Source organism: Pezoporus wallicus, unplaced genomic scaffold, assembly GCF_028554395.1.
Source record: "Pezoporus wallicus isolate ANWC-B61680 ecotype Strahan unplaced genomic scaffold, APGP_CSIRO_Pwel_v1 contig_7351, whole genome shotgun sequence".
NCBI classification, from domain to species: domain Eukaryota; kingdom Metazoa; phylum Chordata; class Aves; order Psittaciformes; family Psittacidae; genus Pezoporus; species Pezoporus wallicus.
Window position 1 is genome coordinate 268325 of NW_026642420.1, and position 121896 is coordinate 390220.

The following is a 121896-nucleotide window of genomic DNA, read 5'->3' on the forward strand; positions in this document are numbered from 1 at the left end:
CCAGACTGGATCTGCATGCAGATGCATGGTGTTTTCCAACCAGACAGGAAAGCAGCTTTACTGAGCTGGGTAATTCCCATACCAGAAACATGCTTCTCAAAAAACACCCTCTTGAGGTCAGGTTTGAAGCACAGATGAGAGGAAGTACAGAAAAATATGTGCTGCTGTCAGCTACTTGGAAGAGGACTGTGATCTCTAGAGCTGACAACCTACCATCTCCAAGAAGTAACACATTTCACAAAGCATTTTGTCTTACATAGTGTGTGGCATACAGGACATCAGCTGACTGATAAGTACCAGATACAGAGCACTGTCACCTACTACTGCTGATTAGAAAAGGAGCTATTCCCTGCTCACAGCTCAAGAAGTAATGCCAACAGATATAAACTGATTGCAGAGCAACCCCATCAACTGATAGGTAGTGCAGACCTAAATGCTCCACATGCCAGTGTCTAAAAGATTAGCCTGGGATGATCTAAAGAAGCCAGTAACATGAAAGATTGAACCCCAGTGAAGCAGAATATTATTTATGATAAAAACCAGCATGGCTTTAATCCTTTGAGGGCTGAAAGCTGTATCAAAAAGGCGTTCAGCCCTGGGAATTCAGGTGGAACTTTTGTAGCAGATGAATCACAGAGGCATTCAGAGGCAGGCTCCTCTGGAAACTGTGGCCAACCAAAGCCCATTAAATAGATTAAGAGAGATAGCAAATTCCCCGTTTCACAAAGTCTCTTTCCAACAACTCTGCCAGTACAAAAAAAATTTCCAAATAAACACTGATTAGAGTGTACACCAGTATACCCAGCACAGTGCTATTAGGACTTTATTTAACATTCAAGTCTTTAGTTGTTCCTATAGAAATCTAATCTTTTTTTTGAGATCTATATGCCAGCTATAGGTTGGCCTCCAGAGCATCACATATTAAATGCAAACCCCTTGTAAACCTTCTTGCAGCTCTGCATTTGTGTGCAATGGATATATTGCATAGTGCATTTCTTATGGTGGCAGTCAGGCATGGCAAGATGGGACCCTCAAGGAAGACTTCAGTGAGGACAGCAGGGAATAGATTAGTGCTGAACATCAGGGGAAAGCCCAGCCCTACAGGAGATGAACAATTTGCATTTAAAGAACAGTGCTTTAACAACTAGGCTGGCTGAGGATCCTGCCCAGGGACTCTAGACACAGGGAGGCAGAAAGGCTTTGTCTCATCTTCCAACGTTAAAAGGGAAAAGGGTGAAAGAATGAAAGGATGGAGAGATTTTACAAATTAGTTCAGTAGTTGGAAGAGAAAGAACATTGTCCCCACCTGTACAGCACCCTGCTACTATGAAAGGGATAGTAAGAAATAGCAAAAAGCAGCACTAAGTGACTTTAGTCTAAAGGGGGACCCTCAATATATTCAGTGGTGGTTCATGCTTCTCCTCACTTCCCCTGGTACTCCAGCATGGTGCTGTTGGAGCTGCAGCCTGCTCCTTCCTTCAGGCCCAGACATGCACTGATTGCTTTAAATAGCAAGGCGTATTACACACACCCAGCAGCCTCTGCAACTAAAGGTCTCCATTAAAAGAACTAAAGGTCACCCTAAAGGAACTAAAGGACACAGCTGAGCCTTTTGCAGTCACTGTCTCTGAAAGACATTGTCTCTTTTTGCAGAGACTAAAGTGAGGGATCCAAAGTGGTTCATTCAGGAAGAGATGATGTCCCAAGGAAGTATTTTCTCAACCCAGACACAGAATAGCAGCATTCTGCACACGAATGGCTGGTCCCTCCTCCTGCTTGATTGCATCTAACTTCCCAAACCTACATTTGTGAATACGTGCTTACTGCATATGCAGCTGCCAGCAGCCTATCTCATCAGTGAAGTGGGAACAAAAGGTCCCTTCGCTTCCCTTCTTTCCACAATACTATTCTCTGATTATCAGACAGGTTAATTACTTGCCCTTTCTTCAACTACGCATCTAAGATCCAGCAACTTTTCTGCTTTGTAACTATGGCCTGGTGAGACCGAAGCTTATCGGCAAACATCTCAGGCCACATCCCCTGCTGAATGAAAGCTGACTGCTGCACCCTGAGGGCCATTTTATCCTGGCTTGGCCCCCTTAAGCCCAGTCACCCGGTTTGATTTTGCTTTCATTCAGATCCTAGTGTCCTAGGAAGGCTGAAGTAGTCCCTGGGAAAGAAAGGAAGCAGGGCATAATAATAGCACTAATCCCAGCTCCTGAGGTCTGTGGTAGCTGAACCTGGCAGGAGCCTCTGGGCCAGTGAGCGCAGTGGATATCCACCTGGACTGAGATTTTGCTTCCAGGATGAGGAGCTGAACAGCTGAAAGGTGAAAGAGGGAAACGCATGTAACCAGAAGCTGTAGACTAAAAGCTAAATCAATCCAGAGAAGAAAAGCAGAAGGATTACCCTTGACTATAGTGTTCAGGAGTCAAGTGTTGGTGCCTAGTTACTTGGAAAAAGCAGAGAAGCAGAGGCACTGTGACAGAGATTGGACACCCGTGTAAATTGAAGCTGCTGTTATTCCCTGGGAAGGAATTAATCCATACTTATCCTAGAGATCTGAGACAAGTGCTAAGCTACTACCACAGGTAAATTCCTGTTTATTAAATCAGAGAGTAGATGAGAGGGTAATAAACCAAACATTACTATAGCCAAAAAAAACAAACATCCCTTAGAGTGATCTTTTTATATTTAGCTGTATCCCAAGATACCAGGCGAGACTGCTGTATGAAAACGGAGAGAAGATACACTACATAGACAGCAAGTAAGCACATAATGCTTGATTCACTGCAGTAACATGCCAAACACATAAAAGGATAGGGAGAGATTATCATTCTCATTTTGCAAATGGGACAATGATTAGCTAAATCTCTATGGGGTGGGACAGCAGCTACTCAAAAGTCATTTTGAAAACTCAAGACAAAGCTAAGAATCCAGCCCATATAATCTTTATGTCAGTCAAATGCCTTAACCAACCTTTCCAATCTGAAGGAAACCACATACTCTTAACAGCCATGGATGAGAGCAAAGATTTGCCCTTTCCTAGAAAACCATGGCCACAGCCTTAGCAAACTTATGTTCAAGCAGTGACTGTATCAGTACACAACTGGTACATAAACGAAGATGTTATAAGCAAAGTTCAACACTTTCCACAGTATTCCTCCTCCTTCCCTTTTCGTTGTTGTAAGTGCAAAGCTGTATGCCTGCAGAGTGGAAAGACAAATCTAATCTGTGCCTCTAGAACCCTCCTCTAGAAAACCAAATAATCCTACATTGCCCAAAGGAAAAAAATGGTTTGTTCCTGATTTGTTCCTATTAGAAACTTGTGGAAGATCACCAGTATCCAGCCATTTTTCACACAGAAAGCCTCAGTGTTATGCTCATCACTGGAAGAGCTCTCCTCTGCATTCACCCTTGTCTCCTGAACCAAACCCTGTGGAACAAGAGTGGAAGGGCATTTCCCCCCACTTCGGTATTTAAGGCACTTTATGAATAGTCCATAGGCTGCCCATAAAAACAGAATGCCTCAGTCTCTGCCAATTACCCCAAAATCAGCCTAGAAAGCAACATAAATGTAAAATCAAAGAATGTTTTCAGTACAGTTCCAATAGAGCTCCCTTGTTCAGAAAGAGTTGTGGAGAGAATAAAATGGTACTAATTTCAACTATACTTTTGAGCAAATCCAGCAGATATGCTCTGTTCACCCAAATAAAAAGACCTTGGGACCCAGACCCTCAGATGGAAGCCCTGCACCTCTCACGCCATATGTCCACACCAGGGATTGTTTCAGAGAACATTCCCCCATCTGACATACCTTGGGCAAAGGTATGATAAATGATAAACACACACAACAGCTGTCTAGCACTCAGCTAACTATGGATGAATACTTGACATCTTACATGACTGCACATTCCTCTCTGCTTGGCAGGACAAAGTGCACACATTTTTTACATGGGAACAGAAATCCATGTTTTCGGAAGCATTAAGAGCCACACTGTACACACAGATCAGAAGAGCATATGTCATCACCATCACTTGCTTGATGCTAAAGAAAACACCCAGAAAACTAATGTGGAATTAGAGAGTTTGGAGTGAAAGAGTGAAGCCCTAAATTTGGCTTGTAAGAATACTACAACTATTTTAGTGGCAATATGGAGGTAACCAAGTACATATCCTGAGAACAGAACAAACCCAAATTCGTTCAACAGAGCCACTCTTAATTTCACAACTGATCTAAGTAGCATTTCTAGCATCAAGTGTGTAGCTTTTCTCAATTGCCCAGACAGCAGGATGAAAGTGGCAGGTTTACATTTAATGGAAAAATAAAAGCTTGAAAAGCAAAAGGCATCAGACAAGTGACCTCTGGATGCACTGGGCAGTGCCTCTAGTAAGATGGCATTGCTGAACTCAGCAAGTGGCATTCCAAGGAGGTCTCTGCTTTGTGAGCAATACACTGAAATTGCTTCTTACAGCATGGTTTTGAGTGAGGGACAGCACACAGCTGCTGCACGGGCAGAAAGCATCAGCTGGGACCTGCAGTGTCCCCCTGCTCTCCTGATATAGTGAGGGAGAAGTATGCTGCTTCTCTGTCACAGACCAGCTTTCCTCTTCATCTGACAACTTGCCAATGTCTTGGGCAAGAAGCTGGCACATAAAACCACACCAAGCTTCCTATCACCTGTGGCACAAACCATTAGACTATTGGCCTTTGCTTTTGTCATCCTGGCAAGATAACAAGCCAAAGCCAGGCATCACCTTAAGTCCTTTATGCTCCCTAACATAGTTAATATGGATGACGAATACTCTCTAGATGCCTGGCTCAGCCACTCTACATGAGAAGACTGCTGTTTAAACCACACTAATGTTTTCCACAGTTCCTTGGAGACTTGAGATTATAAATTAAACTCTGACCTTTGAAACATTTTACCCACAGCTACATGAAATCCTAAGAGAACAAGCATACAGGCCCTTACAAAGTAAACAGAGATGTCGCATTCCCACTGTCACATAACTTGCACAACTGCAACACTCGCCAGCTTGGTCCACATATGCACATGTAAGGCATAAACAGGCAAAGCTCTAGGCGCACACATGTGTCTGCTCAAGAAAGGGAATCTTTCGAGGCACAGCACTAGACCTTGCTAGCAAATGGAGGGTATCTGCACTTGGAAAATACCAAATGCTTCCTGGCAGCACAATCTGAAAGCCCTTGAGAACTACAGTAAGGAGCTATTCCTATCTTTGTTCTATTGAGGGGGAAACAAAGGAAGTGAGAGATTCAGAAATAGAGAGAAGGTCAAGGAGGAAGCGTGTGACAGAGGAAGGAGCTGCATTTGCCTTTATAACTCCAGGACAAGATTCCTCACCATAGGCTGGTTCTCCCATTGACTTCACTGGATGGGAATGAAGCCAGCACCAAGTACTCTGTAAATCCCATCATGAATGCTTCCTTCATTTCCATGTTTTAATAGCATTAGCATTTGATGAAGTCGTACTTGCTGCAGCCAAAAAAAAAAAACCAACAAAAAACCAAACCCAAACCCACCCACACTCTTTGAAGTAGAAATGAAATGCTTCATTAATTCAAAAATTGTTGAGATTGCAAATCAGGAACAGAACAGTACAGGTCTAGAGGCAAGACAACTAATAATTCATGACCAAAATGCTATGTTTATGCAACACTAAGGATGATATTTTAATTGCTTATTATTCTAATTGATTTCATTCAGTTGTTATGGCAACTTTTGCATTTTAGTGTATGCACTACACCAGACACACGATTAAGCCATGAAGTAAGGCTAGGTGACACACCACAGCTGTGACATGTACTATAAGGAATACTGTTTATCTGCTCATATACGAGATCAGAGTTAGAGCTAGCACCTTTTAGACTAAGGTTTTATTTATTATTATATGCAGTTTCTCTCACTTACCTGCACCACTATTCTTGGTTTATACTACTTGGTACTCTGCTTGAGGAAAACCAGTGGCCATTTTGTGAAAAAGCTAGTTAGTAGCAGCAGTTTTGTCAGCACGTACGTTTGATATTATCTCATCTATATTCTAACTCTTTTCCAGAACAGCTTTTACACAACAGAAATCCAGAGAAAGAAGTCAAAACCTGACAGTTGAGATCCAAAGTCCAAACCATGCCTTCTGCTGTTTAGAAGTCGGTATGCAGTTTGGTTAAACAAGAACACCCAGCAAAGGCTTTGCTCAGCTGGACACATCCACTCATGTTTTTCTCTCCTGTCCAGTCTCTCTCCAGTGACAGTGGATGGCTCATGTTTCAACACATCCATTAACTTGTGCACAGCAGAACAGATCTTGCTCTCTAAGTATGCATGCTAGCAAAGCGTATTCTGCTGGTCCTTGGAGTACACCTTTAAAATCTCTTGTGAGTAATCTGTCTCGCATGCATCAAGTTTTTAGGGAGCTGAAAAGAGCAGCTGAGAATTAAATGTTTAGAAATGCAAAGACTGACATTTTCCCTCATTAAAGGAGCTATGCAATGTCCATTAAACCAGAAACTGCAGAAGCTGGTTTCTGACTTTGAATATTGCCCCAGTATCTACCAGTTCACCATTCATTTGGCTTCAAAGCCCTGACAGCTACCTGTTACCATGAAAACCTTATGAAACCAAGCAGCGAAGTTTCCTGTTTAAAAGTCCATTATCATTAATTATGGAATAACGATTCACGAGGAACTGAAGTGGTTCCAGTACTGATCCCTTGTGGCCCAGTTCAGCCACAGGAGAGCAGGTGAGTGGAATGGTAACATCTCCAAATCCTCTCAGAAAAGCTCATCTACACCCACGTGAACCTTCAGCTCTACATTTATATCTCTCACATGCTCTTTCACAAAGGCACAGGGAATAACGTCCCATAGCTCATCCAAAACTGTACAGCTGTCCCAGAGGATGTCTACCCCATTGAAACATTCCTTTTCATCCCCCCTCAGTCCCTGCCCAAACCAGTCTTACTAACAAGGCAGTTATGAAAATGAGCATGTACTTAAGCTCTTAAGACTGCAAAAGTTCAAAGTTTCACCTTGTAGTATAAGAAAGCCCAAAAGAGCATTTAAAAACCACGCATACCTCCGCTTTAAAAAAAAAAAAAAATTAAGCCAACCACCAAAAGCCCATTCTTTGAACAAAGGCAAGTGAACCTCCTTTGAGGGATACACAGCTATCAGACCTGGCAAAATCAAAGTTGAGCCTAAATTATCAAACCACAGAAGTAAACCTGACAATGCTTCTGCGAGCAGATTTCTTTTCATGCTGGGACAAACTTGAAAGGGGCTGAATGGTACACCTCAAGCTCTATTAAACAGACTAATTCCACAAGCTGTTAGTAAACCTAGGGACATTGCCCATGGCTTCCTACCTTTGTTAACAGCCCACCTACACAGTTGCTATGCTGGAGTGACTCGAGTAGGCATCTTTGAAGTAGAAGCTGAACACAGAACATGAAAGTTACTGCACCAACAAAGTGATCACAATGGACAGCAAGAAAGCCATTGCTCTTAAAGTACTACAGCACCTTTCAAAGGCAAACAGTTCCACTCTATAACTGAGTTTCTGGGGTACATGAGTTATTCTAGAAGCAAATTTTGTAGAGAACACTTGGTGATACCATGTGCCCCTCCCAAAACAGTTGTGGGAAGCCTTGTAGTGTGCTCCTGTATTTAAAAAAAAAGTAGCTACAAAAGCTATAAAGAAAAAAGTAATTGCAATTAAATTTTGTTTCAACAGTCCCAGTGGCCATGCTCTTCTCAAACATGCTCCCTTCCAATGAATGGCAGTGCTCACTGTTGGCCTCACAGCACCCTATTCATTCCCAGCTTTCTAGGAGTAGGAACATGTTTCCAGCAAGAACAATTTGTAGCCCCTAACTTCTTAGCTTTTGCAACACAGGCACCATTTGGAAATACTCTGACAAGATGGACAGGAGGAGACTGAAATGAAACAAGTTTGCCTTTGATGAAATATCATAGGCATTTATGGGTTGCCAAGATGTAGACATATCCCAAGCCTGGCTTTCATTCAGAAGATTAGGAACAGCAGTACCACAATTCCAAGGCTGGAGTACCTCTCCTATGAAGATAGGCTGAGACCACTGGGCTTGCTCAGCCTGGACAAGAGAAGGCTCAAGGAAGACATTGCAGCAGCTTCCAGTGCCTAAAGACACTGAAAAATCAAGAAATCTGGAGAGGGACTTCTGAAAAGCACCTGTAGGGACAGGGCAAGGGGGAATGGTTTTAAACTGAAGCAGGGGAGATTTAGAGTGGATATTAGGAAGAAGTTATTCCCTGTGAGGGCGGTGAGGCACTGCCACAGGTTGCCCAGAGAATCTGTGGCTGCCCCATCCCTGGAAGTGTTCAAGGCCAGGTTGGATGGGACTTGGAGCAGCCTTGTCTACTGGAAAGTGTCCCCGCCTGTGGCAGGGGGTTGGAATTAGATGAGCTTTAAGGTGCCTTCTGACCCAAACCAGCCTGTGACAAACCCTACTGTTACACCTGCAGTGACCCCACTCTCCATCACTAGTGGGAGCTCCCACTTGCCAGATGTGCAATCAGTCCAACAGCAGCTGGGTGATAAGCAGATACCTCGCACACAAGCTTCTAAACCTGACAGGAGCAACACCAAGTAGTGCTGCTTGCTAGTCATCCAGTAGTAAGACATGCAGAAATCTCCCCTTTGCAAACTGCTTATCAGGACTTCTGGGGAGCCTGTCACACAGCTGCAATACCATACAAGCTAGACAAAAGAAAAAGCAAGACAAAAGCTTTTAGTAACCAGCCATAACTCAGGATAATTAACAAATACAGCACTTGGTTTATTTTTGTTCTCAACTGAAACAAGACTCAGGAGGTTTGTTACCTGCAACCAAAGTACTCCATTTGAGAAGTGAGCTTCCAGGCATAGGACTTGCAGTAACAAGTCTGCAGATGTACAGTATTTGTAACATAGAGAGTACACAATAAATTACTATGTACATGCAACATACCTACAAAAAGTTACATACAATGTAAAAAAATACAGTATTTTCTGCTCATTTGTTTTAAATTTTTTTCTGTACATTTTGTAATTTACATTTTTATATACATTTTTGTAAACTTTTTCATATTTTTATGAAATTGAAATCACATAACAGTTATGAACTCACAGCACTGAACTTACCTTTCTACAAGAAGGCTTGCACCTACCAGCTTTTAGCTTGTTTGCTCCTTCATTTCTACTTTGGCACCAACACACTTCACACCATTGTTCTGAGCTACTTAGTCTCCTTGCTACCTAGCTGTGTTCTCAGTATGAAGAAACCAATCTTACTTCAATTTGTGCTTTAATAAAGCAAGGTCTGAAAACAACCCATTACATTAACTACTTCATCAACATCACATTTACCTGATATTACTGCATATCAACTTTTCCTGCACTAACTGCCTTATATAAGCATGCAAACAAGTCTGATGATGACTCAGTAACATGAATATACTGAAAAACAACTACAAGGGTTAAATATTTAAAGGAATGTAGACTTACCAAGATTTACCATGTTAATAAGTCTAACCTAGTAGTATGGACTGACATGTTAACAGTTAGCATTTTAAAACACACTGAAATTGACAAAGTGAATTTCAGTGTAAAAACCATCTGTATTAAAGAAAATATGAAACTATTCCCAGCCACATACTTGATACTATCCTTCAGTGAAACCTAGCATTAACTGGAAACATCATTCTTGCCTGTTGGGAAACAGGAATTTCTCAAGTTTACAAAAGCAAGCTTAAAAAAAAAATCTGCTTCGAGTACAAAAGATCCTGCTGAAAAGGTGCACAGCATGTCAAGTCTTAAAGCACTTTCAGCATTTGACAGTAAATCATTTCAGTCTGGTATTACCCATACATCTCATTCCACATAACCTACTCAGTATTCTGGGATTAGAACAAGCTGGGTAAGAGTGAAGATGCCCTCAAGAGGACTCTCACACAACCTCCTGGCTCAAAGAAGGGTCAACACTGAATTCAAATCAAGCTTGGGATTGCACCAGTGCTGAATCCTGCGCACTCCCCAGGACAGACTGCACAGCCTCTCCTGGTCCACGTCCATGTTTAACTGACCCCATGGAGCAAACTCCTTCCATGAGGAGAGAACCGCATATTTTAATGAAAGCCTCTCATTCTTGCTCCATACTTCTCAGCCAAGACCCTGAAATAATCTCCTCCTTCTCCACAAACTTCTCTTTGATACCAAAAGCCTGCTGTTCAGTCCCATTTCCATCCCCCAAGTCCATTTTGCCAGGCTGAACAAGCTAATTTTGCTTAGCCTCTCTTCACAGGTCCTGCGCCCCACATCACTTACCCATCCTGGCAGCTCCCTGTTGAACTTGTGCAAGTTGATCAACATCTTGAGCCCCAAACTGGACACTGTTCCAAATGAGAATGCCATGTAAAGGGAGGAAAAAACCCCTACTTCCCTCAATCTACTAGCTACATTCCTGTTAACATAGCTCAGTATGCTGTCAGCCTCCATTACCGTTTGTGCGTTTAGCTGCTAAGCATTTTCGACCAACAGATACAGAACTACATTTATGCTTAGTGACAACAGAACTATACATGAACTTTTTTGCCGAACTGGGAACCTGAATGGGATTTTTTTGCCTTCCTTAAAATTACAACAACAAAAAAAACAAGGCGTTTACATATCACAGCAATTCTTGCCTTAATACAGTTTACACATTACCACCTCACTTATTATTGCCAAAACACTCTATGGTGCATTTAAAAGTTCAACCTAATACAATCAAGATTTGATGCTACGAATGACAGCTAAGAGCTTGCCATTTTGTTTTAGGTTCGAGTTTGAAGAAGAAGGTGCCTTCCAGATCACTCGGAGGAGAACTGCTAAGGATTTCTTCTCCACTGCTCATATCTTCAGAGGAGTCTTCGCTACCAGAAGAGGAAAAAAAGTAATTCAAACAAAGCACAGCCCTTTCAAAAGGGCACAGTACTCCTCAACCCTGCATTTTTTTGCATGCTTTTCTGTTCCTAGTTTAACAGCCCAGGTCTACATGCTTCTTAGCACTAAAGTTTAAATCATAAGTAGGTAATTCTTCTAATGCCAAAAATATCCTACCAACCAAGCAGCCAGCAGTCAAGATATAAAATATAAATTTTAGAAGGCTTGTATTCTTTGTAATCATCCCTATCTTAATAATGCTTCTTCCCCCCATCCTGCAAAGCACTTACAGTCCCCCCACTCCCTTCTCTCTCCCCCCACCCTCTTTTTAAGGTGTATTTTCAGTCCATCAGTATTTTCAAAACTGGCCTTTTCTCACCCAAACAGTAGTAAATGAGCTTAGTTACACAGAGTTGCCATTAACATTTCCAGAAAAGGAGAATTCCCAACAAATTAGCCCTGGTATAAGTTTTACCAACCTCTCACTTTCATTGAGACATCCACCCTCTGGTATTGTTGGCAACTCTGGAACACTGTAGTAACTGTTTTGTAGATTCTGGGCTGTACGTCTAGAAACAATCCAAACTAGCTTCTTATGATCAGGCTTGCAACACTCAGGAGAGGAATAATCTGCTAGGCATTTTGAGACCAGCTCCCTCCAATAAAGTAGGTCACTGTCACTTATCTGAAAAGCAAAAAGAGAACCTATTTTGTCTGTTACACACAGGCTCTAACGTTAACCCCTTCCTCCATTTTGCCTTTTTGGAAAGTACTTGAAAGTATCAGTCAAGATCAAGAGTGGCAAGTCGAAGTTGTGCTGTTTTTAAAGTGAACTCCTCTACACTGCCTAGAAATGTTTACATTGACACTCAAATTGACAGTTTTGCTGCCAGTTGCTGTTAACATTTTAATTATCACTTCCAAAGAAGCAATGAAACAGACATTAGGCCCTTTAAAAATTGAATAATCTCGTGCTTTAAGGAACTACTTCCACCTCTCAAGAAACTGGGTTTCAATTTGACTATAAGAGTGAAAAGCATGTTCTAGATCACAAACTAATCCAGCATCCAGCTAGAAGCTATAAATCCTATGTTAGTTACTCAGGCAAAAAGATGCCTGAATGCAAAAGATGCAAAAGATTAGTTATACAGCCCAGCAGTCACTGTAGTCCTACAAACCTATTTGAAGTTTCTTTACAATGAACAGCTAGAACTGTACAAGTTAATCAGCTTCTTGTTAAAGCCTGTGTAAGCATTAAGTCAGCATTTCTTCTGAGTTTATATATTTAAGCTATTTTTTTTAAACCATAACCTTTCTGCTTGCTAGGCAGCTGACAAGATGTTCCAGTACAAAATGACTACCTGACTTCATTCTCTAAGCGGGGGGGGGTGTGGGGGGGGTGTGTTGCACTTGGCATTCTACCAATGAAAACATGTTAGTTACAAGAATTGCACAGATGCTTAAAGACCCATTTCATTGCTTATTTCAGCTGGTGCCAAACAGTACCTGTAAAGACTGCACACTGACAGTAAGGGTCCCTTTAATGTAACATCATACATCATTAATCACACCAGTCCCAAAAACTGCAAAAACAATCCATGGGAAATATTTACCTTAGAATGCTTTTGAACACGCAGAAGGATCTCAAACAGCTCAACAGATTTCAGAGTCTGAACTTCTAGAGTGAGAAGGCACAAGGCCAAGACAGATGGCTAGAAGGACAAAAAAAAAAAACCACATAAAAAACCAACATTCAACCTAATATGAATCAAAACCTACTCAAAAGTCAAAGAAAGCTACTTCCACTTACTTTTGCTTTAGAAAAGACTAGACGACAGTTGCAAGCTTTTAGCTGTGCTTCCAATTTGTCGAGATTCAATACTTCTTTCCTGTAAAACACCCAAGAGAAGCAGCATGTGTGTCAACAAGCATTTACTTGTCAGGAAGCAAAAACTAAGGAGCTGCCTCCACTACAGCCAAGGCCATAGCATTTAAGAGGCAGTGAAAAAGAGCTTCGCAAACTTACAGACCACCACCAGTGTGCAACTCAACTCACCTTTCTGAGGTATGACAGAGTACAATAGTATGGTACAAGTGCAAGAAGGTTAAGGCAGTAGTAGCTTTAAATTCAAAGTGCAACTTTTCTGAAATTATCTTTTCCATCCGTTTCAGGTCAGACACAGTGCATTTACATTGACTGATCCGGATGATCTCGTGAGCAGATGGAATATTGCATTCCTCTTCGACTACTCGGGCAGCCAGCTGGAAACAACAAACTCCAATGCAAGATAAATGCTTTGGTTTCACCTAAAAATAAGAGGAAGCACTATGAATACCTCCCCCCCTTAAACACCACGCTTATCTAACAGCAATATCAACAGATCACCCAGCATAGGTGAGCTGTTTTGTACATTCAAAGTTCAATAGAAAGATGCGCTTATCTCAGCTAGACCTGATGTAAGCCAACTCACAGACCTTGCCTACTCATAACTAGTTTCATCACTTCAGTTTCAGCCAAACACAGCTGACGGAGCAAATAAAGGAGTATCAATATGACATAGCTATGTCAGAGGAAACGAGTTCGACAGCAGAGAACCCTCAACTGGAATTGTTCCACAGCACTATACATTGAATAGACTGCAGTGAGAACTGTAATACCTGGCTTCTCCAAACGGCAGTGCTCACTCACCCTCACTTAAAGCCAATACAAATCCAGCCTGAGCCTGTTCCAGGCAGTCCCATCTCCAAGGATTCGTTCCTACCTCTACTGTTCTCCCCCATATACCAGCATACTGTTTTGTGTAACCTCAGTCAGACCAAAGAACTGATTCAACTTTGTTTTTTCTGCCAATTTCATAATGGGGAACCAGTTTAGGTTCAAGCTATCTGCCATAGAGCAGCACAAAAACATCCATGGAATGATCATTCGGCATTATTTCCAGTCCTAAGCTAAGCTTCAACACAGTCCCTAGAAACAGTCTGTAACACAAATGGTTTTGCTCCTTCTTAGTTCCTCCTTGCTTAGACTTCTACATTTACATGGTGAAAGCTACAGAGGAAATAAACAATGCTACTATTTGCCTTTGTTGGTAAGAACAGTACTCAACATCAGGTTTTCCAAAGGAGGACTTCAGTAATGTTGCTAGCACAGAATGTGCGAACAGCCACAGTTGCATCCTAGATCACAACCCTGCCCTTCTTGTCAGATCAGGAAGTTCACAGGAAGCTCACATACTCCCTCCCAGCTGACACTGTATCAGGTCCTCTCCCCCCACAATACCTTCATAAGAGCCAAGAATCTATCCAGAATATTCACAGCCAAAACAAACGTTTCAGTTGCAAAACCAAAGAAGTTGGTCAAACTCCAAAGATCTTCCACCTTGGCATTCCTTTGTCTCGGACACAGAGTATTTTCATTCTGTCACAAGAAAAGCCAAGTCAAAATTACTTGGTTGCAGCAGTGATGACTGCGACCACTCACTCCCTAAGCCATCTCTTATTTAGATCAAACAGATGCAATTCTTCCATCCTTAAATACCTAATTTCTCTTAAACTTAGATATTTGAGACTTAAAACACATCCAGTTATAAGGATTTCAGCCACGTCTTAAGTCTCAAGAGTGCAAAACCCAGCAAAATCACATTTCCAAGTATGCATTTGTTATTCTAAGACAACAGTTACCAAGTGCATGAATCCACAGTGAGTCCTGACCTTATGGAAATAGATGACAAAACTCAGCTTATTCTCCTCTCTGCTTGCATGTCAACATTTAAACAAGTAAAGATCTGCTTTCAAAACAAACACGAAGACTGATTTCAGAGACTTACTTTGTTAAACATTTCCAAAAAACACTCCAGCATCTGCAGGAATGTGAGCCTTCCCTAAACTCAGTAAGGAACTCTGGTCATTAATGTGGAAGTATCTATACTTTTATTTTCTGCTTCTGAGTACCTGAGCTTTTTTAGGTTCGTTTCCCTAGATCTTGCTAATGAAAAGCCAGTTACTTCACCATTTCCAAGTTCCCTACTTGACATCTCACCTTTCCTGCAGTGGTACAACACAGTGGTATAAAAAGCTCCCGAAATGAAAATAACACATTTCTGTGGCTTCCACTTGAAAATTTATCAATAAATGTTAAATACCTAAATATCTTGCTTGCCTTTCAAGTCAGAGTTTTCTGATGATGTAGTCTATGTTAATAACCCCAGATTAAGACAATTAAAAGGCAAGTGGCATTTATAGAATTAACTTATCCAAGTTAACGCATGCCTCTCTTGTAGCTCAGAGTTTATTTATTTAAAACACATATTTCCTGCCCTGAGGAGGCTGCCTCCACCCACCCTGCCCAGCTCCTCACCCCACCCCTCACCTCGGCAGCGCACTCGATGAGGCTGAGCCCCTTCTCTCGAGGCTGAAACCGCCTCTCCTGCTCCAGGTGGAGGTTCAGCTGCTTGAAAAGCCACAGCGCCTCTCTGCTCATCTTCTCCCCCGCCTCCGGATCCTTTACCTTCACGGCAGACAACAGCTGTCGTCAACAGCTGGTAGCCCACCTCCCCACTCTCCCCCGCCAAAGGGAGCCTCCCCACCGGGGAGCCCCACAGCAGCGGGGAGACGAACAAAAGGACCAGCCCGGCCCTACCGCCACACTCACCCGGGGCGGTGGTAAGAGGGCACCGGGCCCTCCCCGCGGCCCTCACGGCTGGCTTCCTCCGCTGCCGGGAGGGGGAGGCGAGCCCGGCTCCCGTCACCGCACCGACTCGGGTCGTCCCCGCCGCTGGCCCCGCATCCAAGCGGAGTCACGACGCTTCCCAAGCCAGAGGAGCCGCCGTCAAACACCTCCCGTACGTCCGCACGGCTCCCCTGCGCTGTAATAAAGGATAACGGCAAAACGAGCTGCTGTCCCGGGGGCTGGGGGAGTTGACCTGAGGTAGCTCTGCTCCTGGGTGTGTCTCTGCGGGACACTTCCCATTCTGTTTCTATAAGGTTCAAAAACCCTGTCTGGATTTAAAAGCTCTCCTTCAAGCCAAGAGTTTTATTTACAGTCTGGTGTTTCCGTAGTGTTTAGGATATTTGCTTCTAAGCTTCTCTGTAATTGCAGTCCGTTCGTGTGGAGTGTGAGTCCAAGGTCTGACGCTTCAGGTAAAAGCTCCTAGGCGAATGGCTGGCAGCTGTGCCTATCAACCAGTCGGAGGCTGTATCAGAGGGCTTCTCAAGCTTACCAAGGCCCTAACGATGAGATAAAACAGGATCTCGCAAAATAAATCATCGTCTGGAGGATTTGCGTGGCTGTTTCAATGCATTCCATGATCTATTTTCTGTGGACAAACACAAAGGAACAAATGTTACAGGACAAAACTAATGAAACCACAGAGACTCGTGATGTGTATACACTGGAGACAAAAGTCTGTGATGGCGACTCAAGCAGATTAGCATTCAGTTTGATCTAATGAGGTTCTGCAGTTTCAATAAACAGAAAATGTTTATTAAATGTTGTGGCCTGGAAAAATAAGCCGCCTTCTCTACAAAACAGTCAGCAATGTTGCTATGCCAGTCTCTATTTCTAGGCACGGTTCCTGTCTGCAATGCCAGTGATAACAGCCAACAATTTCCTGAAGTTTATTTTGATGACAAGCGCTCTTAAATTCCCATAAATAAGCACAACTATTCCTTGGGATATTCCTGACACAGGCCAGCAGTCCTGTAGCTGGGCTGTGATATATCAGATGTATCTGAGCCCCCTTAAACACAGCATCCCCGTGAGGGAGATGAACTGGCATGCCAACCAATTTTTTTATTTATTTTTTTTTTTTTATAAAAGTAGTTTTAGGCCCTGAAGTACAAGGTGTGGATCTGCTGCAGTCTGAACAACGATTACTGTTAATGGAGCTGACTTCAAATTGATTCCTTGCCACAGCATCATCTGGGTGATGTTTACAGTATGAGGCTTAGAGCTCCAGTCTCTCTGTTTTTTTTCCTTCCACATTCTGAAGTGTATCTTGCCATCCCAGAGGTGGAGTATGGATGTTCTTCCTCCTCTGACTGCTGTATTGAGCCACATAGTGGAACATTTGTTTCAGTTTACCTAAAAGGCAAAAAAAGGTTCATTTTGTAAACACACACAGCACAATGCTAAAAATGTCAATGCAGATTTCTACGTCAACACAGACATTCCTTTCCTTTTACTGATTTCAACCTAATAGAATACTTCAAAAATATCATTCATATAGTTTGAGGAGGTGAAATCTGTTATAAGAGCATGGACTCAACAATCTTGCAACAGAAGGGCTCATTTACAACATTTAGGAGAGAAGGATCCCTGCTGCATCTTTGCTCGTGTGCAATTCACTGAGTTTTTGCAAAGAGCTGAGGAGGATCAAGGAAAAAGCAAACCCCCAAAGCCCAGGGATCCTTGCTGTAAGCACTGCATTATCAGCTTTGGGATTATAAACAGGGAAAATGAGTCTGCTCCCAATGCTGTCTGGACCTGGCAGAACAATCAAGTGTTGTGGACAAAGGAGGAGCTGTGGTAAGGCCTAGAAATAAAATCTGGTTTGGTTTTGTTTGTTTGGGTTTGGGGTTTTTACTTATACAGGGAATAATTTTCTTTCAATGTGGCATTTATTTGTGATTGAGGGAAGTGTGTGCATGGGGAGAAAAATGAGAAGTGTTTCCAGTATAATGAGGGAAGATGGTGTGCTGTGCTTTACAGAACAGCAGTTCCATCATGACATTCTTTCGGACCTAAAGATGCAGTAAGTGAAAATTCAGTTGTACTTTCCTTAGCTACAGATGCTGTAGCACTCAAACAGCCTTTGAGAGGGGAATTCCTGAGTTACACTGAACCATAAGGCTGATGGGAAACAGCAGCAAAAAAAGGAATTAAAACTGGAGGAAACTCCATCTGAAATATTTTGGGATCCTAATAACTGAAGTCTTAACCTCTGCAAAACAACTTTTAAACTAAAGAAAAGATATTTCTTGTGATGTGAGACATTCCAATGCCATCAAAATAAATAGGTATTATTTTATATGTCCTTGCTAAACTGTCTTCCAGTATCGATTGGCAGAATATGTCCTGGCATGTCTGCCCAGCAATTCACTGGGAATAGTTATGGATGGGTAAAAGCTGTGTATTGACCAGCAGGTGATGATATTAGACACGTTAATTTTGCCTTGTGGCATGTGGATTTCCAAACTGAAATAGGATTACAAACCTTCATGATTAAGGGACAGGTGGCAGTTAACACTCTAGACACAAGCAGCCATCCCACTCAGCAACTGGACACCCAGGTAAGAACAACAGGGATCAGTTAGAACAATCGTTTCCTTGAACTGTTTAACCAAAGAGCTCCACGAGCTTTATAACCATTAATTAATCCAAGTACCCTGCTGCTATCACATTATCCTGGCATGGGGGACAACAGCACCAGGAGAGCTGCAGTGCTGAAAAGTGGGAGGCAGAAGTCAGAGAGTTGTGACTACTTCTCTCCCCATAAGACTAAGCTGTTGCTATGTGATGATTAGGGACACCACACCTGATGCTAGGGGAAGAAAACATGTCTGGTTTTGCCAACATCCTTGTTTTCTGCAGTGATGGAAGAGACAACAGCTCATGGCATGAATTACCATTTTCTTCAAACATCATTCAAGCTCATTTGAGAATATGGGTGAAGTATCAAACACCAAGAGAGCCCACATTAAATGAGATTTGCCCTAGGATCCTTTTGCCCTTGAGAGCTGCTTATTCTTTTGTAACTCCTTAAAAGGTATCACACGGGGGGGGGGGGGGGGGGGAATCTCTGTGTTAATTAAATTGGATGATTTGACAGTTGGGGTTTTTCTGTTTCACTGAAGGGAGTAAAAGTAGGTTCTTTAAGTAAAATGACCTTAGTTTGTAAATTTTGATTTTATACAGAGATATACCTATTAGAAAGGCTATGTAAGTATGTATATATATATGCACACACATGTGTATCTGGGAAATATTTTGCAGACCGTGTTCCTTTTTCAAGCAGTGGGACCAGTGCCTGATGTTAAAAGCTATCCAAACTGAAACCTTTGCTGAGGCTTCTCTTCACCAGGCCCTCTGTGAGGGGACAAATCTGGAAGATGAAATGATTCATAAATCTGCAGAATTTAAACCTTGTTCTCCTGAGAGAGGCCCCTAAAGGAGAGTGGCATTTGATCCTCTAGTAGGAGTAGGCGTAAGAGTTCCTCACAGGTACAGTGCCTGTCCTCAGTATGGAGGAGTATAATTTCACACTTCTCACCTTGTACTCATGGAAGTTGGTCAAGTTCAGAATCCATAAACAGATGAATTTATTGCAATTTATGACATGCTTCCTAAAAGACAGAAGGAGAACAAGGCTTGTTGATCAAGGGTTAATGTAAACAGGAAGTTGGTGTTGAGGGAAAAGGTTAATTTGCAACAGAACAAATGTCAAGGTCAGCAATGACAGCACCTGTGTGTCTGTCTCAGTGGCCACATCTCCAGTTTAAAATAGCTGTTCAAATTGGGAAGGGAAGGTGCAGAAAAAAGAAACCCTGCTTGCTGGCTCAGGAAACTTAGCAGAACATATTTTGAGCCGACAAGAGCCAAACACAGATCAATGGAAACTTCATCAGTTTGGGACAGACTGCAATACACATACCTTGTTTACTGGAAAAAAAAAAAAAAAAGAAAGAAGCAGCTACCATATTTTTATCTTTACATCAGTGTAAGTGTCCCTCTACCAGCACAGCTGCATCAAAGTCCTGGGACAAGAGGAAGTGCATCTGTTTAACTTAAATGACAGAACTTCCTCCTCTAAAGAAGGCAAATGACAGCAAACCACCAAAGGAGCAGCATGAGACTTCCAGCGGAGATGAAATGTCATTGCAAAGTGCTTGAGGGGACTACTTCATACCTCCATTTTCACTGCCTCAATTAATATTTGGTCTGTTTTCACCCCATTTATGCTCTTTTAATGCAGTCTTCTCAGCCCTACCCACTTCATCTGGTTTCATCAGAGATAATTTTGACATTAAACTGTCTCAGAAGGCATTTCTCAATGCCTCTGACAACAGAGAAACAAATTCCCCTCTGACAACAGAGAAACCTAACTTGTGGTTTGTAACATGAGGTTGCTAGAAGAGAGAGATCAAAAAGTCTACTGGACAACACATCTTTCCTAGAAAATGTTATTACTCCCTGTACAGTAGCTAGCATAAAACTTGTAAAATATAGCTAAGAACTCCATTACTTGATTTGTGAAGGAAATTCCAAGTCTTCCCTGAGAATCTTCACAGATGCAAAAGGATTTTGTTCCAGAAATAACACCATGAACAAGCCCCTGTCTATTATTTCATGGCCCTGAGTAGGCCCACATACAGTATGTCGGTAATCACATATATCCCCAAAACTGACAAATCACAATCCCCAAAACTGACAGAGCATGAGGAAATGGCTGGAGAGTGAATTTGGTGAGCCTGATTCTCTGCCTGTGTTTTCATGAAGACCCCTTTTCTAGACAGAGCTGAAGAGACTGAGTGGTGTTGAGGAGCTAACTGCCAAGCCTGCCAGCACAGTGTCCAACGTATTCTACTGCTGTAACATCATCAGATCTCATTTTGCAGGCCTTGACATGGCTCCAGCATGAGAAGAGAGAGAGGAAACCACACCCCACCAGTGCAAACCCCCATGGAAAGACATGGAAAGACATGGAGAAGGGGAAGGCATTGGTGGATGATTTTATCAGTGCCACGTCAAGAATACTGCAGTTTTGTTGCCCACAGGTTGTTGTTTCTCCACCTCATTCAAATTCCACTCTCCATGCAGTGAGAAAAGGAAAGAACCAGGAAAGGCTCCAAATCTGTGACACATTTCATAACTTGCTCACTGAATACAATTATTATTAATGATTTCTGTGCTGGGTGGGTTTAGGTGTCCTCTGTATTAGTCCTCTTGCAGCTCCTTTGTCAGCTGGCTCAGTCTCACTGGTTTCCATTATACCTACTGTTAGAAATTTATATTGCATCTTCAAGTCTATTACAATACTGCTTCCCATCTTTTTTTTTTTGATAATAATATCAGATTAATATGTATTTTTTTTTGTAGGAAGATGTTGCAGGCAGCGTTGCCAATGGCAGCTGAAGATGTAGACTCAATTCTGATCCCACTGACATCTTCATGCAGTGAGGGTAACCTTTTAGAAGCCAAGAGAATTGCACCAAATGCCTGAGCAACATGCTTCAGTGCTTTTATGGCAATAATTTGCCTTCAGTGGAAGTTAAATTGTCTTGAAAGGAAGCTGTATGTTTCAATAACCTTGTGCTTTTCTAAGCATGACCACATAACTAGCAGTTTGCTTAAAGGTCTCCTTTAATAATAATTTGTTACTGGAAGGTGCATTTCATCCACTGTATATTTTTGTCACTTATTTCAAGTGGGTTCTTTTATTTAATTGACAAGATAATTCTAGGCAATGTTGCACTTAAGGCTTTTTAAAGTATATTTCTGAAAGGTAGTTGTGCATATTTTTCAGAAGGCATTTTCAAAATCATAGGGATTTTGCATAAATGGAATTTAAATTAGTCATTAAAAGTTAAACCAAGAAAAAAAGAGCAGTCACCTTTCTGACTGTAAAACCAGGCAGCTGTGGAGTAAAATGATTTTCTAGGAGGCATTCTGTTATGAGGACTGTGAATGGTTATTTTAAATTTATTTTCAGATTTAACAGGGTGCAAATCCGTTTTATATAATTTGGATTAAACACCAGGAGGCTAGAAGATCCTTTGCAGAAAGGATCCACACAAAAACAGGAAGATACTTCCATCTTGATTTCTGCTTTTTCATCATGCAATGCAATGCATTTATCATTATCATGAAAGAAAACAGGTAAAATGGCCAAGTATGGATGTTCTGTACCACAAAGATCATTCTGAGCTGCTGGGAGATGACATGACAGGTCACACGTGCAACTTAATGCCTCATCAGCTCTTAGCAGCAACCCTGCCTCAGGAGCAGTCAGTGACAAATTGCCAGCCAGCAATCAGATATCTCCCCTCCTCATTCCTCACCATGCTGCTCTGAATTCCTTACACACTCACTTTTCAGATTGAGTCTGAGTTCTTGAATACAACAGGTCATTACATTTCAGTAAGCACACCTTCTAATAACTCAAGCTTTAGTTGAAAGCCTCAAGAGATCAAAAATCCCTTAGTTATCTAACTTGCTGTGAACAAAATACATCTCTCTGTCCCTTCCTGGGTTTCTTAAGTTACCCTCTTTGTATGTCTTTTGCTAAAATTGAGTTCTCTGGGGCAATGCCTTTTCTGCTTTGCATAGGGTAACCATTATCTGTAAATAAGAAATCATGCCAACCTGTATATTCTTCCCTTTATCAGACTATACAAACACAGACTGTCACAAATTATCACAGATGGAAGGTTTTTTTCACAAGATTAATTGCTCTGTGCTAGCATGAACAGAGATGTACAAATTTCCATGCACAGTAGCACAGATGTTTTCCAAGGAACAGCTGCAGGAACATTTCCAGCATAGCTCTATCTTAAGCTACTATATCCAGGCACATTTCACTAACATAGTCCTGCTATTTGCCAGAAGAAATAATTTAGATGTACAGTCAGAAGGTAGCTTTGCCTGTCTGGAAATAGCTGGGTCTAACTCAAATGTTCAAACTGCCTAACCTCATCTGTAGGATCACGTATCACATAGTTCCCTAAATACTTACAGAGCATGCAGAAAATCCTCCAACACCTTGCCTAATCTGTGTCTGCTCTCCTACTGCTGTCACTGCAGTTGTGGCAAATCTCCCATCTCCTTCTGGGGAAGAAAAGCAAGGCCCCAGTAGCAAGGATCTGGAGCGAGGGCAGGAAACAGACAGATATATCCAGTTGAGGTGGCAGGTGATTTTTAGCTAGCAGGAATGGATGTCACTTCTGTAACATCCACAACCTTTCTTCTGTCCAAAAGAGCGTCAGCAAACATGATCCTGATCCACACAGAAAAGTGCAAGTCATGATATTACTGGGCAGCAAATTATCCATTTAAAAAGGCAGGTATACAAGTGGCTCAGAAACACCATGCATTTTTCATGTTTATAAACTCCTCCAATGCCGATACTCTTCAGGACATAAAATACACAATTGTAGATGAGGATGATGTCTACACTGAAGTATAACCACAGTCAGACAATTAATGTGAACTGCCTTTAAGTAGTCACATGGAGAAAAGAAATAAATTTCTAAGTTCTGGAAGGGAAAAATATATTAAATGTATTAAATGAGCCAGAGAATGAATTTTTGAGGTACTGTTATATGTTTCTCCTTTCCTGAAGACCATGATAAAATTGCTTTAGCCGAGCAGGTATGCTTAGGAGTACACAGCTGTTGTTGCCTTGATTTGCCTTGATTTACCTTGATGTCCATCTCCATGCACTTATCCATCGTCTTTGTTACATGCAAAGTGGAAAACTATTCAACCAAGCCCTGCTCTGGGAAGAAGTTTGGCTTAGAAAACCTTTGAAGGTCCCTTCCAACTTCAGTTATCCTTCAATTTTATGACTAAGTTAACACTTTTGCATTTATAATGCCCATTTACTTATTGATCTTGGACTGTGCCAGTAGGTAGTTTTCTGCTTCTCCTGTACTGATGTATTACCATTCAGTTTTGCTTCTAGCACTATTAGGCCACAAGAAATTATACTGTAATTCTGAAAGCAATTCAAGAAAACACATCTCTTCAAATCAAATTATACAAGATTTAAACTTAATGGCAGATTATGACTATTGAAAAGTTTTTTTAAATCTGGGCACCATTTTATCCTTTGGAAGGGCAGATCAAAAAGGTTTGGATGCAGACAGTTAAACTAAAAGGATTTTTTTTCCTATAGTAATTTGGAATCAGGCTTGCAGATCATAGACATGAAACAAAATTAAGGAGAAACGTGCATGAAATACTGCTATCAGCTAGCTGTTCCACCATATCATTCACACTGCCAATACTAAAAGTGTGAATGGGTAAAACTGGAAATTTTAAAACAGTAAATTTGGAAATGCTGCAAAGGTAAAATTGGAAATGCTGTAGATACATTCCTGTCTGCTGTTGGCCTTCTCACATCTTGCAACATGCGTGTCTCACTATTCATCTACTTCCTAGGAGGAAGGACTGATTTACAGGTGTGATCCCTAAGGTGAGTGACACAGTCTAGAGGTTTTACCAAGTTAAATGGAATAGATTTGAAAGAGATGAGAAGGTTTTCCAAATAGTAAAGCAAACCAGAGAAAATATCTGTTCTGGTTAAGAAAATCACATTGTGGGGCCATTTCTTTAGTAAAAATAAATCTGGTAAAAAAGGTTGATATAACACACACAGTTGTTCTTTCTGAATTAATCACCAACTGTTAAAGAGGTACTTCATTTGCTAAACATAAGCATGTATTTCGCTGTTCTGGTTGAAAGCAGAAACATGTCTTGGTGTTTCAAGAAGCTCTATGGTGGGAACAGATAGTAAGGGAATCTTCTTCAGCTCAGATACAAGGGTTTGTTTTCCTAGTAAGTAATTTCGATTCCTGCTGTTAGGAAGGAGTTGTGAGAGACTGACAGAAGGCAGTGTGGTAACAGCTATGAAGTCCGAAGAGGCCATGGAGATGTTAAACTGGATCTGGCATTCCTGTGATTCAGTTTACAATGATTTCTGCTGTCAACAGACTTCTTTTAACACACAGTCTGCGGACCTGCAATCAAAACCAGCTGGCTACATACCCTGCAAGACAGGTGATAACTTCTGATAAGGGAGAGCACTAAAACTGACAATTGATTTAAAAGAGGCAGAACAGATTGCACAATTACACAATGTGTTGACTGTGCAGGCTATACGTAGCCATGGCTGCTGTCTCTGTTATCTTTTTTATTAAAAAATGGGTTTAGGTATCTCAGACACTTTGGGTGCAAGCTGTTTCATTGGTTGGTTTGTTTGGTTTTGTTTTGTTTTTTTTTCCAAAAGCTGACAAGTATTGGGACAGAGAATTTATGTTGCTTTTTTCCTCCCCTGTTTTGGAAAAAGTAAACCAAGGCAGAGTACTTTCGAAAGGGCGCTTGCTTAGGCTGTCTGACCAGCCAGATGCCTCTTCTTCTTCCATGCCAGGACAACAATTTAGGTTCAGTTTCATGCATGGAACAGCTGAATTCTGCTTGTGAAACTGAAGCCAGGGATGGTCTGTCCTGCTGCAGTGGAAATCTACATTTGAAGCTGAAAGAATTTAAGAAGCCTGCATCTAGTTTCTTTTTTTCCTTTACCACATATTTCAGGAACAGTAGATTTTAATTTTTTTTTCAAAGGTCAATTCTTCATGCCAGTAAGAGCAAGCATAGCTAATGTACTTAAAAGGTAGAACAGTCTTACCATTTATATGTACTGACTTTCACTCTATTTGGAAAATTATCATTATATTGATTGATTTATGGCACAGAAAGGGTAAGACTTGCAAAAATAATGAGTGATTTTGGACAGTTCAGTTTTCACAAAGGCCAAAGACAGTTCAATCATAGAATCCCAGACTAGTTTGGGTTGGAAGGGACCTTAAAGCTCATCTAATTCCAACTCCCTGCAGCAGGCAGGGACACCTTCCACTAGACCAGGCTTCTCTAAGCCCTGTCCAACCTGGCCTTGAACACTGCTTTCTGGGCAGCCACAGCTCCTCTGGGCAACCTGTGCCAGGGCCTCACCACTCTCACAGGGAAGAATTTATTCCTTATATCTAAGCTGAATCTCTCCTGTTTAAGTTTGAACTTAAAGGTCTTAAGTTCAAACCCATTTAATTTCTCTTTGAGAGTTCTGATATGCTGATGATTTTTATTTGATGCACACTTACTCCCAGAAAGCTGTGCAAAGCCTTGTCAGGTAATTTCAGCATCAACTGGGGTTTTTTTTAGGGTTTTCCTTATTTCCTTCTGCTGGTCTTCCCAGTGTTCCACAACAGTGTTTTGCAAAATGTGCCTCTAGAAAAAGAAAACAGAGTGTATCCTTGTTTGCAGAAACAAGGAGTTCCCTCAAAGAAGGGAAGTCTTTCCAAGCCCTGAGTAAGCCTCATTAGGGTATTTTTTTCAGTGCTATCAGCAGACATCTCTCTTCTCATTGCTTTCATGAGCACTCAGATACTTCTGTGAGGGTTTCCTCTATCTGCAGCCCAAGCTCAGCCTGCCCATGGATGATGCTTCAGGCCCTTCCTCTTTCATGATGAACATGACTTCTGATGAGAACTCTGCTGCCCACTGAATTTTACGCCGGAGATCAGTTTTGAATTTATTTTTAACATTTTATTTTGTTTATTCTTTAAACCAACATCAACATTGCCTTTTCTGGACTGGTCAAAACTTGCTTGCTATTTTAAAGATCCGAGGTTAGCAATAAATGTAGACAAGCTACATACTATAATGGTTGGAGTCAAAGCACAAACACAGGAGTAACAAAGACTTACTCTGCCACACTACACTATCCTCGACAAGCTGAAGCCAAACAGCATTATTATTAAAGATTTGCATGTCTCTAGCCCCTCAGGATTTCAAATGCTTTACAAAATGTTTTAATTTAGCCCCACAACCAACCTGACACAAGGGTAAATTTATCCTTGTTTTGAAGTTGCTGCCTACATACCTATGTGAACTCATTGAGCCTGCTTTCCTGTGCTGGTCTTCGTGTACACAGAAGTTGGGTGGGTATGAAAATTAGTATTCACCTTTGCATCTGTGGGTTTAACTGACTGGTCAAAAGTCACACAGTGAATAGCACTTAGGTCTCCAAAGCAGAACACAGAGCCAAACCACAAGAGCATCTGTTTTTCCCTCTGAAGGGTGTTTGAACAGCACAAACAGAAATGTCTGCTGCAAAGATCCATGTCCTTCCCTTTTCAACATCCTGGGATTTGGCTGTGAATCCTGTAGCATCTCTTCTTTCCCTCCACTCATCGGTAGAAAAATCAGGCATTGCATAAGCTGAGACACAGGTACTACACATGCCTTGCATGTGGGATTTTCTTGTTTCCACTAATGTGGATCTGTCTCTGGTCTAATATTTACTGGACTGCCACTTCTCTAGAGCCCAGCCTGCGTTAAGGCAGTGGCCAACTGCATGCTTTCACACTGTACTGGGAGCCAGGCTGGGACATGTTTCATTTTGCTGTAACCACAGCAACCCATATTGCTGCTGCACAGCTGGACCGTGAGTCCACTGTACCTGCTGTCTGTGACAACAGTTGTCCTGTCAAGTCTCTTTAAAATAGATAATGCTTCATTCCACACCCTCCCCCACCCCCTTTCCCCCCAGGATGAACAGGGGCTTCTCCCTGCTACCAAAGCATATTGCTTGCTCAGCACATGTGGTGTCTTCTCAGCATACGTACAACTGTGCTGCTACGTTGACCACTGGAAAGTCATTCCCAGACCTAGGCCACCTCCTTACAGAGGCCTGAGGTGGTCCTGGGAGACCTTGCCTCCTGCTGACCACCCTGCTAGGGCAACCTGCTCTGAGGTCTCGCCTGTGCCAGGTGACTTGCTCCTCAGCCCCCAGGATTTCCTCGAGGAGGAGTATCCATCCAGTAGCTGACTAGTTTATCATGCCTCTTTCAATTTAGCTGGGTGCCGCCCCAACTGTCCCTTCCTACTGTTACAGAGGACAAAGGACTGTAATCGTACCCATCCAGCTGAGGGCATGTTCAGCACAAGGTGAATAAAAGGAACTCTGTTGCAGTATGTTAGCACTAGGGGTTACTGCCAAGCCATCAGTTCCACAGTCTACTGGTCCGAGGATGTGCTGCACTGCCTCAGGCTCCCAGCGCTGACATGTGGAATGTTCTGGGAAGGGCCCTGATGGAAATCCCTCCAGCAAACAGAATACACAAGAAGTGCTGCAACTGCGGGAGCGGAACAGTCTTGGGACAGCACTAGTGAGACCTCCAGCAAGAATTTCCCAGCTAATTCCATCAGCTCAATTACCTTCATTGGTCACTGCCACAAACGACCAGTGGGGAGAACCGATTTTGGAAAACCTCAACAACTTTACAGACTTAAACACGAGACCCAGCAGAATTAGAATGACACTGTGAAAGCTAGATAAAATTCCAGTGGGACTTGCCCTTCTTTGCAATTTCTTAGTTCTAAAAGACATATCCTATTTCAAGATAAAAAGGAAGAGAAATTGAAGGGAGCAGCACACCACAAGCTCAGATTCGAAAAGCAGTTCACCCTATGCATAGGGGAGTTTGGTTGCTGCAGAAAAATAGCTTTTCCTTTAAGTGTTATACGTGTGGCCTGAGAATTAATGAGAGAAAGGGTTAAAAAAGCTTATGGCACATGAAATTTTAGCAGACTGGTTCAGAGTTAATTTGTCAGGAAATAAATAGAAAAAAAAAATCTATGCTCTCTCTATGCTTGATTTATGTCACCATGCTTATTATCTCTAGAGGAAATCCTCCTTTGTGTGCTGTCTGAACAGCTAATAACTACAGATACTGGAACGAGTTTAAAGAAAATGAGTTGCCTTTGCTCTGAACCTCTTTTATCTGTTAATTTCAACCTCTGGTGGTATAGCAAGGTTTTGCCACTCATCTTCGCAGTGCCAGGATTTTCATGCAAAGCATTTGTTCTGTTCCTGGTCTTTACTGCACAGCATTATAACACACCCCCATCTCCTTCCGGGAAAGAAAAGATTAAAAAAAAAAACAACAAACAACCTTATATTACAAAAGATTTGAACGCTCACAAGTTTAGCTGTCCAGTTCTTAAGGTGAGAGAACAAAAGGAATAAATGGAGCTTTGAGAAGACATCTCGGTTTCCCTGGTACTTAAGGCCATCTGTGTCAGTGGAACTGACAGTGTGCCCTCTAGAAAGGAGAAGAAAAAAGATGGTGAATCAATCCCTCCTGCAGGCCTTTGTGCTGGGGAAAAGACTAATTAAACAAAGCAAGGGTAAATTCCTGTTTACATCTTGCACAGTGCTAAATAAGGCAACTCTAGAGGCGACAGGAAGCTGTTTCCTAGCAAACACAGGTCGGGAGACGCGGTACTGACATAAAAGCAGCGAGAACTTGACCCTTCACTGCGCGTCCGCACAAGATGTCTGGAAACAAACGCCTTTGCTTAAAAGTGTTTTAAATGAAACCTTCAAGCTTTCACCTGCCTGCTGCCAGTGTCACTGAGGGGGGCGAATTTAAGCCTCCCTCGATAAGGGGCTGCTAGAAGGGTCAGACGGCTGTCCCGAGCCCTCAACTCCCGCTAGCAGGGTAAAGGGCTTTCGAGCCCGGCAATGACAGCGGCCACCAGCCCGGCACGGCCCCACCACACTGGCGCTCGGGGCTTGGGAGCCACTGGAATCTCCCCCGTGGAACCTTCTCAGCACCGTACGTGTACCGCAACCGATTCCCCAGCCGCGCAGGCGGACAGGGGCACAGCTTCTTGCGGTACTACCTCCGCCTGATCCTTCCGCCACTACCTCCGCCTGATCCTTCCGCCGGACGGTCCTAAAGAAGAAAGTCCCCCCTCCGCTTTCCTCCCGCCCCCTCTCCCCGTCCGCGGACGGCGGAGAACAGTGCATGGGGACTTTGGGATTCCGAACGGAGCGCAGCGGCATCGGGCGCCACCCTCCCGCCCAGTGGTGTTGAAGGCGGGAGGCGGGGATGGGCTGAGGGTAGGCGGTCTCGCCGGCCCTTCTTTCCTTCCCCTGCTCCCTCGGGAAGCGGCTGGCTGCGGGCTGCCTCTCGCTTCCCCCCCCTCCCCCCCCTTCCCTTTTAATTTTGATTTTGTTTTATTTTAACCCCCTTTCCCTTCCCCTCCCGCGCGGTGGCGGCGGCGGCGGCCCGCCTCTCTCTTCCTCCCCCCGTCGCCGCGGCCCCGCCATGGCGACATGAGCCCGCCGGCCGCCGCCGCCGCCGCCCCGGACATGGGGCCCGCACGGTGCTGAAGCGCCGCGGAGGAGCCCCGCCGCCGTCGCCCCATCATGGGGTGCTGATGGCCGGGCCCCGCCGGGCCCCCCGCCGTCGCGCAGGGGAGGTGAGCCGTGGGGCGGGAGCGAAGGGGGGATGGGGGTGGGGCAGGCTAGGGGTCCCCGTTGCGGGATCGGGCTTGCAAGGCACCATAGTGTGTATGTGCAGGGCACAAGTGCGCGCAAGGTGTGTGAGCACCGCTCGAGCTGTGCATTGTGTATGTGTTGCCCGCGGGTGTGCAGTGACCGTCGTGCTCTCCCCTCCCTCCCCATCGGTGTGACTCCTGGTCACCGGTAGCTCTTCCTGGCGCACGCAGTTAGTTGTTTTGTTCTCTCGTCTTCGTGCACTTGGCTCGCAGAGATTGTAAATCCCTCTCTGCCTTCCCCATCTGCCGTGGAAGAAGTTTCCGTGAAAGAAGAGTGGCGTTGTGTTAGATAAATCTATCGCCAAAGGGGTGAAATCAGAGGAACGAGGTTACCGCCGGTTGTTTCATGCGGGCGGTACAAAGCAGACTTGCAAAAAAAAATCCTCCTGCAAACTTGAACACAGAAAAAACTCTTCCCCCATCCTCTCCTTTCCACCCTGTGAAAGAAGGAAAAAGGATCGATCCTGTTTTCCTACTCTTCAGGGCGTTAGAAGGCAGACTGTTTCCAGCCTGAATTTTAAAGAACTTTTTAGCACCAGCATCTGCACTCTCCCAAAATATTGTTTCCGTGGTGTGCTGCAAGAGCCTGTACAAGGAAGAGTTATTTCCATTAAATACTTGACCCCAGTTTAAAGCTGGGGGGGTCACATGTACAGCCCAGGTTTTACAAGGTGAGACTAGAGAGTAGTTTGTGTCTCAAAAAGCGAATCACATCATCTTTTCATTGTGTCGAGGGTTTGGTTTCGGATCCCTGCAAATGATTCAGGTTTTGTTTTAAAGTAGTTTTGCTGGCTTGGAGAGCTGGGGACCACTCGCTCTCATTTGTGCTTGCACAGACCTTGGCATGGGATGCAGGAAGCTGATCTTTTGGCTTTTCCTCAGCAAAAATGGAACTTTTACATGGTGTATATGTATATATATATACATGTACTTCTGATAATCCTTCACCCTGATTTAAGAGCTTGTGTAGAGTTTGATACGGGAGAACTGATCTTAGATGCCTCTTTCACTGCATCTGTTCTGTATTCTTACCAAGTCCTGTGCTTTGTTTACTCCAGGTCCTTATTTTAAAGTACTCTGAGATTGCCACTGTCTTTTTGTTGCTGCATGAAAAGAGCCTTGCTCAGTCAGGATCCTCTCTACAGAAGATCTGGCTTGGTGGATGCCAGCTGGGGCTGGGCTCTCCCACTGTTTCATATTCAGGGTGTCACGGGGCTGCAGCCAGTGTTGATGAAAACTGCTGTTGATGAGCAGAGCAGCTTTCCCACAGGGCATTTCTGCTCTAGTCTTGCTGTAAGCATCCATTCCTGGACACACTTGAGGGCATTGACACGCTTCAGTGCAGCCCAAGGTTTGCTGTGTGCTGGCTACTTGGAAAGAGCAGCCTGAGCCTCACAGGACCCTGGTCAAAGGGACCCCATTGTGCCCCTGCCAGACTCCCAGGCCAGCTGTGTGGCACATTAAGGCTGGCTGTGCAGCCCTCCCTTCTGGGCTCTTCTGCACAGCCAGCTGGTAGAGGGTAGTTTGACTTGCTTCAGGTACAGCTTTAACTCAGTGGTCCATATCTCTACATCCTAGAGGCCTTGGGATGGCTTTGCCTGAAGGAATGGGTAAGTCAGGTGTCAGGATCTATGTTTTCCAGGACAGCACAGCATCTAGGGCTATCCGTCTGCCATCTTAACACTTTGATCATTTACTTCCTAAAATACGTTATTTTTCTATTTTCAGATTGTGATAATAATATTTGCAGACATTTCAGTTTAAATATACTTCAGTTTCAGTACAAGGCTGTTCGATTCTGCTACCTTTGCTTGTACCATTGCTGTGGGAGAAACTTTTCAAGTCAGTAAGTGAACCCAAGTGTTCAGCTTTTTACAACTTTGAGCATCTCCCCTATAACTACTCTCTCTTAGTTTTCCATTCTCAACTTTTCTAGGCTCACCTAATTCTTACCTTACATCATGCAGGCAACAGATGAGAACACGAGCAGTGTTCGTGTGCTGCAGCTTGCCATTCCCCAGGGCCTGTGTGGAAGGTGCCTTACTTTGCACACCTACAGCAATGCGCTGGTTAAAGCAGTAGGCTTGACCTCATGCTGAACTGGCTTTTTGGAAGCATTTACATTCATGTGTTTAATCTTTGTGTTTTTACATGATACTTTTTAAGGGAATAAGATTTGGTGCAGCTGTCATGGTGATGTAAATTATCCATCTAACCTGGGTGGATGGATAAACACACAATAATTTACTGTTTATTTCACACTGCGCCATAGCCTGCGGCAGGAAAGCTAGACATTGTATTCTGACCACCACATGGTGGTCACCCTTTGACTCTGTTGTCCAAGCAAAATGTGAGTAAAGGAGAAGACTTCAGTCTCCAGACTGAGTGAAATATGGTTGAGGGACCTGAAGGGCCTTGCCTGAAAATGGGCATCCAGAGCTAACCTGTCCAGGAACAAACTGTGGCTGTCTCCCTTTGCTCCTTTGACTTTGTGGCACTACAGGAGGTACAAACCCAAGTAGTTGTCACGAGGCTACTCTGATGAAGCAGCAGGAAACGCAGACAGATTTCCATCGAGGAGGTGGATTTCAAGGGGAATTTTGGTTGAATAAGAATAGAGATTAGTTGCTTTGATAATTCAGTATACAACAATATCTGTTTTCACATGCCAAAACCAGAAGGTGAAGTCATTGAGGTGGGAGGAAAATCTCAGGTGTCTCTCATCCCAGCATGAAACACACATGGTCTGAAATGATCCTTTCCTGTGTGTTTGCAAACTGCAAGTATTGTCAACACTGATTTATTAACCAGAATGGGTATTTGCACTTGCTATGCAGTAAACTCATCTAAAAGCTCACTCATGAGCAACATGTTACTGCAGATATTCCGTTTTGCTCATCAGCCCAGACATCAAACATTTTCTTTACCAGGATGATGGGAGGTGCTGGATAAACCCATTTGCCAGAGGCTTTTGCACCTTTTTGGTGGTATTTTGCCATATACAGCAAGATCCTGTTTCTTGGCTGGGGTGGCTCTTGACTACAGTCATCTGTCAGCCAAGAACTTGGCTCCCAAAGACTTCAACCTTTACCTTCCTAACAATTTTGACAGTAAATCTTGGGGTTTAACTGCTGCCATGCAGCTGAAAAGCTTTAAGGATGCAGCTGCTGTACTAACATGACCAGCAAATGCAGCTTAGTCTCCATTTACGAAAGCACTGCAAATGCTTTCTTGCATTTGCATACTTGCACTGATAGGAGAAAAGGGTGGCTTTGCACCAGTGGAAGCAGCGAAAGGAGAACTCCAGCTGTCCCTACATGCTGCCTCAGATATACTATTCTCTCTTTATCAGCTCCCTGCACCTCCCAGAGTTTCCTTCCATAGGTTTATTTTAGGTTGAGGACTGTTCTTTTTAGGTTTTCCGGAACAGAGGCTATCAAGACTGTTATATTTATACTTGTTAGGCAGGAGAGACCAGCATTTAGGGAAGAGCCAGGACCACATCTGTGCCATGCTGTTTTTGCAGACAGTTGGAATTACCATCTTTTCCATATTGTTTCAACAAGAGGCTAATTAGTCAGCAAGCACCAGCTCCTGGAGGATAATTAAGCTTTTATAACTGTGGGTTCTCTCTGGTTGATGAGAAAGAGGAGACAGTACCCTCAGAGCCTAAGAATGCTGCTCTGCAGCTACTATGCTGTACCTCATAATTGATCCATTGTTTCAATAGCAGGTAATTCCTCATAATTGTCTCTTTTTAGTGCCTTACGCTGTATCCTGATGTTAGTGGTAATCACTGATAATTTACCCTGAAGCCAGTCAGAATCTGCAAAGTGCTTGGTGAGCATTTAGGCTTTCAGATCATTCTTTTTTGTTGGTGTCAAGAGGAATCAAGCCATTGTAGTAACATGTTTTTTGGATGCGGGTGTTGAACTGGGTATAAACTTGTTTGGTTTTATTGCTCTTCATTTATGTTAATGACCAACTACTGCCGAAAGACAAAGAGAACCACTGCTGAAGCCTGTTTCTGTGCCTTTGCCCATAGAGGCATTGCATTTACTTGGTTTCAGGGGATTGTAGGTGCAAAAGGTGGTGCTTGATGCTTTAGAATCCAAATGCCTGTTGGCCCTTGCATGTAGAGAGTTCATTTTTATAAGCTTGCAGGCCTCTAGCACTGTTTGATGAAATTACTGCTCATTCATACTTTGTGATCTTTATTTTCCTCAGAGCAACTTCCTTCTCTTTACCATCGATTTACACCAGGCCCTGTGGGTGATGGGGGAAGTGCATCATATTCTCCATGTGTTGCTTTTAGGAGATCAGCAGTGAGACATTACATAATGGCAGGTTTGGTCATCATTCCCTTTCCCCCCCCACCCCTGTTTGCTGCCTGAAGAACTGATGAGCTGCTCTGGGCAAACAGCTGACCCCTCACAACTGTGCAAGCCTAAAGCCCTTGAGACCAGAGAGTGGTTGAGGCTGGAAGGGACCTCTGAAGGTCATCTTGTCCAACCCCCTCTGCTCAAGCACGGGGGACACCCAAAACCAGTTACCCTGTACCATGTTGTGACACCTTTTCAGTATCTCCAAGGATGGAGACTCCACAGCCATATGGTGATGATCCTTGAACAATAACCAGCATTTGAGACCCTTTTCTCTTCAGGGCCTTGCCTTGTGGGACTTTTCCAAGCATATGTTTGAAGAGTCCAGAATCTGCTCGTGTAAAGTTGAGGGTTGTGAGCTTGCTTCTTACCTTCCTCCTTGCCCTTGGAATCCTGAACTCCACTATCCCATGGTCACTGCAGCCAAGACAACCTTTGACTTTCACATACCCCATAAACCCCTCCTTGCAGGAGGGTATGAGGTCCAGCAAAACATCTCTTTAGCTTCTCTGTCACTCAGGCAGGTGTCATCCGTGTACTCAAAAAACCTTCTGGGTTGCTTATCCTTTGCTGTGTTGTTACTCCTACTTACATCAGGGTGGTTGGAGTCCCTCATGAGGGCCAGCATCTGCAAACACAAGGCATCTTCTAGCTGACTGTAGAAGGCCTCATCCATGTGTTTATCCACCCACAAGTGTCACCCTTATCTGTTTTCTCTAAGCCTCACCCACGTGCTCTCAGTTGGCTCAACATCCATCCACATGAATCTCCACACATTACAGCTGTTCTCTCATATCAAAGGAAGCTCCACTGTCCCCTTTGCAGCATGTCGTCTTCCTAGAGCCTTTAGCCTTCCACTGCAACACTGGAAGTCATGGAAGCCATGCCATCACATGTGATTCCAACAAGCCTGTAGTCTTTCAGCTTCACACAGGTCTCTCACTGTGTTTATGCCCTACACTGCCTTCATAAGCATACATGAACTTAAGAGCAGCACTCCACCACACTTCCTAGGAAGAGTTTGGGAGGATTTCCCCATAATGATACCTCATAGGGTGGTTTAGTGTCAGGTAGCTTAAAGGCACATCTGGCTCCTCTAGAAGAAGTATGGTGAGCCTGTTCTGTAGTTATAAAGCCCTAGGTGGGGCAGGGTTTCCTTTCTTTCTAAGGCCAGAAATAGCCTGCTTCCCTTCTTCTCCAGAGGTTTCACTTACCTTGATGTGATGGGGTAAACACCACCTGCTTCTCTATTGCAAAGGGAACCTGAGGCTCTTCAGGCTGCTGAGTCCTAGAGAAGGTCCTGTCCTTCTCCCAGAAAACTTCTGTGATGCTGCACACCTACTTCCTCCTGTAACTCCTTCACTTGGCACCACAGTTCTAAGATAACATACCTCCTGCAGCCCAGAGGGCCATCTGTCCCAGTCTCTGAGAGAAGCCCTGGGTGCTCCCTCCACCCCATTATCCAGAGTTCTGTCAGCACCAAAACCCCTAACCCTGCAGGGGCAGCTGCTCCAGTATCTGCTGGGAAACTGCCCCATAGTATGCTACCACCGTATCTGAGACCACTTGCACAGGAACAGACCCTTCTAAGTCCCACCTCAGCCCAGCCTCCTCCAAAAACTGCATCTGGTGGTACCTTGCGCCTGGCTCTTACACAGACCTCACCGAAGCACTGACTAAGGGATGCTTGACCTCCCTAATTAGGAGGCAGCTGCATCCAGGATCAAGGGCAGCTGATCATGCTTGTTAGAAGCTGCTAGAACTCCCTCAGGCCCATGGTCTTCTGGTTCCCAGTACCTTGTTCTTTCTGAGCCGCAGCAGCTTCCTCAAGTTTCTCACAGGGTTCCCAGAGGTTCCCCAATGACCCTGGACCTTGTCCCCAGAAGATCCAGAAAGTCCTCAGGCAGAACCCAGAAACTGCTGCACAAACATTTATTGGTCGCTTCAGGGAGCTCTGCTCATTCCTTGCCAGCAGTGTACAGAGTTTGGTACAGGGCTCAGCCATTGCTTTCTTGGATTTTCCCATTATTTAGGTTGGAAGCAGCAAATACTCACTTGTCATTGCTTTATATCTGTCTCATGCTTCAGTTCTGAGCAAGGAGGTAGCAGCATCTTTTTGGTATAGGACTGCAAATTGTTCCATACAAGGGCTGCCCACCTTTGATGTGATACCCCAGTGCATGTGATCAGTTCCTGACTTGCCAGCACGGTGATTTTCCACATTGAGAGCTGTGTGCAGACTACTGGCAGGGTCCGTTCCTACCAGAATGTTATCTCGGTTGCCTTGAGTGATTTTAATAAACGTCGTGAAGAGTTCACATCTTCAGGAGGCATCTTGCATGCATATCAGGAGCCAGATGATGCGTGTTGAAAGAGTATAAAATGTAGGCATTCCTTTGCAAGTGTTCATAAAAAGGCATAGAGGGGTTTTGGTTTGCAAGGGGCTTGGTTTTGCTTAATTTAATCCATGCAAGCAAACAGCCTCCATCAGTTAATAACTTTCCCTTTGATATTTAGGTTCAAATAAACAAGAATCTCGAAGGAGAACTCATTAAATTATACTGAGTTTCATCTGTGCATCAAACACATACGTTGTGCAGCTGGAGCTGGTCTCCTAGGGCTGGATTCTGAGTTTACCTTTTATCCACAGTTTACTTGGTATGCTGCCACATGGTGCCTCAAAGCTGGGATCGAAACAGCTCGTTTGCATCACTCCCGAGCTGTGGCATGGAAAATTTAAGCCCTGCTAGTGACCAGAGGCCTTCCTGGGCAAATGCTGCTTGGATGGACTGATCTTGGCAGTTGCCAGAGACAGCAAGGAAATGCAAACCTCCTCTGGCATTTGCAGCCAGAGACAAGGGGGTAGGGCAGGCATGGGTTTGGAAACACACCAGGAGGGAAGAAGAATGGTGACATTGTCTGAAAGTTCGCTCAGGAGTTCGTCTTCTACCTTGTTTTTTACAAGTCCCTGCTTTGGAACATGTCATTTAAGCTTCTCTTAAATAGCAAAGCCCTGGTTTCAGCCAGGAGAGGTTTGGTGAATGAAGTACAGCAGAGCTTTCTAGAACTACCCTCATTTGTGGTCCCTGGGTGTAGGAGAGGGCAGGCTGGGCAGCAGGCATAAATTTTCCAAAGTGGTGGTTGCTGTAAAAAAAAAAGGAACAGCTCTGGCTTGAATGTGCAGAACTCCCCCTGAGTGACAGATGTAAGACTTTATACTACTGCCATCACCAGTGGCTCTGTGGCACCTTCCCTCCAATTTAAAAATGTCCTCATGTGGGGCTTTTTTTTTTTTTTTTGTCTTTCCCTGAATTATTCCACCTGTTTTCTTGATTTATTTTTTTGCAGCCCTTAGGGAGTACCATGAAGAACAGAAACTGGTTTTATATTTTCTATCACAATGCTTTACCAGCCTCAGAGTGTTCATGGTGCTGTCACAAATTCCATCTGAGCTTTCCTTTTTTAACAGAATAGAAACGTAAGATGATGGTAAGAAGAGTGCACTGCTGCTGGTCCAGGCCTCTCCAGAGGGCTCCTGCTGTTGAATAGGCCCTGGGATTTCTCTGCTTCAAAAGAGACTCAAAACCACCTTCCTTCCCTCCCATCAAAACATCATTCTGCGTTCTTGTTTTGCAGTTGCAGACTCATGTCTTTAACTGGCAGGCTTCTTTAAAATGTTTGGAAAAATCCTTCAGTTTGGAAAATGGGCACTAAAATGAGGTCAACTTTATTTGCACTCCCAGGAAAAATCTGGTTGGAGGAGGAGAAGTGGCAAGTGTGTGATGTACATGAGCCTGTTTGAGTGATGCTGCCAAAATATCTCACAGACTTGCCTTTGTAGCAGGTTGTGGGAGTTAGCTGGGGGTGAGTCACGCAGACAAGTGGCAAGGGCCCTCTTCATTGCCCAGCCTGAATAAAATTATCTCTTTCCGAGTTTAGGTCTGTGGGCTGGCTTATACACAAAGCAAACACGCTGCTTGTTAAAGGTGCAATATCACACACGTACCTATGGCATGTTTATATTTGATACTAATTCATTTCTCATGGGGGAATGCATTCTTGGTTTAGTGTGTATTAGTATTCATTCCGTAGAAGTAAGTTTATTGCTTCAAATACATGTGCTTATTTAGATGATGCAATTTGAAACTATATTCCCAAACATCTTTTTTTTTTTCCAGTCATTTCACTTAAGAAAGGTCATTCATGTACTGCCTCACAACTCTGTCAAGTTATTTCCAGTAATGGGCTGCAGCAAGATTTAGTCTCTACAACTAAAACCAGTTGATTTTAACTCTTGCTGGTCTTCCACTTAATAGCTATCACATCAGGCTTTGCTTTGGCAGGTTGAAAAGACAGAAAGGTAGATACTGATCTCCAGTAATGAGGCACCCATGGGAAATTTTACTCTCTAAGCTACAGAAATACTCTCTTAAAGCTATTATGTGATACAGACAAAATTGTAGAAGTGGTTGATGCCTGCTGTTTTTTTTCTTCTCAGATGGAAGCAGCACCACTGTAGGTATTTCCCTTTGTCTGGCATGGATTTCCTGCCTACTTTACTGACGTGGGGTGAGGAAAGAGTTAAGCTAAGAGAAAGCCCCAGCTACTAAAATTCACATCTATCCCCATTCTCCTCTTCCCTCTTTTCTCCCTCCCCCTCCCAGCCCCCGCCCACAGCTTTGAAATCTTTAATCACAACTTGCACTTAGTTTCTTCTAGCAGTGCAAACTACATTTTGATCATGTGAAATCACAGATGGTTGGCTGGAGCTCTGAGGAATTCAGTCTCCTTCCTCTCTTCCTTTTTCTTTGCCTGCCTCCCCCACCCAGAAAAGTCTGCTTTCAGGTCATCTGTTAAGATTGTATTATTGCTTGCTAAAGCTGAAAATACTTAAAAGGTCTGCAGAAATGCGTGTGGTGGTTAAGCTGTATTGGGACTGCCCTCTTGTTCAGGATACCACCCTGGGCTTGTGCACAAAATCAGGATGGCAGGGAAAAATCAGCAACTGTCTTAGGAGCGTGTGGATAATTCCTGTAATGCATCTTTTGTCAGCAGGAGACACTTTTTATTGTCAGTTCAAATGATTACAAAGCCAACACCCACCCCCCCCCCCCCACCCCCCCCCCCCCCAATTAAAAAATAGACTGTTTTGCACACACTCTCCAACCAAAAAGGCTTGGTAGCTGTCTGCCCCTATTGCAAACATGAAACTGCTTTTGAAAACTGTACCCTGCAGCATTCAACAGTGTGAAACTTCTCTAGGGAAAGTTGAAAGTACCTCTTTAAATAAAGTTAGCTATAAGCTGAGATCAAAAAGAGAGATCTTTATGAGATGGGTTACATTTTATGGACTGAATTGGGGTATTATTAATGAATAAGCAGGTGATGTTTAATGCCTTTCACAAGTGAAAACCTCACACCAAAGTTCTGACTGTAATTTCAAACCAGGATCCAGCGTGCAACTTACGACCTTGCTCATAGGAGATGTCAACAAAAAGCTGTAAGGGAAACTTTCAAGCATGTCATTCGCCTTCTTTTTTTCCCTATAAAGGTTATTATGCCTCAGCCCTCATTGAATCACCTCCCCATTTCAGAAAGGAAAAGTTATTTTTCCCTTTCCTTTCCCCTTGGCTACTCGGAACAGTTGCCATCGTCGCTTACTAAAAATGTCCCTTGCAGGGCCACTGGTATGTCAGGGTGCTCCAGGGCTCTCTGCAGGGGCCACTGACCTGTCAAGGCAGTACTGGGCCAACCTAAAAAGGCACCGGGGTAAGAAAAAGATCTTTTCTGGGCCCAGAGACCTATGAAACCCACTTGTGTTGTAAATACAGTGGGAACGTTTGTCAGTCACAACAGAAAAAGAATGCATGTGAGGATGCTTGCTTCAGCCTGAAATTTTTCATGTGTTTTCTCCAGTGATTTGAGGGGTGGCTAATTACTCTCTCTTTCCTGCAAAACCAAGAAAGGACCATCAATATTTCATGTTAGGAGATGTGGTCAGGCTAAATATAGCTATTGCTTTCTTTCTGACAAGCATGCGGAGAGGAGCTTGCTGTCTCTTGGCTCTTGGAACTCAGCTCTGGTCCCTGGCTTTGGTTTCTACTAGCTTGGTGGAGCTTTGGGTCTGGTCCTAAGATGACCAGACATGTTTTTCACCTGGTATGTAGCAACTGGCAGTCTACAGTCTCGAATAAATAATAAATAAATAAAAAATCTAAAAGTTGCCCATCTTTTGCTGTGCACAGGTATGGAGAAACAAACCTTTTCTGGGGCCCCTGAGTGGCAAGGCATGAAGGCTACACTCAGCCCACCCCTGTTTGCTGGATGATCCCCCCCACATGCCCGAGGGAACAGAATTATTTCACCTGTGCCTGCAGTTTGAACTGCTTTTCTCCATCAGTGCAAGGATGCAGCCCTCAGCACTGCAGTCCTTCTTTACCAGGGCTATACACCTCCTTTGGAAGCACTGATGCCTCTGGAAATGGTGGGGCATCTGGCCTTTGGGAGCCAGCCCAGCCGACAGGGAAACCTGTGTCTGGTGGGAGGATAATGAGATGCTAATTAAGCCCCTGAGTGAATGATCTTGGGCAGGGGGAAGTCTGTGAATGTGCATCAGTCCCATTTACAGTGGTATGAGTGACATTAGGATCGCCCCGAGGTTTAAAAAGATGCAGAAATGAGTAAATGCACGTAAGTAGCCATGGTTCAGATGACTGTAAAGTGCCCTCTTCCCAGGCGGAGTCCCCCTCTTGTCAAGTGAGGAGCTTCTAATAGGGATTTTTCAGTCCATGGTGATACTCAATTAGCCATTTGGAGGCTGATGGAAAGTATTTTTGAGACACTGCAGAGCATTTTGGGCATGTTCAGGAATTCTGAATCCAAGGTGTTTCCTCAAGCTAGAGAAATCTGTATATGGCCCAAATCACCTTGAGTCATTACATGGCTGGAAACCTTGTATAGCAGTATGCCAAGCCAGTACAGCCTCTCCTTTGTTCATGGAGAAGCATTTGTTTTATAAAAAATAACATAAAAGGGGTTTTTGTTCAGGACTGAGAGGCCTGGCTTTTACTTGCCACTTAAAACCTGCTTGTCTCTTAAGCGGGACTTGAGTGTGGTTTTGTGCCTCATGCAGGTTCTGTGTGAACTGTGCCCATTAAAAACTGCTGTAAATTGATAAATACTTGTTTTTCAGTTTCCCTTAACTCTGAAAGCACTCTGAGCTTGTTCAGAGCTGCTGCTATTATTTATAATAAACTGATTGTTTTCACTGTGATTTTTGTTTATTTTCTCTGGTTCTGTCCCCTTATTTCCTGTAAATCCATCACAAACTTTTATATTAACAAACTGTTTTTTCTCAGATCGCCTGGTTAGCATTTGGCCCATATCCACCTGCTGTGGGTTTCACAAGAGCCCACAGAAGGAACTGAAAGTTTAAATAATTTTCCCATGGATTTACCCTTCAGGCTGAACTGTTTTGCCTAAGTGATTTGGTACTGGTATGGAATCTGTGGCCAGGGCACTGGCAGACAGTATTAAAACAATTAGAATAAACTTTTCAATCAGATAGTCTTCTCCATTTGAAAGCAGGTGATAGAATCTGTTGCTTTACAAGTTTCCTGTCATGTCAGTTATGTCCTTCAAAGGCTGTCACTGGTTTTGTCACTTTTTTTAAAAACACATTTCCTATCTAAAATCAGAGCTGTGCCCTGAAGTTTTGTGGATCTATCGTATTTTCAGATTAGATACAAGAGGAACCTTCTTGAACTCCCTGGTACATTTCCATTGCAGGTGAAACAGGTCTTACTGAAATCCCCTTTATATTTGTCAGACAGCTCCTCCCTCTTGTCAGGTATTTTTCATGGAACACCCCGATTTTTTTATTGCTGTTGAAGCAGGAGAGGTCCTGCCTAATTACCTGCGTAACAGAGAACCAGAAAACCTCAAAGTGGCAGAACTCTTGAGCTCACATAGGTGAGCTGTGGATCATTTTGGCTCAGCTTCATCTGAATTCAGTCTGGGTTTGGGTTTCCTTGGGTAGGTTTGCCAAGTTCCCAATCACGGTTCCATTTCTTGCAGCTTTAGTACTTTCTTGTGTTCAGTGTTTCACCAGGCTGTCTTTGGTTTTGCAGGTAGCTGTATCCAGCTGAGTGGCAGGTGGATCCGAGGGTTACCATGAAGTTTTCAGGACCCCTGGAGAGCCAAAGGTTGTCTCTCCTTCTGGAGACGGCAATCTCTAGGGAAGCTCAAATGTGGAAAGCACGTGTGCCGAAAATTCAGTCCAATCAGGTAATGCCTCTTTTTCACATCATTCATCTTAGTAAAGGCATGAGGCCATCCTCTGATGTCTTTTTATGTGAGCAGCTGAAGCTCTTGCATGAGAAGTCACCTTCTGGTTGAGACCTGGGAAATGAGGCTGCGAAGTAAGTGGTTACTTTTGTTCAGGGACATGCCTGCCATCAGGGTTACAGAACGCATACCATATCTTGTTTGATCTCCGCTGTTGCTTGTGAAAGCATGTACATACGTTGTCTTAATTAAACTTGTTTTACAAATTGTGTGGATAATTAGCGTGCATCTCAAGTGGGCACCAACTGTGCAGCAGTTCTTAAAAGCAGCTTAATTTTCTTGGACTAAGTTCACTAATAACCTCAAAACTCCAGAGAGTTTTGTTCTAAACAAAATGTGAAATGTGAGGTTGGTTGTCACAGTTTCTGCTACTTGGGTGTTGGCCTGGGCAGAAATTGCCACACTGATGGACTCAGAACCAGCCTTGCTGTCCTTGATTCATATAAAATGTTCACACAAGCCTGTCAGCTGTAGTCAGAGCTAATCAGTGTTGTGGGTGTGTTTTTTGTCTGGTGAAAGAGAAATTGCTGTTGTACAGGAGCAAATATGTTTTTAAGGGGCTCAGTATTGGTTTTGTTAACCCACATTTAGGTTTACAAATAAGTGACCTGGTTGTCAGAGGCGTTGAATATGTTGTGCCTGTGGCTGACTTGAGGCATGTACAATTTGAGACCCTGGTTTATAGTAAACCAGCCTGTTATTCCATGCTGGCTTAGTGATTATAATGTAGGGAGATAGGATTACAGTGTAACAAGATAGGTTAGGGACTCAACAGTGTGTAACCAAACCAGAATCTTGTGCAAAGACTTCACAGGGACAAGGCTCTTGCAGTTTTGCCTTGGTGAGGTTGATTTTGGTGGCTTGGAAACCACCACCTGCAATAGGCAGTCTTTCCAGGAATCCCTCTCTTGCCCTTTGAAGATAAGGTTCCCCGTCTGTGCCACATTCAGGTTGTCACTGCAGCAGAAGGACCCTTCCCCCATCTGTGGTGAAGGGCAGTTGTCCTGCTGGCAGGGACCTTGAGGGATCTCAGTGTCATTGTGGCTGAGGTTTGCAGCACCTCATGAAGTGGTGTCCTTGGTGGTAAACATTCAGAGAAGTTAACAGGACTTTTGGTGGTCTGCTGAGTTTGAAACCTGGGAGACAACTCTGCGGCCTGCTGTGGTAAGTCAGAGGAGGATCAAATATGGAAACAGCCTCGTGGCTAAAGCCAGTGTAAAGTTTGTGTTCAACAGCAGTCTCGATTCTGGCCTGGGGAAATACCAGATATGTCCTTGTAGTGTTCTGTTACATCGTGATGATGAAGGATCTCTTCTTCCCTTCCTCCCCTACACTTAGATTGCTGAGGCCTGTGCTTGGTAGTGTTTCTTGTCTCCAAGCAGGAGACAGGAGTTTGTACTCCTGGAATTCCCACCCCCAAAACTGTTGGCTTTGTAACCTTTATGTTTTCCTACTTGTCAGTTCAGACATTGACTTTTATCGGCTAGAATGCAATACTATTAAACATCTTCTAGCAGGAAATAATCATTAAATTGGATTGAAATGTGTAATGCGTGAAGGTCAGATTTAAAAGAGAACATAAACACAGCTGTGTGCTCTGGGGAGATCCTGGCTCTTCATGCTGTCGTGCATCTGTAGTCATGTGTTTCCCTCTGTGCCTCCATTCGTGACACCCAACTTTTCCAACTGTGTTCCCCGACTTCCACAGCACTTGTTTTGGCAGTGTGGCAGTCATGGATGTTTAGTGTGGATTATCCCATTTGGTGTGATACCCCTCATCATCTACTGCCTGCTTCTGCAAACAGCTGCAGTAGCCTAAAACCTCACTTGTATGAAACTGTTGTTTATTTCTTATGACAGTCAGGAAATTTGCATTGTTCTGTGTATCAGATCTGGCAGCCTGAAGCACGTGTAACTTTCCATTTCTTGCTACAAAGGTAGACTGACTGCAGAAAAGGTTTTAATCAAGTCATCTGCTTTGCAAATGAGAAAATGGGAGTGCGGCTACAAAAGTCTAATGCTCAGATTGGAGGTACCACTGTAACTAGTTTTGGGAGTAAACTAAGTTTTGACTCTAGGAGTTATTTTTGGTTCTCATGTTTAAAACTGGAACAAATTCAGTTTCTAAATATGCATCAGAGTTGAAGTCTTTGAAAGGAAGAAAGAAACTCATAGTTACAGAAACAGGAAGACTACATTTTTAGTACAGGATACAGATTCTGTTGGGAATGTTTGCCCTGATAATGTAATGTATGTGATGTTTCTGTTCGTTTTACTTTTTGGCTGATAACTCCCATTTCCTACTGGCATGTATATTTCTTTTAGTTTCTCTCCTCTAAATGTAGGCCACTGGCTCTTGAGTGTTTGCAGTATATCAATGCCAGATCTCACAGGGGCTTTTCAGTCTGAAATAATAGGTGGGCTGAATACGGAACCCTTCCAGGGCTGCTGAATGTATTTGGTCTTTATGTTTTCCTTCCATTCCTGCCCCCCCCCCTTCCCCCCCCCGCTTTGGTTATACAGTATCCAGGTGGCATTCAGAAGCCTTCACGTGACTAAGGCTTGAGAAAGCAAGCAGTAAATACTGGTCAAAGTTTGACTATTGCATGTTAGCAAGTAACTTTGCAGCAGACAGGTCTGTAAACTGAGGGCTTGCTTTTATTTTCTTACAGAGTGTTGCTTATGTGGTCTCTCCTCCTTTGCCTGTTCTGGTTGTTTGTGTCTTCTCATTGGTTCTCTGTATCTTCTGAGGAACCAGGAGACCTCAGTTTATTTCCCGTTCTTCCACTGGAAGACCTTGTGTTGGTGTTTTAACTTTCTGGTGCCTGTTTCATCCTGTGGGCGAATCGGGGACTGACTTTACAGTTCTGTACAACCTTGTGAGGCAAATACACCCAGCTCTTCTGCTTTGCCACTCAGTCATCTGTCTCCCCGCAAGCCTCCCAGCCTGATAAAGGTCACCCACAGCAGGACTAAGCAGAAACAAAAACAGGAGAGAGAGGGACAGCAAACAGTAAAGAAAAAAAATTACCAGGTAAGGTGTTTTTCCTAGATTAGGCAGCAGTAAAATTGAATCAGGATTGAGTTCACAGGTAACATTTTTTCTAGACTGCACTTTCTAAAAGTCTCAAGGTTGAGTCTCCTGGTGACTGGAGGTGTTTGTGTTCTCTGCAGGTGGAAGACGGGAAAAGAGCTGGCATACCTCTTCTGTTATTCTGTGGAGGTGCCACACAGGATTAAGCAGGATGGAGGGGAAGGAAAGGAGAAGCAGTTGCTGGGCGTGGGTTAATTTTCCCTAGTTAAAGCTGTCATGCTAGGCTAGTGCACTCTGCCACCCCAGGGGTGAAGTTCCGCAAAGGTGGATTTGAGGTGACAAAACAAAGAGCTGACCACAGGCAGACGGGAAGGAGGCAGATAGGAAGGTACTTCCACACCACAGGGGAATTTCTGCCTTCCAGCCCAAAGGGACTTTCTTGCTTTCAGCTACTGTGCTGTCTCGGTTTTGCTTTCAATTTTATATAACTAAAGAACAGTGACCTCACTGCTTCATTAGTTGTATTGTGCTGCCTTTCTTACTTGTGTTGCTGGGATGATGTAAGAAGCCAGCTTTTATTTTGAAGCAGTACAGCTAGATCTGAGTTTACTTTGCAGTTAGAGGATCATGATGTTGGGGGGGGGGGGGGGGCTTGTTTTGTTTGTTTTGATTTTCTGTGTTGATTAGACACAGTGTTGTTTTTTCAGTGGTTTAGATTAAACACCATTTCTTCGTCACATGGAATGGACAGTTGTTACCAGGGCCTGAGTGTGCCAGTGCTAGTCTTTCTGTTACGGCGTTGCCATTTCAAGTTACCTCCCGAGTCTGAAACTCTGCCCGTAAAGGGTGAGAAGATAGAAGGACAGATCTTGGGACGACTGAAGGCAGCACAGTAAAACTATCTCACCCTTCCCGCCCATGCTGTTTTTAGGGGGAGTCCTAACCTTTTGCTTTGGCAGGCACAGGGTAAACAGGGTTGAGCCATGACAGACTCTGCCCGGTCTGTCATGACCATTTCTGCTGGGATCTAGCAACAGTGGAAGGGGATGGGAAAAATCCCCCCCTGCAGGCTGGTGATTTAAGAGCCAGAGGCAGGTTTTTAAAGTCAAGTTCATTCTGTGTGATGGGCTGGTTTCAGGTTGGCTTTTAGCTGGTACTGGATTCCCCCAGATACTGGATTTCCAAAATAATCCTTTAAGCTGCTTGAAACCTTTTTAAGTCCACGTTGTCCAAACCTAGCTGGGGTTATCAGCCCTTTAGTGTGGCTTTGTCTCCTTCTGTTTGAAAATGGGTGCAATGAATAAAGCAACAAGGAACTTCATCTTAACTACCACCCCTCCTTTCTCTGACCATTTTCTGTTGAGCTGCGCCGGCCTCACTTTGACCCAGGAGAAGCATGGCCAGGATTTCAAACAGCATTGCCTTTTTTACCTCCCCAGATACACTCTCAGTTCTTGTCCCACTGTTTAGATGTTCTTAGCAGAGCAGTTAATAAATCCCTTACTCTGTGTGGTGCATTCATTATACTCCCAGTATATGCTTAACTGGCATTTTGGGAATGAGTGTGATGTCTGCAGACAGCAGGTGTCCTGCCCCCGGGGGGGGGGGGGGCTCAGATTTCACCCTTACATTGCAATAATAATTTTAGAAAGTATCATTATTTATTGGAATTGAGAAAATTCAAACCAGATACAGTCAGGCATTCAGAAGGGAAAACAAGGCAGGATTTTGTTCCCCACTGATACAGAGCCCAGAATGGCCCAGTGCTTAAGCCATGCCACCATCCCCCCTGGTGGTGCTCAGCAGCAGTGAGGAAGCTGAGCACAGAGTACAGATGTCATACTGTGAGTAGCAACCAAAGGTGTGAAGCTGGTGTCCTCGTGGAGGCCTGACTGTGATGACAGTTCTGCCTACAGAACTCTGCTTGCACGTGTGTTCTTGGGTCCGGGGTAGTAAACCGTGTGGCAAAGGCCGTTACTGTCTCTGTAAGGCCCATGGTACTTTGGTGATGGGTGTAGCCTGAAATACTCATTTTACTTCAGTATTGGGTGGTTTTATTTTCTACAATTCTGCTTCCCCCCCCCCTCCATGTTATTCTTCGGAGGACAGCTACAGCCCAACCCGGCAGCGATGGGTGTTTGCACAAGCCCTCACCTTGCTTTTCCACAGTAACTGCTCATTCCATTTCTTTCAAACACATCTCAGCAGTAGCCAAAAGAGCACAGGCCCCCAAGCATGGCAGAAGAAACGTGTTTGGTTTCACCAGTCTCTTCTGGACACATCCTTGCGAATCACCCCAATTATTCCCCATAGAAGTGAGACGAGACATTTGCTTGGTTGGAGGGAAAGGGTCTTCTAAAGCTGTAAATATTTCTTTAGGAATTCAGAGAGAAAGATTTTATACCAGTATGTATGTGTGGTTGAAATTCAGCTATTGTGCAAACAGGTCAGTGGTAAGCCAAAAAGTTATAAAAAACCCAGCCAAACCCCAACACAAACATTTTGAGGTGAAATTGTACCTGCTTTGCAAACCCAGGGTACAGTTAACTGTACTGCAGAAGATCTTTTGGAAGCTGGTTGGAAGTTTCTTCTTTTAACATACACTGAGCTAAACATATCCCTGTAATGTGAAGGAAAAATAAATCTTCCTTCCCAAAACATGAGCTTGGTCCCTCCCCTCTTGTATCTGTCAGGAGCTGAGTACCCACCTGTCTCCTCCAGCACATCTGGGTTTGCTCAAGCCAGGCACGTCCATGTATCAACATGGACCTAAGGAGGCTAAAAATAATAACAAATCTCTTTGTGCTAAGCTGGAGAAACTACAAGACATCCTTCCTCTTTTCCCCAGCATACAGTGAAATTTCTGAGTGATGCAAGGAAAGTTGTCTTTTCCAGCACAAATTGCTTGGGATGGGGGAAGTAACTGCAAGCACAATGTGGTCATTCAGGTTGGCCCACCCCCCTACTTTCCAAAGGAGCCTTTGGAAAACTCCTGTGGAGGTAAAACATTTGGTCTTTTTTGACTTGCTGAGCCTTTGTGTAAGAATGATTTGTTTTTCTCTCCAGCAGGATGCAGCCATTTCTCCAAAGCAGAGGGATGAGGTCATTCAGTGGCTGGCCAAGCTCAAGTACCAATTCCACCTTTATCCAGAAACGCTCGCCCTGGCCATCAGCCTTTTGGACAGGTTTTTAGCTGCAGTAAAGGTAAATATTTGCAGATACACGAACTGGAACAGATTTATACCACCCACTCTGCTATTTCTGTGTTCAGTCCTTCTGGTGTGGCTATATGGAAACGCTCACTTCCCCCTCTGACCTCACACCCTCTTCCCTTCTCACACGTGTAGGATTGTACCTGCACTGCTCCAGGAGCTTAATTTTGGGTTGTGGAACTGGCAGCACATGCTGCCACCTGGAGCTTTTGGAGAAAGATTCTTTCCATAGTAATTTTTTACCTGGTGAAAGCAGCCATTGCTTCAGTGAGAACAGGCAGTGCTTGGGGATCTGACCCAGTGCTTTTCACCTGCCAAGAGTATTTTTCCTCTTTAGGCCCTTTGTTAGGCCTATTTCCTTCATGTAATGCAGCTCATTAGTTTAATTACACATTAACCCAAGAGAAAAGCAGCACCATTCCTCCTCAGCTCACTCAGACCTGGTTTGAATGTTGAGTTCAGCACCTTACCTGTTCCTTTAAGCCATCAGAAAAAGAGGCTGCATAGAGGTTACAGCTTAGATAAAAAGAGAATGGCCTCTACCTTAACCTAAATTGACTCATAAAGCTAAGGGAAATGCCTGCAGTTAGAAACCCAGGTCCAGTGCCCTCTGACAGAGAAGTCATGGGAAGTCCCTGCTCACCTCTTAATTCCTCTGGTGTTTTTAACTGCATTTCATCTCATATGTAGCACCCAGAATTGCTGGGAGCACCTGGTAGTGACAAACTGGCTGGAGGAAACAAAGAAATGCTTGAGGACAGGCCTGGGCCTGGCAAGTGTGCCAGTGCTGGGAGAGGAAATTAAAAACATCAAAAAATGGGGGAAACAGATCCTGCCAAGAGGGGGCTGCTTTCTGGGGGTCATTCACTACTGACCTGCTCTATTAGCCAGTTGGACAGACTAATAGCTTAAGGCTGATGTCAACTCAGGAGATGTGAAGGAGAAAGAGACATGAGCAAGCATGGGTGCAAACCATCAAAGTGATAGACTGTCACTCGTGCTGGGAATGAAGAATGTATATGGCCGTTTGGGTTTAAGGCTGCTACAGCTGGGATCTGCTGCTGTCCTGTCCCTCTTAAGTCCGCCATGGAAGTGGGTTAGATGTGGTGATCTGGGGCTGTTTCACATGCATGCAAGTGACTGAACAAATGGGACTGACCCAGAATCACCAGCCTCTGGTTGTTGTCAGGGTTTGGGTTGCCTTACTTCTTACCATGTTTGCTCAGGTATGTCCCGTGCCAATCCTTAGTCTCACCTGTGTGTCTCTGGTCTCATCACCAACACTGTCAGGTAAGCAGTAGAACTCAAGAGGTCTCAGCAGCAGGTTTTCTCAGTCTGTGCACTTAGATTGCAGTGTGACTTAGTTTGCTGGAACACAAGTGACATCATCAACCTACCCTTTAAATACTAGTAAATACTGATGTTTTAATTGCAAGCCATGGAAATTTTATTTTTAAGGTAGTAAAGTAGCTGATTTAGTGAAAGACTGAGATGGGAAATAGATTTAAACCCCTCAACATCCAATGCCTTTGAGTACAGTCTTTCTTTCAGTACCTTGCAGCAGCCAAGGAATCACAAAAAAAGTATATGAGCAGGGAGTCCGCTGGGTGCTTCAGGCAGCAAGCAGCAATAGAGAAAGGTATTCTGTCTGGGTGAGCATTGTTCAAACAGCTCAGGGCTTGCTGCTTTCTCCCTGTTCTCCTCTCCCATAAAGCTGCCATTCCTCTGATGCCATTTAACTCCTGTTTTTCTTTTTTACCAGCTGCTACTGTGTGGGATTTTACTAAGACAACCAGTCTGCCCTTCACTGTGAACACAGTTTGAAATAGCTGAAGGCTAGCTGCCCCTAAGGCACTCCTGCACAACACTTCTTAACCCTCAGAAGAGGGAGTTCATTCTCCTTGCTTTCAGTGACACCTGGATCCACAAGCAGATGCATGCAGACACAACCGCCACCCCCAAGTGTGGATTCTTTATGTGTATTTAAGTTTAAATAACACTGGAAAGCCAAAGCTCTAGGCCCTTTTTAAGTAACTGGGGCTGAATGTACGTAAAGATGTTCAGCTTCAGCACTGTCCTGTGTTCTTCTGTTGCTTTCTGGAAACACTGTTTTGGAATTCTTGACAGCTGTTTACATGCGTGAGTGTAACATGTAGCATCTCACCCCTCCACCATCCCACAGCTCTGCTGCATCTGCTAAAGTTTACCAAGCAGGAGTAAGTCATGGCAACGGATCAGGCACCAAGTAGATGCTCACAGTAAGCGCAGGATTTTCACTTACCTTTGCTTTCAGCATCTCCTAACATGAGCAGGAGAGGAAGGATTGCCTGTAGGCTATTGGGTGCAGAGGCTATATGGCTGGTCTGTCACAGGGACTGGCTGAACATCTCCCGCCCTTGTGTCCTGCTTTCCACCTCACCCCCAATCAAGGCCTGAAAAAGGAGTTTTTTATCCCCATGAAAAAATTAATTGCCCTTTCTCCTCCAAATTTCATTTACTTTGCCTAAAACAACTCCCTGTAGAAGAGACCATCTGTCCTGATAATCCGTGTGCCACAGTTTTGACAACTGCAATATGAAATTACCCAAGTGGTGATTTTTATGGGTGTTTTATACTTCCCTAGGCAAGGAAAGAGGCTTTAATTCTCTTCTCTCCCATTCTGTGCCTGACCCCCAGCAACACTAAGAGCTGAAGCTTTTTTGGCAAGTGACAGTCTGGCCCTACTGATTTTCTTCTCCTATTTCTCACTCAAAGTGAGCTTTTTCCACTCCAGCGCTGTACATCAATGGGTGCCAGTTACCATCAGAAGGCCAGCAGATTCCTGTTCCTAATGTCACGGAGCACAGATTGTTGCTGGAGATGGTGTAGCTGGAGGTCAGCCTGCTGATCCAGGATGCGCTGCATAGGCACCCAGACCCTGAGGCTCAGGTTGTCCCACCAGAAGGCGTTACATGTACTTTTCGTATCATATTCATAACTTCTCTACTGTTCTGTACTATAGGCCCGTCCGAAGTACTTGAACTGTATTGCAATCAGCTGCTTCTTTCTCGCTGCAAAGACCATTGAGGAAGATGAGGTAATTTTTCTGCTCTTACTACCTTAGTATTGTCTGAATGCATGCTCCTCCAGTCCTGCCTTTGCTCTCACATGGTGCCTGGCACTTGCCAGGATAGGAACGAAGCATTGTGTGTGATTAATGAGTGGTTCTCTTGCTTCTTCCTTTGCACTGGCTTTTGCAGAGGATTCCAGTACTGAAGGTTTTGGCTCGGGATAGCTTTTGTGGTTGTTCTCCAGCTGAAATTCGCAGAATGGAGAAGATTATCCTGGATAAACTGAACTGGGATCTTCACATGGCAACGCCACTGGATTTCCTTCATATTGTAAGTAAGGACAAGTAAGGGGCTATTTACATTCATTCTGGTGCTGGTCGGTGTAAGTAATGATTCGGGAGGTTCCTCAACAAAACCAGAACACAGATCTCAGGATGTGTTCAGAATTCTTTCATACAAGTAGTTTCTGACAGAAAAAGCCTTGCCAGAGAATTCCAGAAGAGACTTTTAACACTTTGTGTGGCATTTCCAAAGTGCAGACCTGCCATCTGACCACCTGGCCTATATTAAGGCATATTAAATTACACACTAGGACTCACAGTTTCGGAAAACCTTGCACCTAAGTCTTAACTTCTAATGATTTTTCTCAAAGCTAAATGCCAGGCAGCACAAAAGCCCTAAGCCCAACATGGAGGAAGCACATATGCCTGCTGCTGAAGCACACTGCCAGAGAACCAGGTTCATGGGTGAGACAAGACAAAGGCAAGGAAAGTGTCCTCAGGTTCTCTGTTGAATTTCCTCCTCTCTGCTTGATTGAGAAGGAGTTTTTCCTAGGACACCTGAAATGCCAAACCTGTGTAGTCAGAGAAGGTGGAAGGGGAGAGCCTTTTGCAGAGCCCTGGGAAGCCCCGTCTCCAGGCAGATGGTGTGTGTGACGCAGGTGCCAACCAGAGAGGCTGCACCAAGCTCTTGATGGGTTCAGTGCATTAGTGTGTTTTCTGTGGTGTGGAAATGGCCTTGAAGGTTAAGCTGGAGGATCCTTGTGTGTCCAAAATGAATCGCATGTGGCTCGCAAGATTTGCCCCAGCTTGGCCTGTGGGGTGATGCCAGCTGCCTCACATGCTTGTTTTCCCCCTCAGTTCCACGCAGTCGCGGTGTCCAACAGGCCTCAGCTACTGACCATCTTGCCCAAGCTGAGTCCCTCTCAGCACTTGGCGGTGCTCACCAAGCAGCTGCTGCACTGCATGGCCTGTTACCAGCTGCTGCAGTTCAAGGGCTCTATGCTGGCGCTGGCCATTGTCAGCCTGGAGCTGGAGAAGCTGCTCCCCGACTGGCTGGCTCTCATCATCGAGCTGCTGCAGAAAGCACAGGTGAGGGGGTGCTGGCACTGCACATCACAGCGGGGAGGGACCAGGGGCTGTGCCTGGCTCAGAACTTCAGGGATCCCACCAGTGGGGCTTTTGGATCCCTCACAGACCATCTCTGCCTGCTTCTGCAAGGATAGCTGTGCTTCAGCCGGAAGGGCTTGTTGGGATAGTTCCACAAAGTCCTGAGCTTGACTGCATCCAGTTGGTGATAAAGGGAGGAGCTGCATGCCCTGATGCGTATGGGCACTCTCTGCACCACAGAGCAAATAACACACGGGAGAAAATCCTAGATAACCTCTCTTAGTTCATTCTGAGCATGTGTGGTGGTCCAGCAAGTACCGGAAAGAGAAAAGTTGCTGAAAATATGTGAAACCTTTTAATATGTGAAAGGTTCCACACACACACACACCCCCATTCCCATGAGGTTTAGGCAGGAGGGGGAGTTGGTCTTATAAAGTCATCATGTCAGAGGTCTTTTTGGTCCTCTACTACTTACTTTTGCCTGCACCCAGTGTATTGAGAAGTGAGGTGCAGGGGTGGGCAGTTTGCTCCAAGCCTGAGCTCTGCCCTGGCTGACAGCTACCCTATCCATAGCAGTGATCCCACAATGCTGGTTCCTTTGTTGTCTTCCCTCTCCAGATGGATAGCTCACAGCTGATCCACTGCCGGGAGCTCGTGGCACATCACCTTTCCACCCTGCAGTCTTCTCTGCTGCCCAATCCTGTATATGTCTACAGTCCCCTCCAGCATACCCTTGTGACCTGTAACAGAGGAGTGTTCCCATGCCAGCCCTCCTCTGTCCCAGGGCCAAGTTTCTCCAAGGACAACAGCAGACCAGAAGTGCCAGTCACAGGTACAGCCGCACTCTACCAGCATCTACCAGCTCCCAGCAGCTGCAAACAAGCCTCTGCCAAGCGTAAAGTGGAAGAGATGGAAGTGGACGACTTCTATGATGGGATCAAGCGTCTCTACAATGAAGACGTTGCTCCAGAGATAGTGGCTCTGGAAAACATGGGCTCTGTTTGTGGTGCTGATGTCTCGAGGCAGGAGGGCAACGTTTCCCCTTGTCCACCTTTACAGCCAGTGTCTGTGATGTAGCTGGGAGCGCACACCACCCACTCCACCACAGAAGAGTGCAGAACCTGGCCTCCTGTCTGCTCGGTGGGAGGAGAAGGGGCCATACCTTCTAGGGCTGGACTGAAGGGAGCAAAAAAAAAAAAAAACCCAGAAAAAAAAATCCTAACCCTTTTTTGATTTTTTTTTTCTTGTGCGGCTAATTATAGTTCCACTATTTAAGCACTTAAAAACACAAAAAAGAATAAAAAATCTAAAAAAAGACCCAAAAACCAAACAAAAAAAGTAGAGAAAATTGTTCCTTTCTAGTGTTGTCAGTTCTACTTCCACTGTTTTTCTGCTCCTGTGTCCTGTAACCCATTCTCCACATCCCAGAGCTCCCATCACTCCTGCAGAGCTGATCTGTTTTCCCAGGCAACTTAACACCTCTCTGGTCCATTTCCATCTGCTCCTCACTCTTTTTGCTTGTTCCTCCTTTAATTCTCAGCCAGTCCTGTGCATGATGTCCTGTACCACCTGACCTCCACATCACCATTCCTTTTCCTTTCTAAAGAAAAAGACCCTCCTTGTTTTGCTAGCACTTTGGTGTTTAAATGTGACTAAAATATTTTAAAACTGGATTTCAACTAAAGGTTAGTCAGGACCAAGAGAAAAACAACACGTGCTGGCTGCTCCATACTTCAGGAATAATCCTAGGAGTGTGAAGAGCGCTACGGCAGCCAGCCATGGGGCTCTGTGCCATGCACAGAGACTTCAGCGTTTTCCAACACAGAAAGCAGTTAATGGAGTTTGCATCACTTGAACAAAAATGGTATTTTTTCCCTTGTTTGCACCAAGGAACCTTGCGTTCTGTGTGGATTTTCACTCTCTACATCAAGCATCAGCCTTTAATTGTGCAGAGTGTTTTCCCACCCGTGTGTCTGTAAGCTTGGGGTGTGACCAGCCCTGCTGGGTGAGGTGCTGGGGCAGCTCCGTACACCCCAGGTTTGAAAGGTGCGTCATTACCAGCCACAAACCCAAAAGCAAAGACCCTAACCCTCAAGTTTTGTGTTCATGTAACTTCTAACCAAGAGTACAACCTTTAAAATCATGTCTTTTCGATGTTGCACCTCTGTTTCTGAGAATGACCCATCCCAATTGTAAGCTCTCTCCACAGCCCTGAGGAAGGTATTGTATCTGGAGCCTTTGTACTGATGAAAGCCTTCTGGTAGCAATAAAGTTGTCCTGGATTCCAAGTCTGGTTGTATGATTTTCACCCAAGTCAGGGATCAGTTTTATCTGGAGGCTGGAAGGGAGCTGTGCCATGCCAGACCTGTGTCAGAGCAGCTTGCTGGGGGTACAGACTGAATTCTTGCTCTTCTGGAAGCTCATCAGTGACAGAAGGGATTAGATTCTGTCATCCTGATACCTTCTTGCTGGCTTTGGTCCTGTGCTCTTCAGAAGTTGGCCCCTCCTCTTGCCTGTCTCCTGAGGTGCCATCCTTTTTATGGTGCACAGCCCCCCATGAGCAGCTTCCCTTGGGTTTCAGCTCTCTTCCCACCCGCATCCTTGAAACCGCCTCCCGAGGCCACATTTCCCAGAGGGGTGTGCACCATCCTCCCTACCGTAGAAGCACTCTCTGACCTTTTCAGGCAGTCTAAGGGCTTCACCCAGCACACCCTGAAGCCTCACCTTCCATTGAGTTCTACCCCTCCGCAGGTTCCTTCCTCACAGTTTAAAGGACACACTCCCCCACCCCATATTCACCAGTATCGACACGCAGGCTCTCGTGAGGATCACAGCCCAAACCCTTCTGCAAAAATGCACGAGGGTTTGGTACAGGGCTGGGAAAAGGAAGGTGTTGGCTTGTGCCAGCTGGCAGGGGCCTGGCTGGAACAGAAGGGAGGGAACCTGGGCCCAAGGGGAGAGGTTTTGGTGCTGCAGGAGCAGCTCGTTAACAGATGTGTTGCTTTGAGAGAAGGTAAGAACTTTTCTTCTCACCATTTTCTTCTCCCTAAAAGCGACGACTTTGGGGAAAAGCAACAACTTCGCTGTTTGCAGCAAAGGGGCAGGGGACCCTCTCTAGTGAGAAGCAGCCTGTGAGAGTCACAAAGTTCATTTTACAGTATCATCAGCTGCTGTTAGAAGTACATGTGATAGTGTTATTTCTAGCTCTCCCACAACCCTGCCTCAGCAAGATACCAAAACACTCTGCTAGGGACGTTGGGTGACACCAAGTTACACATAACCTCTCTGGGCTGTCCAACAGCAGGTTTCACACTGCTGTCCCTCCTCATGCTGACCCCTCTTCCCCTAACCATGATGGAAGTGATTCAAAGGGCAAGTCATCATCCCTTCCCCTCATCACCAAGGTGTGAGAAAGCCTCTCAGCACTGCTCAGTTCAGTCCCTTGCTCCACACCCACATCTCGCTGCAACCACCACGTGTAGTGCTGCTCATACATGCTTTCTGCTCAGTGTTCCCTCCTTCTGTCCCAGTATCCAACGCCATCAGATTATGGAAGTCAGATGTTTCATCCTGGTTTTTCCCTCTTTAGAATATCTATGGCTCGGTTTCCAGTGGACTTACCTTAAAAAAAAAACCACTCAAAACCAAAAAAAAAAACAAACCCCAAGACCTTCTGGCACTATCTTCCTCAATAACCTGGGACAACAAATTCCAGAAGTCTACTACCGGCTCTGTAAGAAACTTATTCCATGGGTTTGAGCCGATTTCTTCCTGGCCAAGTGCCTCTCTGGCTCCAGCCGTGGCGATTCGGTAACTAGCAGTTCAGCATCCACGCGCACGACTTGGTATCACAGAATCACAAATAACTTTAGGCTGCAAGGGACCTCTAGAGGACATCGGCTGCAACTTCCAGCTCACAGAAGGGCTGATCCTCCCTCTCACCTCAGCCTTTCCCTCTACAAACGGAGGCCTCCAAGCCTCTTCAGTCTCACGGGGCAGGCTGCTGCTTCATCCCATTTATCATCAGCGCCCTTCTGTAACTCCACTATGTCCTTCTGGAGACATGAAGTCCAGAGGTGCATGCAGGATTCAAGGCACCAGCGCAGCAAAACTCTAGCGCTGCAAAATAAAGGCAATTGACACAAGTGCTGGCATTTGTTTTGTGCCTATCTATCTGCTTCTCCTTAGAGAAAGCTTTAACAAAAGTCCATTGGGAATTTAGAAGTCAACTAAGAACAGAGTTTTGCCCTCTGCAGGCCTTGACACAGCAGCACTACTGGTGCCCTGAGTTCGGCCACTGATGATGAACAACCTCCTCCACCACAACCCAGCACTTGTGAAGGGCAGAAGAAACACCCTAGAAGAGGAAAAGTCTCCTTCAAAAGCTGGATGAAATCCCAGCAGATGGGAGTCAACCAGGATACTTCTTAGGCATTCCCAACCTGCAGATTTGGTCATGACTTCCTACTGCCACACGCAGAGTTTCAGAGAGTCACAGGGGACAGTTACATGGGTAAGATGATGGGGTGTAGCACTTGGTACCCCTCTCTTCAGGTACAGGATAAAAAAAACACCAACAACCCACCTTTTTTTCTTCTTACTTGCAGGAAATGATGCCCAGCCACCCACGGCTGAGCCTGAGTCCCAGGCCACTGCCAACAGCACAACATGGGTGACCTGACATGAGGCAGAACCCAGCAGAGTAGCTCTGTGCTCATCCATGATCATGATGTAAGTAACAAGTGACCAATTCAAGAGAGAGGCTATAGCACAGAGGTGGGATTTCAGAGGCTAAGCTCCTACCACCACGTAAACCTATACTACAGTTCTGAAATGGAAACGAAGGCCCAACGAATGAGACACACATAAGGAAAGGATTCCTGCCCAAACAGGGGCTCTGGGGAGGGTCTCACCATGCAGGATGGTGCAGGAGCCATGCAGTGGGTGGGCTGGACTCTGGGCAAGTAACCTACAGGGTACTGTGGCAAGTTGGAGGCTTCCATGGAGGAGGGTTGCACAGACGAGCCACAGCAAGGCCCCCGAGCCTGAGGCGGTGGTCCCTGACCCTGCCAACACCGGAAGAAAGGACACAGCACTTGTAAACCAGGCAAGACATCTCAGTAAACCCTGTCCACCTTCATGCGAGGCACTGGCCACTATGTTTTGTCCTCAGAAGGCTGAATGTGAAATGTTTTCCAAATGTGGCTATCTCATGGTAAGCACTTACGGCTGCAGAGCAAGTATCACCTCAGACCCCTTAAGCCCAGAGAGCAGAACAGGCTCCATTTTTGGTATTAGCACAAGTACTGCCCTAAGCTACATTTGTTCAAACATTGATGTCTGTTCAGTTTGGGCAACGGCCATCAACTCTACTGACACCAGGTAAATCATTACAGCATATGCACAAGGCCAGAATTCAGCTGAGCGTGGCTATACAGTCACTCAGCTCATTACAAAGGTTTCCAGGATAAATGCCTTTTCTGCCACTTTAGAAAACCAGGCCCCTGGCTGGTGGGAGCTGATGATCATCTAACCTTTGTCACTAGAGTGCTGAGAGGTAACTGTGCCCCCCAGGTTTGAGTCCCTTGTCAGCTTCCGCTGCCCGCACAGCCTGGAAGAGGCAAAACCTAGACTATTTAATAGTACCTTTCCCATGGCAAGTTAAAGGAAGTGAATTCCTTGATTAAGGTTCACAGATGAAAAGAATAAATCACTAGTATTCACTTAACAAACATTGCATCACCCTACATGAAAAGACACCCAAAGAGGATCAGGCTGTGTCCTTCTGTCTGTCCCAAACCAGCTAGAGGTCACTACACCCCAAGTTTGCAAGCTTTCTTTTTACCTTCAAACAATACTTTGGTACTCCTGAAGCTTTTTGGACTGAATTCACTTCCAAAGTAAGCAAGTTCAAAAGTTTACCAACTATCCCATGTTCAGGATTGTTAAAAAAATCATCAATAATTAGGCTCCATGAAAACAAAATGAAGCCCTCAAGCAATCTAAGTACAAAGTCAGCACAGCTCAGCTGTACAAGAGATGCCAACTTTGCTCCTACAGAGCAAATCAGCCATAAAATAGTAAGGCCTTGACCATTCAGAACAGGCTTCCTCAATGCACCAGTACCCAACACTGGCCGTCTCTGCTTCGTGCAAACACATCCTGAAAACAAGAAGTCACCTATGTCTAAGGATTTCTTCTCAGCGCTTCTCAGAGGAGCACAGGACATACTCGTGATGAAGTCATGGTGTCCAGAGCAGCCAGACTTGATTGTTAAAGGCAGAAATGAAGTCTTCCAGCTGTGCACACTCACCTCATCCACAGTCCGTCATTCTATTTGTCATCAGCAACATGTGCATATTATGGCAAAAGGAAAGAAAATTGGGAGAAAACCCAAACCAACAACTAACCCAGTGCAGTATCTCACATTAAGGCCAAGCTCTCTCCTCCAGCCGTTACCTCTGTCACTTTTGGTAGCCTCCATTCTGTCGGAGACGCGCTGGGAGCGAACAGATCCCGCACAGAGACACAGAGCACAGCACACCCTCTGACACACAGGTGAGAAACAAAAAGGGAAGGAGAGAAGGGCAGACGTGATGGAGGAATGTGATGGCTCTTCTCCTGGTGAGGGTGCCTGTAGCTGCAGGCTCTTCCAGTGCCCTACTGTCCACTGGGAGGGGGGGTGTGGGGGCTTTGGCAAGATGACGGTTACATAAAGAAGAAGCTACAGAAAAAGAGAAAAAAAAGAAAAGATAAGAAACAGTGGTTCAGAATTGAAATGAAAAAGTGTGAGAAAGGAATGAAAACAAAGGAGGAACAACACTGTAAACAAAGCCATGAAGGAAAGAGTGCACTGGGGAGGTGTCATACAAACCAACTGCACTAGAGAGGCACCTGGACATCTCCAAGATACTGGCTGATGTGCAGAACAAGCTGACAACTGCCACAAAAAGCAAGGGACAACCACCAGAACAGGCCTACCAAGGCATCTCAAAGGGATGGGATGCGAGCCTGCTGGGAAACCTCGCACTTCCTCAGCCCCTCTTGTCACACCATTACAGAATGGCAACATCAAAACTAAGTCACAAAGGCCACGCCAAGACCAAAGCATTTGGGTGAAAATGTATTACCCCTCCCCACTTCAAGTGTTGGCACTATTTGTACATATAACCTAAAGCACAGACAAGAAATAACTGAACTTATGCTATAAGGTTATTATTCAATTTGTAATTCAAAACCTGAAATATTTTAACATCAAATAAAGTGACAATATCTAACAGATGCATACATATAATTTGCATTAACACTGTATGTAAGTTACACAATTTAGTTACAAACATGGGTTATTTTCAAATAGCAAGATAATAAAGTTCTACAACTATAGTTTAAGGCAATCAGGATATTAAAAAAAGTATACAAATACAATATTTCTACTGCTGTTCACAGCTTTATTTCCCATTAATTAAAAAAAACCCTTCATATTTGTACAGTTCCATGCTGAGACGTGCTGGTGAGAGCATCATACACCTCTGGGCATCATACACTGCAAATACAACCAGGGTCTGGAGAGAAGAGACCACTACGCACTCTTCTAACATAACATCTCAGAAGGGCAAATGGCAACTGGATTCAAATGGACAGATGTGATATGATCACACACAAAAAGACATTTCTGTTCTCACCCGGATGGTTTAGGAGAAGCAGAATGAAAGCTACCCGCAAAAACACTGGTCACGTTAAATAAAGACATGCTCAAACAGAGGCACAGAGATACAAATCTCCTTGATGGGATTCTCAAGGTGTTAAAAGCACACACAGGGAGGGACAGGAGTCACAGAGGAGCCCAGGGAGGATGCCAGTCATTGCTGTCTCCCTTCCTCAGCAGCACCACATACCAAGGAGATGCAAGGTGATGCATTTAACAACCATGAACTCAAAGGGTACCTTCCTAATTAGTGCCCTCCTGGAAAAGTAACTGTGCAACCCCAGTGAGGTTCTGGGGTTTATTCCATGCCCTGGGAACATCATCATTCCAGGAACACGTTTTAGTGTGCTATCCTGCTCCTCTATATTATTCTAAGGTTTGAAATCCACCTTGTCAGGAATGGGAAGCATTATTAGCCAGGTATCATCACTGTCTAACACACATTAAAGGCTGCAGTGCCTCTCAAGCAAGGCTTATGCCCATGGTTCCACCAGCTGGCTTGCTAGCCTCAAGCATGCAGGGAGGCTGTAGAGGGTTGCTTTAGGCAGTCAGCAGGAGCTGGATGTTGTGCTCCCTATGGCTTCTTTTCAACATCTCAGCAGAAGCAGATTATTGCAGGAAGTTTAGGAGTAGTTTTAACCATGCCACTTGTAAGTAAGCGGACTTAAAGAGCCCTCCCAGAAAAACACAGCTGGTTTTGTGTCAGCAGTGAGGCAGAAAGGGTGAGTCTCTTACTAGTGTACTTACACGCAAAGGTGAGAGCACATCCAACTAGATTTGAGTGTATCATTTACTCCATGCAGAATCAGGGGCTACTGTGAAAAAAGGCATAAGAAAAGAAAGAAGTGCAGCAGTAACAAGCTAAACATGGCCCAAGGGTTTAAGGAAAGAAGAAAAATGTCATTAACATCTCCTTTCGCAAGAAAAACAAAACAGTACCTTTAACTTCTGTAAGTTTATGGTTTAGTCCCAGTTTCTCCACAGCAGCTTGCTTTTTGCTGGAGAAAGAAACTGAATCAAAAGTACATTAATGCACTTGGCCACAGCTTTCTGATAAAAATATATATATAGCTAGCCTCAGCTGATTTCTCCTGCTAAACATCCCTTGAAGGGCTGTTAAATGAAGCAGGACAAATAAATGTTAAAATGAAGTTTTCTACTTGGCACAAACCACTGGTAATTAAAAAGAGGACATGCACAGAGACAGCTGAAGCAAAGCACACTGCTACAAGCATTCCATGATGTGCCTATGATGTTACTGTAAAAAAATCTCAGGCCAAAGCCCCAACTTTTTCTGTGATAACTCAAGATTTTAAGGCTGGGTTTGCCAGAAGTCATAACCACCATTTACTTTTTCCAAATAATCCCCTAGCAAACCTATTTGACAAAAAGGGCATCATGGCTGATAGACCAGGAGGTCAAAAAAACCCCACAAACCAACAAACACCCCTCCAAAAAGAGAAAAGGCTCAACTATTTTATTTCTAGCTTATTTATCTCCAATCAATTTCTGCTGTCTGTCCATGATATCGTATTTAGATATGCTCTTCCCAAAGCCAATGTTTAAGCAGTGAGGGTTAAAAAGCAAGACAACCTATCAGCTAGCCTCCAAGCACATTTTCACAATGCAACACTCGAGAAAAGGTGATAATTCTGCCTTCTCCCGTCCCCCAAAGATGCAAAAAATCCCATCCCGGAACCAAGCAAAGAACTGCAATGCATGAGACTCAGGTGGAAAAAGTTATTGTAAGAGCGTATTACAGAAACAGGAGGCTACCTAGCTAGGAGCAGTGGAAATGCTGGGCGTGCATCAACAGAAGAGAAAGATATCTCAAAGTCATAAGATAAGCAGGGCTCACCACTTCTTGGGAATGAACAGAAAGACTCTGTCCAAAAAGCAACGGCATAGAAAACACACATTAAACAGACCCATTTCCTTATGATTACTCTCCTTTACACATTCAAGGGACATGTGAATGGGATGTTGTCCCTGCTGCAGGCAGGCTGGTGGAGAGCATGGGGAACGTGTGTCCAGGCACCCTCAGCTTGTGGAGAGCACAGGGAATGTGTGTCCAGGCACCATCACTGCCTTGACATGAAATTCTGGATCCCACAGCTTTGCAAATCTGTTTATAAAGACATGCAGGAACCTTTCTGAAGGGTCTATGAGGATGCTGATGCTATGTCCTCTCCCCACCCAGGTATTTGATTCCAAAAGGGCTGCTAAGACAGTGCACATGGGAAACCAGGGACTATTTTAAATGAGGTTTCAAAGGTTATGGTCAGACATGGGAAGCAGTAATGAGAAATGGTCCTTCTCCCAGGCACCTGCAGCACTGCTGGGCTCCCACTGCAGCATTCAGCAGGTAGCTACTACACTGAACTGGAAGGGTGGCTGTAAAAAAACGCCAGCATATGACAGTAAATCCAAGCCAACTAATATGATTAAGTCAGACAACAAGAACAGGAACTAATCAAAAATATCATGCAAATATAATGGCATGCAAGGTCAGTTAAACTTTTGTTATCTACACACATATACCCCCTCCCACTCTCCCAACACTGGGACTCCTGTTGTTCTAACACACTAGCTATTGAAGGAATATGGGTTGGACTAGACTCCAGGGCTCAGCCACACTAGGGACTAGGCTCATATAGCAGTAATTACCCAAGGCTGGTTTCTGTGGACCCAGGGACCCCTTCAGCACACAGCTGTTGCTACCGTGAGTGAGGCAGGCCAGCAGCACTGAGGACCCGATCCAGTCAATGATGCTCACCCGAGCTACTGATGTCCAGCCCTGAATTTCAGCTCCAATCTGGGGCCAAGAATGACTTCCTGCTGCTGGTTTTGATGAGAAAAATACATGGAATCATTACCTTGCTCCTCCACCCACCCCTGAACTTCCAGTTGCATACAGTCCTGTACCCAATCCTTCTTCCTTCTTGTTCCCACTATGTTATTAGATGAGTTAATAGTTATTTATGTTGGGGGGGGGGGGGGGAGGGAAGTAAAAAAAAAAAGGCAAGAAAACAGATGGCAGAGACACATTACTGCAAAAGCAGGTGAATGCAGGAACATCCTTGGCTGGACAGGCTTTATGTGAAGCTTGCACTGCAAGTTAAAAAAAGAACAAAAAATAAAAAAGTTAGCAATAGTAGAACTCAAAATGAAAAAATAATAAGAAAAAAACAAAACCAAAAACCAAAATCCAAGGAAGCTGGGAGAGCCAACACCAGCAACCCACTCTGGTGGGTGGGCATGCAGATGGATTATGGAATTACAAAGAAATTAAACCTCAAGACTGGGCTCTACTCCAGCCTATGCCAAGCAAAAGCAAAAAGAAAACCCGAGGGGGCAGAACTACTGACCGACCAGCCACCTCAGTTAGTCAAGGCTATAGCCTTTAACTACACCATGCTTGGTGTCTTTAAGCTTCAACTTAAGAACGTGCATGGCTGGGGGGTACGGTTGCAGGTGTCTGGTTTGGGTCACTTCACATGGGTGCTGTTGCAGCAGGCTGTGTGCTTAGCCTGTACCCAAACTTGGGTATCTCATATCTGGGCAGCATGATGTCCCCCAGCACTTCAGCACATCAGCTTTCAGAACCATGTCAGATCCTTCAGACATCAACAAACCCCTCTTTTTACAGGGTGTTGGGCCACAGAACATGTGTTACAGCTCTGGGATTGCTTTGGGATTAAGCATGGCCCGTGATGGGCAGACCAGTCATGATGGACTGGAAACAAGTTTTTCATCTTATTTTCACAAGCAGGCTGTAATAAACAGAAAGAAAGCCCAAACAGATGGTCCCAGCTCCTGGGGAGCTGGAGAATGAGCAAGTAACACAACGATACATGTTGAGGCATGCATGTGGCTATTTACCAGACAACAGGCAAGCACCAGAAAGCTACCTGCTGCTCCTATTTGGTTTTGCCAAGTCCATTGCCAGGAACCATCTCCAGATTGCTCAGATTCAAAGCACAGTCCCTCCCCAAAATTAGAGCAAGGGCTTGATAAGTAATGTTCAGCCCCACATTCAGGGAAGTACTTGAGTATGCTTTATTCTACAGATACACAAGTGTCTGAGGTACATGGATGTGCTGTCCTGAAGAAAGCACACCTTCTGTCATCAGGCTAGAGCTGCAACAATTTTAGATGGAAAAACACGTAAACTATAGGAATCTGAGAAATGGATTACAAAGAAAAATAATAATTAAAAAGGTATATAAAGACAAGTTGTTCCTACAGGAACAGCCTGGAAATCAACAGGGCCAAGTTCTCCTTCATGGAGTTAGGCCAACAGCAGATTTCACTCCAAGCCTTTCCTCTGGCTTACACAGCAGAAAGGAAAGTCTCTGTTGTCCAAGTTGGAGAAATTGGATCCCACCTTGAGAAAAAAGCATTCCCATGAATTACTTCTGGGGAAGCTACAAGTATCGTGCATGGCAAGGATTTCCTCTGGCAACTGCACAGGAACCACCACAGTCCATGTCAGCATAGAGAAAGGCTGAAAGCCTTACCTATAGAAACTGCTTTTCATTAGAGTGCAAGGAGAAACTTAAAGCCTTTAGAAAACCCAAGGTGTGCTACAAGGCAGAAGCATCAGCATTTCCCTCTAAAGCCACCATTAGTAACTCAGACACTACAGAACACTTGAAGCAGTTACAGCACCTGGTGTGGAGTGACACTGAAAAGACACACTAAAACACGTGCACGTTCCTCATGACTGGATTTCTGTGAATGCATCAGCAAAGCAGAAACTCTGTTTGTCATCGTTGCTAGAAACATCTGTATATCACACCCACAAGACTGCGCATATGCCAGCCAACTTCAGAGACCCAAGTAACAGCTAACACTGCCTACCAAAAGTCACAAACCTCACAGAGCTCCCCAGGCTGTTATACACTTCACTGGTCTATATCTGTATCTATATCTAAGAGGTGAAAAAAATGACCAGAGAGTTATTAAAAATGTTAAGCTACCAACTCTGTGCAAGAGGTAAGAAAAAGGGCCTTCAAAATTTTCTATTCTTTTTAGGAAAGAGGTCACCATGTCCGAATTCTCATGCGAGACATGACTGGTGTTCCAGCCTATCCTATTTACAGGCATCCTAGCAGAATGGTGTTTCAGCATGCTTGGACGTTAGATGCCAACACGGTTCCTACATCTCAGCATGACCAGTTTGTAATGATTTCTTTACCCAAGCAGAGCATACAGCACACAAGCACTCTGTATTTCAGCAGGTGCCGAAGGCCAGGCTCTTGGTTCGCATAAAGCAGCAGGGCTCCATAGGAGCTATGTCAATTTGTAACAGCTGAGGAACCAGCCCTAGGCCCCTCCCCACCTACCCTGGGGCAAGCAACAAATGGTGGGCACTGACCCAGCAGCAGAAACAGGGGACACGCAGTGAGCATCAGCATAGCTTCCCAAAGTACAAAAATAGACTCATATATATGCGACACAACAGAATCTCATAGGCTCAGGCTGTAAACCAGCTCAGACCTGGCTTAAGTTCCCAGGTTAGCAAGGGAGACACAAATGTCAATACCTGCTAGCATTTTGGTTCTTTCAACAGTGACAGCTTCGTGTTAATAGGGTAGGTTACTCTGCCAGTCTGTTAAGGAATGCACCCCTTCACTACCTGCTATTATGAGAAGCTTGGAACTGTCATTTTTGTGTGTGGGTTAAAGAAGCCTTTCCCAGTGAGATTTGCTGCATCACCATCTTTCCCAACTGCTGCTATCAGCTAGTGCTGTTATCACAGGTGACCCAGAAAGGACTTGCATGAGTGTTCTCTTAGGAGGGAAAAAGCAAATGGAAACTGTGACAGGAGGCCTCAAAGCAGACCTCCGTTGCAGCAACCTGTCTTGCTGTGCTAGACTTCACCTCTGCAACATCTGTCTGGCTTCACTGTACATACCACATCAAAGTGGAGCTTGTGTTCTGGTTCTTAAAAGTACAGTGAAGTAACCTGTATCATGTAGTAAGTAGGGGTCTTTTGCACTGATGGCAAGGTCAAGATAGCAATCTCCACATAGAGGCTGCCAGAAGTGGGTAATGTCAATTCAGATTCATCTAGAGCTCAAGGTTTTCAGCAGAGCTTTGCAGGGACTGAGCCCAAGTCAATGGCAATATTCCTCCAGTTTCAGTGAAAGTGGAGTTAGGTCCAAACTGAGCACAGCTGAAAATCCTGCCTCCAAATACTGATCATGGGACTGGCTCTGTCCACAGATACACCTGGTGCCTACTAAGTTGCTAGAATCTCAGAGTACTGGAGGGTATACGATTATATACATAGCATACAAATATAAAACAGTAGAAGACAGTGCCACTATCTTTACTAAAAAGTATGGCTTTCTTAGCTTATTATGTCAACTTGATACAACCACAAATGCCATTTACCTGCAAATATGGTACCATAGTAGTTTGGTTTTTAAAAAAAAAAAAAACACAAAATCAAACCTTCTTGTTTTTAAAGCAAGCTCCCAAGTATCCACTTTTGGCACTAAGATTTCCCATGTGAAAATAACATGGTGGTTTTGGTTTCTAATCTACTTCTATTTACAATTATAACCTTAAAGAATAAGACCTGGGGGCTACTCTTAGGTGAAATAAAGGACAGGTAGAGACCCCCTTAATAATTTTGGCTCAGGCAGATAAATCTGAGTCCACAACATCCCAGAGCTGGAGAGATCACAGGTCAAACCTCCACCATCCAATTGCTCTCCCATACCAGTCAGACCAACATAAAATCTGAAGGTACTCTTCTAGAGAAAAATTAAGATCATGTCCCTGGCCCACCCTTTAGAAAAAAATACTTTATTTCATCAGGCTGATCAAAGCCCAGGTTCCAGTCTGGTAATGGGGAAAAGCAAATACAGACATGCACCAAGAAATTAAAAACAACCTCCCAAATGGTAACAAACCCTACAAAGGATGTGGGTGACATTTGCTTACTTTTTCTTGTCCTTGTCTTTCTTGGTTTGTTGAGAACCTGCCTGCTGAGCCTGTGACTGTAATAGCTGAGCTGCTGCCTTCTTCTTTTGAAAGTTGTTCAGCTCTTCCTCAAGTTCCTTCTTTTTGTCTTCCACTTTTTTCTTCTCTTCTTGGTGAGTCCTCTTTAGATGGTCAAACTTTTCATGAAGCTGCCAGGACAGAGACAATGAGAATTGTACAGGAAGAGAAGAATGTTTCACCCCAGTTACGGGCAATGATGCCTGAAGTAGTTTCACTGCCAGTGAGTCCTCCCTGCATTAATAACAAGTCACTGGCCTGTCAAAAGCATGCCTGACTTCGTGAGAAAAGCACTGCAGTTAACACACACTTGCACATATGAATGGCAGGAATTTCAGCTACTGTAGGAATATGACAGATCAGGAATATGGTGGCGACATCCCATGTCCCATCCCTCATTACTTTGTATCTAGCAGATGCTCTCATGATCAAGCAAAGCAAGAAAACATGGCCATTCAGAGTCTTCTCTGGGGCTCTTTACCTCTGTAGAAGTACATGCTCCTCCATGAGGCCCAAAAACCAGCTCCTTCCACTAGCAGGATATCTACATTTTCTCTGTCCCAGGGTAACCATGCTGACCTACACACACTGAGCAAGCCATGGTAGGGCAGCTCTCAAAGAACTCTGTCACCTCCCTCAACTACGCTGAGTGGGACTTAGACCATATGGGAAGTCCTTTTCTACTTACTGGAAGTCTCCAGAAAGGCGTGACTGCTAAAGGGCAACGCGGGCTGTACCACAGCTATAGATCCACTGCAAATCAGCATCACTCTGAGAAGCAAATATTCTCTCCTTTGGGTGGGACTGAAGAGGTGAGGGAGCAGAGAGGACTCCCACATTTCTGCAGGGCATATAACTGCTGCCACTGTCACTCTGCAGCACCTCCCACTCACTCCATGGTATTTATCCTCCTCCAGATGCCAAAACCCAAGAAATACTCCTGCTCCATTTCACAGACACAGAAAAGCATCAGAGGACTTGTGTGATGGGGTCACACCACCAGTCCATGGCAGGACTGGGAAGCAAGCTCACACCTGCTTCTTGGGACTGTTTATGCACAGCAAGCACCTTTGCAGGCTTCATGTTGGAATCTGGATCCTCACTTTCTCACAGCTCTCTTGAGAAAGCCCCAGCCTACACCGTCACACATAGCCCCACAAATTATAACATACTCACATCTTTCTCTGCTTCCTTCAACTCTGCTTCCTTCTCCTTCACTCGCATGACAAACATCTGCCTCATTTCATCCTCCTTCTTCTGGAGTTCACCCAGGAATTCGTTCCTCTTTGCTTCATAAGTCTCCTGGAGACTATTAAAAACACAGGAAAAACAAATAGTCAGAGCTGTGTTTCAAGCAGAGTCAGGAGTTTCCAGCCTTTTGTGATCTTACCACATTGCCTTGTCATAGAACATCATCAGAGGACCCTGACTACAAAAGAGGCAAGATCACCTCCACCAAAACCAGTGCTAGCTTGCTAGGTGGCAGCAGTGGGAGATAAATTGGCAAGCTAAAAAACAGCACACAGTTCAGCATCCTGCATATCACTTAGCAGGGATGATGACTGTCATTAAAAATAGACAAACACTACATAAGCAGTCCCTGGTGCTCCCATGGCCTGTGATCTTTTTAAGTCACACCTTCTCAGTTCTCCCACCGTTTGTCCCTAGTCTCATCATTTGAAGTGCAAGATGTGTGGAAGAGACACACGCATATCAGAGCGTGAAATCTGGCTTTACATAGTTCATTAAGCATGACACTGACACACAGCTAAACTCATGTTCACTACTCATTGCTAATGGATTCAGATCAGGGGCTTTATTTAGATCAAGCCACGTTGGGAGACCTCTCTTTCTCCTTTAGCTGTCAAAGGAGTCAAAAATCAAGCCTTTGTGAATGAGCTGCAGCATTCCTCCTCCAAATAACCATGTTACTGAATTCCTTCATTCCTTTATTCCCCCTCTACTTCTTGGCATTCCTTTCTTTCACCAGCAAAGATCTGGGACACAAAATATGTTGTCCACACACCTCTGAGATTTTCAGAGCCTCTTAGGAACTTTGGAAACCACATTCCTCTTCATTTTATTCCTTAAATGGATTTGGCTATTTCCTCCATAATGATAGAGGGGGAAATAGTTGTCATTCCCACAAGATGCTTTTTTGAAAATGCATTTTTTAAGGGAAAACTCCACTGATATCACACAGATACGCTGCATTTCTGCACCCTTGGTTAAGGAACACCTTAACCAAACTTGACAGATGAAACTCTTTTCACACTGCTAATTGATGGGCATTTCAGTTAGAACAGGGCAAGATGGATCTCTGGATTCTTAACTAAATCAAGAATCACAACATTCACGGCAGACAGAGATCATGATACTTGAATCCAAAGATCCCTAAAATTTAGTCTTAGATTTAATCCTCTCACTGTGGACACTGAAACTTAAATTCATAAACGCTTCTTAAAGGTCTGGCTCTAGCCCAGGAAAACCCTGAGGGCAGATTAATCTTGAACGCTCAGTGAGCAAAACTGAATCTGCAATTAGTGACACACTATACTAGGGAGCAGCAAAGCCTTTCAGACTGAAACAGAAAACTCCACACGCTGCTCATCGTATCCTGTATTGCACACAATTTCTTGCAAAGCTCATTTCCAAAAACACAATGCCAGCTGATGGGCAAGCAGGAAAAGGCTGGCAGGAATGACAGTGTCAGGGTTTTGCTGTTAAATTTTCCCAGGTTCAATGCCAAACCCGGCTTAAAGCTTCAAAACTCAACTCTAACCTAAAGCCAGCAAGCTTAATTTTCTACTGAAGTGACTCTCACCTCCAGACAAACAAAGCTCTTGGAGAAACCCGCCTGGCAGCTCCAGGCTGCATCTGATAAGAGCACTTAGAGCCCTAAGGAAATAACAGTCCAAAGTGACTGGGATCCCTGCAGCTTCTCCCAAAGACGACCAGGGAATTTGTTTTTTAAGTACACAACCACATGAACCTAGATTACAGGAGTAACTCGATTCCCCAGCACACCCCCCCACTCTGGATGATGCCCTCACAAATAACATTCTTTACCAAAATAAGCGTTTTGAGAAAATTAACCAGAGCAGCAGAGAAACAGCCCACACAGAGGATCCATTTCACAGAGCAGATGTCTACAGGGGCACTGGTGCTCCCTCCTCACCTCCTGCAGCTTGGACAAGTGTTGAGGTCCTGCCAGCAACATCACCCTCCCTTTTTCACACCTCGCACAAGCATCTAGACAGCACCAGTGGTTTGCTGGGGTCTTCTGCCCTGCTCACCCTGAGATTCACAAAAGGCTCCCAGCTCCTGGCTGATGCAAACTGACTGAAGAGTGGCGGTCCCTGTGGCTCCCAGGGCCCATTCCGAGAGGACAGGCATCCTTTGATCCCTGGTCTCACAAGGAAGATCAGAAAGAACCAAACCTCCTGTTTTCCTCATTTCAGATATACATCAGCCTCGTCCAGACAGCTTGGGATCACGGATTTTGTTTGTTTATTGGAGGAAGAGGCACCCAGAGTGAACTGTTCTCAATCTGCACGTACCAGATGGAGAAATTCTGTACATTTTAATTTCCTTTCTACTTATAGCTTGGTTAAAAGAGGCCTCGTGTACAGGAAGCAATGGAAATTCCTCAGATTCCTCAAAGGGAAGGGCTGAGCCCATCTTAAGCCATTGCTCTCCAGAAAGGACATCCAATAAAGCCTCACACTTGGGCTTTAGTAACAGAACTGGACTTGACTGATTCTAGCAGTTTCTGTGCTGCAAAAGAAATGCAGCTGCATAAACTCAGCAAGTCAAATTCTGAACTGATGCAAACTCTGTGTTGTAGTGCAGACCTTGCTCAGCTCACCATGGAGTACTGTTTCCCAGAAACGTGAACACAAGGCCCCCACTCTGCTTCTGCTTTGAAGCCAGCTAGGTTTCTCCTGTTGAGGATCAGAGATGAACCATGTTCGTGGTTACTCAGGAATTGGCACACGAGTTCCTGACATGTATGTGTTATGGGGATAAATCCACACTGATAAATTTAATTCTGAATGCCTTCTCCTGGAGCAGAAAAGTGTGGAATTTTGCTAAGGCAGTGGGCTCAATTATTGGGGAAAAGCTGGGGAGGAATGGGAAACAGGAAATTAAAGGAGAAAACACTCCCTCCCAAATTCCCACACAGCTGTTGTCCTTAGCTAATGGTTTGGGCTTCCGACCAATACAGCTGACAGCACAAACTCTGCATTTAGTAATAAGCCAAACCTTGAGAATGAGACCATGGCATCCTCTTTACAGTGCACCTTCGACCAGCTACAAAAAGCTCTAGGAGGGTCAACAAGGACATTTATCCCAGAATATCCCCCTTGGTAACCAGTTATACCTCAACATGTGACACTTTCATATTCACATAGACACAGCTACACTTTTCAAGCCCAGCAATAGTACATGGCCCTGACTTGCAGCAGAGCAAGTTGGCTGCAAACCCCAATTGAGTCTGCAGAGTGAGAAAGGGGCACTAATGTATCCTCTGACCATCTCAAAACCTGCCCTGCATAGGCAAAAAGTGTCATGACAAATTTCTGAAGTCATTAACAAAGTCACTAGTCAACAGATTAACCCACATCTCCATGAAGTTCATAGTACTACCAACCAGTAGGAAGATGAGCGTAAGCTTCACTGCAGACTGGACAGTTCACAGGTTTTAGGAAAGCAGGGGTGGGTAGAGGGAAGAAGAAAAAAAATCCCCCAAATCAACTTCCCAATCCCAAATACAGGACTCTCCCAGCTTGAAAAAACAAGTCAACAATATGAACAGCTCTCTGCAAGGAGTGACAGGCGGAACATTTAGAAATCAATCCCTCAACACTTTTAGTACTGGCTGACAGATAACAGGTAAGAGAGAGACTGAAAGGCAAGCACTTGTTAAGAAACGCTATCAGGAAACTGACACAATTTCAGTAGCAGGGCACAGGCAGATCCATGGACGTATGCTTCTTCCTCCTAAACTTTCCAGGCTGATCTCAAGTAGGTCATATGCTACCCTCAAAACACATCACCTTCCACATCCTGGTGACATTCTGCAGGTTCTAGAAAGCCTGTACAGCCTTGCTGCAAAGCGTTAAGGCAAGAATTGGCTTTCTCAGACACCCAAGCTTTTCCCATGCTTCTGTACAAATTCTAGGCCCTGAGGGCAAGACTGCATTGCACAAAGTTCTCCTCCCCAACTGCACTTTAGATCTCAGCTGCTCCAAGTGACCATGGCTATTCCCTCCCTGCTTCTTGCAAACATCCACAGCCCAAAACTTCCAGTCTCCCTGGTTGTACAAGGCCTGAGTTATGCTTTCCTACCTGAAAGGCTTGCTGTCCGGATCCGTGTCCTTGAATCCCATCTCCTCAAGCTTGCAGCGCCTGTAGAGCTCATAGTGTCGGGTGTGTGTCTGCTCTCTCAAGTCTTCCATGTTCACTCGGATCAGCATCTCCCGCAGCTTCACAAAGTCACAGTGATTTTCATTTTCAACTGCAAAAAAGACAGAGAGGAAGTTAAACCCAGGAGCCATGTCCCCTCACCTTTCCCTTGACCTGGGGCTCCAGTTGAGCAAGGTTGAGAGTTCTTCAGGTACAAAAGGAGAACCCCAAGTCAGCTTGCACCAAAATGCCTCACTGAACTGGGATGAAACCATCCCATGCCAACACATGAGCACCAGTCCAAGGCTTTTCACTGGATTTGCAAGATGTCTGTGCTTCCCTTCGTATCAGAGCTTCCATCTCTCCGCACATTTCTGCACCAACAAGGGGACAATCCTTTTGCACACAGGATTTCAGTTCTCACTCAAATCCACTCTAAATCTATGTTACCAATGGAGGCCCAGAGAGGCAATGAAGTCTGTTTGCAGCAGTGGTGAAATGAAAGGTTATGAGAAGACCCATCAGAGATGCTGTACCTTTTCCATGCCAGCAAACCTTACAGAGGAGCCCTGTACCCCTGCTCCTGGCACTGAAGAGAAGCAGCACACAGAGTAAATCATGGCTTTACATAGCAACTTCTATGCCAAGTACAGTCTGGCATGCCACCGTCAGCCCTTGGGTGACAGCAAGCTGGTCAGCCCACAAAAGGCCTGCACCCAGAGTGCAAACAAACAGATTGGGTCTGCTTAAATACAAGGGGTAGAAGTTCTCTCTTTAGAGAGCAACAGCAAGCTACATTCATCTCTGCTGCTAACAGACCAGTCTGCAGCACACTTCCAGGGACCCAGTGAAGCACTCCAGCTGCTCCCCTTTGGACTACAGCATTTATCTCTGGAAAAGGGCCGCTCAGGGCTGGATCTTCAAAGTCTCCCTGGTACCCAACTAAATCTCTTGCACTATCTGGTTCTAGCTTCCTGGGAACAGCAAGAACCCAGCACGATACATGTCTAGTCCAAGACCTGCCAAACATATCAACTTCTTTCCTAATTGTGATCATTCCCAGTATTATCCTCTGGTGTACACAGCTGAAGACAGAAAGTCTGAGGCTGCTTCAGGGTCAGCTTGTATGACTGAGAGAAAACTTGGTGAGTTTTGCAGAACTGGCCTGTGGCTGTTCCCCTGCAGCTTGCTGGGCCATCCTCCAGCTGGACACACAGCTGAAGCCACAAGCTGATCACTACCACCTCAACCCTGTACTCCTCAGCGCTGGTTGGGAAAGCAAACATCAGCCCTGTCTTTGGCAGTATCAGTACAGCCTGGACTGCAAACACTGACCAAGCCAAACTCTGCTCTCCAACAAAATGGAGCTTTTGGTTGACTTCAAGGGGGGTTGCATACTTTAGCTGCACATCTACATCAAGGATACCAGGACAAGACACACCAAGCAGCCAGTGCAGTCAGCAGGGCACCTGCTGACCTCCCTGGAAAATCTCCAACCACATTTTCATTCAGGCTTGGGAGCAAGGTCCAAACGACTCGGCTGCCCCAGCCTTTCCTTTGCTCACACTTCTCTGCTGCCAGAAAAGCATAAGGAACAGAAAATGGCAAGTTTTCACTTTTCAAGCTAGTCATTTAATATTTCTCAAAACTGATCGCTACATTGATGTCACCACCCTGCCACCAAACCCCCAACATGTCTAGATCTAGGTTGCAAAGCTCTGATTTTAAGGAGAATTCTTAAGGGCTGTGATCTTCCTTTCTCAAGACAGATTTTGGGAAGGACCATGCAGAGATCAACGCACCTTTCATCAGAATGAGACAGGATGACAAGGTCTTATTTATGCTTTCAGTAACATACCCTGCACAACACCCCAGGGGTACTGCCTGGCTTTTGCCATCTTATTGCCGATCTTCACTTCTTCAGTGCTGCCAACTACAGCAAAAGGAAGGTGGACCTACAAAAGGAAAGGGACAATGAGGTTAGGGATTTCCTTTGTTGCCTTGCCAGGGATTGTATCTGAAGAAAGCTGTTTACTGTGGCAGCTGTGCCAGATTTAAGCTGCTTAAACGCCTTTGCTATTCATCTAGTGCTTTAGAAAGAGCAACAGGACAACTGGGATAAGAAACCTGACCAGACTTTAAGTCCAAAATCCTGAAGTCCCAAAAATAAGAGATGTACACAATTTTCATGTAATTACAAAGCACGACTATCTTAAGCACAGAAGGCAGCTTACAAACTGGAATTGAATTTGAGCGCTGGAACTGAAACTGAGTTATTATTTGGAAAAAATAACTGTTCTACAATAAAAGAAAAGAACAAAATGAAACACATCCTCCCAAGCAAGGTAGGCTAAAAATTCAGGGTGGTTCCGCTGCTAGAAATAGCTGCTAGTGCTTCCTCCTAAAGAAGGCAAAGCTGTGGAGCAAGGGGAAGAGAGGAGGCGACCCAGCCCTGGGCTGACACATCTGAGACATGGAGCTCTGCACGCTCCCAGTCTCTCCAGGGGTGTGGTGGTGACAATCTGGGATCTGCTCCCAGCAGTGTGGCTGCTGCCAGAAGGGAGCTCTCATCTGTCACCAGTCCACACCCAGGGTGCTCTCGCTGCATCCAAAAGGGCTGAGAGTGGGTGCTGTGCTGGCCAAGCCATGGTCACGGTTTGGGTGGGGAAAGGAAGGAGCCGAGTGACAGAGGAGACATGATTAACTAGCAAAGGAGTTTCAACGCAGCCAGGCAGCACCAGAGGAAGGCAAAAGACATGGTGCACCCTGGCACAGTCACATCTCTGCACCAGCTACTCCCTGCTGAGAACACAACACAGGCAGGGAAAAGAGGCAATACAAAGGTTTGGAGAGGGTCTGATATCCAGCTGGATGTGCCTAGTGCCCATCTACATGCACTTGTGCAAGGAAAGAAGAAAAAGTCACAAAAGCTTCAAAGTCACAAGGAAATGTCTTGATCTTAATGCCTCCATTCCCTGTAAAAACACAGTTAGTTCAACCCTGTGCTTGCACTTGCTTTAGAATTGGCACTCATCTTGGGTGTTATGTGCCCTACTAAAGCCACCCAAGTGCCCTATAAGCACTGCTGGGATAGACATCACTGACAGAAACCCTGAGCTCAGGTTCTTCTCCTTGCACTCCAAGTTAGGCTCATGGGAAACAGTTGTTTCCCCTCTGTAAACTCCACTAAAACGATCTTACCCTAGTCCTGTTTGCCCTCAAATCTCACACCTACTGCTAGAGGACAGGAAAGGAGGTGAACACCAGAGCACTTATGCTGATGGCCAGTGACCCTGCTGGAGCTGGAACATCAGTGATGGTGCCCCCACTCTCACCGGAAAGCGAAACAAAGGCAGAAGTGAATCACCCCCCATTACGCAACAAGTGGTGGTTTGGGACAGGAAACCCAGACCCCAGCCCTTTGCCCTGACTGTGCTGGGGCCCTGCCTCCCATCCTCTTCCTTTCCCAAGATGGGAATACTGCAACAGGGGAAGGATGTGAAAAAATGCTCAGAGGAGAACCATTTGTCAGACAATGAAGCATAGCAGGCCAGGCAGCCCACATGTGACAGGTATCTCCAGCTCTAAAAGCCTTCTGACCAGCCTGGTCTTTGTGTTTAGACTGCAGTTTTAACGCCAAAAGAAACACGTTCAATGTGCCCTACCATCAAGGATGGGCCCACACAAACCAAGGCAAGCAAAAGCGTGAGGCTTCCCTGCCCATAGCAAGGGGTTAGAATTAGACAAGTGCTACTGCTGAACCCAGGACAAAGTCCTTTCCAACCCAAACCATTCTGTGATTCTACGGCCCCCCTCTCCCCCCAAGAAACATACACTCATTGTTGCATTTATCTCAGCCACTGTCTCTTCATCTGTTGGGAACTGGTAGATCTGGACACCGTTACTGACCAGCTCGCTCATGATTTTACTCTTGAACTTGTGCAACTCGTTTTTTGCAATGGTGTCTGCCTTGGCAATGATGGGGATGATGTTCACCTGAAAGACAATGACAGCACCTTCACATACAGGCCTGCACACATTGCATCACCGGGAATGCAGGTATCCTGCATCAACAGTCCTCTGAGGGCCACCAGTCACTGTCTCCCCAGCAGAAGATCTTCCCTGGGGCTGCAACTGACAGCACCACTGCCTTAGACAGGATTTTTCAGGCAGCTGTGATGATGGCCTTAAAAAGAAGTCAAATGTAATCTGGCAATATGCTATTTCCTGTCCTGTTGTATTTCCCTCCTCCTCCAAATTGGCTGGACAGGAAATGCTGCCACAGATTATTACAAGCTGTTCCAAAAAAGAAAAAAACAAAACAAAACAAAAAAACAAAACAAAACAAAACAAAGAAGGAGATTGCCATCTTGGCACTTCTCTTCCACACTGCAGCAGGCTGTATTACTGCAAGAGACACACTCAGACAACAGCCTCTCGTGGGTGTTTGTGTATCAGGGACACCCAGATGGGCAGCAGTGCTGCTGTTCCTCTTCTGGAGATGGAAGCAGATGGCCCACATCCAACCACACAACACACAGAGTGGGTGATGGCAGGAATACAGGCACTCTTCCTCCACCCGCACACCCTCACATGCTCCCAGACACAGCTGTACTGTGGGAGGAGGGCTCATTTCTCCCTGCACAGCTCTAAGACAATCATCCAAAGGAATGCCACGATGGGATTAATACAGAAATGGAAGGTAAGGTCTTCACTATTCCCTAGGCAGGCTGTTGTCAACACTGGCAGCAGGATGCCTCTAGGAGCCAAGAGGAGATAGCATGGTACCCTCAGTGTAGCTGAATGGCTCAATGCACAGTGAGCACCACACAAGCATCTGCTTTGCATGGAGAAGGCAAGAATGCATTAGGACAAGAAATCCTGCTTGCTTTCCCTTCCTGCTCCCTCAAAATGGCCTGTTTCTGCTCTAGATCTTGCAGGGCTTGCTTTTCCGTGCAACAGACTGAAATGGTAGTGAGGAAGATGCTGATATTGACCTTTACGAAGGGATTTTAACTACAGTACCTGAAAGTCCTCATATGCTTCATCACTTAGTTCTGTTTGGAGGGCGGCCTGGAGTTATTAAAGCCCCCTTTGCCAAAAGATAAAACATGAATGCCAATTAGCTTGCTTTGAGTAAATCTCCACAACCATGTTTTAAGTTGAATAGGGCAGGGATCTTTCTCCATCACTGCACTAAACCCAGCTGACAGGCCACTCTAGGAAATAAAGAACCATTGCCACCATTCGTCTTCTGCCGAATCAGGATCAAATGAGCCAAAGGTGAACGATGGACTAATTTAAATTGCTTAATCATGATGTCAAGAAGCACAGGGAAACCTCAGTTTAAATACTCAGGTTTTCCATGTCTACCTCAGTTATTTTCCCTATATGAAAAGAGATTAAATTTCTTTAAATACAACCCCATGTTTGAAATCAAGCTCAGCTCTCATTCTTGCTAGTCATAAGGGTAACTGAAAAAACACGTGCCAAGTAACATATTTATTCAGATTCTTCCTGTTTATCACATTATGGTTAGAACAACACAACATTTGCCATGAAATATCAAATCCCTGTTCATGTCTAGCTGGATGCAGTCAGAGCACCCAGACACAGCATTTTGATTTGGTTTTCACTGATCAGTAAGACGACCTGAAGTGGTTTAGATGTACTTATCTCATATGCACTTACCAAATCAGGTTTTGTACAAGAGCCTAACTGATTTGCTGGACAAAGTGAAACAGAGATGGAAACCACATCTTTGAGTGCTAGAACTAGCAGAGTTCAACTTGAACCTCTCATTTTTAGTTACACATATAGGGAGGAAAACACACTTTTCTCTCTTTTTCAACAGCCAACTGAGCTTCCAGTTGTGAGCTGAAGAGCAAGCAGCCATGTTTCCCAACCCAAGATGGGAGTGGAAGAGACTTAATAAATCTCTGCAGCATACAGATCAGTGAGTAATGACTCATTTTAGCAGCTAGCCCAAGATAAAGTTTTCATACAGCACCTCTGCAATTCCCCGCTGCTAAAAACAGACAGCAGTTTTCTAAACAGGTTTAACTAAGCCTGTGGCAAGACCATAGAAGCACTAGCAGGGCCACGCAATGGTCATAACATAGGCAATAAGTACCTTACTGTCGAGCTTCTTCATGGTGACCAAGTCTAGGGACTTCAGTGAGTGTCCAGTTGGTGCAATGAAATACAGGCAGGCGTGAATTCTGGTGTCATGGTAATTGAACAGAGATCGCTTGATCTTCAGCTCTTCTTGCAAGTAGGCTTCAAACTGCGCATCAATATATTCTACTATAGGCTTGTAGCTGAAGAGAGAGAACACGGCACAGAGAAAACCAGGGCATTCACTGGTAGGGTGACACAGGTCACTGATGGACACTTCATGATGGAAGCTTCATGGGTGCCCGGTACATTATAGGGCAAGTGCTGCTCTTACGACCCTCCCCACTCAACCTACAATCCCTCCTTAGTAAGCCTGTGCTCCCACTCAGCGCACAGGGAGCATTTTATGGACATATTAGCAAGGTAAAGTGGCAGAGACCCTGGACTTCATGTGCATGGACGCACAAGGCCGTTACCCCGAAAAACAATGTGTTTTGCAGTCTCTTCAGTTAAGGTCTGAGCTGCTGCTCTGCCCATGTCACTGAGAATCAGCTAACACAAGAAAATTCAAACACGAAACTGCCACCTAACCGACCTTGTCCAAAAGCTTGCTTGTGATCTTAAAAAAGGGCAGACTTCCCGAGGTGGGCAGCTCCAGAGAGGAGCCTTCAACCCCGCTGCGAGGGGAAACCCCGCGTCCAGGAGCCCCCGTTCTGAGCGGAGCGAGCCGCCGACGGCGCCCCGAGCCCTCGCCAGGCCTTGCCCAGGAGCCGGCAGAGCCGCTGAGGCGCGCAGGGACTCACAGGGGGCGGTGCCAGGCGGGACGGCCCCGGCCTGAGCGGGTAAAACCTGCCTCAGGGAGCGCGGGAATTGCGCGGGGCGCGGCAGTTGGAGGGAGTGGGCGCGCTCGCCTCAGGGCCAGGGCCCGGTCCGGGAGCTCCGCTCTGGCTGCCCCGGCGGTGGCAGCGCAGGCACCCAGACAGAGCCGGTGAGAGGGGAGGCTGCGGAGCAGAGCTCGGAGTATAGAGAGTGCCTGCACCGGTCTGGTGAGGGAACGGTGCACAATGGGCAGGGCTGCACTCGGTGGAGGTGCAAAGCTCAGCAAACAACTGCAGTGTTTATGTACTTTGAAGGGATCGTTTTTTTGGAGGGACCCCCCCCCCCCAGGCTGGTGCAACGTGCCCTGCTCTATATGGCTGTGCTTTGGAAAGGAAGCATTGCAGTCTGTTTCTCCCTAGGAAGCCCCATGACCTCCAGCCCAAGGAAACTCTCAAAGGAGGGCACTGAAACACCAGCACCACTGTCTTGAGCACTGGATTTACAGCAGTGTTAATACCACCCCTCAAAAGCAGCTGTGAAGAGGAACTAGACCATCAGCAGTTTTCAGGTTCTTCATAAACACCCTCTAACTGGCAGCCAGTAAGGCTCTGGTCTGTCCCCTCTGCCCCAGATGCCAGTGCAGCTGTGGAGCAGTTGCTCAAAACCCTTGCGGAAGCAAGTAAGTGAAAGCTATAGCAGAAGACAGCCAGTGCTGTGTGCATGCTACCAACATCAGAGACCTGTAAGACAGTACTGAGCAGTGCTTGTTAATTTACGGACACAGAGGGTACCATGAACATCACTAGATGGGTTTGTAATATCACTGCTGCTCTGGTTTCCTTGCTTGTGGAAATTCTGTCTCTGACAATGAGACCCCAAAAGCCTCAGACACAGGCATGTTGCAAAGAAAGCAGTAAGGCCTTACACTGGGAGATCGTATCAGATAAAACCACTGTAGAAAAGCAGTGCAAAGGAGGACTGGGAGGACTCAAATCAGAAGCACAGAGTAAATCCCACCCACTGTCAGGGCACATTAGGAGGACAAAAGCTCTGCCTACAGACTGCTGTGGCTGCCCCTCTCTGCAGCTGCCAAGAGGGGAAGTCGGAGGGGCTTTGCCACCAATACTGCTGGCTCTGCTTGTGTGCTGAATAAGGTAAATGCAAAATGACCTGGCGGTTAAGACGCTGCAGAGCATCCCTGCTCGGAGCACCTGCTCCTCCTCTGAACAGCTTTTGTTCTCACCCGGGAGCATATGGCAGTGTCTGGCATGCAGCACTCGCCCCTCACTGTTCGGCTCTGCAGCATTAGATAGGAGCAGGAGCAGCAAAGCAGGGACAAGAGTTGCATTTTGGCATCAGGTCAAGCAGCAAGCAAGCGTTACAGAAAAAAATATTTTGAATTTTCCTTATGGAACAGGAAGCAGAACCTGCTGGTCTCCATGCTAATGGGGATCCCAGGGGAAACTGTGATGTTAAGCTGGTATTTTCAAAGAGCTGATGCTGTCTTATCTACAGTGCCCCAATAGCTCTTGGTTAGCACACGTGCTGCCAGACAGTGTGCCCCTCACTTGGCAAGGTGCAGAGAAGAGGATCACAAACAGCCCTCCAGATGGAGCTGGGATTAGTCCAACGAGGGTATGTATGGCTCCAAGATACAGAAAATGCATTAATTAGTGAATTAGCCATAATCACAGAATGACGACTTTTAACACTACAGCAAAAGTCCGTATGGATGGACACAAGGGATTGCGTAGGCTGCCCAGAGTATTTAATTTATGCATGCAACGTGACAATCGGCTCTTAGCTAAAAGTAAAACCCACTTAGACTTGAGCATCCCAGGATGGTGTGAACAGGAACTATGATCTGAGTTCTGTCTCCCTAAAAGATGAAATTGCAATTTGAACTCATGCTTTCAAATATTTACATGTTTCAATGCAAACAGAGACTGCAACTAGGTTGCACAGAGTCCAGGAAGGCAGACAGTTTCAGTTCAGTATAGTTGATCTGTTTGTTTTTCACTTCAGTATCTCCTTACTTCTACCTGTCTCATGTGGTGAATGATGCCAGCTGCCACACCTGGATGAGGATACACCCCCAGGAACAGTGAGGAACCCACTCCCCACATAGGATTAGGCCCTTCTGATCTCAGGCCACATCAGTGCAAGGATTACTTCTCCTGACACAAATAAACTTACCTGTCATCTTTGTTGATCTGATCACCAAATCCAACTGTGTCGACAATAGTCAGCTTCAAACGGACATTACTCTCCTGGAGCTCGTAACTCCTGGCTTTCAACCTCACACCAGGCTCGTTGTGTGTCGCAGGTTCACTTTCAAACTTGGTATTGAACAGAGTGTCCATCAACGTTGACTTGCCAATGCCAGTTTCGCCTGAGCAAACAAAGGCAGCGTTAGTATGATCTGATTGCTTTTCCTCATCTCATTCCCAGGCACATGCACCAGTCTGAGGAGTTACTCCACATGGGCAGCAATGGAACTGGGCTACATGCACATGGTTAAGCAAAATTATCCTTTCAGGAACAGAGGTCTTTTGAGACAGTCCCCATCTTTACCAGTGCCCAAGGATGTAATCAGAGACTTTGTGGGCATTGGGAGGTGCTTGACTTCTGCTTCTGGGCTCTGACTAGTTTCCTCCTCAAGTCACAGCATCCAGGTCTCTGCAGTGCACCTAGCAGACGTACATGAGCAAAGCACCACACGCTGTAGACATGAATCTGAAGTGTTAATCTGCCTGTTAATGCAAAAGCATTTTACCCTGACAAGACACCAAGATAAACCAAATGCCTTCAGAGCTAGAAGCCATCTCCCACAGGTGAACAGCTAGGCTGCTGGGCTGGGAATGGCAAGAGAAATCTGTAGGCTTACTGCACACACAGAGTCATTTCTGTTATTACTGTTAACATTTCCCATGGGATATGGAGAAATTGGAGAGGATGAGCTAAAGCTTATGGGACTCCCTGAAGAAAAGATACTAAATTAAAAAGAAGAAAAAATTAAGTAAAACCACAGAACAACAACAGTTGATGCAGGCTCCGTCCTGCTTAATGGAGAAAGAGCCCCAAGCTTCCCAGCTCGCAAGTGACAACTGCATTCAGGACAGCAAGAAGCCATTCTTACTGGAGAAATGCTGAATTCTCTCCTTAACAGAACAGGCAAAGTCCTAGTTCTGATATAACTTTCTTTACAGAAGCAACTTGTAGATTGTCTCAACTCCAAATTTGATTCCCAAGGAGGTATCTGATTTTCTGCTTGGTTTTATGCCTTTTTTTTTCTCCCTCTGTTTCCATTCCTTTTTTCAAGAGCATCCAAAAAACCCACAGCATAACTTGGTCAATGAAAATATAAGACAGAAATATATATTAAAAGGTTTTTTAAAATCTAAAATAGCACTGCTTAAATACCAGCTTTTAAAACTATTACAGGTTCACTAATCCCCAGTACAATTAGTAACAATAATGAAAGCATTAGTCTAAATCCCATTTTTAAGTCATAAGTGTTTGCTTAGCAATTACACTCTCAAACTGCTACTGCTACCCATGCTGTAAGCAGGGACTTGCTCCAACCAAAGAGATGCTGGGACATGGAACAAACCTCCTGGACTACAGTGGGCAGCTCTTGGCATTTGGAGGTCGGGCATCCCTACCTTTTAACACCACCCCCCCCACCCCACCCAACCCCCCAGTTTTACTAGAAGTGAAGAAAAGAAAAGCAATGCAAAGTATCAGGAGGGAGAGGAGAGCCTGCATCTGGGATTGTCCATAAGCATCTCTGGGCTGTGTTCAGCTCTCCTAGCATGAATCTCTCTCTTAAAGTATGTTAAACCCCCACTTAAAGGGCGTCATAAAACCATGTAATATTTGTGTGCACAGAAACAAACACTACTCAGCAACTGCCTGTTATTCTGTGATATTCAACAGTTCATTTGACACTGTAGCTCAGAATTTAAGTCCATCTAGAGCACAACCCCAATGAAGGATCAGTCGTAAACTGATGGCACAGGCTGCTCATCTTTGAATCTCCCTGTTTTAGTGAGCTCTTGATGGGAACACAGTGCTGCGCTAGATGGGCTTCACGGCATTTTATCCATGCACACCACAATTAAAAGTCTCAATTACAATGCCAAAGCTAGTTGGGTCCTTTCTCAAAGCACAATTTCAAAAGTTTGGAGTTTTATTAAAGGAGGGTATTTCTATTCCTTGGACAACTGCAGCAATTTGTGTGAAATTTTAATTTGGGGTGAAAAATGGTTGATCAGCACATTCTACAAGAAAAAAAATTGAGCTGAACCAAATTAACGGAGACATATCAAGCCATGTTAAGAGAGGAACATTTACTGCAAGAGAAAAAGGCAATTAATTGATGCCATTTTGATCAAAGAGCTGCCTGCTAATCAGGCTGTTCCCTGCTGAATTTGAAATGGTTTCATGCTGCTAGGAGAATCACATAGGGGTTGGTGGCTTGAGTGTGCAGAAGTACAACTATTCTCTTATCTCATTCTTAGACATGCAAAGCTAGAGAGAGGAGTCTAGTTTGTTGCCAGGTTTCTTTTCAGATGGCTCATCCTGTGCTGTAGTCAAAAATTCTCAATTCAATGTAGAAAAATAACAGAGTTGGGCTCTTTTTTCAGCTAATTAGTGTAACTAATTAGAAGCGACAATACTCCCTTGCAAGCTTTACATGAATAGTGAATGGGAAAATGATGTCTGTAGGCTGCTCTGCCAAACTAAGAGTAAACCCCACTGTTTTTGTCAGTTTACTGAACCATGTTCTGGGGGTGTCTTGTAGATGTCCAGCAAGGTTCCAAGCTGGTTTGGCACACAGCTCCCTAGGGCTGAGCAATGGATTTAAAATTGTGCAGTATCCAAAGAGCATACCAAAACAGCAGGTATCTCTAGAGCCAAGAGAAGAAGCTGCATCCCCATATTTCACCTTCTGAAAAGTAATGCAGTAACTCAAGCTATAAAACCAATTTGCAGCATCCATATTAAATACAGCAGAGAAAAGGTGACAGATTTTGTTCTCAAGTACATCATTTGGAGACTAAATATGGCATTGTTTCCAACTGGAGAAACTAAGAATATAACAAGATGGGCAGGTAAAGCCTGGAAGGGAAGGAAAGCAATTTATTGAGAAACACCCAACCCAGAGAAAAACAGATTTAAGTTCACATTCTTTTAAAAATACACTGAGTTCCCAAGTAAGCTCAATTTCCTTATGGGCTGCCCTTGAGGAAAGCAGGACCACAGGATGATTCCAAAGGTAGATTTTAACAGCCAGAAATTTCCATGTTTTGACTTGGGGGACAGGATAGAGAAAAGGAAGAGAGGGATACTAGATTTCACCCTGGAGCAAATCTGGGAAGAAACTGTCACTTCTCTGCCACTATGATCCCCACTGGCTCAGACCTTGCCCCTCACAGGAGGAAGAATGTGTTTATCTGTGGATACCTGTGCACCCCTTTGTGTGAGCTGATGGCCCAGTGACACAGGATGACTTACCCACACAGAGGATGTTGAAGCAGAAGCCCTGCGATGTTGACTTGTTGACCAGCTGATCAGGGAGGCTGTCGAAGCCCACGTGGCCAGAGAGGGACAGGTTCCTAAGGTCATCGTTCTATAAGACCGAGAAGGAAGGCATTCAGCAGGGTTGCAATGCCCCTGTCAGGGAAGAAGGCTGTGCCTAGTACTGTCAGAACCACGTAATATTGCAGGAGTTTGACACAGGATCTTTCTGTCTTAGGTTCACCTCCCAAACATGCTCTCCTTTTACTTCTATCCAGCTCTCCCCTGTGGGGCTCAATACCTAAAACATCCCCAATCCCAAGGCATGCAAACACCACTAGACTTTTTCTACATACCGTGATTCTATCCCAATTTACAATACTCAAACATTGTTTCCAAGACCTCAGTGTCACATACCCCTAGGGTTTCAGGAATGTTATTTAGGCAGACATCTGGAATAGACAACCCACAGTGAAATATAGGTTCTCCTTGGCTTAGTTTGACAAGGGGGTTGAGCAGCTCTCTCGGGCTTGCTCTATCCTCCCAGAACTTTTGCTGCAACCCTTCAGCATGGCCACATCATGACACCCCAAGGCCATTTTGTGGAGGGTAATGGGGCAGCACAGACCTGGCAGAATGGAGACCTGAAACAACTCCAAGATTATACTTAGGACTTTTCCATAGCAACTGTACAGTAATTCACAGAGAGGCTTGTAGAAAGAAGGCAGCCCAGTTATCTCTTCCCTGGCAATTTGCAGTTATGTCAATACCTGAGCACGGACAAAACAAAAATCAATCAAAAAACACCAACAACTTGGTAGACCTAGAGCAGCTCCACTGATATTTTACACGTTTTTCTCCAAAAATCTGTTATTCTTAAGATACTAACTTTTCTCCAAACTTAAACATTTCCAGCAGAGTCACTCCTCCAAGGCCATGCTGTTGACCTAAATTATAGTCGTGGGCAGCTTCAGCCTGGTTTAAAAGATGCTGGAAACACCAGCTTCTTTTCCACAAAATCAGTGGGCTCTGAACCATACATGGAAAAAAAGACACTCTTTGGTTGTTAAAATAAGAATCCAAAGCAGAAGAGGGCTTCTCATGCTCTGCACAATTGCTGAGCATCTCCACTTCCCTCCACAAACAGCCATCGACTGCAAGAAGAAATAGGTTACCTCTGGGCTGAGTGTTGATGAAAATACCACTCAGACTTGAAGAAAAAAAAATGAAGTTCTCTGAGAAAGGCAACACTGCAAAGTAAAAATGTCACCATATGGCACAAAGGGCTCCTTTTTGCCATACTGGCACACACAGCTTGACACCTGTATTAGATCCCTAAGCTTTAACAACTGAACCAGGCTTGTCTGAAGGCTTAATGTCAATACACCAGACTGTCCATGTCCATCCCTCCATATACTGGACAGCTGTTCACCAGCACCCTACCACTGAAGCTGAAGGTGACTGAGAGATGTCACCTCCTTCACTCAGACTGGGTAAAAAAAAAAAAAAAAAAAAACAATATAAAAAGAGACCATGACCTCATTTACCGGCAACAGTGATTTTCCTGGGAAAACCCTGTGCAATGGAAGACCACCCTGGGATTTATGCATGATGTGAATGGGTTAATTTAAATGTTTGCAACATTGGTATTTTTAAAACACCAGTGGGTTGGGTTTATGATGAACTGAAGGGAGCTCGGAGCAGATCCCAGAAAGCAGTAGGTGCCCATGACTCACAGGCTTCACAGAAAGTGGTGGGTGTTGAACATCTCTCAGCAGAGCACCCATATCTCTCTCTCTCTCTCTCTGATGTATTTTGGGAAAGCAAGTACTGCCTCATCATCAGTTACTCAGCAGGAACAGGAGTCAGCCTCATCTCCTGCATTTGTGTCAGTTATTTTTGCTGCATACCTTCTCATTTCCCTCCCCCCCCTTTTTATTTTCCTCCAAGTCGTAAACATCAACAGTGGAAAAAACAAAAGCTATCTCTATATTTTTCAATGTCAAGTGTTTTTCACAAGCTGTGAAATTATCAATTAGCCTGATTGACAGTTCTGGCTTTATCAGCTCAACATTGCTCCAGTCTTCAGCCCTTGGCCTGCCCGGGGAGGGAGCAAGGACTGAAACCACTACAAACTCAAGAGTAGCTCGTGACCTCAGGTTTTATACTCACGGAACAGAAGCTTCTGCTGGAGAGCAACAAGCATGATTGCTCAGTGTATAATTAGCAGAAAAGGCAAATGATTCACACTTTCAGTCTGGCAAAACAGAAAGAAGTGTTTCAAAAACAATGGGATGCTAAGTCAGATGGCCACATTGCTCTGGCTGAAAATAGCTCCTGAGAGAAGTCAGTGGGCTGGGGTTTGGTCTCAGGTGAGTCACCTCACTGCAAACTGGGCACCTCCAGCTGAAGCATAGTCAAAGGCTGACCCAGGACTCCTGCTCCACAGAGACGAGCCCAGAGCCCCTGTGTGCATCCAGCAAGGCAGGGGAGCGATGCTACAAGCACTGATTTATTCCTTCAGCCGCAAAAGGCAGCAGTGCTGCCCAGGAACTTCATCCCAGGTGAAAAGGGGATCAACATCATCCTAACTCTTCCCAAGGGTATTCCTCATTTTCCCCCAGAAGATGAGCAGAGCTCAGCATGCCTTTGAGTTCAGCACAACTCCTATCTTTCCCCAGTCCTGCACCTAAATACAGTCCTGGACTAAAACAACTCCTCAGCTGTCACTCACAGTAACACAACCCTAAGAGATGCCTTATTAATGCACAGACAAGTCACTCTGTCTGGAAGCACTGACTTCTTACAAGAACAACTGTTGGCCAAGCACCTCCCCTTGCTTGCAGCTTCAGGAGTGACGGACAAGATCAGTGTGGGTAAAACCACAGCTCTCCAGAGTTCTGGAGAGATCAGCCAGTTTGCAACACACGCACTGCTAGACTTGGGTGTCTAGATGTTCTCACATGTCAGAGAGCTGAAGACATCAAAAGGAGTTTTTAAACTCTTCCTTATGACACAGCCATGCTTCCTTTACTGAAACCCACACTACAGGGCAAATCTTCCTTCCCTCTTCACATACCATCCCTGTGAGCGGGAAGAGATTCTGAACCTCCAGAGCTGTGTGCTAACCCCTGCAAAACCTACACAGCAACACGAACAAAGGAACGCTTGTTTATTGGGAAAGATGCTGATCCCTTTACTTTTCTTCACAGAGTGACCTATGAGGCATCCCACAGTTGATATTTCTTGGGTCAACAACAGTCTTTCAGATGCTGTTATCACAGCTGCGGGTTTTAACTCTAGCAGGGTAAGGGAAGGGTAAGTAAAGCAGAGACAGGCCTCCAGAGGCAGAGAGTCTACTATGTACCATCACTATAGAGATATTAACTGCCAGAACCCTATATCCTAAGGCTCTTAATATTAAAGGTGGGGAAGGGGAAAGCTTTGCACAAGACAAAAAAGGGTTTGCAGTCTCAGAGGTGTGTCAGGTCTGCTTCAGGTCTGGTTTTCTTCACGCACAGCTCCTGGTGGCAAAGGTTTTTTAGGTCAAGCCGTGCTTTAACGGATGCTCTGTGGCAAACAGTGGGTTTGCCTGGATGGAATTCAATGAAGCTTTATAAAACAGTTTAGCTGACGAGGCACGTGCAAGGAGAGGATCAGCTTATTCCTCCTAAGCCACAGTGGCTTGGCAGAGCTTGCAGGAATAAGGGGAAACTTACTCTCCTCACCGGAGTCGGCTACAACACTGTCTGCCTGTGTGCAGATGGGGAGGTGGAAATAAAAGTAGGTCCCGTGATTAGAAATGTGTCACTTCTCCACGAGCCATATCCTTACGCTTCAGGAGGCCTCTGGCAGCTCATCAGAGATGAAGCAAATTTACTCTTCTCCTGGCTTTATGAGCATCCCTCCCAAAGGGCAAAGGAGAGAAGGTCCACAAGGACACCTGCAGTTATTGCCCCGGTCTGCTCTCCTGGCTTAGAACTTAACCATGATGATGGCTGCTCCCTTAACCCCAGCAAGATCCCAGCTGAGCCCCATCTGCTTTAAGGCTGCCAGCAAACAACTCCCCTTCAGCCCTTCCTGGCCCACTGCTGCTGGCAGCTGGAGGTCACTTTCACACAGCCTCCCAAGAGTTAAAGAAAACAAAAAGTGAGCCTCAAATTCAAGAGGGGAAAAATGCTGGTATGCAAAATATTGAGCTCAACCACAAATATGGAGCAAGTTATTTGAGGCCACATGACTTTGGAGGCACCTTAAATAAATTCTGAAAGCTTTTATTGTCAGCAGCTCACGCCAGCTACATTTCTGCCCTATTACTAGGGTCATGTTCCCCTGTTTCTGCAGTAATCTCAGATGCTGCATCCAAAGCCAGGGACCTCAGATATTCTAGTCTGCTCAGACAAAAAGGCAGCTCAGAGAAAAGGAGTGAGCACAGAAGCAAAGAGCAGCTGGCAAGAGATGGATCTATCATACCCTCTCCCTGTGTACATGTGAGAACTGGAGCACAAAGTATTCCCAGTGCCTACGCCAGAGCCAAACCCACAGCACCCAGCACCCACAATCCCCATCTCTTCCTTATGCAGACTTCAGTGATGGTCAAACCCTTAATTCCTGGGACAGGGAACTTAAAAAGCAATAGTATGGTGGGGGACATGAAAAGAAAGAACAATTCCTTTCCCCTCCTTGCCATGGCTACTGCAGTCATGCCACAAGGAAATAGCCCAGAGCAATCATTTAATCAAGAAAGGAAAGACTGGGTTGTTGTTTTAGGCTAGGATAGCCACCAGTGGCAGCAGCAGAGGAGGGGGAGTTCCTGTCTCCATGCTGTCTACAGACTCAGGCAGATGTCTCCAAAAGCTCCTGAAGTCTGGGAGGTCTTTTTTCTTTTCTCCCTCCTCCCTCAACAGGGCAAGCAGAGAGACCCCTTTGGAAGGCAGGTTCTCATCCTGTAGATTAATGTGTCAATCAAGCCATGAGGATTCATGAGAGGCAAGCAAGCTAGACAGCCAAGGCCTCCCACCCTACCACCAGCCTACCTAGCAACTCACAGCTGCAGCTATTGTCCCCGAGGGCTGCACCTCAGTGAACTGTCTTCTTCCTGGATAAAAGCCGGCATCAGCTGTACCTGCTTTTTGAGACATGCAACTTCTGGATAGTGTGCTTCACTCACTAAGTCCCTTGCCCCAGCAGCGCCTCCAGCAGCGTCTGCAACACCAGCCGGGAGCCAGGTCTCCCTGCTCCCAGTACCAACACCCTCAACAGTGTTCTGCCACAGCTGGCTCCCTCGTTCAGTAACCCTGGAGGTTACAGGGAACACAAAAAGGCTCTCCTTAAATGTGCTGGTTTTTCCTTTTAATCATGGTGAACTAGGAAAACAAAAAAGGTTATTTTATGGGAAGAAGGCTGGAAGCAATTTGGCCAACAAAGCACCAGGCAGCTGCAGATAGGGAAGGGAGGTGTGGGTCCTTTGCTGCCCTTCCTTGCAGAGAATATTGCTCTACAGATCGATGAGGCTGAACTGGGGAATCACCAGCCAGACGAGGCTGCCAGTGAGACAGGGCAAGTGGTTCCCCTGAGGAGACACCATCAGAGTCTGGGTGGTGCTTGATATGCCTACAGTGGTGCAGGCAATTTAGGCAGCCTCTCTCCAAGGCTGGCCCCCTAAGGTAACTGCAGGATGACACTGGGGACAGTGAGCAGGCGTCACAGCCAGCCCCAACCCAGCTGCAGTCCCCACAGCCCCATACCTACTGGAGGAAAATCCACCTGCCCCAATCCCAATTCCCTCAAGATGGACACGGCGTGAGGCAAAAGTACACGAAGCCCACCTCCCTGACATCCAGCACCGAATATCCTGGTTTCCAGCAGCTTGGAATTGCAAGTGACAGCTATCGCCACACGGCAAGGCCATGCTCCCACAGCCAAGAGCCGCCACTGTTCCTGCACTTTCAAGGCAGGCTGGCAGGGAGGTGAAGGGAGCTGCTTACATTGGCAAGCTGCAGCAGCTCCGCAGGAGGATGGAGAAAGAGGATACAGTCACATTCTTCTGGGCAGAGGGAAGTCAGCAAAATCTGACCATTCAAAACTGGCTGTACCGAGTGGGAATGAACATTTCTCTTCCAGGCAAAATGTTTGGCTAAAGGTCAGCACAAGCTCAGAGCACTAACGGTTCCATTTATGCCAAAAACTGACAGGAAAGACATATTTCTGCATAGCTTTCCAAAAACCAGGGACCTTCCTATTTGGAATAAAAGTGACTAATGCTTCTAGCAGCCCCTGATGTCACAAACTGCTAACCAGCAAAAAAAAAAAAAAAAAAAAAAGAACTGGACTTTGGGGATGATAAGGACCATATGTGCATTCCAGCAAGGCTTGTAAACTCACTGAAGGGAAAAAAAGGAGAGAGGAAGGAGGAAGGGAGGGGGGAAGAAAGACATAATGTGACAAACAAGAATGAAGACCATCCAAAGGCAGAGCCCAATGAGAACCAGATGCTCACTGCTTCTCTGGCCAATTTCTCTCCTGACAGGAGGATGACATGCAACCCGCTGCCTTTTTGACCGCCTGTATGAGGCTGATGGAATAAAGTGGGAGTTATTATTCAGTGCCAGGCTCCCCAGGTTGAAATACTCCACTCCTCCCGTTTCAAAAAAATGGTGCATGTTTTATTGCAATTTCCATGTCTTTGTCTTCCAAAGTGCCACATGTGGCCAAAAGCAGCACATATATTGCTTTTAGCAGCTCCAGCCTTTTGCTCTCAGCAAGATGCAGCTGAGAAAGTTGGAAGACCCTTCACACCAGCCCTGAACAAAATGTTTCAGTGGGGACTTTTTTCCAACTCCCCCCCTTTTCCAGCCCTTCTGGCTACACAGTCCCACACCATCACAGACACCAATCTCATCCAGCAACACAGCAGAGGAAAAAGGCAACAACAGCCATTTCCTTCTGTATTCCACTGTCATGCACTTAAAATAGCCCTGAAACAGCCGCATCAAAGGCTGTTAAATAACTGGATTTATACTCTGCTACAAGCCTTTCGCTGGAGGCACAGCACAATATGGGACTGGGCACAGAGGAAGCACGAGACTCCCAGTTACACTAACATAGAGGCCGTTTGCAAGGAGCTCTCTCGGACACTGATCCTGGGCACAAGGAAGAAAGAATTAACAGACTCGGGAACAGTGTCTGACCCCCTGCCAAGTTTTCCTCAAACCTTCCCCAGGCTTCCACCAACTCCAGTCCCGTTAGGGGTGTGAACACAACCAGAGCAAACTAAGATTTTTAGAAAGGAAAACAGCCTATAAGGCTTGTTTATAAAACTCTAACAAGGCAGCACTGTTCCAATACCTGAATCAAATTAAGGGCCACTCCAAACACTAAAAAAGCAGCAGCTTCCCTTGTGAGGCAGTGCAGGCAGAGAAGAGCAGGGCTGGCTTTGCAGTTCTTTAACCCCATGTTTTCCTTCCTAAAAAAAACAGCCGTACATCAAGGGCACATTTTGTCAGCTCCTATGCAGCAAGCTCCAGGACTAAAAAGTCCTCCATATTGTGCTCTGGATAATTAATTAGCCCTGAGACTTATTACCAGGATCTGCATTAATGCTGTGGCCTTGTTGGCTGGCTCAGAGGCAGGTGGGGACACCATGGCACAGTGCTGCTCTCCACACAGATGGGCACAGCTTTGCACAGACCCATTTCCAAGCAGGGCACACAGAGGTGTGTATATAGAAGCATAAAGTTTCAGATAAGTTATCTACCCATTCTCTTGAGTCTGGACCAAAGAGTGCAGATTTATCACAGTAACTGCCTTCATATCAAAATCCTAAGACAATACTGCATGCAATACACATGCACACACACACAGAGTTTCTTCAATGCCCTAGTACTACAACAGTGACTATGAACAGGTCTTGCCTAAAAAATAAAATGATCATCCAGCTATGTGATTTCACATGGTCAGTGCACCGCAAACTTGCCTTGGGCTTGGAGTTACTGTTGGACCTGAATAATGCAGCTAAATGTACAACCATACCAGGACTTTTAGGGTCTCAACCAGTGCTAGGTATGCACTAGAATTCCTCAGGGAAACTTCACTGGTTGAGCACTAGCAAGGAAGTGTCGATCTAGCCTCAACTGGACTGAAAGAGCTGGCTCAGACCAGCCCTTCTTAAATCCATGTGACATACATGTATGACACTAAGGATATTAAATAAAGGGCCAGAGAAAACATTTCAGATTCAGAAAAGTCCAGCATTCCTACCCTCATCTGAGCGCAGTTCTAACAAAGTAATGCAGACAACAACAACAACAACAACCATGCAGGAAAACCAAGCTTTTATTATGTCCAAGGCATGGTCAACTTAATTTTGAGCATTAAGTCAAAGCCTTTGCTTCTGCTTAGAAAAGGAAAACAGACCGTGCAGAGCCCCTAATGGTACATAAAAGTCTTCTAGAATACCACAGGAGTCATTCATCATTCATAAGGACAGGTCAGCAATCAAAGAATATTGAGGATTACCAATAACATTGCTTGCCTTAGCATGCAGCTTTCTGTCTTCAGCAAGAGAAAAAAAGGAATTAAGTTGAACTGAATCTGTGTGCAGAGGAAAAGGTGAAGGTTTATTGAATTATTTATCTCTGAAAGATTAGTCCTTAGACTTCAAGCTCTCAACTGACTCAACAGCAAGTGCTCCCCACTTGCCTTCAGCATGTTTCTGTATTACTGCTTTTAACAGGGAAAGCCTAGATAAAAGATTTCATAAACAGGACGATGCTTCAAGGAGCAATTCCCCATTTTAGCTGGAGCACCTCCTTCCCTCCACATCATTAATTTCAAATTCCTGTGGCTGGCTTGAAGGACTGCTGTCTTTCCAAAAATGTTCATTGGCCAGAGTTCTTCCAGAGGAAAGCACATCAGATCTAGGTCCATAGCACAGTCATAACACTGGTATCATTAGGAAGAGATGGGACTAGGAAGGCCACTCTCCACCAGGCTCGTGTTTTGCTGCACTGACACACTGCTACAGAGACTTCACATTTCTGGACCCGATAGGCAGTGCAAGACAAAACATTTTTCTTGCATGCAGCCAGCACACAGGAATGTTCCCACAGTCCCCTCCACATACATCACTTGAAGGGCCAGGATCACAAAGACTTTGATGACCACTGCAATCCTGGTGATGCTACAAGCCATAAAGAATCCCTGGACAGGACACCAGCAATTGCACAACATACATTCAAAAATGTTTGAACTCTATCAACACACAAGAGGTAGTGTTAAATAAACATTTACAGCACCAAAAGAAAGGATTAACCCTGTAATCTCAAGGAATCCAAGGATGAGCTTTACAGCTCCAGTTTTTGGGTTGCAGCAGAGATAAGTGAGATCTAAACCAGCTCTATAAACATTAAGAGCCCCACTCTGCCCCATACTATTTTCTGCCCTTGATCCTGAAAAGGGAAAAGGCTTTCCTTGCACTCCAGCTGCTTATGACTCATTGCAAGTAACACAATGTGAAAGATGTTACAGAACTGCTAGTCCCCGCTACAACACAGGCCACTGAGGCCTCTTACACAGCACAGCCAAACTCCGTTCTGCAGCTGAAGATGTCCCCTCCGAAAAATGCCTTCAGCCTCCACTGCAAACAGACCAGCAAGGAAATCCAAATTGCATGACTCCTTTTTCACCTGGCCCAGAGGACCTAGCTATGAAGTCACAGAGATGGCCCACCAAGCTTGTATCTCCAAGAGGGAAGTGAGAGACTTGAAATCTCATCCCACATTGGAGTCAGCCTGGGCAGCCCTAGCGAGCAACAGAGAAAAACATGACTTCTCCTCCCTGTCCTCCCCAGGACATCAGACCTCCATGACTGCACACAGCAAAGCACGGATTACCTCAGGAGGAGCCTGTGTCAGCAAGCAAGTGAATGCAGCCCAAATTAAAGCGGCTATCTACCATGTGGAACAAGCCAGCCAGAATGAGGCTTTGTGGACACTACAGACAAGGCAGAAGAACCTTGTGCCTCTCCCTGACCTGTGCCAGGACACAGCACGACAACTCAAGGGGATCTTGATGGTTTTGTCAGCCAGCATCAGCAAGAGATTCCTGTATCACCGATTCTTCTCACTTCATGCTTCATTGGCTGCAGGTCACAGACAGGGATGAAAAAGGGCACATTGCTAGTGAGGCTGAACCCCTCTGAAGGCACTAGGCAAGCAGAGGCTTCTTCATAGGAACATCTTCAGATAATTCACAAAGCAGACCCAACAGCAACACTGCTCCCTCCCTCCCCCAGGCCCTCTGAGCACCCTTCCCTCCAACAGTGACCCAGGCAGACACCATCACCCTAAACCAAGAGCAGGGTTTTCCCACAGGAGTCAAGCCTGGGAACTTGGCACAGCAAGGATCAATGACACCTAACATTAGGCTTGTCTGACAAGTTCCTTTTGCAAAGACCTATTTTCCAAACACCTCTACTGCCGAGACAGGAATTCCTGGGGAATAAAATACAGTTTAATTGGGAATGTTCTATAAAGACAATGAGGCCACCCTACAGATCAGGGGATGCAGAAAGATCCAGAGCTGTTGGAGCACAGGTACATCCCCCTTCTCCCCTCCCCCACCCCAACACACACAGAACTTGCTTACCTCCTGGCTTGATTTTAGCTTGCAGCTCTGAGCCTCCTAATGGCTGGGCAAGCTTTCCCACCAGACCCAGCCCAGATCATCACATCAGGAACTGCAATTCCTGCAGTCTCCTCAGCTTTCCAAGGCAACTGAAACAACAAGCGGGGGGTAACCCAGGCCTGAACTTCTTAGCAAAACACAAGAGCACAGCCAGCCAGGCCCCTAAGCATGGGCAACAGCTAAGCGATCATACAGTTATACATAGTTCAAGAGCAGCTTCAAGGCTAGCACTTCCCCAGTCTCTCTGGAAATCCAGAGATCAAGACACTGCCTTTGCTGTGAGGTTAAGCTCAACACTGGAAATAAAATGGTCTGTACACAAATGCAAGCCAACAGAACCAACTTTTTACTGAAACTGATGCAACCTCCCCAACAACTACCCATTTTATACTGGGCATGAGACTATGGGAATATCTAAAGCCAGTAATAAAGGCCAATGTAAGGCTTAATATAAAAAACTAAGTCACAGGTGATAACTGATAACAACATGAGCGTGCAGTAAGGCTTTATAATCTGTCATGCAGACCAGGCAGCCAGACTGGAGAAACCCCTTCCTTGGAACACAGCACTGGCAAACAGCAATTTCCCATCGTCAAGGATTTAAACCAGATTTATTAGTTTAACCCTAATAATGCAAATAAAGCCAGATGCAAAACTGGCTTAAGCTGCTATATGTGGAAAAACCTGCCCATGACCCCCTCTTCACAATTCCCTTTTTCCTCCTTCCCCATCCTCTGTAAGCAAAGTCAGCTCAGAGCTACCAGTTTCATATTTTACAGCCTGCAACCTGCTTGTATGTATTCCCAGATCAGCAGCATTACTGAATCCCCCCAGCAAGTTTTCAAGAAGCGTATCTAGATTGCAGGGGAGGAAACTCACTCTTTAAGAGATGAAACTAATCCCACATTCAGCTTCCCACAAGCACCAGTTTTCCATCAACAGCCATCAAGAGAAAAAGCGCCACATTAAATTCCTGGGGCTGGGAAGGGGGAAATCTCTTCCAGACCGTCCAATATGAAAAGAAAAAACAATAAATAAACCCTCAAAGTCCCCCACTTCCCTTCATGAGAGGAGGTTTAGATGCTGCCAGGCCCTGAATCCTTCAGCCAACTGCTCTGTTTTTATAAGCCTGGCTTTTCTTGGTGAACAATTCTAATTTTTACTCTAGAAAAAGCAACATACATACCCCAAAACAAAGCAGTTCAATGGGAAGAGCATATAAATGCATACCAGAAGGAATTAAACAAGAGCAAAATAGCTCTCTTTTGGCTGTTGCTAAGTTTTATTAACACTAAGTATTATTTTCAATAACTACTAGAAAACAAACTCCTAAAGGAAAATGCTATTTCTATAAACTTACACCAGTGGCTACATTCCAGACACTCATTAAATGCATCCTGTAACATAAAATCCTGTTCTTAAAAATAATTGTGAGACATGGATCCAAAACCTACTGTCAGCTTTAGGGGGCCCAATGCTCCAGCCATAGGAAGTTTATTCCATCAGGAAAACACACACACTCAAAAAAAAAAAAAAAAAAAAAGGGGGGGGGGGGGTGTAAGAGGGGGGGTTGGGAAGGGGCAAACCCTGCCCCCCAACCTCAGGAAGCTTATTGCACATTAATGGGACATTAACCACAACGGTTTTCCAGCAGTAAGAGTTCCAGGGTACACTGGCAGGAAAGGAAATGGCTGTGTCTTCTGTGGACTTACTCTTGACTTTGCCCTCATGTTGGCAAGGGGAATCAGCCCTGCTGCATACACCAAGAACTTTAACAGCATCACCCATGCAATAAGCTGATGACAGACTTTGCAGTCACATATTTAACAGGACAAAAGACCAAACTGATTTATAAACCCAGGGGGAAAGCAGACATATTAACACCACCATATATACTTAATCAAATTAATTCACTTAGCGATGACTAATAGACACAGCTACACTCTGCATGGTTTCCTATGACTAATCTAAGACCCCTCTGATATATCACTGCATGTCCATAACTTGGCAAGCAGGTTCATCATCAAGGCTTGTAATCCTATGGGCTGTATCAGTGATTTATCATTTTCCAGGTGATTAAGAGAAAGGGGGTCCAATGGCCTTTGGCCAGCACTCAGGAGCTATGACAGCAGGCATAGTTCTCATTTGGTAAATCCCTGAGCTCTGGACATCAGACAGAACTCCCCTATTACAAAATATAACATTAAACTTTGTATTTTGACTTGATCAAAGTATGGAGACTTGCATCTCAAAGAGAAGGAAACTTAGTTTCTTGTCACTGGATTTTTCCCCACACACCTACTCCCATCAGTAAGGGGGGTTTTCGGTCCCCCCCCTCACATTTCCAGAAATATCTTTCCTAGAGTTTTTTTTTTCCTAAGCTGTCCATCCCAACACTGTCCTTGGCAGAGCCACATGTTCAGTGATCTCATGGTCCACATCAAAGCTCCAGAACATTTGACGATTGTGTTGTATTTCAACTTGTCTGCTATGAAGACTGGCATTTGTACCGAGAGGCAGGAAGCAGTCATTTACACACATAGTAGGAGCAACACTCAGCCTGGAAATGGAAGAAAAAACAAGAGAAAGCCCTGAGCATTACAGCCAACATTCATTTAAAAATGAGTATATGGTTTATCAGAACATGAGGTCTTCAAACAGAGATCAGTGAACTTGCATCTAGCTGATGACTAAGCTCTGCAGGGGCAAGGCAGAGGTTCCTGATGTTCTCACTGTTCATCAGTGAGCTCTCACCCACAGCACAGTCCCTGAAGAGCTCCAGCAGCCCCAGGAAACGACAGGCAGCACTCTGCACCAGCCATTCCCCTACAGCTGACAACCACAGGCTGAGCTACCAAGTTTCCACATGTCCCCTCTCAGGGAATAACACCCTCCCAGCCCCTGTGAGTCTTTGAGGAGTTTCTGCTTGGCAGGTTCCCATATCCAGCCTCCTCAAACAAACCTGACACAGGAGTTTCATCCTCCTGTCTGACAGCCATACCTCCTCCATCCAGTAGCTCAGGCCATGAACTACAAAATGTTCCTGGGCTCTAACACCAGGAAAATAGCCCTGCAGAAGGCAACCACTCCAGCAGCCCAGATGCAAGCACTGCTCTGTGATGTGAGCGCATCTGGAGGCATAAAGTGCAAAAACTCATCAGGTAACACAGATTAACTACATCAAGTCTCCTTCTGTAATCATTCTGAAAGAGACAAAAATTCTCACAGCTAAATAATGCACATGAACTTTTGCAGAGAGACAGACTCCAAGGGCTTGCAGAGGGGTAGCTATCATCTGAAGTGCTCCTCAGGCGCAAGGAACCACTTCCTTATTAAAACCAACACGAAGGGAAAATGCCAGACTTAAGTGGTGTTTTCAGCCCTGCCACAGAGCAGTTGGGTGAGCAGAAAGCAAATAAACCACGAGTGGAAGGCAAGCACCAACACTACATGCTGTCAAATACTTCCTGTCCGCATACCAAGGCTCCCTTGTGAGCTGGACCTTTGGCTTCTGCAATCTTCATGGCAGTTTAATTAAAAACAGGAGACTGAAAAGCTGGAAGCAGGCAGGGGAGTGCTGCAGGGTTCACATCTGGCTCTCCACTTTGGTGCCAAGGCAAGGTTTCAATTTCTTCAGGGGCAGAAAAGGCACCCAGCACCAAGCTCCCAAGCCAGATAATAGGTCTGAAATGGTACCAAACTGCCTTGGAGCTCTGAGATCAAGTGACCTGGCATTTGCCCGGAGTCCAAGTGCTTGAAACAAGGGACTTGTCTTCCCAAATGACAGAGATATTGCAAAGGCTCCTTGGGAAAAGCTGGTAGCTGAAAACACCTCCCTGCATTGCTTCCACTTCTTGTTTTATACATGAAGACAACTCATATTTAATACATTTCTGCTTACTTCAGAATATGCTGCTCAGTGCTGCTCTGCAGAAGGCTTAGTCTTTAGGAACTGAGTGTAACACTTCCAAACATCACCCTGAGCTAATCCAGTGTTATTCTTCTTGTAGCAGGCCACTGCTCACAAGACCATTGGCAGAGATTTGCAAATCACTGGCATTCACTCGTGCTCACTGGAATGGCGTTCCTCTAAAATCTTAAGTTATTCCATACACAGGCTGCTACGTCATCAGCCTTTGATGCAGCCCTGCTAAGAGGTTAAACTGGAGCCAGCATCCACATCCCCAGAGGAGATCATGTTGGTCACCACATTCTGCTTTCACTGTCCACTCCAGTCACGTTCACACTTTAAAGGAAAGCAAAAGCTGTCAGATCCAGACGTACTCTTAACTTCTGCCCTCTTGTCAAGACTTGTGCTGTAGCAACCCATGCCACTCCTTGTAACAGACTGAAGGTAAATTAAACCCACACTTCCGATGTTATTCTGTGATGCATCCCAAAAGGGAACAGAACAAGTTTACTGGTGTACTTACTACCCACCTGAACAGTCCAGCTGCTCACACTTCTCCCAGACAGTCCAGCTAAACACGTACCTGGTAGAATTCAAAGTCTTGCAACCTCATGACTACAGACAAGACATACTGCACTATGTTGAAATGCATAGCTCAAGGATAACTTTTGGAAGCAAACAATGGAACATTTTGCAAGGCTGTTTCTCTGAGTAACAGTAATGAGCAAGGGGATTTGCCATTAGTTTGTGTCTGCTGCACTTACTTCCTGCTGTAGCTTTGCAGACTCATTACTCAGATTTCTCATTCTCTTTCTCCCCTAAGAGCTGTCACTCCAAAGAAGTGTGATCTGGTGCTCAAGTGCACCTCTCATCCTACCACCTAGTCAAGAGAGTGCAGAGGCAGCTCACAACAGGCTGCTCTTCCTCGCACCAGACCACCAGGCAATGCACGGCTCCATTAGCTAGGGTCTCACATAGTGCACAGGCTGTCCACACCAGATCCTATTCTCTAGGTTCAATCTCAATGGCTCTTTTTTTCCTGGAAGACCAGGATCAGCAGCAGGGCACATCAGGCATCCCTCTGTAAGCAAAGCACTGAACTGTTTAGCTTGGCCAACTATGCCAGCACATACTACGTAACAGCTGAGCACAAGTCGAGCACAGAGCAAGAACGACTGACAGATGAGCAGGGTTCCTGCTGAAAGAGTGGGCTCCACTGCACTGTGCTTCATCTCTCTGCAGCAGCAAGGTTGCAAAGACCTGACAGAGCAGGTAAATACTGTCACAACTTTATGGAGCCAAACTGAAGGATTTGGGAAGACGAACCCGAAGTCAGCCTGCTCCAAGCAAGCATTTCCTGCAAAGGACTAGGCAAAATAAGTTCACGTGAAGCAGCTCCCTGCTCCAACATGCTAAGTCCAACTGCTGCAGACCTGCCTAACCCCAAACTGCGGCACAATTCCCATGTGCAGTGCACATTTTTGCCCTTGGCGCGAGTTATTTAATGAGAAATACCAAAGCAAGTGATGTGCTGCTGTGTATTCCTTATTAGCACAGTGAAGGCTGGAGATGCAGCAGTCTCCACCTCCATATTGCTCAAGGAGGTAAGTATAACACACGAAGCCACAAGCAGCACTGCATAGGTTGCTTACACCCCAGAGCAGCTGTGGTCTGATAGGTAAATAACTCGTCTGGGAACTTAAGCCTTCAAAGAGGAAGGATAATGCCCAGCTCTTGCTCCCTTCCTATCACGACTGTCCAGGTGAAAGAGCTGGGTTTGTACGTGCAGTGTTAAGGTTCTCACTCCACACACCACAGTAACAACACAGCACAAAAGCCTGGTCCTGTGTAGGCCAGTGTGTGTTGACCTCAGGACAGTCAGAGCAGTCAGAGCACCTCCATCCTCCTTCCTACCATGCAGCACCACTGAACCCAGAGACACTGGGCCATGACCCTCCTCTGCAAGGCACTGCATTAGCCAGAAATACCATGTCCCCTGCCCTGAACAGCTGTCCGTTGCCAAGACATTTCAGCACACACAGTTCAGAAAAATACTCATTTACCACAGCTGGTGTGGATGAACACAGCATCTGTATGCTTTTCTCCTGGGACTCCCTATTGTATATTTTACACAGGGACTAATCACCTATTTCACATCGGAAATATCAACCAATTTTTTAGCCTGTGTGAACTTTATCCTTCTCTTCCCTGCATATAAGCTGTATCACAGCTAGCCTGCCTGGATTTATCCCTCCAGCTTCCTGGCTCATCCCACTGGAAGAAATCATTAGGTTGCTTGGTTAGGCTATTAAAAAATACTGCTTTCCTTAGGTTACATTAAAACCAAGTAATGCACGTCCCATGGAAAAATGCTTTTCTGAGTCCCATTCCTGGTGAGGCCAAACCTTGGGGGGAGGTAGCTGTGCTGGTAAGAGACACCAGACATGCGTCAGACCACAACTTCAAATCATGTTTTTGTTTAAATAGCAAAACCAACACACCTCTGGCTTTCATGTTTAAATGGTTCTGGCCTACAACAAGGAAACTCGCCATCTCTGAAGAATGCTCTGTGTGAAAAATTACCCTGAATTGCATTTACGTAAACCCAGAGAAACAAGGTCAGTGGAGTTATTCCCACTGCTCACTTTTAAACCCTTCTTCCTTATTGAAATTACTTTTTAATCCTTCCTGAAAAAAATAACTCTCATATTACCCTATTTGAATAGTTATTTTCATGACAGTGTTTTTAATTAAAAGCGTTAGTCTAGTAATGTTTCTGTGCCACAAGATCCCACTGGATTTGGTGCAATAGTGGTAGGTTTGCAAAGGTGACTGTTGCCGTGCTACTAATTCACTGATCACAGATCTGTACCTTACAGAAGGAAAGGAATTATCACCTGCTTTACATGTGGATGTGGAGGGAACAAAAGCATTCACCAAAGATCACCCAGCAAATCAGGAGCAGAAACACTTGTAGCATGCCAGCCACACAAATCTTAATCCCAAGTGGCTCTTGTAATTAATGGTCTAATAATTAATAATTGCATAACTCCAAGTGCTGAATAGCAAGTGTGTTTTCCAGCAAGATGAATATGCAGCTACCTGGAAACAAAAGCCAAGGTCCCCTGACACTACTACTTTTTGGTAATTATACATCAGATGCCAAACTAAATGGTTCCAATTGCTCAGTGACCATCAACGGTGCATCCCAGAAGGTAAGGCACTTCAAAGTAACTTGTTTAGTTTCAGCTTTTAGCCCAGCTTCTTTGTAGTTCAGAGCACCACGGAGGGGATACCCCTGCCTCGCTGAAGAGCTGCCCCAGGCTGGAAGCAAACAGTTACACACAGCTTCTCCCCAGTGGGAATCAGCTCCCAGATCTGGTGCCACTTTCTACCTCCACGGGACACCAGGGACTTGTGCTGCAACCACTGAACCCCCAAGGAAAATAAAACAAATTAGGCCAAATGCTCCTGGAAAATGCCAGTTAATTTATATATAGCAGATTGCATTTAGATGTCATTTAATCTCTGCTTGCTGATGTCAGATACTTGCTGAAATTCCCCGCTTTGCTTAACTGCCATACTGAAGTGCCACGTATTCAATATTAATGAGACGGATGAAACAGAATGAGACTAGGTTGGTGCTGTCTGTGATAAAAGATACACTGTGACAGGACAGCATTCATTTAGAAGAATTAAGGATTTTCCCGGCTTGGAACTTACATGCAATACACAGAAAATGAACAAAACCATTTTCAAATGTAATTAAAAATGTTGATATTCTGATTCTATACACTAATAAAAGCATCATCATTGACTCATTGTTTCTTCTGTTAAAAACAGCAGCAAGGTGAGTTACCCAGCCACAACTAGGGAAAGCTGCTCAGATACAACTGCTGACACAGGATTTGAAAAATGACCTTTCCCCCCCACCCCCAGTGCCTGCACCCTCGCACTTACATGCGGCCAGAAAATTTCAGAGCACAGAACTGTGACTGACCAAGAAACGAGGCACAATGAGACCTTCCATAGCTCAACCTGGCCATTAAACAGATTCAGGGGACGAAAAGCAGCAGCCAAGGATGCGATGGTGAAGTGGTGTGATTTACCACTAGAGCAAGTCACCAGACTATTTAGTAAAATCCTTGCTCCTACTGGGGTCCTGACACAAAGATTTGGTGAGTGCATATGTTCAGCCCCAGATAGCTGTGTTAAACCTTACAATCACTGCAAGCATTTGCAGCTAGAAATATACCTGCTCACAGTATGACAACCTAATCTTTTAGCTGTGAAAACTAAGAATAAATGAGAACTGTTTCCAGTTAATTCTGAAGCTTCTCAAAATATCAGTCTTGACATCTCAAACTAGGAACAGAATAAAACCAGAGACTATTGAAATATTATTAGCCATGCTGTTTCTAAGTTCATTCTGCAGATACCTAAGAAACTTAATTTTACCAATTAAAACAGAAGGAGATAAAAGAAAAAAAAGCAAAATCTTTCATCATATGAAAGAAGCAAAAAAGGAAAATCCAACTATACTTATGCACAGCCTCTTTACTGGCAACCCTGTACATTTCCTATGCACATCTGGAGGATGTAGGGTAATCCATGTTATTGCAGAGAGATGCCAAGTACGAGTGTCAACGATAACCAGACACCTTCACCTTTCCAGGTTGCAAATTTCTTTTTTCCAAGCTCGGCTGTTGCCTGCCAAATTTTGCCCTGAAAAACAGAGCCAGAACCATCAGCCTGCTATCCTTCATTCATCTGGAAGCTGCCAAGAGCTCCTAGGCTGACTCAGGCTGGAGGAGGTGGGTTTTCAAAGGGACTGAAAGGAGAAGATTTGTGTGCTTTAAAAGGCAAAGATTTGGCTGTGGTTACAAGTGGGAACCTCTCTCTGAAAGAATAAGTGCAGGCTTCTAATTTCATCTCTACTGCAGTTTGTGCTCTTGTGCTTCCCTGCGAGTCAGTCACTGTGCTGCCTTGTGGAAGAGGGAAAGACAAGCTCATGCTGTCTCCAAGCAAGCCGTCTACCAAACTCGCTCCTCTTCCCACCTTCATTTTCTTTACAGACAAAAACAGCGGCTGCCACCACCAGATTGTCAGAAACTTAAGCCATGTTAATGTGCTTAAGCAAAGCACTTTGCACACTTGGTGCTTACAACACATCCCACCAACAGATTCTGTTGGGTCTCATACAGTACACTGTACTTAGCGCCCAGTTATTCCCCCGGCATAACAGACTTTGCTCAACACCTTCAGATCCACAAACATCCCCAGAAGTCCTGCAAATCATGTACAAATATCCCGTTCAGGATTCAGAACACTGTTTCTCCCCTTCCACTCCCATCATGAGAGAGGTTAGTATAATTTCTGAATTAGGCACGAGATGCATGCAGATTTGCAGAAACAATTCATGTTAGAACTACTGCTGTGCACAGCAATCAGTTCTCAGGAGCCACTGGCAAAGCAGGCAACATATGTGGCAAACCCAAAAGGTTTCTAAAACAAGCCTTCCTCTATTAGCTTCTGCCAAGTATTCATGACCAGATCTGGTAGAGAAATAAACCACAACTACAGTTGTTCTTCAATAACATATTTCCAGCAGGTAGATCCCATCTGAAAATAAATCTGGGATGCAGAAACGGTAACAGAAAATGCAATTAGGTAATAGAAAGATCTAAAGAAGCTGTAAGCTGAGATGAAAAACAACAACAAAAACCCCAACACAAGTAAGAACCACCCCCAAAAACAGCAGTAGTCTGCCGTTTGCCATCACCTTATGTGGGATGCTACTAAAGAAAACAAAAAGCCTAAGCCTCCAAGAAAAAGATTCAGCTCCTCCATATTTTCAGCAACTTCAAAGGCTCTAATTACAAATTCAGATCCTAAGGCCACTTTTCCTAAACACTGGCACAGCCTGGATTTTAAAATAAGGAGTCCTAAAGATAGCTCAAGATACATGAATTGCAGAGCTCAGTAAGATAATTGTACTATTAGTGAAATGCCAATAATATCCTTTGGACCGCATTTCAGCCAACAGTGGGTATCACTTATGCTGGACAAGCAGAGAGCGCAATCAGGGAGAAAGCTTGCAGAAGGGCTGAGCATTGCTAATACAAAACCACAGGGAACTCTTCCTCCTTCCTATGGCTCTTCCTTGTCTGCCTCATCAAGGCCAAGCAGGCCTTGCCTTACACCCACAGCAACCGTATCTGCCCAAGCTGCAGATGAGAACAGCTCTGGAATCTAAAGCAGCACCATGGTTTCCCCCCAGAGGAGGGGGAAAGACATTCACATGTAATGAAGCAGCCAAGAAAGATCATCTCTTATTCCCATCTTACTGAAAGCATCACATGGTGGCACACAAACCAGCACTTATAGGGAAAAAGAAGAACATTTTGGGTAAATTTTTGTTACTGCTGCTCTTAGCTAAAACAGCAAGATGCTGAACTTGGTTTTCTGTCTCCAACCTCAAGCATTCTCCACCAGTGCTAATGCCCAATGCCAACAGCCCTGTGGTGTTTGTCTGAGCCATTATTACGCATCACTTATTACAGTAGGCTGGAGAGCTGCTCACAGAGCTGGAAGTGAAGGCAGCTAGACAGCGTACCTAAAAAAAGCTTGAAGCACTACTGTGGGGCTTTTCTATTTCTTTTTGCATCACCTGGCTGCACCTAACTGTTCTAAGCTAAAACAGCTCCAGTAGCTTTTCCAGTAAGAGCCACTGTACCTTATAGGATTGAAGCCTGCAGCTAAACCAAGCCAACAAAGAGGATGGACAAGACAGAAGCACTTGCCTAGTCCACAGAAGACCCTGTCCCCTTGGCACCTCTCCTGCAGAGCAAGGCATAAGCTACGGAGCAGCATCATGCCCATGCTCTCACCAATACCTTGAGAGGGAGAGGCTCACCAAGGGCACAAGAGAAGTGACAACCCTCAAATGGCTCTGGAGCAGGCAGCCAGCCAGCAAAGCCATCTCTCTCAGGGGCTGCAGGGGTGGGAGGGGGACATATTAAACATGCCTCAGCTCTGAATAAATATTTTACTTCTCAGATTCAGGCTGCTTGCTTAGCCAATCTCCACCATTGTTTCAGAGGCCCTATGCAGACACTGAAATCAATCCCCCATGATTCCATCCACACAAAATAAGGATTTTCCAAGTATCACCATCAGATCCTGACTCCAGCTCAGCTCACTTCATGCTGGAAAGCTAGAGGCTCCAAGACTGTGGTGGACTGGACACATAACCTGCCCCACAACCGAGGGTGTGCTGAAAACCAGGCAAGGAGAAGGCAGGTTCCCAGCATTGTTAACATCAACAGAAGCAACAGGAATTGCCTGAAAGAATTTCCTACTGCAAACAAGGCGCTGAGGTGAACAAAGGAAATTAAGTTCACAAACTAAAAGTCCTGTGTGCACCACCCAGGTCTGCTTCCCTGGTGCAGGCAGCTGAGCCAGGCCAGGTCCTAAAAGCCAGACCTGGCAGGTGAAAGCAGGCAAGGAAGCCAAACCCCATGCTCGTGGCCATCTCAGCAGCCCCAGTCGGGCCACAGAAGCCCGCAGAATCACCACATCCGTTGGGAGGAGAGTCCGCAGCCCCACAATGCTCCCTGGAGGATACCAGGCAGCAGGGACAGCTCAGCCTTGCAGTTAACTTGGAAAGGGACAATCTGGAGTAGCCAAGGCACTGCTGACCTGTCAGCAGACAGAGACAAGGAGTTACCCCTTTCTTGGTGCTCATCTCATTGTCTAAGGCCAGTGGCCATGGTGGCTGTGCTGCAAAGGCTCTGCCCCACAGCTCCTGCTGACCCTAGGGTCTCTGCCACTCAGAGAAAGATAATGCACGTGAAGCCTTCAGCTCCATGAGCCCCGCTCTATCTTCTTGCCTCCCTCTTTCATCCCCTCCACTCCTGACAGCTTCTCATTATCAAGTGTGTTTAAAACAGATGGAAGAATACACTGTGCTGTTTTAATTTCTCAGATACCATTTTCTGTGTTCCCTATGTAAAATTTGTATTCCAGCTTTATTCTCCATCAATTTTTGTTTGACTTGGAGGGGAGAACAAATTTGTATATACATATGAGTAAGCATTAGTTTTGCTCCTTCAGCTAGGCCAAACTATGATTCCGTAAGCACTTAGGATAAACAAATGAAGAGAATGGCAGTAAGGACAGAGCCCTCTTCCATGGTTCAAACTACTGAGAAACCATCCAGCACTGGTGAAGATGCTGGGAATTAACCCAGGAGAAGGAAGAGAGTCTACTGCCCAGCACACGTCACCATTTTGCAGAGTGCAAGTGGCTTATCTCACACTGAGCCCATATGCATCCTTCCACCCTGACATATGTTTAAGCACATGCATGGCTTTTATCAGCTGAGAGGTCCCATGGCAGCTCCCAGCACCAACTGTGCCAAAACTCTGCTTATGCATGCCTTTACGTTTGCATACCGAGATCCATTTCCATTAAGTCAAATGAAATTACAGGCAGCGCAGTACACATGTGCTTTCACATCTGTGGGACAGGGCCCTCAAATGTAAGCCGCCCATCCCACCAAAACACGCCCTGCTCACCTGCAATTAAACACAGGCACTTCAGAGCAGTTCACTCAAGTTATTTTTTATGCATGCTTTTACAATTAACATAATGTCATACCCTGCCAGGACATAAGAGGTTGTGACTCAGGAATGCAATCATCGATTTTAGTCAAACTGACTTGCTTTTTGTTTCATTCCTTCTCTTTTCTTTCCCCCTTCCTTTAATTCTACCCTCCAACAAGACACATACCACTAAGGGCCCTTATAAAAATATGATTATTATGTTGAAAGGCCAACATTCATCAGTCTTGCTTTAACATATAATTAACTATTTCTTCAAACTCCCTACCACCCCCCAGCAACAACAGCAGCATTCAAAGCAGTAGCAGAGAGGATTAGATAAGAGCTGTCCGAGACAAACACCCCCAACATCTACCAAACACCAGCCCACTGTCCTTTCTTCTCTTATCACCCCAAGACAAGACAACTCTCTTCTCCAAAAGCAGCAATTTGATTCTGGACGATGAACGCCTGCCCACCAGTTGCCTGGGAGGAAGCTGAGTGCCCTCATCCTTCCCTCTCCCACACACGTGGTTCTCACACCAGAGGATGCTTTATTCTGCAGTCAGTCCCACTGGACTGGGCTCAGTGGCACTCAAATATGAATTAAGTTTAACTGGTGTGAAACCCTCTGCAGATGCTGTTTGGAGATTGCTTGTGAACTTAAATTCACCAAAACTGCAAGAAGCTGAGTTTAATATAATGACAGAAAAACAAAGCAAAAGACAAACATCAACCATGTCTTGCAGTGAGGCATGTTCCTAAGCCTATTCGTGTTGCAAGGCTGCTGCTCCACACAAAGCAAAACGGCTCTGCTTGGCAATACCCTTCAGCTTGCCTTTAAAACCAACTCAAGTAACAATTTCAATGCATCTTCTTACACCGAAAGACAAATTTCTATTTCCAAGCATGCTTCGGACTTTAAGATCAAGGAGTCACTTCAAAAGAAGCTTCACAAACAGCTGCAATACTTCATAGGTATTCTGTTAACAAACATCAGCTCTTTCTATGCTTAATAGCATTACTTCCCACCTCCAGTAACACCATGAGCCCCATTCTTCATACATTTGCTTTGCCACATCAGAAGACCCACACAGCCCCGCAGATCCATGAGTGTATAATAAAAGCTGAGAGAAACTGTCTCACCCTGATCACATCTTGAACACAGACCATGTGCTTATTACAAGAAGGAGCCACATTCAAGTCCTCTGCTCACGGGCAACATCTGTTTCACTCACAAGCACTGAAAAAGTTACTGGGAGATCGGTCAAGTCTCTCTCCCTCCCCCGGCCGACGATGCACAAAAGTGCATTCAGTCTGGTCACGGCGGAGTTTCATTCACGTTTCTGCAAGCTCGATGCAAGGCAGATTTTTTACTTTTTTTCCCTTCCCGGGAATAGCATCTGTTAGTTTTTGTGGATTTGGCGGGTTTTGGGTTGGGTTCCCCCCCACCTTTCCTTTATAAGGGAAATCTTACGTCTTTCTCAACATGGATGTAAAAATCTCCCGGCCACCACATCCCCAGAAACGCGGTCATGCTGGAAGATGCAGAGCACGCGTGTGCCTCCGAAGACTCCCACGCCGGGATTTGCACCACTGCTCCTGCCGCAGCCGAGGCTCTGAAACCTCTTCCCGGGGGCTGCTGCCCACCGCGTACGAGGCACAGCCCTCCCCACTCCCCAGCTTTCTCTTCATGGGAGTAGGCAGAGCAGAAACACCCGCGGCCAGACACCGAACGCGGCCCCAGCCCCGACGGGAGCAGCCCGGGGACCACCGCGGTACCTCCCGGCCGCTTCAAGCGGAGGGCTTCGGGAGGAGCTACCCTCCGCCGGCCCGGCCCCGCTGCAACAAAGACCCGCGGCCCCAAACCGGGGCGAAAAAGTTTTGTGTGACCCCGCCGGGCCCTGGAAAAGGGGCACAGGCGGCAGCACCTCCGGCCTCGCACCCCGCGACCCTCCGCACTGCACCCCGGGCACCGCACCCTGCCATCCCCGGCGCTGCACGCCGCCGCGCTGGGGCGATGCCCCGCCAGCCTCGCACCACGCGGCCGATCCATCCTCCCGCCCCGCTGCAGCACCCACCGCCGGTCTCCCCACGGCCACGGCCATCGCGGTACGGTGCAGTACGCTGCGCTCCCCGGCCCGCCGCCGCTCTGCGCTGCTAGGTCTGCAACATGGCCACCCGGCGGGGAGGGCCCATGCGCAATGCAAAGGGGCCGGGCGGCGAGGCGGGATCCCCCCGGCCCTCCCCTGGGGACGGCGGCACCGCCTCGGCCGCCCGCGGTAACCTGGCGAGACCCGAAAGCCTCCTGGAGCCCCAGAGGGCAGCGCCAAGGGGGCACTCGATCCACGGCAGCAATGGCACTGAATCCCTCTCTTGGCCGCGCTGCTCGCCCCCAACCCGGCTGGCCTGCGGGGGGAAACCCGGCACCCCTCCGCCTGCTGTGCCCCAGCCCCGCCGCTTGTACCGTCCCCTCCACCCGAAAGTGTCACACTGTCCAACACCGTCAGCACCACAGCATTTGGGGGTACAGCTGAAAATAGAGAGCATCTGCTCCAGAAACCCTACCAAAGGGATGGCCAGGAGGTCCTACCAGTTTAGTTTAAAAGGAAGATGGGGATTCAGTGAAGAGTTATTTATAACAGGGGCTCAGACAGGAGATACCCCAGCTGGGGCTGTTTGCCAACAGGAACTCCTAAAGCCCTCTTAATAACAACACAGAAGGCAAAACCAGGCACCTCATTCTTCTCATTTCTCTGAGCTCTCTCCTGCTACCAAACACACCCATGCTTTGTTTTTAAACCCATGCTTTGTTTTTAAACAAACTGGGTACATCAAACTATAGTCACAGCAGCCAGGTTCTCTCCCCTTCCAGTAAGTGATTTCCAGGGGTGAAGCTCCTTTCCAGGGGTGAAACATAGCCAACTCCATGCTGCTCCAACTGACGTTCTTCATAAATATATATAAATGTTTAGTATCTTGATGTTAAGCATGGTAACATACCTCTTTACCTGCAAAGGTGGAAGTCTTAGGGCTAAATTCAACACATCTGCTCAAGTCATCAACCAAGGCAGGGGTGAATGGTCCTGCAAAGCATAAAGCCTCAAAAGGCTATAAAAGACAGAGACCCAATTTGCCACACTCATGAAAGACATGCTGAATTACAGATGTATCAGAGCTACCCCCATATGTGAATATCCACAGAGCCAAAATGGGAAAGCCAGAAGGCTAAAAGCTGAGAGCACCTCCTACAAGAAAACAACCCAGGACAGTAAATAAGTAGACCTCAGCAAAACACTTAACTATTTGTACACCATTCAACCCGAAGCTCTTACCTTTTCACTCCAAAAGCCATTTTTGTAGCACTGTGAATAAACACATGGTAGGTGGAAAACTACAAAGTCCAGGCATTTCCTTCTTGCAGCTCTTCTCACCATGGTTTGAAGGACTCGGGAACTGGCATTTGAGCTGGTGACCCATGCCTGCTCCTGCAGGCCCCATCTGAACAGAAACCTAAGGAAGCCCATGAGCACTACCTGCCACTGCTCCTCACCTGGGGCTCAGGGTCTGCACCTCGGGCAGCAGCCCATAGCTGGGTGTAGTTGCAGCCATCATCACCAAAGCTGCTTCACCACAAAAAACACCAGTGGGGTTTCTGCCAGTGAGATTTTGCAAGGGTGGTTGATGCAGTGCTTTTGTGACACTAATGTGTTAGGCGCTACTGCTCATATCCCAGGGAGGCTGCTATATTAAACTCATGTTATTGCTTCTGTAGCAAATTCCTCCTGCATGCATGGCTCCAGGTGAGGAGGTGCTGAGTGTGCCTGTACTGGGAAGTGTGCTCAGACCAGTGCAGCCTCTAGTGGAAACCTAATGATCCTATTTAAAAAGTTGCCCTTATTGCATCTCCTGGGTGAGGCAGACAGCTTCCCCTTGGTGAATTAGAGGCATGCAGGATACTCCTGAATCAGCGTAACTTAACTAACACAAAGATCTTCTGCATATGCAAAATCCTAATGTGACTCACCCTTCCTTAGCCTGAAGCTGGGAGAGCTGTGGCTGAGTTTCCTCCATGATATTCATGCATACAGACCTTCCTGGGTACGGCTATTCATGCTGAAAGAGAGGGAAAAACCAAATATCAAGACAAGGAAATGTTCTGCTGCCCTTCCAGATCACAGCTAGTGTAGTTCCTTGCATTCCTCATGTTCATCAGGAAGAAGCAGACCCCTTGCTCCTGAAAGGTTCATAGCTGCTGCCAAGAAATTGGTACCTGAGCAAAGGGAATTCCCAGGATCTTGTTCTAGAGCCCCTGTGGGAGCTGTCTCCATTTTTCCAAAGCTGTTTGCAGACAGGGTACATTGATGCTTCAATAACCTTTTGTGTCAGCTGCAGGACCATTTGTAACATTACACAGGATGAGAAAATCCACAAGTAAACACCTAACTTTGGTTAACTTACAGAACAAAAAAGCCAAAAGGCTAAAAGCTAAGAGAAACTCCAAGTAACTGTTAACTATTTAGAAACAAACACAGCTATGTAGCTCCCTAAAGGCAACATCTTGCTGTATAACAATGGGACTAAGTGGTGTACTGCTTTTTTTGTGTGTTTAATGTTGCAGTAATGCTGATCCTGCCTCTATTTTGTGGTCAGCACTGCTCACAACTTGCCTACAGAAGGGTAAAGAGACATGGAGCTGTTGGAGCAAGTCCAGAAGAGGCCATGATGATCAGGGGCTGGAGCACCTCTGGTATGAAGATAGGCTGAGAAAGTTGGGGCTGTTCAGCCTGGAGAAGAGAAGGCTGCATGGAGACCTCATAGCAGCCTTCCAGTATCTGAAGGTGGCCTACAGGGATGCTGGGGAGGGACTCTTCATTAGGGACTATAGTGATAGGACAAGGGGCAATGGACTCAAGCTTAAACAGGAGAGATTTTAGGTTACATACAAAGAAGAAGTTCTTTACTGTGAGGGTGGTGAGGCACTGGAATGGGTTGCCCAGAGAAGTGGTGAATGCTCCATCCCTGGTAGTTGGACAGAGCCTTGGGCTACATGGTCTAGTGTGAGGCATCCCTGCCCTCAGAAGGCAAAGGATGGCAGAGGGGTTGGAACTAGATGATTTTAAGGGCCTTTCCAACCCAAACCATTCTATGATTCTATGACAGTCATAACCAAACAGGTTACAACTGACTGCTGTACTACTGCCCAGCATCTGAGCTATCCAACCAGTAGTATCTCTCAAGTGAGACATGTTAGGTGAACCCATTTCACCTCAACAAGCTCAACGAGGTCTTTCCAACCTCAGCAAGGCAAAGGCATCAGTTTCAGTCCTGCAGGTACTTCAATAGTCAATGTTACCTGAGCATGTTTAACTGCAAGAAAAAGTTTACAGAGTGAGAGCTGACATTTCTCAGTAGAAAAATCTCTTTTTTTTTTTAGTCAAAGCTAAGCTTAGAGTAAGCATGATAATACCTCCAAGGATGTTTAAATGAAAATACAATACCATGGAAAGACTCCTGCTGACACCTTAGCCAAACACTGCTTTGAAAGTAGTGTTGTCATTTGTTACTGTTACTATCTTCACAATCTACCCTCCTCCCTTATTTGTGATTACAATTATATCATTATGCTCCATTCATCTCATCTCAACCGCTTCTGCTGAGAGAGTGCTGCTGCCAAACACAGTAGTGACTGTAGTTTGAGGCTCATCACCAGACAAAGGAGAAAGGTATTTATACCTTGACAAACTGTACCAAAAGCATGTGTGAAGTGATGAAATACTAACACCACCCTTACCCTCTTCCCAGCACTTTGTTCAGATGAATGGGAAGCAGCCATACTCTCCTACAATATACACCCCAAGGAAAACCAAGAGGGATAGGCGGCAGAGCATGCGGTGCAGCTTCTCCTGCTGTGCCACCCAAGCAACCCAAATCTTGGCACATGGGAAGACTTCTCTGTTATATCACCTAAACTGTAACTTCTAACATAGAAACTTTAAAGTTTCTTTCAGGGCTGCTTCCAGAGGTTACAGCTTAGCTGTCCTGCAGCGCCACAGTGCAATTCATCCTCCTTTGAACTGAGGGTTCAGAGTCAGCAACCTGAAAGCACAGGCCCATGTAGCTGGCTTACTTGAGAGCAACATTGCTGCACACATCCATCCTGCATGTGTTTGCAGGGTCTGAACCTCTAAACTTATCCTAGGGCTTTGTGTCACCAAGACAGAAATCACAAGCCTATATCCACCACCTATCTGCCTGGGGTTTGTGAAGGTTGCAGACACTTTGGGACATTGATCTTTCCATCCTTAGCTGTAACACACACGCTCAATGGTAATAGTATTACCAATACAGAACAACATTAGATACTCACTCCAGCACAATATGTGTCCAACCTGTCCCAGTCACACAGTGAAAACAGATGATATAATTTGACTTCAGGCACCCTTGGTATTTGTGTGTGATTGTCGTACACAGGTACAATCCCCCACACTTGCAATATCAGCTACCCTGAATCACGTCACATTCACATATCTATTACCAGCTGTGTTAAGTTATGGACTCTCAAGGTGGGTCAGGGTGGAAGGCACCTCTGGAAATGCTCCGGTCCAGCCCCTGCTCAGAGGGTCACACATAGAGGTCTGCATGCAGTGGAGCTCTGAGGATGGGGACCACAACCTCTCCAGGCAACCTGCTCCAGTACCTGACTCGCTCACTGTAAAAGAGTTTTTCCTCACTCACAAACGGCATTTTTTGCATTTCAGTTTGTGCCCATCGCCTCCTGTCTGTTCACTGGCACAATGACTGATGGAGTGCTCGTTCTTCTCACCGCACGCCAGCAGTTAGCCTCGCACTTCTCAGAGCATGAGCAGGCCTCCTCCAGCCCTACTTCCCTCCCTTCCCGCTGCTGCTTCGCACCGCTGTCACCTCAGCCGCGCTGCCCCACGGGCCACCACCCCGGGCAAAGGCACCCGAGGGTGGCGGCCCGGCTGCGAAGGCGGAGGAGGAGGAGGCGCAGAGCCCCGGCGCGGCAGGAGGCGGGCTCCCCGCCGCGGCAGCGCTGCGCACCTGGGCTCAGCGCCGAGCACCGACGGGCAGCACCGAGGAGGAGTACCGAGAGGTGGAAGGCCCGAAGGATGGCGCGGGAGCTGAGTCAGGAGGCCGTGCTGGACTTCCTCTGGGAGGCCGGGGGCCGAGCCCCCAACACGGCGCTGCTTCGCCACTTCCAGCGTTTCCTCCGCGACCCAGCCCTGACAGAGCCGCAGCAGCGGGAGCGTCGCGAATACTTCAAGAGCCTCGTCAATTCCCTGGCCACCGTCCACCCCGGCGCCACCCCCGGCGCCTCCAAGGACATCGTCCTCCGCCGCAGGTACCGCGACCTCCTCGATGAGGAGCTGCCGCCGCCAGAGGAACAGCAGGAGGAGAAGAAGGAGCCGCCACCGCCCCGACGCGACCCCGACGGGAGGCGCTGCCCCCAGGGGGAGGCGGTGGAGAAGAGCCACCTGGGCGAGGGGCAGCTCCAGAGGGCCGCCGTCACGGGGGGCTGTTCTGCCCGGGGCCGCGGCGGACCCTGCTGCGAGTGCCGCCGAGCGCGCCGCGCTGCCGCCGCCGCTGCCCCGACGCGCCCCGGGCCGCCACCCCGCGCCGGGCCGCCCCGCTCCCGTTCCCCTCCTCCCCCCGCACAGCCGCCCCCCTATCGGACCCGGCCGCTGTCCTCGGGCCCCTGGACGCTTCACCCCGACGGGCCCCCGCGCTGCCGGCCCCCGGCGCTGCCGACGGGTCCTGGGGCGCTGACCCCCGCCGGGCTGCCCCCATACCAGACCCCACAGCCGCCCTCTGCCAGACCGTCCCGGTGCCGGTCCCCACCGTTGTCGCGGGGCCTGCCTCCCTCTGGGTCAGCCCCATCAGGGTCCCTGCCACCACAACACCCTGGCGGGTCTGCCCCAAGCCGAGCACTGCCACTGCCGCCGGGCCACGGGGTGCTGGACCCTGACAGGCCACTGCCCCCTGATAGGCTGCCTCAGCCCCCGCCTCCCCCGCAGCTCCCCGCCGGGATGCCCCTACTGAAGGCTGCGCCACCCTCATCAAGCCCGGGGCGGCGGCCCCGCAGCGGACCGTCCCAGTCCCCCCTGCTGCCATCGGGCCCTAGAGCACTGTCCGCCACCGAGCTGGCCCTTCCCACCTCCCCACAGCCTCCCCTCGCCGAGGTACCCCCATCCCGGTCTCTGCCGTTGCTGTCCGCCCCAGGGGTGCTGTCCCTGTCCCGGTCCCTGCAGGCGCTCCCTGCCAGCACCTCCTCATCCCCACATCATCCATCAGGCCCAAACGTGCTACCCTCCACCAGGCTGCCCTCGGCACAGTCCCGGTCCATGCAGCATCTCCTCACCAGTCCAGCCCCACTGAGGTCATCCAGGGTGCTGGCCCCCAGTGGACCAACCCAACCTCAAACCCTGCTGCTGCACCCACGTCAATCCCTGCCACTGCCATCACATCCTAGGGCGCTGCCCCCCACTAGGCCACCCCCATCCCAGTCCCCACCACAGTGCTCCACCCAAACACCCCCTGCCAGGCCACCCCTGTCCCAGTCCTTAATGAAAGCAGAGGGCCCCGCAGGGCCCCAAGCCCCAGAGAGCAACCCCCCAGCCCCGCCACCTATCTTCAGGAGCATCAGGCGCCAGCTTGCTTTGTTGGAGGAGCAGGACAGCCCCCTGTCGCTGCCAGATGACTGCGGGCGGCAGCCCCGCACCTTGCCCTCCAAGAGCTCCCCTCGGCGCATCTCAGGCCGGGGGCTGCTGGTGCCGCTGGGGCAGCGGGAGCACACCTGGCTAGTGGCGGTGTCAGCGGGGCGCTGGGCGCGGGTGAGGGGGCTCTTCCTGGAGGAGCCGGAGCTGGCGCTGCAGCGGGACTTCATGTCGGGCTTCACCATCCTTCACTGGCTGGCCAAGCACGGCGACGGGCCGGGCCTGCAGGAGCTGGCAGCGGCGGCACAGCAGGCTGGGCTGGCCCTGGACGTGGACGCGCGGTCGGGCTGCGGGTACACGCCGCTACACCTGGCTGCCATACACGGGCATCAGCTCGTCATCAAGGTGCTGGTGCTGCAGCTGGGCTGCCAAGTGCAGCTGCGGGACAGCAGCGGGCGCAGGCCCTGGGAATACCTGGGCAGCGCCACCTCGGGGGAGATCTGGCAGCTCCTGGAGGCTCCCCGGGGCACTATTATGTTCCCCACTCAGCCCCTGGCCAGCAGCGTGTCCTCTGTCAGCAAGGCCTCGCTGCCGGCTGGCAGGGCAGCGCTGCCTGCCTGCCTCAGGCCGCAGCACGGCCGCGGGGCAGCATCCCACCGCACCGGCAGCGAGAGTGACTGAGAGACGGCTTCCTGGGATCCCCCCCAGTGGAGATGGGGCCTTGCTGGCCACCGTGCAAGCGGAAGCCATGCAGACAGGAAATGCTGTGAAACAGACTGAACCTATTGGAGAATGTACTTTAAGTTAATCTGATGAACCGCTATCTGAGCCTCTCTGCCCTTACCCCCGTTTCTTGCTTTTCTACCAGTGGGAGGATGCAAACAACTCTTTTGGAAGCGCACAGGACCCTGGTAGGCAAGTCCTATGTGCCTCACAGGGCAGGCACCAGCTGCTGCGGGCAGCCACAATCCCCAGTGCTAGAGGGACCATGGGTTTGGAGTATCAGACTCTGGTGTGAAGCTCACAGCCTGGCCGCAGCCAGGGTGGAGTTCTCGCTTTTGCTTACAGCAGCAGATTGGTTTTGGTCCTGGGTTTGCAAAACGCTTGTTTACACTGCCTAAACTCTGGGCACTGGCCATGGCTACATCCCTTTTTAATCCCAGCAGGTTAAGGATGAGCCCGTTTTTAAAACTAGAGCTGATCGAGGTCCAGCCTTCCAGCAAGAATCCTCAGAGAGCACCTGGCCATGGCAGAGGATGGCAGCTGGGGAGCCCTGAGCAGAGGAGGGTGCAGCACTCCCACCCCGCTTCTCAGCCCACTGTGCCCACCAGCCCTTGCAGAAAGGAATGCAGGGCACCACCACAGCCCTGCTGCTCCCCATGACTGCCCAGCAGCACCGATACTTGCATATCCAGTCCTTTTCCTCACACTGCAGGACTGCATAGTGGCTAGAGCTTATTCCCATGCCTGGGGATGGAAAGTGTTGCTGGAGGAATCCGTGTTGGGCGGAAAAGGAGCTGTGCTGTGGTACAGTTCCCAAGCTTGTAGGGGGAAGGCAGTTTCATAACCAGAGCTGCGTTTTCCCAGAGACCCCAGCCCTTAACTGCCTGTTAGGTGTTTATGTGATGGGAGTGGGTGGGATTGGAATCCAGGTGCAGGGAAGAGATGTTCAGTGCAGTCATTCATAAGAGTTTACAAATAACAAGCTGGCTTTAGGAATCTCACTGAATTGCACGGATTCTGTAATGTACTCTGCTCTCTGAATTAGCATAAATGAGCTTTTAAACAGTAAAACAAATACCACAGGTTAATCTTGCATCTAATCTTGCTCTCCAATAGACCCTTTATAGAGGCAGGAAGAGAGCTAAGTACATGAGGCAGGGATGCATCACTGCCTGGGTGATGCTCCTGCTGCTGCATGACCCCAGCCATAGGACCAGTGGGTGCCAGTGCCTGTTAAACTGGGGCTGCTGGCTCTGCTCCAGCGGGATGCTCTGGGGCACACCAGTGTGGTAGGTGGGACTGCTCACGTATTCGAGGCATGTGTCTGAATGCCTGCAGTTTCGGGGAGGAACGGGAATCAGGGCAGCAGAACCTGACCCTTGCATAACATACTGCTGGGGAATGCCTCGAGTCTTTGATCAGGCACTAACTGAGGTCTCTGCTTTGGCTGGGGTTTGTCTGAGGGAGGAAGTCTTTCCTGCAGAGGGGAAACTACTCTGCCTGACTCTGTGGCCACAACCTTTTCCCAGCCTGGCTCTCTTCTTTCACAGAGGAAAGAGCTCGGTAAACCAGGGCAGTGTCCTGTGAATGATCGTTCCTCTCTCAGAGGACAGCACAAGCTTGAATTCATGAGAAATTCAACTCCTATGTAACCTCTGAGCCAGCGGTATGGGCACCTGGGGAGCCCTCCAGGACTCCCTCACAGCAGGAGGAATCAATTCTATGTATCTTCCTCCCTCTTAGACCCGGTGGCAGGTTATAGCCTAGATCAGCACCAGCATGCAAAGCAGCTGTTGCCTGGTAAAATGCCAAAGTCTTTCCCACCACATTCAGAGCCGTTGCCACAATCCACATCATGCACCAGGCTTCCTTGGGAAAGAGCTCACTACAGCCTTCCTCCAGCCTTGACTCGGAGCTCTTAAAAGCAATCAGGTTATGGGTATTAGGAATGCCACCAGAGCCTTTGTGTACAGCAAGCTTCAGGGAAGAAACCCCAAATGAAAGAAGTTTGTAAGCTGACTAAAGCTGTCTGATGGGGAACATGCCTTTGCTCCAGGGCTGTGTCAGGTTTTTCCCTTACTATCTCCAGTGTTGTTAAGACAAAGACTGGGAAGGACAGTGCTACCTTGGCATTCTCATTTTACAGCCTTTCCATGACCTTTCTCCGTGACGCAAGTAGTGCTTTTTTCCTCACCCCTGCATGCTGTTGCAGACCTTGTCTGTCATCTTTTCAGAGCAGTTTTCTCTCCCTTGTGATATTCAATTCAGCAGTCTAACAACAAGGTGTGAAAAGATTTTGTGACCACCCTGTGCTCGCCTGTTGGGATGACACAGAGAAGCTGCTTTCTCCAATTTTTAAATTATAAAGCAGCTCTTAGGAAGTTTGGAACTACAAAAAGACCTTTCCCTACTGGATCCAGCATGCATCCACTCTGGTTTATCACCCTAGGATGACTTAGGAGTTCTTGGACTGCTTGGTAATACTACACAGCTCCTACACCACTCTTTTTAAAAGCAGCCAGTCACTGCTTGTGGGAATAACCACCCTTTTAAGCCACAGAAACCCTTATCCTCCAAGTTTTCTGCTGAAATAAGCAACAGATGGTGAAACCCATCTCCAGGCCATGGTGCAAGGCAGGGCCAGATTCTTCATCAGCCATGCCTAGAGGAATCACCCTGCTGCCCTGGAGCATCAGGCAGGCAGAGCAATGCAGGCATTGTAGGTCCAGTCCCCCAGGAATAATCCACCCCTGTATACACACACATGCAGCCTGAGCATCTCTGTTCAAAGCACTCTCTACTTCCTTACTACTTACTCATCAGCCTGCCTGGCCCCATCCACACCCGTGTACGCTGCTGTTTCCTGATTGCAGGTGGATGTGGCTCCTTGCCTCACACCCAGTCCAGGCATCTGATTTAGCACCACCCTGAAACACAGGATGTGCCATGGATTAATGCACAGCAGGACTGTGGCCTCTCCTCTCATTGCTTGTGAAAACACACCTCCCACCTGATGGCTGCTGATGACAAAAGTCCATCCCCTGCTCTCCAGTGCTTATCTCTAACCAACTGCCTTGTGCTCTGAGACACATTCTCCAAAGGGGGTGGGTGTTTACTTATGCAGTAGCCTTTGCCCATCTCATAACATCAAGCTTGTGACCTGGGAGCCTCACCAAGCTGTGGTAAAGGTGACCCTGCAAGAACAGTCCC

General features: G+C 46.1%; 4 protein-coding genes and 1 long non-coding RNA gene across 13 annotated transcripts; 2 read left to right on the plus strand and 3 right to left on the minus strand.

Moving 5' to 3' along the window:
• Nucleotides 1-10585: 10585 nt before the first annotated feature.
• Nucleotides 10586-15535, minus strand: CCNG2 (cyclin G2). 3 transcript variants are annotated; one of them, XM_057429955.1, is made up of 7 exons: nucleotides 15334-15535; nucleotides 14245-14382; nucleotides 13021-13271; nucleotides 12775-12853; nucleotides 12578-12676; nucleotides 11440-11649; nucleotides 10586-10954 (listed from the first exon to the last, which is right to left on the minus strand). In XM_057429955.1, exons 1-7 carry the CDS (start codon nucleotides 15442-15444, stop codon nucleotides 10940-10942), a joined length of 903 nt encoding a protein of 300 aa, XP_057285938.1. In that variant the 5' UTR covers nucleotides 15445-15535; the 3' UTR covers nucleotides 10586-10939. The 3 variants fall into 3 exon arrangements, with proteins under 3 accessions (XP_057285938.1, XP_057285937.1, XP_057285939.1); XM_057429954.1 differs by having other exon boundaries at nucleotides 11444-11649; nucleotides 15334-15526; XM_057429956.1 differs by lacking the exon at nucleotides 14245-14382 and having other exon boundaries at nucleotides 11444-11649; nucleotides 15334-15532.
• A 1392-nt stretch (nucleotides 15536-16927) lies between these two features.
• On the minus strand, nucleotides 16928-29139 carry LOC130610261 (uncharacterized). 2 transcript variants are annotated; one of them, XR_008975008.1, is made up of 4 exons: nucleotides 28724-29139; nucleotides 22697-22957; nucleotides 19235-19307; nucleotides 16928-17046 (listed from the first exon to the last, which is right to left on the minus strand). It is a non-coding gene; the product is annotated as an uncharacterized LOC130610261 (long non-coding RNA). The 2 variants fall into 2 exon arrangements; XR_008975007.1 differs by lacking the exon at nucleotides 28724-29139 and having other exon boundaries at nucleotides 22697-23371.
• A 683-nt stretch (nucleotides 29140-29822) lies between these two features.
• CCNI (cyclin I) lies at nucleotides 29823-55787 on the plus strand. Of its 2 annotated transcripts, none has more exons than XM_057429986.1 (7): nucleotides 29823-30009; nucleotides 42599-42755; nucleotides 48916-49053; nucleotides 52063-52137; nucleotides 52301-52441; nucleotides 53251-53481; nucleotides 54118-55787. In XM_057429986.1, the coding sequence occupies exons 2-7, from the start codon at nucleotides 42642-42644 to the stop codon at nucleotides 54574-54576; spliced, it is 1158 nt and encodes a 385-aa protein (XP_057285969.1). In that variant the 5' UTR covers nucleotides 29823-30009; nucleotides 42599-42641; the 3' UTR covers nucleotides 54577-55787. The 2 variants fall into 2 exon arrangements, with proteins under 2 accessions (XP_057285969.1, XP_057285970.1); XM_057429987.1 differs by having other exon boundaries at nucleotides 48919-49053.
• Nucleotides 55788-59715: 3928 nt separating this feature from the next.
• On the minus strand, nucleotides 59716-121619 carry SEPTIN11 (septin 11). Of its 5 annotated transcripts, XR_008975010.1 has the most exons (11): nucleotides 111367-111462; nucleotides 86084-86198; nucleotides 82760-82955; nucleotides 79761-79947; nucleotides 77462-77623; nucleotides 75486-75582; nucleotides 73571-73739; nucleotides 69395-69527; nucleotides 68162-68349; nucleotides 63290-64315; nucleotides 60707-63248 (listed from the first exon to the last, which is right to left on the minus strand). XR_008975010.1 is itself a non-coding variant. In XM_057429983.1 (10 exons), exons 1-10 carry the CDS (start codon nucleotides 111391-111393, stop codon nucleotides 60208-60210), a joined length of 1290 nt encoding a protein of 429 aa, XP_057285966.1. In that variant the 5' UTR covers nucleotides 111394-111462; the 3' UTR covers nucleotides 59716-60207. The 5 variants fall into 5 exon arrangements, 4 of the variants coding, with proteins under 4 accessions (XP_057285966.1, XP_057285965.1, XP_057285968.1 ...); XM_057429983.1 differs by lacking the exons at nucleotides 60707-63248; nucleotides 63290-64315 and adding an exon at nucleotides 59716-60223; XM_057429982.1 differs by having other exon boundaries at nucleotides 60707-64315.
• Nucleotides 116345-118679, plus strand: SOWAHB (sosondowah ankyrin repeat domain family member B). Its single transcript, XM_057429988.1, has one exon. The coding sequence runs from the start codon at nucleotides 116419-116421 to the stop codon at nucleotides 118642-118644; it is 2226 nt and encodes a 741-aa protein (XP_057285971.1). The 5' UTR covers nucleotides 116345-116418; the 3' UTR covers nucleotides 118645-118679.
• Nucleotides 121620-121896: the final 277 nt, after the last annotated feature.

Bases quoted from the DNA above. Each gene is read 5' to 3' on its own strand.
- SOWAHB (XM_057429988.1), top strand. From the start codon at position 116,419: ATGGCGCGGGAGCTGAGTCAGGAGGCCGTGCTGGACTTCCTCTGGGAG.
- CCNG2 (XM_057429954.1), bottom strand. From the start codon at position 15,444: ATGAGCAGAGAGGCGCTGTGGCTTTTCAAGCAGCTGAACCTCCACCTG. The intron at 12,854-13,020 runs GTGAGTTGAGTT...GGTGTTTTACAG, and splicing joins CTCTGTCATACCTCAGAAAG to GAAAGAAGTATTGAATCTCG. The intron at 11,650-12,577 runs GTAAATATTTCC...TTTGCTTTTCAG, and splicing joins GTGTTCAAAAGCATTCTAAG to ATAAGTGACAGTGACCTACT.
- SEPTIN11 (XM_057429981.1), bottom strand. From the start codon at position 111,393: ATGGCCGTGGCCGTGGGGAGACCGGCG. The intron at 86,199-111,366 runs GTGGGTGCTGCA...TCGGTCTTATAG, and splicing joins TGGCCGTGGGGAGACCGGCG to AACGATGACCTTAGGAACCT. The intron at 82,956-86,083 runs GTAAGTCATCCT...TTGTTTGCTCAG, and splicing joins CTTCAACATCCTCTGTGTGG to GCGAAACTGGCATTGGCAAG.
- CCNI (XM_057429986.1), top strand. From the start codon at position 42,642: ATGAAGTTTTCAGGACCCCTGGAGAGCCAAAGGTTGTCTCTCCTTCTG. The intron at 42,756-48,915 runs GTAATGCCTCTT...TTTTCTCTCCAG, and splicing joins CGAAAATTCAGTCCAATCAG to CAGGATGCAGCCATTTCTCC. The intron at 53,482-54,117 runs GTGAGGGGGTGC...TTCCCTCTCCAG, and splicing joins AGCTGCTGCAGAAAGCACAG to ATGGATAGCTCACAGCTGAT.